General features: G+C 39.4%; 7 protein-coding genes and 1 long non-coding RNA gene across 9 annotated transcripts; 4 read left to right on the top strand and 4 right to left on the bottom strand.

The window, feature by feature from the left end:
- The first annotated feature begins 1,704 nt into the window (after nucleotides 1-1,704).
- Nucleotides 1,705-3,987, top strand: LOC124267575 (flocculation protein FLO11-like). Its single transcript, XM_046702530.1, has 2 exons — nucleotides 1,705-1,817; nucleotides 2,172-3,987. Exon 2 carries the CDS (start codon nucleotides 2,318-2,320, stop codon nucleotides 3,278-3,280), a length of 963 nt encoding a protein of 320 aa, XP_046558486.1. The 5' UTR covers nucleotides 1,705-1,817; nucleotides 2,172-2,317; the 3' UTR covers nucleotides 3,281-3,987.
- Nucleotides 3,988-10,952: 6,965 nt separating this feature from the next.
- Nucleotides 10,953-45,098, bottom strand: LOC124267548 (protein mono-ADP-ribosyltransferase PARP14-like). The gene is given in 24 exon segments (XM_046702475.1): nucleotides 10,953-11,337; nucleotides 12,195-12,372; nucleotides 13,122-13,276; nucleotides 15,368-15,758; nucleotides 16,470-16,624; nucleotides 20,552-20,749; nucleotides 20,875-21,057; nucleotides 22,501-22,566; nucleotides 24,107-24,244; nucleotides 25,606-25,708; nucleotides 26,492-26,707; nucleotides 27,537-27,758; nucleotides 28,192-28,271; nucleotides 28,729-28,952; nucleotides 29,676-29,955; nucleotides 30,733-32,484; nucleotides 33,433-33,610; nucleotides 33,612-33,673; nucleotides 33,892-34,131; nucleotides 35,096-35,380; nucleotides 37,110-37,291; nucleotides 38,789-39,785; nucleotides 41,346-41,482; nucleotides 44,890-45,098. Coding segments are annotated over 21 exon segments (5,439 nt in total). The 5' UTR covers nucleotides 37,159-37,291; nucleotides 38,789-39,785; nucleotides 41,346-41,482; nucleotides 44,890-45,098; the 3' UTR covers nucleotides 10,953-11,053.
- Nucleotides 45,099-65,548: 20,450 nt separating this feature from the next.
- On the top strand, nucleotides 65,549-73,343 carry LOC124267574. The gene is made up of 2 exons (XR_006896064.1): nucleotides 65,549-65,584; nucleotides 72,497-73,343. It is a non-coding gene; the product is annotated as an uncharacterized LOC124267574 (long non-coding RNA).
- A 6,291-nt stretch (nucleotides 73,344-79,634) lies between these two features.
- LOC124267547 lies at nucleotides 79,635-82,334 on the bottom strand. The gene is made up of 2 exons (XM_046702474.1): nucleotides 81,912-82,334; nucleotides 79,635-81,491 (listed from the first exon to the last, which is right to left on the bottom strand). Exons 1-2 carry the CDS (start codon nucleotides 82,273-82,275, stop codon nucleotides 81,235-81,237), a joined length of 621 nt encoding a protein of 206 aa, XP_046558430.1. The 5' UTR covers nucleotides 82,276-82,334; the 3' UTR covers nucleotides 79,635-81,234.
- A 12-nt stretch (nucleotides 82,335-82,346) lies between these two features.
- On the bottom strand, nucleotides 82,347-101,673 carry LOC124267582. Its single transcript, XM_046702537.1, has 7 exons — nucleotides 101,591-101,673; nucleotides 98,784-98,851; nucleotides 94,366-94,516; nucleotides 93,404-93,630; nucleotides 84,316-84,561; nucleotides 82,476-82,817; nucleotides 82,347-82,378 (listed from the first exon to the last, which is right to left on the bottom strand). Exons 2-7 carry the CDS (start codon nucleotides 98,836-98,838, stop codon nucleotides 82,347-82,349), a joined length of 1,053 nt encoding a protein of 350 aa, XP_046558493.1. The 5' UTR covers nucleotides 98,839-98,851; nucleotides 101,591-101,673.
- Nucleotides 101,674-110,769: 9,096 nt separating this feature from the next.
- Nucleotides 110,770-118,022, bottom strand: LOC124267546 (golgin subfamily A member 7-like). Of its 2 annotated transcripts, none has more exons than XM_046702472.1 (5): nucleotides 117,938-118,022; nucleotides 116,027-116,155; nucleotides 115,213-115,365; nucleotides 113,358-113,459; nucleotides 110,770-112,661 (listed from the first exon to the last, which is right to left on the bottom strand). In XM_046702472.1, the coding sequence occupies exons 1-5, from the start codon at nucleotides 117,950-117,952 to the stop codon at nucleotides 112,623-112,625; spliced, it is 438 nt and encodes a 145-aa protein (XP_046558428.1). In that variant the 5' UTR covers nucleotides 117,953-118,022; the 3' UTR covers nucleotides 110,770-112,622. The 2 variants fall into 2 exon arrangements, with proteins under 2 accessions (XP_046558428.1, XP_046558427.1); XM_046702471.1 differs by having other exon boundaries at nucleotides 117,920-117,961.
- Nucleotides 118,023-118,044: 22 nt separating this feature from the next.
- Nucleotides 118,045-127,744, top strand: LOC124267545 (succinate--CoA ligase [ADP/GDP-forming] subunit alpha, mitochondrial-like). Its single transcript, XM_046702470.1, has 9 exons — nucleotides 118,045-118,154; nucleotides 120,915-121,021; nucleotides 122,420-122,536; nucleotides 123,148-123,360; nucleotides 123,743-123,800; nucleotides 124,977-125,138; nucleotides 125,691-125,764; nucleotides 126,066-126,254; nucleotides 127,051-127,744. Exons 1-9 carry the CDS (start codon nucleotides 118,118-118,120, stop codon nucleotides 127,072-127,074), a joined length of 981 nt encoding a protein of 326 aa, XP_046558426.1. The 5' UTR covers nucleotides 118,045-118,117; the 3' UTR covers nucleotides 127,075-127,744.
- A 3,594-nt stretch (nucleotides 127,745-131,338) lies between these two features.
- On the top strand, nucleotides 131,339-142,644 carry LOC124267544. The gene is made up of 8 exons (XM_046702469.1): nucleotides 131,339-131,476; nucleotides 132,450-132,473; nucleotides 133,177-133,281; nucleotides 134,497-134,597; nucleotides 139,224-139,329; nucleotides 140,074-140,244; nucleotides 140,957-141,117; nucleotides 142,429-142,644. The coding sequence occupies exons 1-8, from the start codon at nucleotides 131,410-131,412 to the stop codon at nucleotides 142,525-142,527; spliced, it is 834 nt and encodes a 277-aa protein (XP_046558425.1). The 5' UTR covers nucleotides 131,339-131,409; the 3' UTR covers nucleotides 142,528-142,644.
- Nucleotides 142,645-144,179: the final 1,535 nt, after the last annotated feature.

Here is a 144,179-nt window from a genome sequence, read left to right as displayed (position 1 = left end):
AAAGTGAAATTCATCGGTACGTTTTCACTGCAAACAGACTATAACAACAAAAGAAACGCAAGTTAAGAAAAAGTTGATCGTTTGTGGAATGCGCAAAACAGCACAAGTCACCTACATCATATGGAAAGCAGCTGCCGAAATCACAGATGAACATATCTAGATAGTTGGTACCAAAATCGAATCTGCTTTTTGAACAAGGGACCTTACAAACCAATATCGTGATTGTACAATATCAACTCTCGTCGAAAACGTTCACATTGTCAATAAGGCCGGGAACTTTGATTACGAAAAGCAATGAATCATGCCTTTTCATGGTATATCGGTGTTATTGATAATAACTATAGCAGTATAGAATGCTGGACACAATAAGTAGCATACTTGTGTAGTGCTTGGTAGTCAAGTAGGAAATATTTTTGCTATTGTTTGCTGAAATTGTTGTGATGTTTGCTGACGGTGTTTCAAGTGTTCATGTAAAACCGATATTTTATGTAAATATAGTAAGAAATTGTGTTTTCATGTAAGTATAGACAATCAAGTAATGGTAATCAAAAATAGTGTTTAAACTGTCAGAGCCTTAATGGTGAACAGGTCGATGTATGTGTCTTGTCATAAGTATTTAGGTGTATTCATTTTGTGTGTGTGTTTGTGTGTGTGTGTGTGTGTGTGTGTGTGTGTGTTTGTGTGTGTTTGTGTGTGTGTGTGTGTGTGTGTGTGTGTGTGTGTGTGTGCGTGTGTGTGTGCGTGTGTGTGTAAAAGTTGTGCAAAAGTCCGTTAACAGCAAATCAGGCCATAGAGGCACTTACCTTGGTAAAGCAATTTGTGAACCGTTTTCGGGAATACTATTCAGACTGCCTTCAATATCTTTGTTTGCAAAATACAGTCAATAGTTAAATATGGGTGACAATTAGAAAATCAGTTGAGAAAATTCACATTTGTTTCTTTACATTCTTGCAAAATATTAATGTAGCGTCTCAAACTATGAATCACATGATGGATGTAGTTGAAAGCCCATGTATATCTACATTATTGCTAGGGGCGGTGGGGTAGCCTAGTGGTTAAAGCATTCGCTCGTCACGCCGAAGACCGATTCCCCACATGGGTACAATGTGTGAAGACGATTTCAGGTGTCCCCCGCCATTATATTGCTGGAATATTGCTAAAAGCAGAGTAAAACCATACTGACTCACTCACTCCTACCAAACACCACAAACCCACGAATACATGTTTGTGCATACAATGTACTTATGAGCACTTTACTGTCAGTATAAGGACACACAGACAAGCCGTAATTTTGTAGCTCATTTAAATTCACAGTTGGTAGTAAACAGGATAACAAAAGAATTTCATACGAAGCTTATTGCCCTGGGCCTGGATTTTCGAAGCTCTCTTAGCGCTAATATAGTCGTAAGTGCCATACATTAACATTAACTTACGACTATCTTAGCGCTAACCGAGTTTCGAAAATATAGGCCCTGGTGTCGTAAGGTTTGACAGGTAAAAATGTATCCTTCGATGACATACCTTGTAACCTTGTAGCTAATTTGACTGCCTGTAATCCCATGAGTTGCAAACAATATTATATTCCTTTCTATTAGTGTAAATAACAAGGGCCCCGTTCCACAAAGCGATTGTAGCGCTAAGATGATCGTAACTCCCATACTTTAACATAGACTTACGATAGTCGTAGCGCTATGATCGCTTTGAGGAACGGGGCCCAGATTCTTATGCTATTAAGTGGTAGTTTGTCATGTGAAGTTTAATATCCTGTTTTTCAGGTATATATTTTGGAGAAGCCACTGTTGTGCAACCAGTTCAAGGTAAGTTCCAATCGTCATCTGGCAACATAAAGCTATTTCTATCATGTGTTTGTCACTTAACAACTCTATTTTCATTTCAAACTCACATCAGTTACTGTTTCACTTATGCATTTCCGGTTGATATTTTGACAGTTAGAAATGCCATCAGTTCCAAATAGTTCAATCCATGTACAATATAGGGAATGTTTCTGTTACAAAAACAGGGGAGATAATTTATGTATTCGTTCAGGTTTTCGTTGGTCAAGTTAGTCAGTTGGAGGCCCGTCCACTGCCGGCCTGCTGGGCTCAAACATCGTGATATGTATATTTTATTCACATTAAGTTAACCCATACTTACTCCTTCTTATCTTCCAGGTTTGAATGTATCGAATCTGCAGAGCACTTCCAGTCCGTCTGTGGAGAGTACGTCGGCAGACCCTGGGGAATCTAGTGTGTTATCTCAGTCAGTGTTAGAAGTGTCCTCCTTAATAGAGGACACTGTTGTTATCTCATCGGAGTCCATGCTCGTTACAGTGGAAAGTTCTCTTGCGGTAACAGAATCTGTGTTTGTGACAGACGGAACTTCAATTCTACCAACTGAATCTGTGTTTCTAACAGACCAACCTTCGCCTTTACCAACTGAATCTGTTCTTGGGACAGAAGAGCATTCAATTCTACCAACAGAATCCGTGTTTGTGACAGAAGACTCTTCACCTGTACCAACTGAATCTGTGTTTCTTACAGACGAACCATCACCAGCATCTCAATCTCCCGTGTTTTCAACAGAATCGTCTTCATTTACAGAAGGCATTGCCAGTATTCCAAGTATAATCTCTACCTCGTCCGTATTTCAAGAATCGTCACATATTGGAACTGCCGCTGTGCCTCTGTCAACAGCACATATGTCACATCCGACGTCCACTGGCAAGGAACTCCCCCTGGAAACATCAAGTCCTATTGTAACATATAGCACTTATCTCGGAACAGACGTGTTGGGTGATTTATCTCCAACAGTCACTGATCATTCTGTGTTCTCCTTCCCACTTGAGTCTACACAAGACACAGCAGCGGCCAATTCTTACCTTGAGAACACTTTATATGACAGTGCCACATCGGGATATATTTTACAACCTTCTGAAACCGCAACGTCGTCACCTTCAACGTCTCCTACAGCTTCTCAGCAGGGAACAATGGCAACGACAGGTGTGAAACTATGTCCGTGCCAGTGTAAGCTGGTCATGAATGACAAAGAGACAAGCAGGATTATCCAAGAAATCAAAGAGGAACTCCATTTGGAGTCGGAACAACTTTCAAAACAGATTAGAAAAAGGACGAGTGCCCCAGATGAACGTCCCAGTTCTCAAGGCATCGGTTACGTGGCCATAACGTTCCTGTCTTTCGTGGGCATCTTACTGCTCCTCGCTGATTCGGCTACCTTATCTTTACACATACACATGCTGATAGCTAATTTGTGCAAGAAATGAAAACGCAAACTTTATTTGAAAAAGAAAGAAAAGTTCGACAAAACTAAATAGAAGTGAAAATACTAAAACAACAAAAGCTTGGGATGGTCTTTATAACCTATTTAAATATCTTGATATCCGTATTTGTTGTGTATATACAATGTATAACCAATATATGACCAGTCTGTTGTTGTTCACTAACTGTCGACAATACACCATTCTGAAAATATTTGCTCAACATGGTAGATATACAACCCGTCAATCGAGGGACAGATGCTCTCAGTGTATACCCCATGTCTCCTTAAGTGCAAATTAGTGTCTCTGGAAGCTCTCTTACAATCTCTCTAATTATTCAAATGACACGGGTCCTCACTATTGTCATTCGTAAAAATATATCAGCCAGAAAATGAGGATCAATTCTAAGAAATGCTGTAACACCCGGTGTTTTCAAATACTCAGCCCATAGTGCACGCATTACATTATTCACTACTATATATTATAACTACATTATCATGGTTTCTCTTAACTATCATGGAACATATTCATAAATGGACAAAATCATGTCCGTGTTCATAAGAAATTCCTGCTAAAACCATAGTCGATTGGTACAGTCACGTACAGTCACGTACAGTCACTGCAGTAATAACGTGCTCATTTGTTTCAAATATGCGGACTCGGAGATTTTAAGGGTGGTGGTGGCGGTGTGTGTGTGTGTGTGTGTGTGTGTGTGTGTGTGTGTGTGTGTGTGTGTGTGTGTGTGTGTGTGTGTGTGCGTCACCCATTTTGTTCTGGGGAGGTAAGGGGGTGTCATCAATTTTGTACATAGAAATCTTTTTAATATAAGCTAAAAAATAACGGGGTGGGGTGGTGGGAGGGCATTGATTTTGTACGTGACATACAGGGGGGTCACTTACTTTGTACATAAATGTGTACATGGTTCTCCATAAAAATCATATCTCTTTCCCCTCCACCCATCCATAAATTATGAACTGAAACTACGCAGTTCATCTGCATCATTTATGGTCGCACCCTTCTGTAAATAATCTATCATAATTATGCCCTCTGAGTCCCAGAAAACGGAGGCCTTGACCTTGCCACTGGAGGAAGTTCTTTTGAACTTTTTCGGCGTCGGTGAGGTCACGTGCATCTACTGCATACTTTGACATTTTGGCTCAGGGACTAAATGATGAACCCAGGTTTCATCCTGCGTTACCAGATGAGCCAAAGTAGCATGGAGACCTGGCCGATAGCCATCAAGATGTTCTTGACTAACCATGATTCTGGGTACCCAACGAGCTGACACCTTCGTCATGTGCAAATGTTGATGAATAATTCACTCTCTACTGACGTTTTACTATGTGCAGTAGATAAATGTCTAATAGTCAAATGCCTCTCCTGCATTATTGTGTCAAGAACAACATAGACTTTATCTTCGGTGGTGACTTCACAGGGGCACCCAGACCATGGTTCGCTTTCAGCACTTTGTCTACCCCTTGTGAAATCAACACAACACTGTTTTACTGTACTATATGAAAGGGAAGTATCACTTTGCTTCATGTTTGTGTCATGTCTTCATGAATTTGATTCAGAGTATACTTTCTACTACAAATACATAATGTTATACAAAGATATTTGATCACAGTTCTGCATTCTGTTTTGTCAATTTTAGCAGCTGTTTAGAGGAAACGGGAGGATAGTGAAGCTTGACAGGAATATATAGGCAGTTCTAGTTTGTGAAATTCATGCTATTCATGTTATCATCATGCTTTAGTACTCTTACGGTGCTTTAGGGTGTCCTCTCACTAAGCCAGATTCTGTCAAAACAGGTCCCTCACATAGCCAGTGTGGGATTTGGCTGACTAGTGTTATTGTTTTGATAACACTTAGTCCAGATGAGCCATAGTCTGTTTCAACAAAATGCTCAATTGGTGAGATTAGTGACATTTGTATATAAGTGAGATCGCATCTCTCACCTAGCCATAGTGCAATGTTGTCTTAACAAGACCTTTTTGGTTAGACTCTGGCTAAGTGAGAGTGAACCGTTCTATATGCACAAGCAGCTTTGTTGTGTGTGTGAGATCCTATCATGGTCGGGCCAGAAACGTCTGGAACACCCTTCGTAACGAAACATCAAATTAAACGTTTTGGTCAAATTACCTTGTTTTGATTTTGCCAATCAAATCGGAAATCCTGTCTCATGTGAATAAGAAACAGATCCACAAAGAGGGAAACACATATTGTGCTTGACTAACATCTGGTCTCTGGAATGAAGATAGTTTAAAGAAAACAAAACAGTTCATAAATGCTAATAATAAATTATAATGAAAAGGAGCCCATAGACTTTCTTCATTTTCAAAACTGTGGAATTGCCACATATTCTAGACTTGTATCGGCTTTCTTGGATACATTTGTTTCAGGATCTGTATGACAGACTATTTTTGGGCCCATAGCGATGCCTATTCCTTGTCCAAATGTTTTACGTCGAAGTTTTATGTAGATGTCATCCATGTAGACGTCCTGCATTGCACAAAATACTCATTACGTGATGTATAAATAATTACATTTTCAAAACACTAAAATGACTCGTGCCACCAAAGTTTGATGTCAAATCGTATCAATATAATTTGTAACTTGTGCTAAATAGTGTTGCAAAACATGTTTATAAATAGCGTACAAATGTAACCTGCTCCCTGTGATATAAACGTATATATAGTGTATTTATGAAGAAAATAATAAGTTGTATTATTTTGTGATTTCAAAACATGTATGCAGGGTTTCACAGCGCACAAATATTCACTACGCTTGTGCGATATCAAAACACGTATATTACGTTTTATTGCGCACAAATATTTCCTACTTGAGTATGATATCAAAACGTGTATTACGTTTTATAGCTTAACCTTGTGCGAAATGAAAACATGCACATCACCTTTTCTAGATGAAAAGCATTCATTCCGCTTGTGCGATATCCTGAAGACGTGCTTGTATTACCATTCTATATTGTACAGTCACCGACATATACATCCTCATGAAAATGAAACGTTAAGTGGATTTTTGCAGCAGATGTTCAGAATAGTGACTGATGGGGGCAATGGGAAATCTAGGTCAGAGTGTTGGTAACCGGGGAAACATGCTTGTCGTAAGAAGTGATTTAATGCATCGGAAGATCAGTCGGTGTTTGCATATAGATAGAAGCGACAAAACCCTTTCCATATTCACAAAAAAAATCTCTGCTGAAAGTAGAGTCGATTGTACAATTGTGACTATATATGACATATGATATGACATGACATATATAGGATATATGACATGACATGTATATGATATATGACCGGACATATATATGAGACGTGAAATGACATGGCATGTCATATATATGGGATATGAAATGACATATATACGAGATATGACATGACATAATAATCATTTTCTACTGTCTGTCTGTGTTTCTAATTCTCAGTTTAAAATAAGTATATACCATTCAAATATATTTTTTTCATTGTTTCCAAGATGGTTCTATGCACTGACTTTAAGAAACATGTCCATGTATTTATGTCATGTACAACTGTACAACATGCCTGTAATATTAGTCTGTAATACAACATTGCATGTATATTGTACTATAGGACTATGGCCTCTACCGGAAATAAAATTGGCTTTCAAACATCCCAAACTCTCTTTGATATATTAGATATAGTTAGAAATTGGGTCACCTGTTCCTAAATCCAAAGCATCAAATCCGTAATCAGTTGATGCGTTTTCCATTAAAACATAAAGCCATAAAACATTTTCATTATCATAAGACTGACTGACTGAATTTGGTTTTACGCCGCTTTTAGCAATATTCCAGCAACATCACGGCGGGGGACACCAGAAATTGGCTTCACAAATTGTACCCATGTGGGGATTCGAACCCGGGTCTTCGGCGTGACGAGCCAACGCTTTAACCACTGGGCTACCCCACCGCCCCTCATTATCATAAGAAATCACTACTAAATTTCCATTTTACGTTTCGACTCTACCATAAGCATGACTCACTATCAAATAGTGATGATGCTGGAAGGAAAGTGTATCGTTACCTACCGGTTACAACATCATGCTCAGGCAGGGCAAGCGTTTAGCGTGACAGAATGTACAAGTCGAAATGGGATAACTGTATCCAGCAATATTAAGGTGAACGGATGCATCTGTTTTGTAAGTGGTCTGGTTAACTGAATAGACACACAATAATCGATGGACTGATGCATCATCGGGTAGAATGTAGACTTGGAATGTCTGAATAATCCAGTCCAGTGATTGATCAACCGACCATTCAAACCTTTGGCGTACACGGAACAAGGATTTAAACATGGTCATTAGAACTGGCACTGTGTGTTATCAACTGGCACTGTGTTATCAACTGGCACTGTGTGTATTCTCATCTTATTTGTCATGACCTTGAAAACACACGGACAAGCTTAGTTTGACAAAAAAGTTTATTTCGTTCGATATATACAGACTTGTCGAGGTAAAAGTAAGAATACATTTAGGAGATAAACATCATGTGTTGATTGGACACCCGGAAATTGGCCAACACATGATGCTTATCGACATTGTAAACACAAAAGTAAACCAAAAGGCCCACATGGGTTTTACTGTCTGCACTCATTGACATCGAGTACGGGTAAAGCAGTGAAGTGTTATCAGCTGGCCGTTTCAACTGGTTCCCATGGTAGCATCTGGAACTGCTCATTTGTGACGTCATTCCGACTTTACGTCACGATATGATTTGAATGACGTCACCACTGTTAACGACGCAACAATACAGTTGTGTGCGATATTTGTACGTGTCAATACGCAGTGAATAGTCTTGCAATTTCCGGGAATCGAATACCATTCGATCATGTTTTTCAACGAATCAGATTAAAGAACATTGTGACTTTTGGTTTACAATTGGAAATTCACATTAAACTCTGTTCCCTCGACAACAATAACAAAATATATAGTTTCAAGTAGCCATGCAGTGCTCCCAGTGATATTTCCAACGGACTGGATTATCTGGTTTGACGTACATGTACATGGAGTTTCACTTGTACTTTCTAATAATTGAGTATAAAGGTAACAAAAGCACAAAGCACTTGAATATTATATTTAAGCTTTGGTTCACCTATCATTCACACATTCATAGCGTTTAGATCCGGTTACGGGAAACAATACACACGCTTCCTTGCTGGATGTTTGAACCAAAGGTAGGAGGAAGGTATTAGTACCTTCAGTTTAGATGATGTCATTGGGTGTTTTGGAAGATACTTTCTGACTTCTTTAGGAATATAACCATAGTCCCATGATTCTAGCTCAGTATATAACCAAAGTAATAGTATTCCACGGTTGGATCACGTCACTTGTTTCTCACAACATTTCAATGTTTCTTCAAAGACGTTTAATTATAGTATCTCTTTTTGTAACACTTAGTGTTTCCCCAAGGCATTTTTAGCAGGGTGCAGCACCCTGCCCTCTTTATTTGGCGCCCTGCCCTTTTTATAGAAGATATAGAAGTTTAGGAAAATGATTGCACGCCTTTGGTGTTGATGTAAAGGCCGTCAATTTGATGGCGCTTATTATTGCATAGAACTATATCTTTTTAATATCGATTTCTTAAACTAGTGTTTAACATACCAAACCTGAAAGAGCAATTAAACATAGATGATTCAGAACACAATGACAACTTTCAATGTTTTCTATGTGAACCACTGACAAACAAATGACCCGAGTAAATATACAGTAATGCCATTTACATAGATAATGACTTTGTATTTTGACTCCTATATAAAGCAACAAAATGCTGACTTATAAAGCAACAAAATGCTGACTTGTTAAATGTGCATGATATGCTGTACCCAGATCAAAAAGAAATAAAGTGATAAATATATACAGTAATTAACAAGCATTTTAAGCAAGAGTAACATGTTATATCTGGGCCAAATTATGCCTTTAATAACGAAACAATTCCTAATTATCTGCCCTTGAAAACAAATGTTGCGAAGCAAGATGTATTTATTTCCTCATTACACTGACAACTTGCTTGTAACATGTAATTATCTACGAACAATGATCAGAATTGATCCGAACTGTATCAAGGAGCTACGATCAACTGTCGATTATCTGCTACCAACTGTTGATTATCTGCACCAAATGATTTGTTATTTGGTATGAATTGGCAAAGGATTGATTATCTGGGATAGAGAACCCCACCGCCCCTTTGCAAAAGTGGCTTCACACAAGTAAGTGCAACGTTTCGATTTATATCACGGAGTTCAGAGTTCCTTTTTAGATCGGTTTGTGTTAAAAATAATTAAGTGACCGAAATCTATTATTTTCCCTAAATGAAATTTCGCGCAATTTTGATGTCAGTGCCTAATATGATAAACTCAGTGGCTAATATGGCAAATATCCAGAACCTGGATACTGGTTGATGGCCATGCATAATTTAACTTCGGTGGAACTGGATGGCTGATAAAACAAAGGCACAATCTGTTGAACAAGTTTAACGGTAACACTCGGTAAGTAATACGTGATTAACGAATTATATATCAAATATTGTGTTAATTGGTCCCAACTTTGAATATATTGCACAATAATGAAAAGACATATATATATAAATGATTTGTTACATTGTATGAATTGGCAAAGGAATGACATATATATATATATATATATATATATATATATATATGAAATCGAACCTATACTGGCCACATAAAGAAACTGTGCACACAGAAAATATAAAGATAGGCAGACAGCGTCTTTATACATAAATATAGGTGTGAACATAGCAAGTATTGGAGACAATCAAACGCTCATGCAGGTGCCAGGCGACGTGACGTCATTGATGGTGGCCTATGGACTTGCAATGTGTTACTGCACGTGCAGCCTGTGCAGCTGCACACAACATGTGAAACTTCAGAAATTGCTCACATGCACATCATGCCAAGATTAACATCTGCTCAACGTCATGAAGCCATTGGAATGGTTCGAGCAGGCATGAGCCAACAACAGGTGGCAGCACATTTCCAGTGCCATCGTAACACGATATCTGCATTGGTCCAGCGTTAGGGAAACAGTAATGACGTCGCCGACCACCCACCCGAGTAACGACGCCAAGACAGGACAGATGGATTCGGGTGACTCATCTCAGACACAGGTTCCAGACGGCAGTGACCACGTCCGAAACCATTCCCCAGGCCTTCATTTGGAAAATTTGGTAGCCTCTATGCGTCGTCGATGCACTGCTGTGCTTCACGCGCATGATGGTCATACCCGTTACTGACTTTGTGACTTCGACGTGTGACCCCCGACTCAATTTTGAACTTCTGACGTCATCGTTACGGATATTGTTCATGTTCTTTTGACATGTTGTTGAGGCCCGATACTTAAGCTTATAAAGATTCTACATCAGGTCGTCTTTTCTGTGTTGTATTCCAATTCTGAAGGAATTTTCTGTGTGCACAGTTTCTTTATGTGGCTAGTATATATACATCTATTCACTCTTGTTGAATCCATCGTCGGTAATGTGCTTTGGTACGTTATATTTCAAAAAAAAAATGATACTAAAACTACATGTACGCTTTGGAATATGAGACTATCTATAATGAGGCTGACTGAAACAAGTAGAACTTTCAAGTAAATATAATTCTCGGAGTGATTCTGAAAGAACACTGTTGTACTTTTAATTTCCCCTAATGTCTACTTTTTAAATATAACTGGTTTCGAAAGAACAATCTTGTCAGCACAATTACATGTTTGGATGTCATTGTTTCAAGGATGGAAAGTAACCAGGTAATCAGGATATGCCTGTGTATCATTGAACACAACATACATCGCAGGATTGTTGATATCGTTCACGACTGAGTCGAACAGCACCGTACTTCCTGCCTTAGAGGGTGGAACTCTCATGTCTCCTGTCCCCTTGGTATATTCGCCAGTCAACACTCGAACCAGGTACATATATTTTTGCCCTTGTGGATCTGGTCTCGAGTATGTATTCTGGGCAGAATATTCCGCATTAACGGCAAAATACACTCCTTGGCCGTAGACTGTGGCTGAAAATGGAAACAATTGTCATCTAGAGGTAAACATATATAAGCATAAATTGTTTCATTAATGAAATATGCACAGTCCTTTTGATACTGAAATAATGAAATATAACATATTTATTAGTTTTTATCTTTTGGTCACATAGAAGATTATCTTTTGTGTGTTTTTCGTCATGGTCACTTCTCAGACTTTCAGGAATATAGTAGATTTGAATGAAAAGATGCAGATGCACATATCCACTGTCAGTATCAGTGTGTATTAGGGCTGGGACGGCTCCAAATTTTCTACCGGGGTACTCCACTCCATATTACCCTACCCTACACTGATACCCCTTATGTTAATTCCTAACATAAAATTTGTACGAAATGGCAATATATTCTTCAGCTCGAGGGCTAAAATTGGGTGCAACGTTTTATGAGATATCGTGTTTACATAGGTTTGAAAAGTGGGCAGTGTCATGGTGACCTTGCAGATAAGGTCAAAGTCACTCAGATCGACTGGTGTCTGCATAATCCCCCAATGTAGACTGTCACCAAATTTGAAGACATTGGGTACAACATTGCATGAGATATCGTGTTAACAAGAATCGGGACGTATGGACGTTGCGGCGGGGGGACAAAAAAGAGGGAAGGATTGTTTTTGTCAAATGTGATCATATATTCCCTGCAATAATGCAATGTTAATCTAAATAATTATCGGTAAGATACATGTGAACATACCTTGAGGGAAAAGTAGTTTGGGAAAGATATCAGCTCATCGGCATAGAAGGAGCTTCAGCAACAACTGTTTTAGCACGGGTAACGTTAATAGGGTAATAATATGAATAGCACTAGGTGTGAAAATGAGATTAAATGACACATACCATTTTTGCCACAGTAGCTTCTGTTGAACCCATGTGCATTGATGCTGTCTATGGCATCAGTGCTGGTACCGTGCCAGAGCCAACTCTCATTCTGGGTACCTTGGGGGTTCTGTTTCTCCAGTTGTTTCTTCTTGGCTGTGTATTGCTGATACAGCGATCTGTTCTGAATGCGATCCACCTGTAATATATATGCAATGCACGACGGCGCTTTCCAGTAACAAAAGCGGTGATAGTCAACTTTGATCACAAACCACTTCAGTCGTTGTAAATGGAACCTCAAAACCCTTTCCACATCCGTAAGAAATCTCTGTCGATTGGACAGTTGTGAAAAATACATATTGCACAATTATATATCACGAGTATATATTTGTTTCAGTAGTATTGCAATTGTACAATATTGCTTGTGAACAAATCAAGTCTGGACCAGACAATCCAGTGATTGTGCTTATGAATCACTATGATATAGTGATGGTACCTGGTGTTCTGTAAGAAACTCCTTCAGTTCACTACAGACCGTGAAGATTCAGTTAGAATTGATCTTCAGTAACCCATGCTTGTCGTAAGAGACCCTAACGGGACCGTTTATCAGGCTCGCTGACTTGGTTGACACATGTCATCGTATCCCAACTGCGTAGATCGATGCTCATGTTGTTGATCACTGGATTGTCTGGTCCTATTTACAGACCGTCGCCATATAGCCGGAATATTGGTGAGTGCGGCGTGAAACTAGACTTACTCACTCACTCAGGTTCCTACATGGATGTCGACTGTGTGCAAGTAGAATTTCAGTGTCGGTAAGCGAGCGACCATTTATTATTTCGATAAATATTTTGGCTCATAATTTTCATTCTGCGTGATGGAGACACTGGTCAGTCTCTCACGTGAACGACTGTGCACGTGGGCTTTAGAGAGATTGTTGTGTCATACCTTGAGAACCGTGGCATTGCTGTTATTGACAGTTTTCATGAACAGTTCAGCAACCATCTTAAACTCTTCAGCTGCGACTGGAAAACTCTGAACATTATCATCGTCTGCCATTGGCTGCCAATTCTGTGGTGGGTCAAATATTGACTGTTTAGCCTCTGGAAAGTAAAACGTACAGGATTTCAGTAATAAATAATAATAATAATAATAATAATAATAATAGCATGCTTGTAATGCGCTATTTTCCATGTACAACATGCTCAAAGAGCAAGACATAGATGCACATACAAACAGACTATAGGAGAGAATAAAAGATTAGAGATACATGGGGACAATGCAATGAAATTATCATTTGCATTCATAAGCTAATCTGAAAAAGTGAGTCTTTAGTAAGGATATAAAATTAGAAAGTTCTGTACAGTGACGTAGATATTGAGGTAGTTGATTCCAGGTTGTAGAGGCTGCATACGAAAAGGACCTTTCACCATATCTAGAAGTCCTAACAGTCTGGATAACGAGGAAACGTACATCCTGTGAACGGAGAGAGCGACATGGGCGGGGGAGGGACTGGGCCAGATACGGAGGGGCAGATCCAAACAGACAGTATAAAGTGAGGCACAGAAGCTTGAATTGAATCCTATAGTGAATGGGCAGACAGTGTAAAGAATGTAGATTCTGAAGTTTCAGAGCATCATCCGATTTACGTGACTGGGTCACTATGCGTGCAGCAGCGTTTTGCACAGGCTTAGTGGCACCAGCGAGAAGAGTACGAAATCTACACAAATATGACTGTGTATATATTCCTCACACTTAAGCATAGGGTGAAGTGAGGTGACTGGACAAACGCATCGAGAACATATGTCAAACTGTCAACTAACGCATTATATTTGATTGAATCAACAACACATCCGTCGGGCACGTGATTCCTTATTTACCCGTGTGCTTCATGTGTACAAGTTGGGCTTCATCGTTAGGACAGGTATGACTGTATCCGCTGAAATATATGCCTAAATAAGGCTTGCAATGTGTTGTGTGTTATATGTTATGTACTGTGTTTCAAACACAAATTTACAAATAATTCCCGAAGCTCGATTGTTTCTCTCCAATACTTTGTCTTAGTTAATTCTGACACCTTCCGTGTGTACAAGAGGAACAGGGGAACAGCGCTCCATAAACGTACGCGCGGTGGGGTAGCCTTGTGGTTAAAGCCTCCGCTCGTCACGTCGAAGACCCGGGTTCAAATCCCAAGATGGGTACAATGTGTGAAGCCCATTTCTGGTGTCCCCCGCCATGATATTGCGGGAATATTGCTAAAAGCGGCGACAACTCACTCACTAAACTCACTCAATAAAGTGAATGTTATGTTACTAAAATAGCAGCATAAGATTTGGTCATTTGTGTGATCAATGTGTAATCATATCAAATTCAGCGACAAAATCAATACTTGATGACATAATTTGTACACATTTCAAGGATTGAAAGTATCATCGACGTAAATGAGGAAATGGTTTTAGGCTATGTCACTAATACGCACGAAACAGTGATGTTGAAGTAAAAATCGGTGCTAGATGTTGAGCCGAATGTTGTGATCATTCAACCGTTTTTACGGTTCTGCCAAAAATTGATCGCATTGTAGGAGCTATTTTGGGATCGATTCCAAAGATGCACAAACCGAATATAGTTGTCTTCTTGACCTGGCGTCACATGTAAATGACTGAACAAATCCTTTGTGTTACCCTGCTGCAGAGAACGTCACCAAGAAGATAACACTAAAATGGCATCGTGATCGTGTTTGCAGCAAACCCTTTCAGCAGGTTCGGGCATGGCGTAAGAGTAAAATTGTTTTATTGAAAACCCGATAGCAACACAATTATAGTATGCTGTTCACTTTAAAATGTATGTAAGTATCATTCCAACGTTAACATCCAAAATGTACATCGCCTATTAACATGTACTTGCAAATTGTGAATCACGTCTTTGAGGTCCATGAGAAGTTTTCACAAATGTATACTGAAATAGTAGCGACAAAACCCTTTCCACATCCATAAGAAATCTTTGCTAAAAGACGAGTCGACTGTGCAGTTGCGACTGTATTATGAGTATACATTCGAAAGAAGCCTTGTTTAGAATCACTTTCAGAATATAATCTCTTATTTTTTAACTTTATATGAAGTACAGTTACCTTTCTACCTTAGCATAATGCAGCTGAATCTCAGTTATTGTTACATGAGAAAGTACTGACTTCTTACCCTGCATGAGGTCTCGGCGGATGATGTTATACGTTTTCTTCTTTTCTTTTCCTTCCATAGACGAAAAGTCGATGTCGATTGTAGTCTTCTGGACCTTGACCTTGCACGACTTCTTGTTGGCCCTGTAGGCTTTTTCAATTTCTGCATTTTCCTTCGTATCGAAGTCCTTCATATTGACAGTTTTGTCCTTCTCGAAATAAGCCCACTGTATTGTTTGGGAGAGCAGGCTTGCCCTCTCCGTCTCACTCTCTTCCTTCTCAATGTTACGTAAGGATTCAATGACTTTAATATAGGCTTGATCAACCATACTTCCCTGACCTGTCAGTTGAATAACTCCTTTGTTTCTGTCGAGTTTTAATTCCACATCGAATTTTTGGTGCAAGCTCTGAATCTGGAATATAGTTCCTGTCTTATGAGATTTTCAGGGTGCTTAAAGCATATTTAAAATTTGAGTGAGTGAGTGACTTTAGTTTTACGCCGCACTCAGCAATATTCCAGCTATATGGCGGCGGTCTGTAAATAATCGAGTCTAGACCAGACAACCCAGTGATCAACAACACGAGCATCGATCTACGCAATTGGGAACCGATGGCATGTGTCAACCAAGTCAGCGAGCCTGACCACCCGATCCCGTTAGTCGCTCTAAAATTTGAGGATTCAGTGTTAGTCTTATATTGCAAACAAAAATTTATCATCATTTCCAAAGCATCTGAAAATTGATCTTAGATTGAATATGAATATTGATCTTAAACATCTAATCACATCAAACAGAAATCGACCATAAAGGTGTGAAGAAAACGTTAATACAGGCTTGTACACAAATACAGATATGAGGAAGTCTTTTTGCAGAAATTCATTTGCAAATAGAAGCGATAAAACCCTATATCAAATACTGATGCTACCACGTTTTCGCCAAAAGGTATATATTTGCTGGAATATTTCTAAAATCAGCGTAAAACCAAACGCACTTACTCACTCATTATTGTCTTATTGCCATATCTTTTTTGTCTTATTGTCTCACTACAGTCAGACAGTCAAAACTTCTAATGCCAATACTTGTTCCAAACTCAAATAATGGTTACTGTAAAGAAAAAGTCCTAACCTGCTGATCTGTCAGTTTTGGTATTACTTGGTCATCCAATTTCTTAGTGCGCCATTCTTTCTGGCATCGTGCTTCCAGTTTCTTGATACCATCGGCAATGGTGTCTGAGTGGTCAGAGAAGAAGTACAGTTCCACGCTCCCTGGTGCAGTGGTGCCTAATGTAATGTAAAAGGAATAAAATCAACCCCTGAAAAGGGGTTACGGCAGTTACCTTAAGTATGATCCTTACACATGAATGCTATGAAGACACTTCATATGAATTCCTTTGGCCAGTAAATGTACTCATTTAAGAAGAAATTGTGGTCTTAAATATTGGTATACAAATGATAATGACGATAGGGATTGTTTTTAAACTAGGTACTCAGTTTCATGTCAATTAAGGGTAGGTTGATGACAATGTGCCACAAAGACAAAAAGAATTTTTGCAACAAAAATTCCATAATCATAAAAAACTCTTTTAAATGTAGAATCCTTCTTACTGTCTGTCGCGGCACATCCCTAAAAGGGGGGCTCATGGAACATAAGCAAAATAGAGGGTTCAGCAACCCGTGGGCACCGCAGTGAACAACGTATTTAACTTACCGAACACCTCAATGTTTCATAATAAGGATCATAATAAGGAGTACCAGAGTTAGGCAGTTACCCAATACCGACGACAGACATGAAAAACAAATTTAGAGTTATCTCCCTTCCAAAGATTTGCTTTGGCCAAACATCAGTTATTTACTCAATAATTCGAGATAAAGAATTACTAACACAAGAACCAAATGAATTGCCCAACGGGTAACATAGGAAATATTACTCGCTTATAAGCGGGGTACACTGAAAATAATAGAAGAGCCCTCAGCCAATCAGAAAAAGACATTTATGTGTGAGGTAAGATTAACGTATATAACACTGTTTTTGTGGAGACGAAGTCTGGCAGAATTTGAATGTGAAATTGAAAGTTGTTGAGGTATAGAATAATAATATTCAAACTAAATTACATTTGGGCTCTCTCTCTCTGCTTATTAAAACACATCATACACGATCACTGGGCCCTACTGTACATACCCCTTATAATAGTAGAAGTTGCCTTTGGGATTGCTCTTGTGCCTGCCGAAAGTTTCACCGCTGCAGCAAATGGTTTTAACTGTGCTTGCTGGAACACAACTACTCGAACATCGCAGATGCTTACAGCTCGAGATCCGAACTCGGCAAATGCTTGAGACATTATCACGGCAATATCCTCAGCCCCTAAGTTACGGATCCCTGTTGAGAAAACTTTGTTTTATAAACATAAAGTGGTATATAGACATAATGAACAAATATACTAGGAACATTCGTACTGTATTCAATCTCCATTTCAGCTTCTCATATTATTAATATGTTTTACAGATTAAAGTAAACATGTGCATCAAAGATGGTTCAGGCGATCCTGGGATAGCCAGGCTGGTTAGGCCAATCATCAGCTCTTGCTTCTTCTAAGGTAGCTCTGCCTACTCTTTTCAGAGAATTGAAGACTCTCCAAAATTGAAACCCTCTGCATAAACGAGAGTGTCAGAAGGACTGTAAACCCGGACACTCTCCGTAGCTATCTCAGTCAAAATGATTGACCATTGCCGCTTTTGTTCATCAAATCAAGCAATGTGACCACCACATACTGTTTGTCTTCTTTTATCGATTTACAACAGGAACAAAATATGTATTCTGATCAAAAGAGTGATGAAACATTACCAAATGAAATCTAAAAATCCACTTTACCTGTTCCCAGCAAAGGGAATGCGATCGACTGGGCACCAGGAAGTTTTTCCGCCTCTCCTAGACAACTGAGGACCACTTTCTTCCAGTCATTGCCAAAATGGTCGCCCGCTACATGGATCACGTATTTACACTTCAGACCTTTCGCTGTCGTGCTGACAACGCCGTGCTGCCTCATGTCTTCAACTGTTACATATCAAACGTAAAATGATTAATAATGTGCATGTAGACATTTATTTTATGCTACGAAAGAAACAGTTTACTTGAAGACCTTGGTAGTACCAACCCACAACGTGCACTTTGAAAGGACTAGTAACCTTGATTTGGGATCAGATTACCCAGACTCTGATTGCTTTGGGAATGTCCCAGTGGAATTGGAACTGAATACAAGGTTTCGTCTCGAGGTCCTATCAGTGAGTGAGTGAGTGGGTGAGTGAGTTTAGGTTTATGCCACTTTCAGCAATATTCCAGCAATATCACGATGGGGACACCAGAAATGGGCTTCACATATTGTACCCATGTTGGGATTTGAACCCGGGTATTCCGCGTGACGAGCAAAGGTTTTAACCACAAGGCCACCATACCGCCCCTAGAATTAACAACTAAGACAAAGTATTGGAGAGAGACAAATTCAATTTTCAATGCCTTGAAGAATCGAGCTGCGGGAGTTATTTGTATATTTGTGTTTGAAACCTTCCTGAAATGTCATTTTGAAACACCCGTTATCCATGTTTACAGTTTTCACCAATGTGTTGCATTTTGCATCCAGTGGAATTTGTTTCAGAGAATGTACTCAAAACTGCCTATACGCCCATTTGACGTTATATATTTAGGATTTAATACTCTGGGTATAGCATTTGCATTAAACACGTTAAAGGCATTGGTACTCATCTCACCTTTCTTTGCACACTGCGACTCCATATCTTTCCCACATGCTTTTCTAATAGCACCTGAGACTGCACCTTAAGGAAATATAATACACAACACACGTAAACCATAGCAGCACCATGCAGGACATTTAAGTAGCCATTTGAATTTATAGCAGCACAATGCAGGACAATTAAGTACCCACTTGAATTTATAGCAGCACAATAGCATGAGAGCACATTAGCAGATCAAATAAGTAGCCACTTGAATTTATAGCAGCACAATAGCAGATCAAATAAGTAGCCACTTGCATTTATAGCAGCACAATAGCAGATCAAATAAGTAGCCACTTGCATTTATAGCAGCACAATAGCAGATCAAATAAGTAGCCACTTGCATTTATAGCAGCACAATAGCAGATCAAATAAGTAGCCACTTGCATTTATAGCAGCACAATAGCAGATCAAATAAGTAGCCACTTGCATTTATAGCAGCACAATAGCAGATCAAATAAGTAGCCACTTGCATTTATAGCAGCACAATAGCAGATCAAATAAGTAGCCACTTGCATTTATAGCAGCACAATAGCAGATCAAATAAGTAGCCATAAGTAGCCACTTGCATTTATAGCAGCACAATAGCAGATCAAATAAGTAGCCACTTGCATTTATAGCAGCACAATAGCAGATCAAATAAGTAGCCACTTGAATTTGTAACAGCACAAGAACAGGACAATTAAGTAGCCACTTGAATTTATAGCAGCACAATTATAAGAGCAAAATGCAGGGGGCATTTCAGTGATCAACAGCATGAGCACCAATCTACGCAGTTGGGATACGATGTCTGAACTAAGTCAAGGAGTGTGACCGGCAGGTCCCCCCTTACGACAAGCATGGGTTACTGAAGACCAATTCTAACCCAGGTCTTCACGGGTAGAATATAATGCAACAGTATTATGTAACTACTCTATTGCACTGTCAAATGGTTTCACTGACATGTATCGTACCTTTGTTTAGGTCCAGTTCGCTGTTGGTGCTGTTCACGATGCAGTCCGTATCTTCCTTTGTAATGTCTCCCTGTTTGATTGTCACGGTGATATTTCCGAACTGTACACCACTAGAATCAGTGACGGCCCCTGGGGATCCTCGGAAACCTGACTAACTCCTGAAACAAAACCAAACATGATGAGGATCCGAGCGAGTTAGACATAATACTGTGTAAAAAAGCACTTCGTTTGCATCAAGGAGTTTGAACAATTTCCGAAGTAACCCAGGTGTTAGAGACTGACCAGTTTGGTGACACCCACGACGAAGTGACAGGGCATCTGGCAACACGGGTATCTTGCACCCATAAGGCAGCTAGTTACACCTTACAATGCCGAGGCAACCGTTCACGATATGACCTCGAACGTTACAGGAAAGTTCAAAGGATGAAACTCATGAAACATTGACCAACATTCCGAAAATATTTCTTACCTATTTTAGATGTTCTTCTAGAGGTCCCTTGATTCATTGAGTTTACCGATTTCTGTATCTCTGATGAAACTGTGAGAAACATTGGCTGCTGGAACACAACTACCTGTATATCTGCCAGGTTGGAGGCTTCAGGCTCGAACTCAGCAAACGCCTGAACCATGATCTTGGATATTTCCTGTGGGTTTACGTGACCTGCACCTGATGACAGTGAAAATATTATAAAAAGATTGGATCAAAAAAATACTAACACGTATATTTTCAATCCCATGAACTCAAAATTCACCTTATGTCACAACTGGAAAAAATGTAAACCTTGTATCTACCTGTTCCAAGGACCGGAAAAGCAACCGATTGCGCATCGCCTAATTTGTCTGCCTCTCTCAAGCATATCAGGACCACCTTCTTCCAGTCATTGCCAAAATGGTCGCCCGCTACATGGAGCACGTATTTACACTTCAGACCTTTCGCTGTCGTGCTGACAACGCCGTTCTGTCGCATGGCTTCAACTATAAAAGTAATTCAGTAATCGTTGAATTATCAGGTTTTCATCAACAAAGGCACGTTTCAAACAGAAAAGGACACACCGTGTCAGCTTCGACTCTGCAACATGATGTTTCCCTTCCACAATAACCGATTATTTGTGCAAGAGATTCGAAACCATAGTACATCATTCTTTACACCTTTATGGTTGAACATAGCCCACATGGACTACCTACTTGAACCGCAGCTGATGACACCTGTATGTACAGCTGAGTACCTACATTGTTCATGGAGAATTGGAGGTACCGCAGCTGATGACACCTGTATGTACAGCTGAGTACCTACATTGTTCATGGAGAATTGGAGGTACCGCAGCTGATGACACCTGTATGTACAGCTGAGTACCTACATTGTTCATGGAGAATTGGAGGTACCGCAGCTGATGACACCTGTATGTACAGCTGAGTACCTACATTGTTCATGGAGAATTGGAGGTACCGCAGCTGATGACACCTGTATGTACAGCTGAGTACCTACATTATTCATGGAGAATTGGAGGTACCGCAGCTGATGACACCTGAGTACCTGTTATTCATGGAGAATACAGCTGAGTACATACATTACATTCATGGAGAATTGGAGGTACCGCAGCTGATGACACCTGTATGTACAGCTGAGTACCTACATTATTCATGGAGAATTGGAGGTACCGCAGCTGATGACACCTGTATGTACAGCTGAGTACCTACATTATTCATGGAGAATTGGAGGTACCGCAGCTGATGACACCTGTATGTACAGCTGAGTACCTACATTGTTCATGGAGAATTGGAGGTACCGCAGCTGATGACACCTGTATGTACAGCTGAGTACCTACATTATTCATGGAGAATTGGAGGTACCGCAGCTGATGACACCTGTATGTACAGCTGAGTACCTACATTATTCATGGAGAATTGGAGGTACCGCAGCTGATGACACCTGTATGTACAGCTGAGTACCTACATTATTCATGGAGAATTGGAGGTACCGCAGCTGATGACACCTGTATGTACAGCTGAGTACCTACATTATTCATGGAGAATTGGAGGTACCGCAGCTGATGACACCTGTATGTACAGCTGAGTACCTACATTATTCATGGAGAATTGGAGGTACCGCAGCTGATGACACTTTTTAATTTAATATTGTAATCTAAATACGTAACTTTTTAAAATATATTATATAGTAGTTTCCCTGAGTGCTGATAGTTAGTTTATTTATTTTCAGAGAAGTGTGGTGTGATATAGTGCCTTGAAAGATAACTATATGGTAAGTCTGATACATGTGAAATGTTTTGTACAAAGCATCAGACATCTGCTTTAATGCTTAATAAACAAGTACTGCATGGGGGATTCTTGATATTACCAATACACTGAATTCACTATACTGTCCTACACGGTATTCCCCAAACAAACACATGTTCTCACGTTTCATTTTGCACTGTGACGTCATGTCTTTTCCGCATGCTGTGGCGATAGCTTTTGACACAGCACCTGAAACAAAAAGGTCGAAATATCGAAGTATCGAAATTAGCAAATAAGCTCAATATCCTTCGATTTTGTGTGTTAACGCTGCACAATATGAACTCGTTAAAAAGGAAATATCTCAGCCTTCGGGACAAATAGTCATAAAAAAATAAGACTTAATTATGAATAAAATTAGACATCTTATACTCACGATTGATTTGGGAACACATGAGACATCCATAATCATGAATAATGTCAACTAAAAGTCAATTGTACGATTCCTACCATATCTCTATACGTTGGTTAGATTATACCTATGCTTAATATTCCTGATATTAAGATCCATGCTTGTCGTAAGAGGCGAGTAACGGGATAGGGTGGTTAAACATCCCAATTGCGTAGATTGATGCTCATGCTGTTGATCACTGGATTGTCTGGTCCAGACTCTGTTATTTACAGACCGCCGCCATATAGCTGGGATATTGCTGAGTGCGGCGTTAAACAACAAACAAACCTGATACTAAGATTCTAAAATTGATTGTCCAATTTGTTTGTATTTGTACTTTTAATGCATGGCTAATTTGCTAAACAATTGCCAACACCTGAAGGTATGATGTAAATCAAGCTTGGGTCCATGCATGTAGCAAACGTAATGTAGGTCCCTATGGTCAAGCTTGGGTCCATGCATGTAGCAAACGTAATGTAAGTCCCTATGGTCAAGCTTGGGTCCATGCATGTAACAAACGTAATGTAAGTCCCTATGGTCAAGCTTGGGTCCATGCATGTAGCAAACGTAATGTAAGTCCCTATGGTCAAGCTTGGGTCCATGCATGTAACAAACGTAATGTAAGTCCCTATGGTCAAGCTTGGGTCCATGCATGTAGCAAACGTAATGTAAGTCCCTATGGTCAAGCTTGGGTCCATGCATGCATGCAAAAACGTAATGTAAGTCCCTATGGTCAAGCTTGGGTCCATGCATGTAACAAACGTAATGTAAGTCCCTATGGTCAAGCTTGGGTCCATGCATGCAAAACAAACGTAATGTAAGTCCCTATGGTCAAGCTTGGGTCCATGCATGTAGCAAACGTAATGTAAGTCCCTATGGTCAAGCTTGGGTCCATGCATGTAACAAACGTAATGTAAGTCCCTATGGTCAAGCTTGGGTCCATGCATGTAGCAAACGTAATGTAAGTCCCTATGGTCAAGCTTGGGTCCATGCATGCAGCAAACGTAATGTAAGTCCCTATGGTCAAGCTTGGGTCCATGCATGCAGCAAACGTAATGTAAGACCCTATGGTCTGCAGTGTGGTTCTCTACTTTCAGTTGCTGGCGATCTACAACCCGTTTTCATATTGTATTGTTATCTTTAATGGTATAGTTTTATGATAACATGCTTCTTTTAACTAAATACATGTTATAGTCTAGTAGTTTTACTGTCCGTCGACGATAGGTTTTCATGCTCTTAATTTATTGATTTTTAATATCTAAATTGTTCTCGTCACGATATGGCTGAAATGTTGCCGATGTGACTGTGATATTAACTCACGCACTCACTCAGTCGTTTTACCTCTGTTCAAATCCAACTCAGGGTTCGTGCTGTTGATGATACAGTCAGCGTCCTCCTTAGTTATGTCCCCTTGTTTGATTTGAATGCCCAGTCGTCCAATATGAAGGCCATCATGTTTCACTTGTGATATCCATGAATCTACAATACAAGTTGAAATAAGTTCAAACATAACTGAATAATTTAATGAAATGAGAGATGGTAGCCATGGAAACAATACTTTTCGAAAAGTGGAAAAGTGTTTACATATGTATATGGCTTTAAATAAACGACATAAAAAGACAATTAATTATAAGGAAGGCCGATCAATAGGTGGGAATCCGCCTCTAAAATAAGGAAAATAGCAACATTAACATTAACCACAGAAATTACGAGGAGTGGGATTGCTTATAATTACACCAAAATGTATTGGAAGTAGCAATAGAAACAACAGACTCAATCCACTTTCATAAGAACTAACCGGAGAGTCGATTGTAAAGTTTTGCCCATATCATGAGTATGTGTTTGGATGTGACTACATGTATGTATGTGAAGACTTCATGGCAGACCTTTACTGTGTACTTTTGCATGCAAAATTTGCTTGTCTGTACTGCACTGTTCGATGGTACAGAAAAGAGTGTCATCCAAGCAAAGTGCCTAACAAAGGCTCAGTATTACAAGGAAAGGCTCTCTGAGAGACCACTGCATGGAGTTTAAATGCAGTTTCTTGGTGAGAATAGCAGCCAAGAAGAGTGCTTCACTTCGGATGGCCTAAAAAGTGAAACCGAAGGCTTTCTGTTTGCTTCACAGGACCTTCAATGTATGCTATTGCATCAAATTTAAACATGAAATGTAGATTTTACAAAGCACTTAACAGGACTCCAACACCTTACTTGCGGATGCCTTAAAAGCGTGGGTCGATCATTTTAATACTGTCTTCGCCATGCTAATGGGTTTTACTCAGGGTTCATCCATAGAGTTGAGGGCGTCATGGAAAGTGATATTTGAGCAATTCTTTGGAATAGCTCCCAGCATGAGATGTTTTCAGACCCTGGCCTTGTCCTTTTTGATAAATCCAATGAAATCATGTACATCCTTGAGTTTTATGTACCTGTTGATACACATGTGACTGATTGACAAGATTCAGGAAAATATGCGGACCTTGCATTAATCTCAAGAACCAAGCTGCCTTACTGCTGACTGACTATGGGGGACTACCCGGGTGTGGCGCCAACAACGCAGCCCTTTTGGCACGCTGGGTAATGCAGAAGGCGGCGGTGTCTTTTCACTTTCCGAAAAGTTCTTGATGTGTGTGACTAAGTCCCAATCGCTTCCCTGTCTCTGTGTAATGGAGGCAAAGGCCCTGAGCTGACGATGTTTGACTGTGCCAGGATCAATCGAGCCCTCTTTGCTACACTTATTAATTATTATCTGTTTAATAAAAAACAGGCATGTTTCACCGACATACCAAGAGTTGAAGACGAGTGTTTCAGTCACCCCAGAACAAAAACAACTAAGCATACCTTCAACGCTCTCTTCTTCCAGGAAGGAGCGGCTCTCATATGCCACAACTGGCGGGTCAGTTATCTCCCCTGTCTGCAAGCGTCTTTCATACTCTTCAAAGGCCTTCATGGCGGATCGGAAAATAAAACACATAGATTGCTTTTCAATAATACAAAAGAAAACGTTCAAAATCATAAAGTGGTATTTCGAAAACCTCCATCGAGTGTCTCAAGATAACAATTTCTGTGGCAGATTGTGTTCTTAATCCCAAATCAGTCTTAAAGTGAGTCCGTGAGGTGAATAAATGAGTAAAAGTTTATGCCACTTTCAGAAATATTCCAGCAACATCAGGGCCGGGGACCCCAGAAATGGGATTCAGGGAATGGAACACGTGTCTTCGGCGTGACGAACGAATGCTTTAACCACTGGGCTAGCCATCACTTCATGAACACATAATGGCAAGAAAAGACCTGTCATGGCATCCGATTCCAGCGTTGTGGTAGACAACAGTACACAGGTCTCTGTTCTTAAGAAGAACCACAACTTCTGTTGCAAAATTCTGGTTTCAGAGCTGCTAAGGAAATGGATCGCCTTTCGTCATCAACAGCTGTTTGCAAACATTTGGAAATATATACTATATCTTCTATAAGTCTGTTGTGAATGGTGGGTGATGTATTCAGTTTGAGATAAAATTATAACCGTCTCAACAATGTTCCATGATTGGGCGATGAGTCTTGCAAGGAACACCAAAGGAACACTTCTGTTTTGACGAACAAGAGACTTTTGAAGAACACTCCCATAATGCAGCATATAAAATGTCGCATACATTATTTTTTAACAAACACTCAACTAATAATGTACAAACATGTCATAATGTTGATGATGTAATACTTTGTTTCATTTTACCTGGATGACTTTTTTGTCTGTGGGATAAATGACTACTAGAACTTCTTTCAGTGACGTGTTCTTCTTCTGAAAGTTATTGACAGCTGTGTACATGGTTTGAGCCACGAAGTTTGCAGCATAGCCCAGGTTCCCAGCGCCTAGTGCTGGAAAGGCAATCATTCGGCATCCCTCGTCAGCAGCTGTTTGCAAACACTTCATGATAATATTCTGTAGTACCTGCGAAGGGACAAATACGTCTGTATTTTAATAACCTATGTCTTTTTCCTGCCCATGACAGATAAAAAGTGACACCATGCAAAATGAATCTGTCAATGACATTATATTTAAACAGACTTTATAGCTATATCTTACTCTGTCATCGCCTACCATTTCACTTTCATTGCCTTGCAGTTTACTTCATTATCTAAGTATCATTTGCAGGAAGTTAGTAAACATTGCTATGTATTACATTTAAATGTCAACAGAAACATGCGTTGCAATCAACATTGATGTTACAAACAATTTTGACTGAAAACTAACAGTTAAACACACACACACACACACACACACACACACACACACACACACACACACACACACACACACACACACACACACACACACACAACACACACACAACCCACAAAAAACAAAAACAAATTTCATTCCATTGTCAAATAAATGACTTCTTTGAGTGGCATGTTTAGAAGTTGGTGAATCAGATAAGGACAAACTATATGGATGAACAACATTTTATTCTGATGATGCGACGTTTCGATACAGATTCTTGTATCGTTGTCTAGCAAGTAAGTCAGTTCTAATAAATGGACAAAAATAGATTTTTTCAAGGTGGCAATGAAGTCGATCATATTGAAAATCAAACCTCTTGCACAAATTTGGATTTCTGTTTAAACTAAAGTGGTTTCCGACACGATGTTTACGACCGACCATGCACAGAACTGGGACAAACACAGGTAATATCTGTTCAATAAACTTTCAGTCAGGTGAGCTAAAACAACCGAGTTTTTGTTCCAAAGACCGATTTCAGAGGTAAAAATGAACTAACGTCAGAACCAGAGGCACTTGCTGGAGACAGACAGACATGGTATACACGACACCCCAGGTTTCCTCCAGAGCTGACAGCAACATCTCCTGTCTGTATTCCTTGGGGATACTTCGCCAACAGTTCTTGCTGTATTGTGTTCCCTGCAGCTTTGAGGATCGACTTGGACACAGCTCCGTTGCTAAGATCAAGGCTGTTGTTCGCTGAGTTTACGACAACATCAACCTATTGTAATCAAGAATACACTGTACAGATGCGTCAGGATTATCTAGTGTTTCAATGATTAGATCACATCTTGGCTGGATCACAATTACAACACAAGGGGGTAGTGGTTCGTAGTCACGCCGAAGACCAGTGTTCGATTCCTTCACATGGGTACAATGTGTGAACCCCATTTCTGGTGTCCTCCGCCGTGATATTGCTGGAATATTGCTAAAAGCGGCGTAAAACTATGCTGACTAACCCATTCACTGCAACAAAAGAGTATGACCTTTTATACCCTTTTTGAAATCTTACTGTAGATGTAAACATGAGTGCCTATATTATACCTTATTATTGTTCGTCACTTCATCATGTGACAACACCGTATTTCAGATGTAGCTGTACAACAGAACGACAACAGACTGACCATTACAATGCACAGCTGAGCACTTCTTACTTTTTGTTTCGCAATTTCGCCTTTGACAATGGTCACTTTGCAGCGTGAAGATGTGTTTGACCCTTGAGTTGGTAATACACCTTGAAAGAGAAGGAAACACATTCTTGTATTAATGACGAAAACAGGGAACATATTGTTTACATGAGGGTAGCATCCACAAGCAGATATTAAGACTATTAAGAGTGAGTGCCGCAAACCCCAGGTCCACCTGTGGGCTCATTCCCTTTGTTGATAACTGATAAACAGAAAGAGTACTAATCCAAACTAATGCTGGTGTTATGTCCATTGTCCACTAGCCAGCTAAGATACTTAGCCATAATTCAACATGGACATCCAATTCAGAGAAATAATAATTCCAATCCGGACGCTCAACCTCGGACGCCAGGCAGGGAGACAACAAGTACCATCTTAAAATATCTTTTGGTATGACTTCCAAAACATCGAGCAAATTCCACTTTCCAACGAGGTCATGGACAGTTGGATCTCGTGTTACGCCTTATATCTAAAAGATATAGAAGAATCGTAAAAAATACTTACGGACACCGCCAGCGACCGGTTTCGGTTTTTTAGCTAAGGGTGGGCGCATGTCAGGTCTATTGGTGCTCTCTGTCAGGGTCACTCGTCGGTCACTGTACACTTCCTGTAGAGCCACAGTGAACAGCTTGGTGGTTCCCTCATTAGTGTCGATCATATAGACATTGGTCACGTCACTGTTTGGACTCTCTAGAGTGAAGAATTTCTTAATGGCCTCAACAATGTGCCTGAAATGAGACATGACACTTTGCATGTAGAAAAATTAATGTGGATACATCAGATAATTTATAAGTAGATGCATGGTTCTGCAGTAACGTTAACACAGCATATATACTCATGCCAACAAGGGTTGTCACCCCCTTCAATCTTTTTTATTGGAGAGGGGGTGGGGGTTGTGCGGGGGGTTCAACGTTCCCAGCTAGTCCTATAGTTGGGTATGGTTTGGTTGTTGTTTAACGCCGCACTCAGCAATATTCCAGCTATATGGCGGCGGTCTGTAAATAATCAAATCTAGACCAGACATTCCAATGATCAACAGCACGATCATCGATCAACGCATTTGGGATACGATGACATGTGTCAACCAAGTCAGGGAACCTGACCATTCGATCCTGTTAGTCGCTCTTACGACAAGCATGGGTTGCTGAAGACCAATTCTAACCCGGACCTTCACGGGTCGTCTCATGAGACGGCAGTGTACATTTGTCTTCTCAGACATTAAGTGTCATGCACACATAATACATGGATATGAATTGATACTTCAGTCACCTTACAACTGTGTAGTTATTCAAATCGGCGTAAAAACCGAACTCTCAACATGTGTTGAAAGAGTTTTCTCAATTTCAATTAACTGGACAGGCCCTTGTGACACAGTTTCAGTTGTAACCATGTATGATATACATTATAAATACATAACTTTCATTGACACTGATTCTCATCCTTGATCTTACCTTGTTGCAAGTTTCACTGGGTATCCAAATATTCCAGCACTAAGAGCAGGTAATGCAATGGATTTGTATCCATTTCTGTCTGTTTGCTCCAAGCTCAACATGATGGCATCTTTCAGGTCACCCTCCTCCCCCCGATGACCACCAGACCAGCACGGACCAACGGCATGGGCAACCATTTTACAAGGGAGACGTCCAGAACCAGTCGTTACGACATCCCCAGCTCTCAAAGTCTTGTTCTTAGCTGTATAGGCGTCACTCTCCTTCTGGATTGTCGGTCCTCCTGATGACAAGAAGATTTGTGTAACTCTACGTAAAGGTGATCGAATCCTCACAGATGATTGATTGCCTTGTATTGTTATCATTGTTATATATACTAATAGTGATGAATATTTGTACCAGTTTGACATGATTAATTCAAATATCTTTGTTATGAGGTGAAGTGAAATTGGGTTTTACGTCGTGCTTGAGAATATTTCGCTCATATGACGACATGCATGCGTGTGTATGTGTATGCGCGGCTGCTTGTACTAGCCCAGACTTAAGCTGGTTTTATAGTGCTAGCCCACTGAGATACCATGCCGCAGTGAAGCATGAATACCCCACTCAGACACATTATACTGACTCCGAGCCGACCAGTCCTTGTTGTACCCATTAATGCCGAGCGCCAGGCAGGGACCAGCAAGTAGCATATTTTAACGTCTTTTGGTATGACGCGGTCGGGGATCGAACCCGCGACCTTCCGCTCTCCGGGGGGACGCTCTAACCACTACACCACGGAGGGGGTCCTTTGTTATGTATACTGAGGGGAAAACATAAGGGATCAGATGAATGCACAAGTGTTCCTTTATGTTTTCCAGGTTTCTTCCCAAGTTGTGCGATACAAAGCTTGTGAAGAAACCCAGGAATAAAATAAAGGAACACTTGTGCTTTCATGTGATCCCCTATTTTGTTCCTTCAGTATATACTGACAGAATCAAAACAAAATTACTTGACTTAATCATGTTATACTGGTATAAAGATTTATCACAAAAACATTAAATAATAACAATGTACATACCCTTATTTGCTATGGCTTTTGCCAGTCCTCCGATGTGATCTAACCTGTTGTTAGCGGCATTGACAATGACGTCCACCTCCATAGCTGTGATGTCACCTATGACAACATGAATCCTTCTGTTGGAGTCTATGTCACAGGTCGCAAGTACTCTTGTCCCGCTTCTTCCATGTGGTACAGAAGTAACTGAGGCAGGCATTGAACCGATCGTTTCGACTCTAACTTTGACAGATTCATCGAATGAAAGTTCTATGATACATCGAGTATCCTTCTCTGTTGATCCAATAACACTCTTCCCGTCCTCAGAATTGATGAACTTACTGATTCCAGGTTTCTTAAGAGTGTATTTCTTATGGATGACTTTCTTCGCAAGACTCATCAAACCCTGCACAGCTTTGGTAAGAACCTCCTGGCACCCACTTACTGTTATCTGTGGTGCAGTCGACTTGTCCAGTTTTCCATTATGTTTTGCCAGATCATGGCTAATCTCCATCAGCTCACGATCTCCATTCGCGAGGAGGAATCTGTAGACTGGACCAGGCAGTTTCACTATCTGCCTGTACACCGAGTTTTGTTGGATAAAGTTGTTCAGCTCCTCTCTGATCTTATCAATTGTGTTGTCAAATGCTACAACTACAACTTGAGAGGCTTGTCGGTCAGTATAAAGGCTTACCAAACTGTCATATCTTTCCAATGTTGCTTTCTCGAAGGCAGCCAACTTATCAGAAGATAGAAGGAAGGCATTTTCTCTATCAATTTTCTCATGATGCTCTACAATCATATCTTTCAGCTTTCGTCCTAGAAAAGCAGCATTTTCTTCTGTCGTTGCCATGACAATTACAGTTTTGGTTTTACTGTCAATGTCCCATACTCCAGTGATCTTCATGTCTCTCAGTTTGTTCATAACCATATCTTTTACGTCTCTTTTATCTAGAAACGAAACCAATCTTTGGGAAAGTGTAAGTCTTTGTGAATTGTAACTTGCAATTCTCTCATACATTGAAACTTTACAGTCGTTGATTTCGTTCACTTGACCTTTGAAAATCATCTCGGTTTGTTCAGCATTGACAGTCACTTTGAGATCTGTGGAATAACGCTTCTTCATATCAGCTACATACCCATCCATTACAAGGAGTTGGAGCTGAAGTGGTTTCAAATTTGTAATCCGTTCAGTAACCTCCTTCTGCTTCCTTTGGAATTCGTTCTCCACACCTTGTATAGTTTTCTTCACTTTCGTACCGACTTTTTGTACGTCTGTAGAATGACCGACCACTATCACCTTATGGTCTTCATCACATAGATCCATGAGAACAGATTTTGCCTCGGGCATTTTGCTCAAGTCCTTCCTCACATCCTCCCAGATCTGGTCAAGGGTTGTATATTCCTCAGTTTGAAAGCGATCAACAAAAGCCCTCAGAAACTTCTCTGTATCTTGGCGCCAAGACTGTGCCAGCTTAACAGCATCTTTGGCATCCTTGTTAAGCGTGCATGTCATCGTTGCTGAGTAGTCCGACAACCAGGTGATGTCAGCATGCCGCTCTTTCAGGCTCTGTTTCAGCTTGTCCTTGTCCGTCCTGGATGATTGCAGAAACCTACATTTGGGTTTGTCGAGATTTTCTACAGTGAATGGTTGTGGCTGTTTGTACCAAGATCCATCGGTATCCTCAATGCCCAGTCCAAGACGTTCGACGTAGAGCTGCACAGTCAATTTTGCCCCATCTACCGTGTGTTGTTTAGGAAGGATTTTATCTATGGCTGAAACCAGAAAACGCATTATGTATATATCTGCTTATATTGATACCACAGTACAAGTTAACTGCGACACAAATTTGATGACACAACAGACACCCTTCCCCTCTCTCTCTCACTTTCTCTGTACAGAGTTGCCTCCCTTGGGCAAGTTCGGAACCTATGAATACTTCAGGCTTTCCTCCCACATTGAGCAGACTTGCCGTGCTATAACTGAGTACCGCTAAGAGCGGCGACTAGGTTGGTCCAGTCAGCTAAAGTTGAGAAGTTCTTAATCAAGCTAGTTACAATTGTACTAGCATGTATGGTTGTTCAGACAATGCGTAAAGTCCATTTCTGGTGTCCCCCACCTTGATATTGCTGGAATATTTCTAAAAGCGGCGTAAAACTAAACTCACTCACTCTAACGGCAACACCGTTGCTTTACAAGGTGCGTCCTTGGTGACCGCAACGGAATACTGATTATTATCCATATGGTGGAACACAAGTCATGTCATCCTTTCAATACGTGCATAGATGCACATATCACTTTTGCCTAGCAACCATTGTTTCTGTATTTCGTCGTCTTTGACGTCATTAAACAATTGAACGTGACTTCAGTTAACAGGGCAATCACACTTGCTGACCGTGTTTTAATGCACAAATGTACATGAATAAAATAGATAATAAAGAAATTATTACGCTCGCACATGTGACATACGACTTATACGAAACTCGTGCAAAATTATGTATTCAAAATTTCACACTCGTTTCGTATAAGTAGTATGACACACTTGCTCGTGTAATAATCTCTATTTATGTTTCTGTATTTCTCAACACTGTAACTTGGTCGTGGATGGGACACCTGCGTTACTTCGCGCTTCCCACGCCACACAAGCTGACATAACTGAACACGATTCAAAGTTGTTGCATTGCACATTCACTCCACCGTCGGGAAGATGAAGTGTAAATTACCTTTATAATCCTCAAACTTGACAATACAATAGCCTTCATCCTTGTGTGTGGAAACTGTAACTGGGATTCCATCAGTGTTACCAGATTTTTTATTTTCAAAGTAAAACTGTAGAGTCTCTCCAGTCGACTCTTTCTTCAATCCCCTTACAATCACACTGTCACTAATTGGTACTTTTTTCAACCTGGAGGTGTTGTCCATCAAGCGGCCTCTTGCCGCACTGAAGTTGTAATTTTTCAAAGTCTGAAAAATGAGAGATAAGGAAGCTGTCATTGTTAAGATCGAACAAACATTGACACATGTGGGCAAAATAACAAATGATATCGAAAATTATTTTTGTCACGTAAGCGTCAAATTAGGAAATATCCGCTGTCACTGGGTCGTTGAACAAGATTCAAGTGACGGTTGCTCATTCCCGCTCATCTAACCACTTCGCTACAAGATTTAGTGTTATCACTCACCAGGGATGTTGTCATCTTCAAATGTTACCAATGCATTCCCAGGGACGTCTCCATACAGTACTTCAGTTACGTTTCCACGTGCCCGTGCTTCCAGAAACAACATTAAGTTGTCCTTGGAGGTTGTGTTGCTTATGTTGGTCACAAGAAACCTATTCTTGTAACAAGGTGTTGGGCGATGTAACTTCACTGTCAGATTTGCGCCATCCACAACGTGTTTCCTCTCCAGGACATTTTGGACAACTGAATATATAAATTGAAAATATGTTAAACAAGAAGGTACAATTGTTTTACCAAATGAATATGCTGCTAATTGCCCTGTTTATTCCTGCTAACAATGTTATATTTTGCAACACACAATTTGTGACGTTACCTCTCATGTTTATATTACAGAACTGTTACATATATTTAAGTGTTATTTAGAAGCTGGAATGATGAAGAGGAGCGATTTTTATGGATATACATCTTCTTTATTGCAATTGATTCGGGGTAGAGGGTATCACCGTTATCAAGCAAGTGACGATGTGACGTAATAAATATAAATAAAAATGGTTCCTATTTATAACATACATTGTTTGAACAATATATACCAATCAATATGTATGTGTTTATACTCTTATTTGATCGTCTAGTCTGCCTGGGAATGGAATGTAGGTTGTTCGACCTACAGCGTTACACCCCAAAACGTTCAAAGATGGAACTGGTTATTACCCTGTCGGACACCTAGCATTACGGAGTGAGTAAGTTGGGTTTTACGCCGTTTTTAGCAATATTCCAGCAATATCACAGCGGGGTACACCAGAAATGGGTTTCACACAATGTGCCCATGTGGGGAATCGAACCCCAGTCTTCAGCGTGACGAGCGAACGCCTTAACCACTAGGCTTCCCACCGCCTCCAGTATTACGGAGATGTTACTATATCAACAACGTTGAACACACCCTGAAGAACATTTCACCTTTGCAACCTAAAATCGTAAATTTCCAAAGACATGTGGGGCGGTGGGGTAGCCTAGTGGTTAAAGCGTTCGCTCGTCACGTCGAAGGCCCGGGTTCAATTCCCCACATGGGTACAAAGTGTGAAGCCCATTTCTGGTGTCCCCCGCCGTGATATTGCTGGAATATTGCTAAAAGCGTCCTAAAACTCAACTCACTCACTCACTTACTCAAGACATCTATTATATCACAATAAATAGGAATACATTTTACCCTCAGGTGACTCAAACGTAATGAAGATGACATCATCCTTCTTCTCAGAGTTTGTCACAGGTCCACCTCCACTTCTTTTAGTGTTTTCAAAGTAATATTCAAGAGTGTCCCGGCTTGTATTGGGTTTGAATCCCCGAACTTCAATAGTGCTCTGTTCTTGAATGTCGTCATCTTCTCCAGATTCATCATCATCATCAGCAGCACCGGAGTGTTCTATGTAAGCCAGAACTTCCACACTGTGCTTGTTAATCAGGTGGGGCTTCTTGTTGAGGACACGGTCTGCAACTAAAGAAAATGACAGTTACAGGTTATGAACGTGATGCAAAATGTTAACGATTCACAGTCTATATTGGACAGCTGGTTTCAGTTCCTTGACTGTGGGAAGATATGATGATCTTTAAGAAAATGTAAAGTTAATCGAAAGGCAATCATTTTACTAGGGGTAAATGTTAATTATAACAAGCAGAACACCAGTGGGTGTTAGTGGGATGTTTTAGTTTCATGGCAAATATATCGGAAGATGGTTAATTTTGAGAACTCGAACATTAAGAAGATATTACGTGAACATATCTTTTTAAACCACCAGATTAATATCATCCTTTGATTTGGGTGCAAGATTATCTATGATAGAATGTAATAGGACAAGAGTGAGTAAGTGAGTATGGTTTTACGTCACTTTTAGCAATATTCCAGCAACATCACGGCGGGGACACCAGAAATGGGCTTCACACATTTTACCCATGTGGGGAATCGAACCCGGGTCTTCGGCGTGACGAGCAAACGCTTTAACCATTAGGCTACCCCACCACCCCTAATAGACAAGAAGATGTTTGTCACGATGGCAAACCATAAGTAATGTTCATACTTCATGGAAAGAAATATTTACCCAGTATAGAAAATGTACAAAGATTATTAGGTTACTAAAATTCCAATTCAGACTCATTCACAGAGTAATATTTACAAGGAAGGTTTTGTATATGATGAAAATGGTTGAAAGGAATACTTGTTCTCTCTTGTAATTCTGATCCTGAATGCATTATGCACGTGTTTCTTATTGTGTAATGTTGCCAGAAAATGGAATGAGCTCATCAACAAATTCTAATGTTTTATACAGTTTTAGTTACAGTAGAAATATATAAGATTAGCCTCGAAGCATAGAAATATGTAATAGATTCGACCTTGTGTACATTTGCAACCGACTTTGCTCATACTTGAGTTGGATGTACAAGGCTAAATATTGATACCGGGAGACATAATAGAATTGCGAAGTCTGAAAGGGTATGTACATATTGTAATTTAAACAACATCGAAGATCTGTACCATTTCACCCTCATATGTCCATCCTTAAAGAACATTCGAAGGAAATACATACCAAATAAATATTTAAATCGCCCTTTAGTACATCAATTTGCTCGCCTTATGGCAACCACAAACTATCAAGATTATTAATCTGTAATGTTATATTTCAAATATAGACATTGTTTTGGCAATTGATCCTATAATGTACCGTGTACACTTCATGTATGTAGGCCCATGGCCTTTCATACAATAAACATTTGAATTTGAATTTGAATTTGAATTGTATTTTCAATAACTTGTCATTGAACTGAACAAAATATAAAACAAAACAACTTCCACACTTTGTGCTTGTTAATCAGATGTGACGTCATTTTTGATGACTGTTTCTACAGCTATTACCGTTATATTCATAGTATACCCAGGGGCTGTGGGGTAGCCTAGTGGTTAAGCGTTTGCTCGTCACGCCGAGAACCCGGGTTCGATTCCCCATATGGATACAATGTGTGAAACCCATTTCTAGTGTCCCCGCCGTGATATTGCTGGAATATTGCTAAAAGCAGCGTAAAACTAAAACTCACTCACTCACTCGTAGTACACCCATGAAAATCCAAGGACTAATGTGAACGTGACTGTAATATAACAGTTTTGGATGAGGAAGCCGTTCACAGTTTTTAATACTGTACCAGGAACTTTATACATACACACAGATACCTACTTTCAGGATCTTTGAAGAAGACCAGAGCTTTGTTCTTCCTCTTCTTCATATCCACCTTTACCACCTCTCCCTCTCCCCGCCGCTTTTTCGTCTATTTTCAAAATACAGCTTCACGCTATCCTCAGTCATGTTGGGCTGTATACCCCTCACTTCCAGGGTGGTGGGACCGGCATTTGGTGTGGCTGTGAAGGAAAGATTATCATATGTTTGAACAAAATGTTTAAGAACATATTTCGAATTCCAATATTTTAGGTTGATTGCAGAAACAAATGAATATAATGGTGACTTATGGACAATCAATGCAAAGTAGATTTTATAAGATGGAATTTTTCCAACCAATTTCCGGGCAGGGAAATCAATTCTAGATCTAGATAATGTAATAACAATTGTGAATACACGATGCCAGTTAGAAAGTGTTCAAATGTACTGGCAAACAAGGATAAGTTGAGCACCGACCTGATAATTGACTAGGGGTGTCACGATTCGGTTCGGTTTATCGAAAATCGAATCGATAGATGTACGATTCGATCTCGATTTCAAATGCATCCGTTTCGATTCGATTCATAAAGTACTTACATTCTAATACTGAGAGTTTATTTCACCTGAAAATCGTAAGAAATTATGTTGAAAATTCGCTGCTACAAGTGTGGCCAGTGAGAGGGTATTCTCCACTGCCGGAGACATTGTAAGTGCCCAGAGTTCGTGACCAAAGTTCGTGACTGAAACTTAATTTCATGATCACTTGTTTAGTGAGTATTTGTTGACAACTTGTCTTGACAGTGTTCTAACTGTGCATTGTGCCAATTTTTCAAAGTTTGCCAAATTAAACTGATATTACAACAAATTTGACTTTGTCCTCAGCTTTGGTGAATCGAATCGAACAAATTGAATCGATAATCGTATCGAATCGAAGTGAGAGTGAATCATGACACCCCTACAATTGACCCGTATTAGCATGTATGAGTGCCGCCCACTGGCGTTTGCCATTGCTAGCGAAGGGGTCCCAGGTTGTCCGCGATCAATTGTAGTGCGATGGGTGATGCAAGGCGCAAGGCGCGTGCAGCTACTCGCGGAATCAATTTCATCCTCATGTACTGCACGTGCACTAGCCTACATCTGCTTTACCTTACACAAACCAAATGGGTTTGCTCATTGCCGTGCACCGCCTACTTCTCCTAAACGCGTTCTCTGCGCCGGTCCGACTTATCCTTGTTTGCCAGTAACATATATGCTGTATTTGGGATTACTGTTCCTCCGTAAAGAACAGACAGAAGCACTTTTGTTCCGCGATTTGAATCCACACTCTTAGAGTCTGGCACCTAATCACCATCAAACAAAGTCAACCATCTAACCCACTCAGCCACCAAAGCTTCCACAAATATGAAAGTCGGATGACTGGTAGTCTAGACAACGACCTTGTGTACGCCTCTGACAAGTGTAACTTGAGGAAGTATAGTACCAATTATAACATGTGTTACATTTGACCATTTCCTAAATGACATTCTGTATTCATAGCTTTCGGCAATGAGAGCCGTGTTCATTTACATATGTTAAGATAACAATTGTCGAAAATACTGTTCATTTAATTCTGTGACATCAGCATCCTTAACTTCAGTATCTGGTACAGCACAGTCACATCGGTTTGAATTCTCGAAACAACTGAACAAGATATACCGTACCTTTAGGTTTCTGTTCTTGGTCCCCGATTGTTTTAGGAACTGGATGTTCTTTGGGTTTGGGTGAAGGACATCTTTGCTCTTGGTGATATCCACCGAATTGTGTGGCAGAGGGTGCACCCTGTGGATGCACTGGGGGTCCTTCTGGATAGTTTGGAGCTGGATAGTTGGCTTGTGGATAGTGTTCAGCTGGTAGATAAGGCCTTTGTTGATATTGTTGGAATGGGGGTGGTTGAAATGGATGACCTTGTATTTGATTTTGGTATGGTTGACCTTGCATTTGAAATTGGTATTGCTGACCTTGCATTGGGTTTTCGTATGGTTGCTGTTGTTGTGGTGGGATTTGATATGGCGGGCCTTGTGTTGGATGTTGTGGGGGCGGTGGATATGGTCCATGTGAATGTGATGAATAGTTAGGGTTTGGATGTGGATATCTCACAGGATCTGGTTGTGGATATCTCCCAGGATCTGGTTGTGGATATCTCCCAGGATTCGGTTGTGGATATCTCCCAGAATATTGTGGGTGTCCAGGTGGTTGCATGTGGTGTGGGTGTGGCTGGAGATTCGCAGGGGCATGGTAGTAAGGAGGCACAGTACCGGGGTAGGGATGAGCCCAAGGCGAACCTGGCAGGATGTTCTGTGGCTGAACTACACTTGGCATTCCTGGAGCAGGTCCTGAAGGAATGTTCTGCGTGAGTTGTGTACGTTGCGGTCTTGGTGAACCGTCAGGACTTCCTCCAGGGACCATATTCTGATGATCATTTAAGTTTCCTTGAGGAGCCTGATATCTGGGTTCCTGGATATTCGGTTGTGAGGATTGCATCACTGACGGCTCAGTGACACTCAAGGTCTGTTGGGGCTTTTCATGGATAACAGGGTCGCACTCAGTGTCGTGTTTTGGTAGGGGCATCTGTTCTTCAGTTTGTTTGTCTTTCGGAGGTGGGTGTCTATCTGGGTCACTTGGTGGACGTTCCACATTGACACCAGGTGTCTGGTGCAGCTTGACATAAAAAGAAAGGTTATTATGATACCAATCCAATGACTTCACTTAAAGGTCACATTAGTTATTACACTTTCATGTTCCATCAAACAAAGCATCATAACCCCCATAAAATGATGATGTTGTCATGGCAATCATATATCAGGCATAATATAAAGCATTACAACTAAAACTGCCTCTTTGCATGAATAACATAAGTTGAAATTTACAAATAAATATGTCATACGTTTAAACAACGTCAGGAACGGGTGGTTTGGAAAATAGGAAATGTAAACTAGTGCTCAAAAGAAACTATACACCGCAAAATATTACATAACGATTCACAAAAATAAAAATGATGTGATCAAACCATACTGAGACCATGTCACACACGCGCAGAACCATTCTTTCCGGGAACAAACGGCGAAACAACTTAACGAATCGTGTAATCGTTGCTACAAAATCCAAAACGACTTTTTCTTATGTAACACGAAATGCACGTGCAAACTGACGGCATGAAACAACCTACGCGACACGTGAGCAATACAGTAGTAAAACAACACACAAAATATGCCACGTTTGAGGCAAATCGAAAGAGAGAGAGAGCTGTCAGAATGATCCAACAAGGAGCTAACCACACCGTCATTGCCAGAACCTTCGGCTGCACCCGAGCAACTGTCATCAGACTGATGCAACGACTAAGACAAACAGGCAATACGTCAAACAGACCTAGGAGTGGTCGACCATGTGTGACAACGCCCGATGATGATCGCCACATCCGGACAATTCATGGGAGAAATAATCTTGTATCGACAACGTCAACGGCAGTGACGACGACACTAGGACGCCGTATCCGTCGACCTACTGGCGACTAAGAGAACATGGTTTTCGAGCACGTCGACCCTACCGCAATGTGCATCTGACTCTTCAAAACTGACGTGGTCGATTGACATGGGCCAGGCAACGTTGGCAGATGCGTGATTGACGACGTGTAATGTTCACCGACACGGTAGGTTTCGGCTGTACAGTATTGACAGCCGGGCACGTGTACGTGTGAACGTTTAGCGCCGAATTGCATTCAGTAAATCCGACCGCTTGGATCTGCATTCATGAGAACCTGAATGCTCAAAGATACAGGTGTTTTGCCATTTATATCCAGCAACAACCAGATGGCATTGTCTACCAACACGATAACGCAAGACTCACAAACGACAAACTGATTCAACCTTTGATTACATTTTGCAGAATAACCGCCTTGTTGATTTGTGTAAAAGTTCAGACTATTATACCACGTGTCTTTCAGTGTCAGTCAAACGGTATTTCCGACTTTGTATGAAATGATATTTGTGTTCATTTGCTGTAGAATTGAATAGTTACTCTATTGAAATTGAACAGATATTCATTTATGTATGCTTTTATTTCTTTTCCACGTTGGTCAAACACGTATACTTTAATTTGAGCATTAGTTAATTTCGGGTTTGAAATGAAAAAAATCTTACATATAATGGGGATGTGGAGGGTAGGGGTTGGAGCGGGGTGATTCCTAAGACCAATCCCATTTACTATTATCGTTATTATTACCGTGTTGTAACGTGGAGGATCTTCCAGCCAGGGGGCGGGTATGAGTTCCTCGGGACACCTCATGGCCGATATTGTCGACACGCCTCTCTCATACCTGCATTCTGACACCTGGTGTTCAACCAGTATCCTCCGTGCATCTGTCAGATGGAACAAAATGAACACGTTGGTTCCCGTCAGTTATTCAATGTTGATCAAGATACACATTTATCGAGCTATCACTGATACACTTTGTACTTTGTCCAGCATAATGTGAAACAAGGACGATTTGATTCTGGATTCTCATATTCCGATGAGGCCAGACTTCTATCGATTCTGAGTAGAGCTGGAGTAGAAAAATGTGTCATGCTGATCGTGTGGGCATTTTGAGATTCACGTATCTAATGTGAACCCAACATGTCATGTGGGATTATTTTTGACACAGGTATATGACATGCCCAAGAGACGTAACTCCGCTCAGCTCTCTTTCACACATGGGCTCATTCACAAATAGGTCCAATTTGATTCTATTTGTGTTTTATTACCTCGATAATTAATCATGTCATGTAACAATGTGATGTCTATTGACCAATGATATTTAAAACACACTGTTGAATGACTTGAATCTGTAACTAAATCAACCCCCATTGCCATGACTAGAAAAATCTGAAAATGTACTAAGGTAAATATTTATATACAGTTTATAACTTTAGTACACGGCAAATGCTTATATATGTACATCTTATGCAGCAATGACGTTCCGTTCGTATCCTCAAAACAGCGTCGACTCCTAAGTTTTTAGGCAATTAAAATTGCATGCAATACAGCGATTACTACTCCCTTGCCGTAGCCCGTGTTTTGTGATAAAAACCTACACCTGTTTATTTGTCATCATTCATTTGATGGGCAGTTAATGTATTAATAACAGGTATGATTAATAGTAACACCACTCAGATTACCCGACAAGGGTTTCCATTTGGCATTTCTCATGTCTGGAGTAAATACTCACTATGTGGCAAATGTAATACATGTTATGTAATATACGCATGGAAGTGCAGAAAGAGGAATTATCAACTGAGTTAAAAACAAAAATCGATCAAAAGATAAACCGATAACAAGCTGATTGATCCATTACTTTTATCTTGTCAAACATTTTGTATGTAGGTGTACTAACCTACACTGAACACACCCACATTCTGTCGTAAAGTGTATGTGTAAAAACAACGTCCTAAACTACTTTTTTAACGAATGGTGGACATTATGCAAAGAGTTGTCATGTGTGCTGTCTTGGGTGACCAATGAAGAAAAACCCGAAACAGTCACGTGACCAGTTGAAAAAATATATCACTCGTTATAACGCTATATACATCTTTTCCACATCTTTTTCGACTGTCAAATGACACATAAAATGGAACAGCTTTCTTTGTGAGCTACGGATGAATGGCATCTCGTCCCTTTATGTGGATATTGATGGATACATTCCTCGAACATGGTAATGGCCTGTATTATTGCTATAACTTTAGTCGGTTTTAATTTTAATAATTGTATTTTGCTTTTATTCATTTGTTGTATCATTCAGCAGAATCATTCCACTTCATTTTTAAGCCGGGAAGTTCAGTGCGTGTGCGTGTGTGTGTGTGTGTGTGTGTGACACATAATTCACCTTAGCAATCTACAAAATGTCTAGATACTACAGCCACGTTTTAAATTCACTTGAACAGATCGTGTACTTTTTATGAAGTATTGCATAACAATATAATAATATATTCATTAGGTTTATATGCAAAAATATAAAGACGTATATTGACGTTAGTTTTTTTCATTTTAACGTTTTGTATGACTGGCAGATGAAATTAAATTTCAAATTGTGTCCTTTTGCTATAATAACAAAAGAATAATGATTATCATACGATGGAGGGTGTTATCGATGCAATTTAGCAATCTGATAAAGATTTTGTATCCAAATCTGATAAACATTGCAAAATAGGTCAATACACGAACTACTTTCACAAACTCCATACACACCATGAGAATCCTAAAACGTTTTAACATTTGATTGATGACGCCGCGTAGCGAGTTTACGAGGGTGTTTTCCATTGCGTCTCTTCATATAAATTCATGTCCGATTTGCTTCAATTTATAGATATCAATGGTACGGAAACACACTCGGTTAATAATCTCTAGGTAAAACAGATTTCATCTTTGTTGATCAATGTAAGGATATACATATTATGCTTATACTACCAATTTACCAAAAGTAGCCTGTCCGGTGGTCTGATAGATGTTTTTACTCCAAACAGTAAATATTTCATAACATCAGACAGGTTCTCTTGTCGTCAGTTTGAGGTGTTTAAGGTCTTATGATAATTATGTTAAACTATTTACGATAGGACAGTTCATTTTACAATAACTAATCACAACACACGTTCTTTCAGTTTGCAAGGCAAGTTTGTATCCGGACTGGTAAATTTCAAAAGTTACCAGTCCGGCTGTCTGGCTTGCCATTTTGGGAGTTTTAAACACTGATATAAGTCGGCCTTTTCACTGTCGCCGCGTCGCTGAGTCACTGTGTCTATCAATGGCTATTGTAAATATAGCGACCCAGTAACGCACCTACAGATCAGCTACCAGGACGCTCAGATATATATATAGGAGCTTTCTTTTCCTGGAAAGGAAGAGCTAGTTGTTGACTGGGTCTCTAACAAAAGGTCTCTCAGTCTAGTGGACAAACTGGTTTTTGATTTCTGCATCTGTATTCTTGGAAGTGAGAACAATTGAACAACTACTGAGCAATACATTTTTATATTACATACATTTAAGGGAAAGAAATAGAATCATGACAAGATAACTATACCAATGAACTACTGAATGTACCAGGGCGGATAACGAGAGAGAGAGAGAGAGAGAGAGAGAGAGAGAGAGAGAGAGAGAGAGAGAGAGAGAGAGAGAGAGAGAGAGAGAGAGAGAGAGAGAGAGAGAGAGAGAGAGAGAGAGAGAGAGAGAGAGAGAGAGAGAGAGAGAGAGAGAGAGAGAGTCCAAAGGTTAGGGGAAATGCTCAAGGATATTTTTTCGGGGGGAGGACGCACCCCCGCATGTTCCCTCTGGATCCGCCCTTGTGTGCGTGGTTCGTTCATTGAATAACAGTAATGAGTGAGTGAGTGAATTTAGTTTTATGCCGCTTTTAGCATTATTCCAGCAATATCGTGGCGGGGGACACCAGAAATGGGCTGGTACCCATGTGGGAAAAACAGTAATGAGTGAGTGAGTGAATTTAGTTTTACGCCGCTTTTAGCATTATTCCAGCAATGTCGTGGCGGGGACACCAGACACCAGGGAAAAACTGAGTACAATTTAGTTTTACGCCTCTTTTAGCATTATTCCAGCAATGTCGTTGTGGGAAAAAATGGGAAAAACAGTAATGAAGTCACCAGGGGCGTCCCGGATGGCGGGTCACTAGGGGCGTGTTAAATCACACCTGTTATCGGTACTTGAGTTTGTCATACACAATATAAGCACAGCGACACAATAACCCCAGCAGTAGAGTACAACCCTGTCTCAGTCTACTCACCGATCTTCGATGTAAGCAACACCACATATCCAGGTTTGCGCTTGGTCGCGTCAGATTCACCGACATAGTCAACAGCTTGCGCCAACTTCGTAATACCGTTCTGAGATAAGTAGCCATTCACAAAGTCCGACACAATAACATTATCTGGGAGGCCTGTGATTAACACAGATCGGGATGTGAGCTCCTCTCGACAAGACATGTTCACCAGACGAGCGCCATTTTGAAATTATGGACGTAGAATATCAAAACGAAAGAAGGTTTTCCAAGGTACTTTCTCTTTCGTTTTGTAGCATTAATCCGGTTTTGTATTTGGATACCTACATCAACCAGGTGGAGGTGACTATCACCATAACGAAAGTCGTTTTGTGATACTGTTTATCGTATCATTTTGTAAGTAGCTAAAGTGTAGAAGTAAATATCTAAAACCAGTTTACTCATCAACCAACAGGACAGACTAATTCATTTCGTTATCAATAGTTTACATTGATGAATGATATATGCTTCTTTAGTGAGTGAGTGAGTGAGTATGGTTTTACGCCGCTTTTAGCTATACTGCTTTACGTATGCAGACTTTTGAATGGATATATTATATACAAATCTCAATTTATTTAATGTGCTCCAATTCTCAAAATAACATTCGCCACTTTACTATATACTGACCGTCGTATATGTATATAACATCAACGCAAGAGCATCGATTATCCACCGAATCAGTATTTATTCGGCGTAATTTGTTTTATATGTAATGATATTTACTAGCATGTATGTATTCTTTATTCAAACACCAGTGAAAGATGTTTACGCAACAGAAATTTTTTTTATTTGTTTTGGTCGAAATCCAAAGCACATCATTGTGTTTAGGTATTGCTGTTAACTACATTGCTATAATCTTGCCTGCTATAAATCACTACCATGGTCTGTATATCACCAAAATCACCACTGTCGTCCACCCCCTAGTATCATAATGTATCAATTATGTGTGCCACATGGTATCGTCACTGATCGGTAACATGCATCTGATGATATCATCAGTGATCGTATGTTCCATGTGTCGCGTGTTCCCTGGTATGATTCGTGGTACAATTCCGTCCTCATCCCCCCTACAGAGGCCCCTCGACCCGATATTCACTATTGATAACTTGCACGTATTCAACAATATTACCACTGATAGGTTGTATGCTTCTCCTACAATCACCACTGATTTGTGACAAAAATATTTACCGTAAACTGCATTACGTTATACTTTATATACTTATAAGCATGTAACGATTGATCGAAACATCGATCATTGCATGTCTAAAATAAAATATGAACATTGCGAATGTATAATTATGAACGTATATATAAAGCCACACAATCAGCAGTATTGACAGAAATAGATAGGCATAGCTAGCCATACAATATAGTTACCCATTCAGAAAGCGAGCCCCCATGTATATCACCCAATAAAGAGGGTTCTCCTCTTTTATTAAAACGAACGACCCATAAAGTTGAATCTTGGACTTTGCGGACGTATAGGGCTTTGATAATATACTCATGCCAATAATGGTTGTCAACCCCACACACACACACACACCCACCCCACACCCCCTCTCCAATTAAAAAAATTGAAGGGGGTGACAACCATTATTGGCATGAGTATATGTCGATTACTGCATTAAAGGCGGTTCAGTGCAGGAATTGCAACTTATGACTTGTGCCCGATATCATTATAAATGTGTTTGTTGTTTAACACCATATACAGCAATAGTCCGGCTATATGGCGACTTCCTGGGAATAATGGAGTCGAAACCAGACAGTCCGTTGAACGATATTGTCAGCGAGTGTCGACAACACGATCAATGTGGTCGCCTCTTTAAGACTCTCAGATTCCCCGATTATTTATTTCTTTTTTCAAACAACATCGTTGTACATGTGTATCAATACGATACATAAGTAGAGATAAAGACCATAGGGAATAAATACATCAATACATTTATATGTAAATATACGTACACATAAATAGGCACGTGCAATCGATCACGTGATCTTCGCATCGAAGTTTTCTTCATATGCACGTGTTTGCATTGGCCTCAAGAATTGAAAAAAACACTTTTAAACCACAGTTCTAACGGTACTTGAAATGCCACGATTGTCAAATGTGCAACGTGGACGTGCCGTTGGCATGTTGCAAGAGAGAAGATCAGTTATTGACGTCGCAAGAGCAATGGGATGCAGCTGTCGTACTGTGTATGACTTGCGAGGTCGTCTACAACAAACTGGCACCACTTCTGATCGCCCAAGGTCGGGTCGTCCACGTGTGACGTCACGAGCAGAAGACCGTCAAATCGTTCTACGTCACCTACGTGACAGATTTCTGCCGGCTACACGATCCAGGGCTGAGATGTTTAGAGGTCCACTGTCCTCATAGACCATTCGAAATCGGTCGCGGGCTGCCAATCTCCATTCTCGACGTCCATATCGTGGGCCAATATTGACGCCGTTTCATCAACGTCAACGTCTGCTGTGGGCCCAGCGTCACCTCCGATGGACCCAGAGAGACTGGAATCGAGTCGTCTTTAGCAATGACTCCAGGTTTACCCTCAGATTCGCGGACGGCAGGCATAGAGTCTGGAGACGACGTCGTGAACGGTATGCCCAATGTTGTGTACAGGAAGTCGACAGATTCGGGGGCGGAAGTTGCATGGTGTAGGTGCTTTCTGTGGGAACAACCGTTCCCGACTTCTGGTCATCCGTGGAAACCTCACAGCTGCTGCTTACCGCGACTAGGTGCTCACCCCTGAACTCGTTCCTTTCATGGCGGCTCATGGCCCAGGTCTACAGTTCCAGCATGATAATGCTCGGCCGCATACCGCGATGTTGACACGAAATTTCCTTCAAAACGTTCGAATCAACGTCATGGACTGGCCATCGAGGTCCCCTGACCTTAATCCAATAGAGCACGTTTGGGATGCACTTGGGAGAAGGCTTCGTGGTCTTAGGAACCAACCTCAGAATTTGCAGGAAATAGTTCCTGATTGTATCTGTATATATGACTACATTCCAGCATTCACCAGTATTCCAGCTATATGGCGCCGGTCTGTTAATAATCGAGTCTGGACCTGACAATCTAGTGATCAACAGCATGACGATCGATCTAAGCAATTGGGATACGATGACATGTAGTCATCGAGCCTCACTACCCGATAAGTCTCTACCCTACGATAATCTCTTTGAAAATACATTATTACTAGGGTGGGTGTTGCACGTTAGGATGCGGAGCCTACCGTGCATTAAGCCACAACAAAATCTGATTGATTAACATTTTTAATCATGAAAATGTACATTCACTCATGAAACAGGGATAGAACAATATATCCGAAGATTTCCGAGTGTTACGAAGTTTTCCGAATGCATGTCAAAATACCGGTTTTCGATCAGCGTATCGCAATACGTATCGTTTTCATGTCTGAACCGATAAATACCGGTAAACCGGTTATATTGCGCAGCCCTAGTATCTACGACAGTAGATTCGACAGTATATACTATCAATGTAGGTTATTATTTATTTATTAAAGCCTCATTAAATAGAATAAATGAAATAAATAGTAGAATTCGTCTGTATTACCTGCGTATTACCTGAGTTAGATATTTTACATAGACTAGGGTCATCTCTTCATCGTCCAGCCTCAACGGGAAGGTTGTAGTTTTACCTTCTAAATTTTAGTGCTAGTTATAATACTGATTCTGTAACGAACTTGTTACAACTGTAATATTCTACGTTTTACAAAAGATTATACTAATTCAGGTGGAAAGAGGTACTTTACCAAACTGGGTATATGCTGAAAACAGTTTTTATGAAATCATTTCGAACTTGTTGCAACTGTACTACGCCAAGTTTTATAAAACTGATCTTTCATTGTTTTCTCGATAGCATCCAGGAACAAAGCTCTCTTAACATGTTGGGGCGAATGGACACTTAGATCACAAGAGTTCAGTTTCCAACGCAGCTTAACCATTTGCGTGGATGTATATAGCTATCAGATTTTACAAAACCTAATATAACTTAAGATAATTTAGGGGCTCATGTCGGGTATTGATTTACGACAAAGGCTGGTAGGTATCTGAGAAGATCTGTTTCCGTATAAATATGAATATGAATTTCTGCTCGGGTTGGCAAAATCAAGACAAGTTAATTTGGCTAAGACGTTCAACTTAGCTTCAGGTACATCGATGATCTAATATCGCTCGATAACCAACGAATATTCAGTTCCCTTGATTTACCCATCTCAGCTTGAAATAAAGATAACACGTGAGACTACCTCATGGGTTTCATATTTAGATATATGTATAATAGTCAAATTTCTCTTCATGTCGAGCAGTATTCCAAAGCTCTAGTATTTGGTGTTAACATTTCACGAGGTACAATCTAGCATGCTTTTGTTTCATGCTTTTCATGTTCACAAGTTGTTTGATGACGTTGATAACAATGAAGACCTCAATAACAGTTTGTAATGTTCGTCAACAATGCTTGTTTTTCAGAATGTTTTGCAAAGTATTTTCCAAGTGTCAGTAAAAAACTCATTTGAATCTGAAGTTTGTTTACTTTTGCAATCTTAACTGAGAACATTGTTCCAAATCTGTCCCCCTGTCGGACGCAGATGGGCGCAAAACGTTCATGACGTCTCCTATACACACGTTTCTTCCGTCGTGATGTTGCAAAAGAAAACGGGATTCATCAGAAAACCAGATGCGCCTCCAGTTTTGTAAAGTCCATATCCTTACGTTGTTGCACCACCTGAGTCGTCGGCGGAGATGTAGGGGCGTAGTACAGGTCCAACAACTGGTCTACAGGCACGTAAACCCGCTTCTTTCAGACGGTTCCTAATCGTTTGAGCTGACACTCTCCTCAAACCTGGTATTTGTGTGGCAGTCACGGTTGGTAGGGCATGCCGATTACGCAGGTGATGGACCCGGATGTACCGATCTTGAAGGGGGTCGTGATTCTTGGCCTTCCACTTCTCGGGCGATCGTTGGTCAAATTGAAGTTGTTGTAGCGGCTCCAAAGTCGGGATATCGTTGTTTTGTGAACATTTAGGTGCCGTGCAACAGTTCCAAAACTTTCTCCGGCTTGAACACGACCAATGGCGATATTTCGGTCGGCAGCACTCAATCGTGGCATTTTCACACAGCTTTTCATGCGACAAATGAATGAATATAATACGAAAGCACATGGGCTTTTATACACCCCTACATTAACTGCCATTTTCATGATTTGCATGTGTTTTTTTTGTGCGAAGTCACCATGAGGGTCATTTCATGCGTTGTGACGGAATAAGCAATAAAATACACTTATGCGTACAAATGCAGTTGTTTGGATGGTAATCTTCATTAATTACGTGTATAATTTCAATACATTCGAATAACATTTAGTTTGGAAGCAATAACTTCATTCAAACGAATTTTTCATATCTGAGGACAGGGGTTGCGTTTCTTTTTTGACAGAGTTTAGTTCCAAGATACTACCTTAATGTGGTATTTCAGTTTTAAAATATTGTTCGCTCGTCACGCCGAAGACCCGGGTTCGATTCCCACATGGGCACAATATGTGAAGCCCATTTGTGGTGTCCCCAGCCGTGATGTTGCTGGAATATTGCAAAAAGCGGCGTAAAACCAAACTCACTCACTAAAATGTTGCTAATTTCATTCCGTTCAGCAGCTAAATGAAGCACCCATACAATATCATCTCTTCTTCTAATTCTGTTCTGTTCATAGTCAGGCTTTGGTCGTGTGAGGACACTGATTGATCAAATACGTCAGTGGCTTCTTTGTTTATGATTGAATTTTAAAAAATCTTTAAGTTTGAGTCCGTCGGTGCCTCGATATAAATTGGATTAATATGATATATTTTTTTCAGGGCATTTAGCCATGATGTATTTTGGAAATGTTATTTCACATACACACGGGCGAAAGGAACATCACTAAAATGATTTTTTTTAGCTTTTACTGTATTTATATCTGTAGTTCACACTTTCATCATTCAGAATGTTGTAAATCCATTAATTTTCCAAATATGATTATTAAATTTCCAAAATCTGAGTTTGTTGTTTTGTGACATGTTAAAAAAGCGAGGTGACGTTTCTTTCGCCCGTGAGTTTTTTATTAAACAATATAGGGCGGTGGGGTAGCCTAATGGTTAAAGCGTTGGCTCGTCACGCCGAAGACCCGGGTTCGAATCCCCACATGGGTACAATGTGTGACGCCCATTTCTGGTGTCCCCGCCGTCATGTTGCTAAAAGCGGCGTGAAACCAAACTCAGTCCGTCAGTCAGTATTAAACAATATATCACAAAATGGTTGGTTAGAAAATTTGGACCATGAAAGATGATTTAAATTTAGCATAGTTGCGCTTCAATCGTGTAGGTTACTTTGGTAAGTAACTTTTTGTAGAATCTGTGGACAACACCTTCAATTCACAAATACCACCGACAATATCGGTACACCTCTCTATACCGTCAATATTAGCAATGCACCTCCCTGCATCTCCGATATCAGTGCTACTCTCCACAATATACAGCCGACACTTGACTGCACCTCGTTATGCCGCTCTCATTGGCACTTTACCTGCAGCACTATCCATGCATAGACGTCACATTGTCTACACCTCGTTATAATGCTCTCATTGGCACTTTACCTACAGCACTATCCATGCATAGACGTCACATTGACTACACCTCGTTGTACCGCTCTCACTGGCACTTAACCTACAGCACTATCCATGCATAGACGTCAAATTGACTACACCTCGTTATAATGCTCTCACTGGCACTTTACCTGCAGCAGTATCCATGCATAGACGTCACATTGACTACACCTCGTTATACTGCTCTCACTGGCAGTCTGATGCTACATGTGGAGTGAGTGATGTTACAGTAGTCTGATGCGACATGTGGAGTGGGTGATGTTACAGTAGTCTGATGCGACATGTGGGGTGGGTGATGTTACAGTAGTCTGATGCGACATGTGGGGTGGGTGATGTTACAGTAGTCTGATGCGACATGTGGAGTGAGTGATGTTACAGTAGTCTGATGCTACAGGTGGGGTGGGTGATGTTACGGTAGTCTGATGCTACAGGTGGAGTGAGTGATGTTACGGTAGTCTGATGCGACATGTGGAGTGAGTGATGTTACGGTAGTCTGATGCGACATGTGGAGTGAGTGATGTTACGGTAGTCTGATGCGACATGTGGAGTGAGTGATGTTACAGTAGTCTGATGCTACAGGTGGAGTGGGTGATGTTACAGTAGTCTGATACGACATGTGGGGTGGGTGATGTTACGGTAGTCTGATGCTACAGGTGGGGTGGGTGATGTTACAGTAGTCTGATGCGACATGTGGAGTGAGTGATGTTACGGTAGTCTGATGTTACAGGTGGGGTGGGTGATGTTACAGTAGTCTGATGCGACATGTGGGGTGGGTGATGTTACGATAGTCTGATGCTACAGGTGGAGTGGGTGATGTTACGATAGTCTGATGTTACAGGTGGAGTGGGTGATGTTACGGTAGTCTGATGCTACAGGTGGAGTGGGTGATGTTACGGTAGTCTGATGCTACAGGTGGAGTGGGTGATGTTACAGTAGTCTGATGCGACATGTGGGGTGGGTGATGTTACGGTAGTCTGATGCTACAGGAGGAGTGGGTGATGTTACGGTAGTCTGATGCGACATGTGGAGTGAGTGATGTTACAGTAGTCTGATGCGACATGTGAAGTGGGTGATGTTACGATAGTCTGATGCTACAGGTGGAGTGAGTGATGTTACAGTAGTCTGATGCGACATGTGGGGTGGGTGATATTACGGTAGTCTGATGCTACAGGTGGAGTGGGTGATGTTACGATAGTCTGATGTTACAGGTGGAGTGGGTGATGTTACAGTAGTCTGATGCTACAGGTGGAGTGGGTGATGTTACGGTAGTCTGATGCTACAGGTGGAGTGGGTGATGTTACAGTAGTCTGATGCGACATGTGGAGTGAGTGATGTTACAGTAGTCTGATGCTACATGTGGAGTGGGTGATGTTACAGTAGTCTGATGCGACATGTGGCGTGGGTGATGTTACAGTAGTCTGATGCGACATGTGGCGTGGGTGATGTTACAGTAGTCTGATGCGACATGTGGAGTGGGTGATGTTACGGCAGTCTGATGCTACAGGTGGAGTGGGTGATGTTACGATAGTCTGATGCTACAGGTGGAGTGGGTGATGTTACGGTAGTCTGATGCTACAGGTGGAGTGGGTGATGTTACGGTAGTCTGATGCTACAGGTGGAGTGGGTGATGTTACGGTAGTCTGATGTTACAGGTGGAGTGGGTGATGTTACAGTAGTCTGATGCTACAGGTGGAGTGGGTGATGTTGCAGTAGTCTGATGCTACAGGTGGAGTGGGTGATGTTGCAGTAGTCTGATGCTACATGTGGAGTGGGTGATGTTACAGTAGTCTGATGCTACAGGTGGAGTGGGTGATGTTGCAGTAGTCTGAAGCTACAGGTGGAGTGGGTGATGTTACGGTAGTCTGATGCTACAGGTGGAGTGGGTGATGTTACGGTAGTCTGATGCTACAGGTGGAGTGGGTGATGTTACGGTAGTCTGATGTTACAGGTGGAGTGGGTGATGTTGCAGTAGTCTGAAGCTACAGGTGGAGTGGGTGATGTTGCAGTAGTCTGATGTTACAGGTGTGGGAGTGGGTGATGTTACGGTAGTCTGATGCTACAGGTGGAGTGGGTGATGTTGCAGTAGTCTGATGTTGCAGGTGGAGTGGGTGATGTTGCAGTAGTCTGATGCTACAGGTGGAGTGGGTGATGTTGCAGTAGTCTGATGCTACAGGTGGAGTGGGTGATGTTACGATAGTCTGATGTTACAGGTGGAGTGGGTGATGTTACAGTAGTCTGATGCTACAGGTGGAGTGGGTGATGTTACGGTAGTCTGATGCTACAGGTGGAGTGGGTGATGTTACAGTAGTCTGATGCGACATGTGGAGTGAGTGATGTTACAGTAGTCTGATGCTACATGTGGAGTGGGTGATGTTACAGTAGTCTGATGCGACATGTGGCGTGGGTGATGTTACGATAGTCTGATGCGACATGTGGAGTGAGTGATGTTACAGTAGTCTGATGCGACATGTGGAGTGGGTGATGTTACGGTAGTCTGATGCTACAGGTGGAGTGGGTGATGTTACGATAGTCTGATGCTACAGGTGGAGTGGGTGATGTTACGGTAGTCTGATGTTACAGGTGGAGTGGGTGATGTTACGGTAGTCTGATGCTACAGGTGGAGTGGGTGATGTTACGGTAGTCTGATGTTACAGGTGGAGTGGGTGATGTTGCAGTAGTCTGAAGCTACAGGTGGAGTGGGTGATGTTGCAGTAGTCTGATGCTACAGGTGGAGTAGGTGATGTTGCAGTAGTCTGATGCTACATGTGGAGTGGGTGATGTTACAGTAGTCTGATGTTACAGGTGGAGTGGGTGATGTTGCAGTAGTCTGAAGCTACAGGTGGAGTGGGTGATGTTACAGTAGTCTGATGCTACAGGTGGAGTGGGTGATGTTACGGTAGTCTGATGCTACAGGTGGAGTGGGTGATGTTACGGTAGTCTGATGTTACAGGTGGAGTGGGTGATGTTGCAGTAGTCTGAAGCTACAGGTGGAGTGGGTGATGTTGCAGTAGTCTGATGTTACAGGTGTGGGAGTGGGTGATGTTACGGTAGTCTGATGCTACAGGTGGAATGGGTGATGTTGCAGTAGTCTGATGTTGCAGGTGGAGTGGGTGATGTTGCAGTAGTCTGATGCTACAGGTGGAGTGGGTGATGTTGCAGTAGTCTGATGCTACATGTGGAGTGGGTGATGTTTCGGTAGTCTGATGTTACAGGTGGAGTGGGTAGTGTTACGGTAGTCTGATGCTACAGGTAGAGTGGGTGATGTTGCAGTAGTCTGATGTTACATGTGGAGTGTGTGATGTTACAATAGTCTGATGCTACGGGTGGAGTGGGTGATGTTACGGTAGTCTGATGTTACAGTCGTGGAGTGGGTGATGTTACGGTAGTCTGATGCTACAGGCAGAGTGGGTGATGTTACGGTAGTCAGGTGTTACAGGTGTGGGAGCGGGTGATGTTGCAGTAGTCTGATGCTACAGGTGGAGTGGGTGATTTTACGGTATTCTGATGTTACAGGTGTGGGAATGGGTGATGTTGCAGTAGTCTAATGTTACAGATGGAGCGGGTGATGTTACGGTAGTCAGGTGCTACAGGTGGAGTGGGTGCTGTTACGGTAGTCTCTATTAGGTTACAACAGTAAAGGTCACTGGCCGCGTTACTTTTTAAAACTTTTTAAAACACATTGACCAAATAGGAACAATGATATCATCGCTTCCCGGTAGGACTTGAATGCTGCGACTGTTTGCATTTCACCATCTGTCAACTTACATCAACAGACAATCTGACTAATTTCCATGCAACCGCGTGCTTTGTTACATGTGTACAGTTTATCAACCTGTATCAGATCTGACGTCTGCCAAGATTGAAACAGGAACGGCTGTTCAGGTCGCTCGATGAGAGATACATTTGTTATTCTAGATTTCAGTCCTGCTGGCCCTGAAACAAATATATCCATTTCAGTTCACGCAATCTTTGATATTTAGCAGTTCAGCATTACTGCAGTTTCTAACATGAATAAAGTCTCGGGGCTCGTGTTCATAATATTGCTCCAGAAAATGTAAGAACCGCATATTCTTTGTAAAATATGTTCATTTCAGAGACAAGGGGGAAGTCTACAATCGGAAATGACCAAATAAATATCCTCCACGTATATAATGCAGTAGTTCCAAGAAGAGCATATATAAAGGCAATGGCTACAATCATATGTGCTGATTTACATTTCAGCATCAAATATCTTGCCGAGACATATAACAGGGTTATACACCATGAACGACTGAACCATTTCTTAACCAGATTCCAAGAAGAGCCTATATATATGCAATGAGTCAATATTGTATGTTGATTTTCATGTTTTGATCTTTAATCTATAAACCATGAAAGAAGGGGACCATCTCTTAACCAGATTCCAAGAAGAGCCTATATATATATGCAATGAGTCAATATTATATGTTGATCTTCATGTTCTATAAATCATTGAAGATGTGAACTGTTTCTTAACCAGCGTGCTTGCATTCGTTTTGGCGGGTATTACCCGATGGAACATGATAGAGTGCGATAGCTCTATGCACCTGGTGCCACAGACGGTCACCTTTAACTGATTTAATCACTATTTCATAGTTATTGATAAACAGGAGCTCATGATTCGGCCTGACTCGGTTCACTAGAAATCTCGGAAGAATGCGGAAGAGGCTAGGGCAATTTTGTTAACGATCATTAAAGGGCTTTGAAGCTTATAATCAGGTTTGTTCTCGTGGATCACGTGTAAAGTCAGATTTAGACGACGACACAACAAGCATGGGCGAGTAAATTGTTTGTATTAATGAGCATATGATTGATTTGCATCCAGGATCTGTGTATCAATCATTTTACTCAACCTTGTAAAGATAATGAGAGACCGGGTAAGATTAGTTTCAAGCCAATTTGGCAATAACCCAGCGATATCACGGCGGTGGACACCAGAAATGGGCTTCCCACATTGTACCCATGTGGTGAATCAAACACGGGTCTTCGGCGTGACGAGCGAACGCTTTAACCAATGGGCTACGGTTCAAGCTTAGAACCATAATATAAAGATTAAAAGAAACATGACATAGCAACAATTTGAATGTTATGAAAATATATGACACAAACCAATTAATGCTGAATCCCAACATGTGGAGGAATGGTTGCCGACGACAAAACGTTTTGGAAAGAAACGTTGAACAAAAACGTAACGTTACACTCACATTTGTAGTGAATCGCTAAAGCAAGTGAAATGCAAGTGCAATTTGAAATTGAGTATCACTCCGAGGTGAAGCCTATGACTATAGGCTTTAAAAAGCCACATCAACGGTACTTCACATGCATTACTTTAAGCCACTATAGACGACAAAAGAATACCAAGACTGGCAGAAGCTCAACGACAAAACGCCATCGGCCGTTTACAAGGAGGGGCATCGCAGCATGAGGTGACAAGGCACTTCGGCGTGTCCAGACAGACCATCTCAAACCTATGGACCCGATACAACAATACTGGGAGTGTTAATGACAGACGCCGCCGCCAAGGATCGTTACATCGTGGGACATCTTCGTTCACGCACCACGACCGCAACATCCACAGCAGCCCAAGTCCCTTGACTGCGCCGAATCTCCCACCAGACAGTGCGCAATCGACTACGGGAAGCCGGACTTTTTTGCCAGAAGACCAGTCAGCGTAAAGTCTTGACACAATGTCACCAGGCTGAACGTCTACAATGGTGCAGAAAACGACTGACTGACTGACTGAGTAAAGTTTTACGCCGCTTTTAGCAATATTCCAGCAATATCACGGCGGGGGACACCAGAAATGGGCTTAACACATTGTGCCCATGTGGGGAATCGAACCCGGGTCTTCGGCGTGACGAGCCTACGCTTTAACCACTAGGCTACCCCACCGCCCTGCAGAAAACGAGCAAGATGGAGGACAATTTTGTTCTCATATGAGTCTCGGTTTCTTTCCAGACGTGCTGATGGACGTTCACGTGTATATAGACGTCGGAACGCCGATAACCGTGTACAGCAGGTCGATAGATTTGGCGGTAGAAGTGTCATGGTGTGGACAGGTATCCATCATTTTTGCCGGACAGCACGTGACAGGAGCATTGAATGGGGTTCGCTATAGAGACGAGATTTTGCAACGTCACGTCGTTCCCTTCATCAACGTCAACGGTGACACTCGACCTCACGTTACTCTTGTTTGCCATAACTTCTTCCAGCAAAACAACGTCCAGGTGTTACCATGACCATCTCGATCACCCGATTTGTCCCCCATTGAACATCTATGGGATACTCTTGATCGACGCTTGCGCCAGCGTAATCTGCCACATCAGACACAAGAAGAACTGCACGCAGCACTTCAGTAAGAGTATCGAAACATTCCTTAAGACAGCATTCGGCATCTCCTTTCTTCTATGGGCCGCCGCTGCCAAGCTGTTATCGATGCTCATGGTGGTCACACCAGATACTGACATTTTACTCTGACCAAGTGGCTTTTAATGGCCTTCTGTGGTTTTACCAAACGCTTTCTGGATAATCATGTTTACTGTAATTGAGCAATGATGTCATGTTTGAATCAGTTACATGCACTCAGTAAGTAGCCTCCAAAACAGCATGTCAAGTTTCTTTTTTTGAAGAGTATATATTATCTCACTCTAAGTTCAGACAAATTTGAATTCTGCAACTAACTTCTTCAGTTTTGTATTGACAATAATGCCTATGGCTTATTTCATACGAAACATTTGAAATTATGTTCATCGTATATTGCCGTATGCACAAACACAATTATCACACATGCTATCTCCGGATTTACAGACATGACCGAGCATAAATTCAAAAGTCGATACCTCAACACTTGATAAAATAGTATTTCCAAAACAGTCCTTTAAGTTGTAATAAGTGCTGAAATTTCCGAATCTTGGGTTGGAAATATGGATATTTCCTTAAGTAGGGGAACATCTGTACATTATAGAGTTAAGTCTGATTACAAATGTAGTTCGCGCATTTTATGTAAATATGCCGTGGATGTGGAGGTTCTGGAGACGCATGAATGCAGTAACATCTTGTAAAGATATCTACCCTCCTTTCCCGGTTTCCACTGAGTATACCCCTTGGATATGTCGCGGGTCCTGGCCTTGAGATGTCCCAAGGATGATAATTGATGAGACAGGTAACGTCGCTTACGATATTACGAAGATTACAACATGAAAAAGATGTTGTGTACGTCCGACATGGTCGGATGGTGACATGAAAGTGTCACACGTCACAGGCATGAAACACACGTGATTTGGTACAGATAGACAGTGGAGAAGCAGCCTTCTGCTCAAATAAAAGGGAAATAGAAGTCTGTTGGCGACATATATTTTGAGAACGTAATGCCAGACATGATATCACACAAGCTCATCGGAATACAATGTACATACGAAATATCTTAGGGACCGTTCATTATTTATGGCTGGGGAGGTGACGATGATTTTAAGTTGTGTGTGTGTTTCTCTCTCTCTCTCTCTCTCTCTCTCTCTCTTCTCTCAGCAATATTGTAACCATATGTGGCGGTCTAATTTTCTTGAGCATCGATGTGCGCAACTGGGACACGATGACATGTGTCAACCAAGTCATCGAATCGGACCACCCGATCCCGTTAGTCGCCTCTTACGACAAGCATGGGTTACTGAAGATCAATTCTAACCCGGATCTTCACTGGTCAAGTACCTAGTAGATATCTTCCAGGGAGGTGAGGTGAGGTGAAATTGGGTTTTACGTCGTGCATGAGAATATTTCGCTCATATGACGACGTGCATGTGTATGTGCGGCTGCTTGTACTAGCCCAGACTGAAGCTGGTTTTATAGTGCTAGCCCACTGAGATACCATGCCGCAGTGAAGCATGAATACCCAAATCAGACACATTATACTGACTCCGAGCCGACCAGTCTTTGTTGTACTCATTAATACCGAGCGCCAGGCAGGGACCAACAAGTACCATATTTTAACGTCTTTTGGTATGACGCGGTCGGGGATCGGACCCGCGACCTTCCGCTCCCCGGACGGACGCTCTAACCACTACACCACGGAGGCGGTCCTTCCAGGGAGGGGAAGTGTGAACAGCACTAAACCTTTAAAACAGCCTGAATTCATTGTATTCTTCATGGCGACCTATTCAATTACAGCATGTTGTTAATGACTGTGAATTTCCAATTTAAACAAGAGGTTGGACTAAGCAAAACCTTATTTGTCCGACTTATGCTTAAACACACCAGATAAAACAAAATCAAAGGCGCCGATAGTATTTTATCAGGCAATAAAGTACACTTTTTGCATGACGCCACACTTAATTTACGCCAGTACGCCTCGCCTGCCCCCTTGTTATCAAACGTTTACTTGGTAAGCGACGTCACGATGCACGTCAGTTGTCATCGCCTCGTAGTCTCCAAAGGTAAACTATTCCGCAGCACCCCGTTTCTTGGTTTGCAATTGCTTTACCCACGTAACTTCACTGGTGGAAACAATACGTTTATGCTTTTCGACGGATAAAATGTCTCAGCTCGACTAACAATTCAACAGCGCCACGGCAACGTTCACAATGTTTACAGTCAAACATTGCATCCGTGGAATGTCGCGTGACTAGTCAGCTTCATCTGGATTTAGGGTTCAAGACTTACGTTGGTAGTAGAAAGGGGACTTACATATTGCCCCATATGGTTTAAGTTAATGACAGATGCAATTAAAATAAGTTTGAGAAGATATTTAACCGTCATCAAACTGTTATCATTTGTTTTTCTGGAACCGTATTTCTTAAATCAGGTCATACATGATTTCAAGGGTACCCGGGTATCTAAACTTGTTTCGTCAATGTACAATATTTACCATTATTTCACGTTATAAATATCTGAAAACGATAGCCATATTTACACACCTCTGTCTTAATAGTTCATAGTTTCTCAAATGCTCTTTTTTCATGATCCGAATAATAAATGCAAATTTGTCAGCCTAACGATACCTACATTTCAACCGTTGGTCATATGGTAGGGTTATTTCCTAGCATGGTTAACTTGGGGAAATACTGTTCCTTCGTGTAGTGCGAACACTCAAGAAACGTCCTAACTACATTTGTATTAAGTACACGAAATCAAACAAAAACATAATGTACAGTTTAATGTAAGACTATTGTACAAATACAATATTGATATCCTTATTTGGCGATCTCTGACGGCAAGCTGTATATCTCCGTCAACATAAGAGGCAGGTGGCCTCTTTACTGGGAAAACTCTACCACTATGACTGTTCCAAAGTACAAGGACGTGAACACTACTGTCAAGGGCAACAGCAGACCAATCGTAGCGGAGGCGATCTGTGTTCGCTGTAACTAAAATAAAAAAGAATAAAAACATAGAATCACGACCGCACCTGTTGAAAGTGTGGACTGGTGGTGACGCTATTCCCGCCTCTATCATCGGATTGGTAACAAACGTCTGTTGCTTAACAACCAGTGCAAGTTACTGTATAAAAGGGAAGTGAGCGTTCCATCCTCACATCTGACTGCTGCCAGTGCTGGGTAAGCTTGTATATTATCAACATTCCTTGTTGGTAAAACATAATGTATTTTCAAACATTGTTCAGCTGCTCTTTCGAATCCAAATGTACATGTACATACTGTACAACATGATGGTAATATTTACCAATTTCAGAACTTTGCTATCCAGTGCCCTGTCTACATCATATGTTTGACAAGGGCGGTTGGGTACCGTTCGATTAAAGAGTTCACCCGAAAACCCAGGTTCAAATTTCGAGGGTTGCGTTTTCACAAAAGCTACATGCACCCCGCGTGGTTCATCACAGTTGAAATGGGCGGGAGTGTCAGGTTAGACCTGGGCATTATGGTACTTTCTACTACAGATTTTCAATATATTTCATGTATCCAAATGTGAAGTTTCTGCTTTTGTTCAGTAAATCGATGTTCTTCTTTCACGACATTCAGACAGACACCTCTACGCATTCAACCAGTCTACATTTTCAAGATGAAGGCCTCATCCCTTTGCATCCTTGTGTGCTGCCTCCTTTTCGCTGAGATGGGTAAGGCATCTTTAATGGCCCTAATGCCATACACCTCCTTCAGAGTGCGAGTGAGTTTAGTTTTACGCCGCTTTTAGCAATATTCCAGCAATATCACAGCAAGAGACACCAGAAATGGGCTTCACACATTGTGCCCATGTGGGGAATCGAACCCGGGTCGCTTGACGAGCGAACGCCTTAACCACTAGGCTACCCCTATTCAGAGAATATTAACGAACATTGACATGCGCTGATGATGTTTTACACGGCAATTTTCTGTCAAGGTCATAGTTTTGGCCACCGGGAATGAGTATTACCGAATCAGTGTGTGGAATCTTGTTATCAATGTCAACACCCACGACTGTAACCACTATTCTACAGTATCCCTACAACTATTGTTCGTTACAGTACCTTCACACCTTTCATGTAGTCGGAGATCTATTTTTCTGTTGTTGGTGTAAAGTATGATATAGTCACACAATAAAGTCATGTTTAATTGTTCTATATTAACACCACTTTGGTTTTCAGTTGTCCAAGCTGTAAGTATTCATGTCGTAGAATAGAGGCTTCAAAGATGTGATAGAGTCACTGTTTTCTCCGTTCATACTTTACGTACCCGATCTCAGTGAAACGTTGGGAATGTGAAACCCCTAGATTCCCTTCTGAAATTCAGTCGTATTAGGCACCACAATACGATATGCAGAGTTGTGTCATTAGTTGGTGTCATCACTCCCCATGTCGGGAACGCGATCCCTGTCGGATACGAAACATGCTGTGATTTATAATTATAATGAAATGTTTATAGGGTATGTTTCTTCTGCTAATCTGCTCAACAATACAGGGAATCACACCCCACAGCGAGTCCTGTTTAAGTTCTCGGCGTGAGCTGTTACAACATTACATCATGACATTGAACGAAAATTCTTATATTGAGGATGACAAACTCTAAAGCTGATTTTTCTAGTTAGATCTCAGTATACAAATAGTATATATCTAATTTTCATCATATACCAAATGTTAAAGAGAATTACATAGCAATACTGGTGCCAACGTATGACTGAAGGACTATAATATTATGACTTTTTAAATTACAAAATGGACAAATTGACAAACTTTCTGGATAACAACTTCTTTCTTACGAGAGTGCAATGCCACGCAAAGAATTTACTTTGTAAATAGATAAACTGTTGTTGGACACGTTTCTTCGTCATTCCAGATTGGGTGGCCATAAGACCATAAGTGTAAAGATACTAAGATTAGAATGCCACACTAGCTGTCATTGGAAATACTGGTCAGAAAATTAATGTAACATGTTTCAGACATCTGCAAAAGTTAGTACTGAAGATCTGCCTGTCTGCCTGTCTGTCTGTCATGCAGCATATGTACAGATTTGTGTTGAGATGACCTTGGCACTGCTTCAGTTCAGCACGTGTTAGCCATGCCATTTTATGCTTTCTGCTTGTTAATATATGCACCAGTGTACCTCATGTCTTAATATGCATTTAATGACTATAGATGCATTTGTTTTGGAGATGCTTTATTTAACACCGAAAACGATATCTTGTTTAGATTCTTCTGAGTGCAGTCATGAATCTCCGAAATGTCATATTTCCATTTCATAATAAATGTAATAAATTACTTATTTTATGATAATTATATAGATCTGCACATAAACTATAGCTTCACAGGAAACGTATGGAAAGTGAAACCTCACCCACATATGAGTCTCCTTGACCATGCGCCAAGCCTGTCCATAAGCGGACTGAACAAAGTGTAAAATCAAAATTCCCCACACGTATCATCGGAAATGTGTGACAGAACATGAACGTATGTTTCAGACGACTGCAACGACAACGAACACTACAACTCCAGCAGTGAGTAGCTGTTTTAGTTAACTTTCAAAAAGAAGCTTTCCATTCAGCTATGTATGTATGTGTGTATGTATGTATGTATGTGTGTATGTATGTATGTATGTATGTATGTATGTATGTATGTATGTATGTATGTATGTATGTATGTATGTATGTATGTATGTATGTATGTGTGTATGTGTGCATGTGTGCGTGCGCGTGTGTGCATGCGCGTGTGTGTACGTGCGTACGTAGGTATGTATGTACTTTATGCATGCATGCATGCCTGCCAGTCTAAACTTTTTGTTTGTGCATATGTATGTGTGTATACTTATGTGTGCATATGTATGTGTGTATATTTATGTGTGCATATGTATGTGTGTATGTTTATGTGTGTATATGTATGTGTGTATATTTTTGTACGCTTGCATGTATGCATGTTAATTTTGCCATATATTTTGTCGTATGTTTTATAACATATGAAAACCCTTATGTTTGTATTCTCAAAGTCAAAAAGCTAAAGGGACTCCTAAGGAACATACCAGACGATTCTCAGCGCTTCCAATACACTTGTATCTACAAACTATCCTTATTGATAGACTGTTTACATAAACTGTACATAGTTTAACAAACAAATGTTAAAGCATTTCAAACTTGGTTACCAATACCAACAAGTATTTGGGATTGGATTTCAAATGTTTCAGTACATTTCTGTTAATTACAAACATATAATGCAAAAATAATGTAACTTAGTGAATGCGTTGACCGGAAGTTCTTTTAGAGCCGTGATAACATTTAGCAGGTGTCCTGTATGTCATATGAAAGCATAAGAAACATGTAATATATCATTTTATTCCCACATAATGATCAACACTACGATTTACATCTTTCAATGTATAATGGTGGAACTAATATCTGCTTATTAAAAATAATTTAAATCATACACATGCGCCGGCATACATAAGAGGTGGTACCATAACATTTATAGAGAAAACATTTTGTTTCAAAATATTCCTTTTCTAACTGAACTTTTGATTACTGAAGCTGTGAAGTTGGCTGCAAGATGAGTTGAACTTGATATGGTCAAAAGGTCACTATCATACTTATACGTGTGTTGTTTCAGGCTGGTGTCCTGCCCGCTGTCACTCCAAAGGTAAGAAAATCAAATCGAGCTTATATCAGGTACATTTCATACCATTACCAGTTTACACAAACTAAAGAGTTATAATAAAATAAAATCGTCACTGTTCTTCTTATACTATTATGGCTAAATATCAGTACAGTCGCCAGTAACTGAAGGGATGGTATAAATCCAGCTAGGGTCCATGCAGGTAGCCAAAGTACCGTAAGTCCCCATTGTCCCTAGAGTGGTGATCTACCTTCAGTTGTTGGCGATCCTCAGACTTATTTTATACTGTATTGTCCTAATTTGAATTTCTTTTTTAGAGATATACACTAGTTTTATTTCCTATTGCTGTGATATGCTAGTTGGTTTTACTGTCCTTCGTCGACAGGTTTTTAAACTTTGCGCATTTGTCATGAATTTCTAACTGTCTTAAATCACGATATGGCTGAAATATTGCCGCTGTGACTATAAACTCTAACTCACTCACTCACTCTTCTTATGCTATATGGAGGTGCGTTGTTTCAGGCTGGTGTCCTGCCCGCTGTCACTCCAAAGGTAAGAAAATCCATCAGTACAGTCGCCAGTGGCTGAAGGGATGGTATGAATCCAGCTTGGGTCCATGCAGGTAGCCAAAGTACCGTAAGTCCCCATTGTCCCTAGAGTGGTGATCTACCTTCAGTTGTTGGCGATCCTCAGACTTATTTTATATTGTATTGTCCTAATTTGAATTTCTTTTTTAGAGATATACGCTAGTTTTATTTCCTATTGCTGTGATATGCTAGTTGGTTTTACTGTCCTTCGTCGACAGGTTTTTAAACTTTGCGCATTTGTCATGAATTTCTAACTGTCTTAAATCACGATATGGCCGAAATATTGCCGCTGTGACTATAAACTCTAACTCACTCACTCACTCTTCTTATGCTATATGGAGGTGCGTTGTTTCAGGCTGGTGTCTCGCCCGCTGGTACTACTTCAAAGGTAAGAAAATCAAATAGCATATATAAGGTACTTTTTACACCTTGACCAATTCAGACACAATAAAATGCTATGTTAAAACAGAACCGTTCAGGTCTCGAAGCTTCTTTCTTTGGCTCCATTGGTTTAGATTACAAAACCCACCAAATAAAGGTACTAGAAAAGTGAGTACAAGTGGCTTCTTAGCATATTTGAAACCCGCGAAGAACGGGTTAGAACTGGCCATCAGCACCCCATGCTTGTTGTAAGAGTAGTAAGTAATAGTCCGCTTATATGGCGCACATATCCTACTCACGTCGCTACGTACATTACTATCCCACGTCACTATCGTACTTTCCGATACATTTTCAACTCCCTGGGGGCCATATAGCCATGCTGCCTGTTAGGCGTAATGAACTAAACAGTCACATTGCCAGCACATCCTCACGGGTACACATTTTACAGCTGGGTGAACTGAGACAATGTCGATCTAAGTATCTTGTCCAAGGATACTACGCAAATTTGCCCACCTCGGGACCCGGGTGCCTCCACGGGACCGGGTGGTCAGGCTCGCTGACTTGGTTTACACAATGTCAACGTATCCAATACGCGTATATCGATGATCATTATGTTGATCACTGGATATGTCCAGCCCAGAGTTGATTATTTACAGACCGCTGCTTTATAGATGTAATATTGCTGAGCGCGGCATTAAATAACAAATGAACAAAATATAATTATATTAGAAAATCGCTTCAGGCAAATTTCGATCGCTACCTATAGCTCACATGATACCGTTACGTGATGTTGTCAGGTCTCATGTTACTAGTGTATCAAGTTATATAGGGGCGGATCTAGCTTTTTGAGAAAGGGGTTGGGGTGTATGTGTGTGTGAACACGTTTGAGAAAGAGGGGCTGTGCACACATTTCATTTTCGCGAGAGTCATTTAATAAACTTTCAGGATAAGGGGGGGGGTTGATCGCATCCCTGCAACACCCCCGCCCCCTGAATCCGCCTATGTTATAACAGAATACGTTTTTATATATTTTACACTACCATTGGCAGAACTTGTATGAATTGATCTGATAAATGTTGACCTCAGTAAAGTCAAAGTACTGATTCTGATTGATCCGAGGTTCAAAAAGTTAAAAACAAAATATAATTAGTGAAGTCACACTATCCCATTACTTTGATGGAGAAGTGCTCCGTAAACACCCCACCCCCACCCCCACCCCCGAGCCGTACACCCGACGCTGCAGCTGCCAGTCCTCGCGTTTGTGCAACGCGTATGATAACCACAGGGTATTGCAACACCCAAATCTAGCATGATATGAATGGTTTACGAGTCCCTGTGACGACAACGTGGATTACGCTCTCTTCGGCTCCGTGTAGGACAATCTTTATCGCAGTATGGCAATTTATCTCAAACAGAAAACAATCTACATTGTTTAATTCGATAACATTGACAGCGCTTGGCATTTCCTTATACTAATCTACCAAGTGCCAAGACTTTTTACCAATTTATCAAGACGTCATGTCTGTCCTGGATGTCGTTTGTTCTCAACGTTGCATGGATCGAATCATGCTCTCGTAGTAGGAACGTTGTATATGGCCTTCTTTTGTCCTAGCCGTGGTAATACCGTTGTATCCAAATGAGTTAGATCATGTTTTGGCTTGAGTGATAATACATGGGGAATTAAACGATCTTCAATGAGCCCTTATTTTTTTAAACTGCTAAGGATTTTAGACTCCACCCAAGGCGTCTTCACCCATTACTTCCGCTGCTCAAGATGTCCTGCCTTCATCGCACGTTTAAGAGCAGACAGCTCCAAAACAGGCAGGCCGTGTGAAATACGCGCCATGTCCTATGCTTGTACTTCGTCGACGGCTTTGAGACACCGTATCAATAGCTTCAAATAATAAATAATGCATTTCCCTCAATAATACTATCAGCCCTCAGGGAAGCTACCATATATACATGTACACCTGAAGAGCCGTATTTTTATTACAATATCAAATTAAAATGCTCGAATGAGTTAATGAAAGTGAGCAGCAACGTTTGCATTAAATCGACGCCGCATCCTCTACCGGCCGAACATTATTTCAAGCGATCCCATAGAGCTATGTGCCTTGGAGCGCTCTTTACGAATATCCTAAGCACAACTTGTGATTGACATATCTGAATTTTGCTCAATTCTACAATCTGATTCTGAAAATATTATGCGGCTCAAGTTCGAGACATTATGTGAAACTGTATTACTTGCTTTGATATATTATTCTCCACCCAACTCCAGTATATATTCTCCAGAAATTATCTAGGACATTCTTGAAAATGATGTGAATAATCATAAAACTGATTTTCCAAGTTCTCATGTTTTCATCATGGGTGACTTCAATGCCCGGACAGGTCGTGTACAGGATTATATAGAAAAGGATGACACTATCCCCTTACCTATAGATGACGATGTACACTATGTAGAGGCCTGTGAAGATCCAGGGTAGAATAGGTCTTCAGCAACCCATGCTTGCCACAAAAGGCGACTATGCTTGTTGTAAGAGGCGACTAACGGGATCGGGTGGTCAGGCTCACTGACTTGGGTGACACATGTCATCGGTTCCCAACTGCGCAGATCGATGCTCATGTTGTTGATCACTGGATTGTCTGGTCCAGACTCGATTATTTACAGACCGCCGCCATATAACTAGGATATTGCTGAGTGCGGCGTAAAACTGAACTCACTCACTCACTTTGTAGAGGATAGTAATTTCATCCAATGATACTAACAAGACAACGTTATAAACAATAAAGGACAATACTTAGACTAAGTTGTTTTCTGTAAAATTACTGGTCTCAGAATCTGCAATGTCGTGTTGGTAACGATGCCGGAGTAGGCAAGTACACTTGTTTTGCTAACCACGGCCAGAGTGTCATTGACTACGTTCTGACATATGAAACGTCCTTCCCGCTTATCTCATCCTTCCAAGTAGGAGATCATGCTGAATCTACCTTCTGCCAGTTACATTCTCTGTCAATATCAACATTTCGCCCAGTGTAACTTCTACTGACCCTCTACGTCGTCATACGTCGTGAGACAGCACGTGCAAACGCGCGACGATGGCTTCGTGCTTTTCATGTTTCCGGTAACCAAGTAGACCAACTGAAATATACATCGGCGTGGAAGGAGTATAAAGACTTGTGCTCACACAAAGCCCGTTGCTATCAGAACAATTTTGTAGATACTCTGATAACTGGTCTGAACACTAATGATAGTAGAAGCTTTTGGCGTATTTTGCATAATAAAATGTATGTGCTTTCAAAAGACACTAAACCTGACGATTGGATAAGCTATTTTGAAACTTTGTTTCCGGGAGATAGAAAATGTAAAGACTTTATTAAATACTATAAATATGTTAATGATTTTGTGAACTCTATATCAGCTGAAGGGATTGATGGAACTATTGATATGGAAAGTGAGTTAGATCAAGCTGTCAGTATAAGTAAGTTGTTATCAGCACCAGGCAGTATGAAGCCAGGTAAAGCACTAGGGATCGGTATTGCAGAGAATTTTCCTATTGCGATATATTGCGATGCGAAAGCATATACTGCGATATGTATTGCAATATACTGCAAGAAGTTTTTTTTAACAAAAACTACTTATAATCGAGTTAATGCTTGATTTATAAAGCAAAAACACAACAAAATCACTATGCTTGACTAGGCTTTGATAAAAACCATTAACGATGAAAAATTAAAAATGTAAATAATGTTTGGCACAAATGATACAAAGAAAGGAAGGATTTAAAAAACAGAATTATCCGAAGATTTCCGAGTGTTACAAAGTTTTCCGAATGCATGTCAAAATACCGGTTTTCGATCAGCATATCGCAATACGTATCGTGTTCATGTCTGAACCGGTAAATACCGGTAAACCGGTTATATTGCTCAGCCCTATAAAGCACCAGGCCTCTCCGGGATTTCAGTTGATTTCTTTCAGAATGCGCCACCGGTTTGTCTCATGTTGTTGGATTTATTTAATCTTGTATTAACTACTGGTATTTCTCCCGACCAATGGTCTCTTGGTATTATTCTTCCAATCTTTAAGAAAGGTAGCTCACGTGACCCTAAAAACTATAGGCCTATAACACTTTTGGATGTAGCAGGTAAACTTTGCGAAAATTATCTGCAACAGGTTAAATAACTGGGCGACTCTAGAAAGTTTTATACTTGGTGAACAATCTGGCTTTAGGAAGGGCTTTCAGACTACGGGTAACAGTGTTGTTGTTGACACATTGATCAATAAATATCTTTCCTATAAGAGAGGTCGGCAATACTGTGCTTTTATCGATTAAAAGGGAGCTTTTGACTCTGTGTATAGAAATGGTTTATTTTTTAAACTATGGAAAGGTGGTGTCAAAGGACGAATATTTCGAGTTCTTAAGAACATGTATAGATCTGTCAAATCTTGTGTCTCGTTAGATTGACGTCTTTCAGATTTCTTCGAGTGTGTCTCAGGCGTTAGACAGGGATGTCAGTGGTCACCGTCTCTCTTTTCAATCTTCATTAATGACATTGTCGAGGAGCTGGAGTCTGAAGCCCATGGTGTTACATTACATGCTTTAGAATTGTTTATCTTGCTGATGATATCATCTTAAAAGACGTGTCTGTTGTTGGTCTACAAAAGCAGCTTGACAAATTGTCTGGATATTGTGATAAATGGAAGCGTACTATTAATATGGATAAAAGTAAAGTTGTAGTGTTTAGAAATGGCGGGAAGCTTAGACATCAGGAAAAGTTGAAAATTGGTAATGATGATGTGGCAACAGTATCTAATTATAAATATCTTGGTGTCCAGTTATCTTCCTCTGGTTCTTGGTATTTAACCCAAAAGACATTAGCCCAACAAGCTTGGAAGGTTATTCAAATACTCCAGTCTAGGTTGAGTAAATTTATATCTCTGCCTCAAGTTGTTTCTTTTAAAGTTTTTGATTACCAATTTTGACTTATGGATCAGAAGTTTGGGGATTCCATTCATCGCCGCATGTCGAAAATATACACACTAAATTCTGTAAGTGAACTTGTGGATTGAGTAGAAATTGACAGAATTTTATGTGTAAATTTTGTAAAATCTATCTAGCTAGAAATTCTGTAAAAGTGTCCCATTATTTAAAAAGTGTAAAGTGTTGGCTTAGATTATTAACTCAAGAATTCAACTTGATATTAAAGAAAGCTTATACTTTTAAATATAAAAGGGCAGAGAACGGTAGTGCTTGCTTGGCACTCAAGGTTAAATCATTGTTATTTTCTTGCGGATTCGCAGAAGTTTGGATTCAACAGAATGTTGGATGGGCTGATTTATTCTTACACCAGTTTAGGCAAAGATGTGTAGACATTGAGAAAATCATGAAAATACTCAATTTTGCTCTAAACTTGAACTGTTCTTTGCTGTAAAAGATCATTCTCAATATCATATCTGGGTTCTATTTATCGATGTAAAATTATTTCGAATTAATATTTTAAATTACTAGCATATTGGATCTAATCACCGTCTTCTAATAGAAACGGGCAGATATTATAGAATTCCACGAAATGAACGTGTTCGCCCATTTTGTATTATACCTGTTGTCGAGGATGAATTTCACTTTTGCTTCGCGTGTCCATTTTACCTTGATCTGCGATCCACTCTCATACCTCAATATTTTCACTTGTTTCCAACTCGCGAGAAAATGGCCTTGTTAGTTTGCTCCACTCATCATAACATATGCAATAATCTGGCAAAATATATATTTCTTGCCGCTAAGAAAGGGATATCTGTGAAATGATCTCTTAGTTACATTAACGTCCTTAATGTACGTGTATTTTTATACAGCGCTCATGTCACAATTGTACTTCATCATGCTCTGTACTTGTATAAGGTGGCCCCTTTACTGGAATAAAAGCAACTACTACTTGTGATTGAAACCAGTTCGGCAAACACCGACAACACCGCGTGCGACAGTTTTCGATGTATGGAGCAATTGTTTACATTCCATATCTGGCAAGCGTTCTCTGTTTGGAAGCTGTGCGCCTCGAAGTTTCACTTATCGATTTCAGCCAAGTCGTAAGGGAAAGTAAGTCAATAGGAAGCTAAAGTAAGTGCATGTGCGCAATAATTATAATATAGGCCAAAATATTGTCGAAAATGTGACATTCTGCCTTTATGACGCTATAGTGACTGTTTTCCCTTGCTTATATTGAGACGATAGGAAAAAAGCATAGCGACAGGATTTCGGTGGAATAACGACAATCATGGATTAGCGAAGATAATTTCTAACCAACTGTCATGAATTGTCATGATGTCAATCACTGGGTTGTCTGGTCCAGACGCGATTATTCACAGACTGACGTCACGTAGCTGGGTTATACTTGGTTGCCTCTAACCCGGATCTTCAAGGGTGATAACGTTTTATAACCTGGTGATAGGTGGCAATAACGCAGTGACCTGCATGACCACTTGACCATTATTGTATTAAGAATCACATGAACAGTACAAACTGGACAAATCATCCTAAAATATTTCCTAATCGAATGATTTCTGAAAATATATCAATCAGTCTGAAATATTGATTATAATAACCCTCTTCTACACGGGGGAAATATTTCTAAAATATGTAATGACCATACATTATTGTCACTGCCTCAGTAAACTTCATCACAGCCGGAGATGACGGGTAAAGTGGCATATCATATTTGGCGAAATACTCACATCTTACATAATCTTCATAAATATAAAGGCATCCTACATTAATATGAATATACATATAACTATCTATATCGATTCAACAATATATCAAAATATACAAGTGAATATTTCGAAACAAGGTGGTCATAATGGTATACTAATATTTTGTTTGACCAGGTCAAAGCAGTTTGATGGATAAGTGTCATTTTGTTTCAGAACATGGCAGCGTCCGTGAAGGTATCGGCATCATTGCTGACAACTGCTCTCTTCGTCGTCCTTCAACTTATCCGCCAGCCTTGACCTTCCCAGGCAGCCTTGACCTTTCCAGAATATCAATACGCCCGCACAGAATGATGGTTTCAACGTAGAAATCTGAGAAATATGTGTGTTTATTCTTGATTTACAAAGAATGTATTAAATGTGATTTTAAACTGATTCACATAATGAGGGACATTATGGATGTCAACTTCTCCATTATGAATACATTTAGTTTATTTAATTTTGCTGTAAATGTTGTTCAATATGTTGTGTCTAAGCATGAATAAATCGGAAAGTAACATTTGAACATAACGTGCTGGATAAAAGAAAACATTAATTAGAAAATTTGATTTGTCCACGATGTTCCAAACGTTATTGTTACCATTAAAAGGCTTATAGTGAATGCAAAACTTTACGAATGTCTATGTCCTTAACAAAAACTATGTGACCCGTGTCAGAGACATAAGTTTCTTTTTTAGAGTCTATGTGACAACTTGAGACGTGATCAAAAGGTTGTTTCAGAAAGTTTACTATTTTCAAGGCCACAGAAAAGCTTTCAAACAATGTTAATGTTAGATATGTGGAAGATATTTCCAAATTCGGGGCAGTATTGCCAATAAAGGATGTCAGATGTAATTCCCAATTGTTTTTTATAAGGTTTATATTTGACTTGCCTGTTCATGTGTTTGTGGGTTGACACGTGTGGTACGTGTTTTCGCGAATCCGTGGTACCATCACTAATGTAATTAATCCAATCTCATCAGTAGCAATGACGTTTGCAATAAAAAGTTGTGATAAAAAATTCCTTGCTTGTGTTATACAGTTTTTTTCGACAACATCTTATTGTAATTGCATCTTTTGCTAAAGCTAATGAACACAGACTGCACGTGCATTCCATATCAGCGACCGTTCATAACTTAGGGTTTGGAAGGGGGTATGTTCATTTGTAAGGAGAAGCATTTGCAATGTGAATGTTACATTCATCCACTATATGTCATGTGCAAAATCAATGACCACCCCCTAGTACGTTTGCAAAATTGATGACCCTCCCTATCTCTCCAAAACAAAATGGGTGATAAGGCACCCTATCCCCGACCCCCACCCACCCTCGACAGCAACCAAATTCATCCCATAGTGGAAATATGACATTGGGGACTTGGATTGGGTCACTGGATCAACTGTATCAGTGAGACTGTGCTTCATGGTTTATTCACGCTTTCATTGTGTTCTGAGAGTTCAAGTCATGTTCAAGTGAGGAATATTCACCAGGTGTGTGGACTTCCAGAGCGACGCTGTGGATCCTTGTCTGATAGTCGGATTGATTGATTATTTTGAACTATGACATCCGTGATTATCTGGGTAAGATTGTCGTAAGAGGCGACTGACGGGATCGGGTGGTAAAGCTTGGTGACTTAGTTGACACGTGTCATCGTATCCCAGTTGGGTAGATCGATGCTCATGCTGCTGATCACTGGATTGTCTGGTCCGGAATCAATTATTTACCTACCGACGTCATATAGCTGGAACATTGCTGAGTGAGGCTTTAAAGAACAAACAATCCAAAGCATAAACTACGACATATTTATTACAACTTCCTGGTTGTTAAAATCTAACCATGGACGAGATATTCAATATCACCATGCTTTTCAACTACCTTGTGAAAAACACATGACTGCTTTTCTAGCTGATTTATGAAATATTTCCGAAGAAAAGTTTGTTCCTTAATATGATTAAGTTTAGAATAGGTCACAACAAACGCATGCCTTGAGTACACAATGTCATTTAGAGTTGGCAAATAACACATGCTATAGTTGTGGTAACAATCCTGATATAACTCTTCCACTTAAAAATGTCCGGATTAGCGAACCATTGCTTAAGGGTGTAAATATATCTACGCGTGTGGACGTGACTGACAAAATCCGCTCTCGCAATATTTCACTATACTCAATATTTCCATGTGAAAATTAAACAAGATTACCGTTGATGCATCTGAGTATCTTCAAGCGAGATAGAAATGTGTTATAATTAAACTTAAAATGAATGAAAATGTGTTATAACTAAACTATTAATGATTGGAATGTTATAATGTGGAACAATTAAACTAATAATGAACGGAGACATGTTATATTTAAACTAATAACGAATGGAGACGTGTCATATGTAAACTAATAACGAGTAGAGATGTGGTATAATTAAACTAAAAATGAATGGAAATGTGGTATAATTAAACTAAAAATGAATGGAAATGTGGTATAATTAAACTAAAAATTAATGGAAATGTGGTATAATTAAACAAAAAATGAATGGAAATGTGTTATGAATTAACTAATATGAACGGAAACGAGTTATAGTTAAACTAATAATGAACGGAGATGTGGTATAATTTAACCTATAATGAATGGAGACGTGTTATATTGAAACTAAAAATGAATGTAGATGTGTTATAAGTAAACTAAAAAGGAATGTAGATGTGTTATAATTTAGATAATGATAAATGTAGGTGTGTTATAATTAAGATAATGATGAATGTAGGTGTGTTATAAGTAAACTAATAATGAATGTAGATGTGTTATAATTAAGATAATCATGAATGTAGATGTTTAATAAGTAAACTAATAATGAATGTAGATGTGTTATAAGTAAACTAATAATGAATGTAGGTGCGTTTCAAGTAAGCTGAAATGGATGTAGATGTGTTATAAGTAAACTAAAACTGAATGTAGATATGTTATAAGTAAACTAATAATGAATGTAGATGTGTTATAAGTAAACTAATAATGATTGTAGGTGTGTTATAAGTAAACTAATAATGAATGTAGATGCGTTATAAGTAACTAATAATGAATGTAGACGTGTTATAAGTAACTAATAATGAATGTAGATGCGTTATAAGTAGACTAATAATGAATGTAGATGTGTTATAAGTAAACTAATAATGAATGTAGATGTGTTATAAATACCTAATAATGAATGTAGATGTGTTATAAGTAACAAATAATGAATGTAGATGTGTTATAAGTAAACTAATAATGAATGTAGATGTGTTATAAATACTTAATAATGAATGTAGATGTGTTATAAGTAACTAATAATGAATGTACATGTGTTATAAGTAAATGTAGGTGCGTTATAAGTAACTAATAATGAATGTAGATGTGTTATAAATACCTAATAATGAATGTAGATGTGTTATAAGTAAACTAATAATTCATGTAGGTGCGCTATAAGTAAGCTGAAAATGAATGTAGATGTGTTATCAGTAAATTAAAACTGAATGTTGATGTGTTATAAATACCTAATAATGAATGTAGATGTGTTATAAGTAACTAATAATGAACGTAGATGTGTTATAAATACCTAATAATGAATGTAGATGTGTTATAAATACCTAATAATGAATGTAGATGTGTTATAAGCAAACTAATAATGATTGTAGATGTGTTATAAGTAACTAATAATGAATGTAGATGTGTTATAAATACCTAAAACTGAATGTAGATATGTTATAAGTACCTAATAATGAATGTAGATGTGTTATAAATACCTCATAATGAATGTACATGTGTTATAAGTAACTAATAATGAATGTAGATGTGTTATAAATACCTAATAATGAATGTAGATGTGTTATAAGCAAACTAATAATGATTGTAGATGTGTTATAAGTAACCTCATAATGAATGTAGATGTTATAAAGTAACTAATAATGAATGTAGATGTGTTATAAATACCTAAAACTGAATGTAGATATGTTATAAGTAACTAATAATGAATGTACATGTGTTATAAATACCTAATAATGAATGTAGATGTGTTATAAGTAACTAATAATGAATGTAGATGTGTTATAAATACCTAATAATGAATGTAGATGTGTTATAAGCAAACTAATAATGATTGTAGATGTGTTATAAGTAACCTCATAATGAATGTAGATGTGTTATAAATACCTAATAATGAATGTAGATGTGTTATAAGCAAACTAATAATGATTGTAGATGTGTTATAAGTAACCTCATAATGAATGTAGATGTGTTATAAGTAACTAATAATGAATGTAGATGTGTTATAAATACCTAAAACTGAATGTAGATGTGTTATAAGTAACTAATAATGAATGTAGATGTGTTATAAGTAACTAATAATGAATGTAGATGTGTTATAAGTAACTAATAATGAATGTAGATGTGTTATAAGTAGACTAATAATGATTGTAGATGTGTTATAAGTAAACTAATAATGAATGTAGATGTGTTATAAATACCTAATAATGAATGTAGATGTGTTATAAGTAACTAATAATGATTGTAGATGTGTTATAAGTAACCTCATAATGAATGTAGATGTGTTATAAGTAACTAATAATGAATGTAGATGTGTTATAAATACCTAAAACTGAATGTAGATATGTTATAAGTAAACTAATAATGAATGTAGATGTGTTATAAGTAACTTCATAATGAATGTAGATGTGTTATAAGTAAACTAATAATGATTGTAGGTGTGTTATAAATAAACTAATAATGAATGTAGATGCGTTATAAGTAAACTAATAATGATTGTATGTGTGTTATAAGTAAACTAATAATGAATGTAGATGTGTTATAAATACTTAATAATGAATGTACATGTGTTATAAGTAACTAATAATGAATGTACATGTGTTATAAGTAAATGTAGGTGCGTTATAAGTAACTAATAATGAATGTAGATGTGTTATAAATAATGTAGGATGTTAGTTATAAACTAATAATGAATGTAGATGTGTTATAAGTAAACTAATAATCCATGTAGGTGCGCTATAAGTAAGCTGAAAATGAATGTAGATGTGTTATCAGTAAATTAAAACTGAATGTTGATGTGTTATAAATACCTAATAATGAATGTAGATGTGTTATAAGTAACTAATAATGAACGTAGATGTGTTATAAATACCTAATAATGAATGTAGATGTGTTATAAATACCTAATAATGATGTATATGTGTTATAAGCAAACTAATAATGATTGTAGATGTGTTATAAGTAACTAATAATGAATGTAGATGTGTTATAAATACCTAAAACTGAATGTAGATATGTTATAAGTACCTAATAATGAATGTAGATGTGTTATAAATACCTCATAATGAATGTACATGTGTTATAAGTAACTAATAATGAATGTAGATGTGTTATAAATACCTAATAATGAATGTAGATGTGTTATAAGCAAACTAATAATGATTGTAGATGTGTTATAAATAACCTCATAATGAATGTAGATGTTATAAGTAACTAATAATGAATGTAGATGTGTTATAAATACCTAAAACTGAATGTAGATATGTTATAAGTAACTAATAATGAATGTACATGTGTTATAAATACCTAATAATGAATGTAGATGTGTTATAAGTAACTAATAATGAATGTAGATGTGTTATAAATACCTAATAATGAATGTAGATGTGTTATAAGCAAACTAATAATGATTGTAGATGTGTTATAAGTAACCTAGATGTTATAAGTAACATAATGAATGTAGATGTGTTATAAATACCTAATAATGAATGTAGATGTGTTATAAGCAAACTAATAATGATTGTAGATGTGTTATAAGTAACCTCATAATGAATGTAGATGTGTTATAAGTAACTAATAATGAATGTAGATGTGTTATAAATACCTAAAACTGAATGTAGATGTGTTATAAGTAACTAATAATGAATGTAGATGTGTTATAAGTAACTAATAATGAATGTAGATGTGTTATAAGTAACTAATAATGAATGTAGATGTGTTATAAGTAGACTAATAATGATTGTAGATGTGTTATAAGTAAACTAATAATGAATGTAGATGTGTTATAAATACCTAATAATGAATGTAGATGTGTTATAAGTAACTAATAATGATTGTAGATGTGTTATAAGTAACCTCATAATGAATGTAGATGTGTTATAAGTAACTAATAATGAATGTAGATGTGTTATAAATACCTAAAACTGAATGTAGATATGTTATAAGTAAACTAATAATGAATGTAGATGTGTTATAAGTAACTTCATAATGAATGTAGATGTGTTATAAGTAAACTAATAATGATTGTAGGTGTGTTATAAATAAACTAATAATGAATGTAGATGCGTTATAAGTAAACTAATAATGATTGTATGTGTGTTATAAGTAAACTAATAATGAACGTACATGTGTTATAAGTAAACTAATAATGAATGTAGATGTGTTATAAGTAAGTAATAATGAATGTAGATGTGTTAATAGTAAACTAATAATGGATGTAGATGTGTTATACATACCCAATAATGAATGTAGATGCGTTATAAGTAAACTAATAATGAATGTAGGTGCGTTACAAGTAAGCTGAAATGGATGTAGATGTGTTATAAGTAAACTAATAATGAATGTAGATGTGTTATAAGTAAACTAATAATGAATGTAGATGTGTTATAAGTAAACTAATAATGAATGTAGGTGTGTTATAAGTAAACTAATAATGAATGTAGATGTGTTATAAATACCTAATAATGAATGTAGATGTGTTATAAGTAAACTAATAATGAATGTAGATGTGTTATAAATACCTAATAATGAATGTAGATGTTATAAGTAAACTAATAACGAATGTAGATGTGTTATAAGTAAACTAATAATGAATGTAGATGTGTTATAAATACCTAATAATGAATGTAGATGTGTTATAAGTAACTAATAATGAATGTAGATGTGTTATAAGTAAATGTAGATGCGTTATAAGTAAACTAATAATGAATGTAGATGTGTTATAAATACCTAATAATGAATGTAGATTGTTATAAGTAACTAATAATGAATGTAGATGTGTTATAAGTAAACTAATAATGAATGTAGATGTGTTATAAGTAACTAATAATGAATGTAGATGTGTTATAAGTAAATGTAGATGCGTTATAATTAAACTAATAATGAATGTAGATGTGTTATAAATACCTAATAATGAATGTAGATGTGTTATAAGTAAACTAATAATTAATGTAGGTGCGTGTGTTATAAGTGTGTCAATGCGAGTCGACACATTTACCATTAGAATGAAAACCACGGGGACGTATTTGACGACAAAGGAAAGCTACTCTTGCAACCCCGACTTTGTTTGTTTGTTGTCTAACGCTACACTCACCAATACCCCTGCTACCTGGCAGCAGTCTTTAAATAATCGTGCCTGGACCAGACATTCTAGTGATCAACAGCATGAGCATCGATCTACGCAATTGGGAAACGATGACATGTGTCAGCCAAGACAGAGAGCATGGCCACTGTTCCAGTTAGTCGCCTCTTACGACAAGCATGGGTTAATGAAGATCAATTCCAACCAGGATCTTCACGGGTAGCGTTGCCTCAGACAGCTTTACCCCACTGTGTAATAGGAAAATGGAATGTTAGCGTCAGGGACATGTATAATTTCAGTGTAGTCTATTCTCTGAAAACAGTGACGGTGGTACAGGAGTATATGTATTCGAATACAATATGTATACAATAACGATGAAGATGACAACATATTCATGTGATAGAGACACTTTAATGTAATAAATGTATTTACATGTGCAATAGATCTGGACAAATGTTTCAAAGTGGCTGTCGGTTAAGGTGATAATGTTTTGCGGAACTTATGGAACATATAGTCATTTTGAATATAAAAATGTACTTACATGTGAAATAGATTTGGACAGATGTTTCAAAGTGGATGTAGTTTCAGGTGATATTCTTTTACGTTATTTATAGAATACACAGTAATCTTTTTATGTAATGTATTTTTCAATGTGTCACTCAGTTTGTAGTTCTGCCTCAAAGTGTCGTTTTGGTCTATGTAATATAACATTGAGCTAATGAGCTAAAAATATGGGACACAATGTTTTCTACATTACCTGGTGGTGATACAGACATGAGTTAGTCAATGTCGACCCCATTCGACGAACGTATTTAAAAAACACCGGGTACACAGAGTGCAAATGTATGTCATATATACACAGTCAGAGGCATGTCACGATTACAAATTTGACGATTACATAATATCTGAAATGTAAATGAATTTACATGTGAGTATATACATTATATGTGCTCTAATGAAAACGATATGTACAATTCGCAAGTTGTATGATATTACTTCTAATTAAGTAAGGTTGGAACAATTCAGCTGCCTAGCAACTGATTGTAAACGTGTTTCTACTGATACGACAAAAGGAAATTAGTTACAATAATACATAGAACGTGTCTTGTGGATAATAGTAGGCTGTGGACAATGTGTCAAACACTGAAAGCATGGAAAACATCATACAAACAGAGAGCAGCTGAGTGAAGTATTATGACAGGACAGTTAGACAAGTAAAACTGACGGTGCCACTTAGGTAGCTGGTCATGTCAAATTGTGTTCAATTTTAACGAAATTTTTAAGAATAACTAGAAATAATCGGAAAAATAATCGAAGTAACAAGAAAAATCCTTCTTTCTAAAAAATCAGCAAACGAATGTAATAACGAGAAATTTCGACTGAAAAATTTAAATTTATGCTACCAAAGTAGCACCATTAAACGTTCCTGTGAAGCAGGTGTTGCTATGGGTACCAACTGTGCACCCTCCCTTGTTGATCGCTCACTTGTCGATGTGGTCTTAAGTGGTTTCCATGAAGACATGGTGATACGTGGCCGTCGACATGGACGTGGTCTAACGTGGTTTGAATAGACCGCTGATCAGCCTTGCAATCACGTCAGCGTCAAGGATTAATATCAAGACGCCAGTAAACGCTAGTAGTGCTATTCCTATATTACCAATAGCTTGGGCAGAGGGTCGTTCGTCTCTAGCTGACGTCTTCTTCCTCTTGAAGCTGGACAGTGTCGTCTTCTTCACGATCAATTCCTTTATCAGTTTGGAATGGGAAGCGGTGCGGTTTTCCAGGGTTCCGCAAGGGCATACGCAGGTTGCTGAAGTTTAACATGCAGTGAGTGAGAAATTTAGGTCGATCGAATACTCGTGAGATCGAAGCCTCCCAGCTGTTTTCACAAGTAGAGTGTTTTATTATCGGATTTCTCAAAACGCGATAATTACGTTTGCTTTGGGTATTGCAGGCTAGCTACGAGCGTATTCTCGAAACGTTCGTAGCCCTACGAACTTCTTAAGCCCATTCTTAGCACATTGGCTACGATCAAAGTTAAGAATTCTAAGGGCTACGAACGTTTCGAGAATAAGGGCCCAGGATAAGTATTCTGGCACCAATAACACGAGAGCCTATAAAATATGAAACTGAAATCTTTACCTAAAGGGGGCAAATTTTCTTTTTTCAGAACTAAAGACTATGTATCTTCTTCTCATCTATCATTGTTTATGAAATTGTAAATACTCACTGCTGACCATCCTGCTCGTCGTTGCATGTACAGGATCTGCCAAAGTAGTAGAAGACACCTGCAGCATGTTAGTTGAATACGAAGAAGCTGATTGTGGAACTTCCGTTGAGTCAGTCGTTGTTCCATACACAGGTCCGGCCCAAGTAGTAGAAGACACCTGCAGCATGTTAGTTGAATACGAAGAAGCTGATTGTGGAACTTCCGTTGAATCAGTCGTTGTTCCATACACAGGTCCGGCCCAAGTAGTAGAAGACACCTGCAGCATGTTAGTTGAATACGAAGAAGCTGATTGTGGAACTTCCGTTGAGTCAGTCGTTGTTCCATACACAGGTCCGGCCCAAGTTGTAGAAGACACCTGCAGCATATTAGTTGAATACGAAGATGCTGCTTGTGGAACTTCCGTTGAGTCAGTCGTTGTTCCATACACAGTTCCGGTCAAGATAGTTGGAGACATAAGCAGTGCATCACTTGAATACGATTCTTTTGATAGTGAACCTCCCGTCGGTCTAGTCGGAACGGTCGATGTTTGCATGTGACCGGAAAGAGGAAAAATGGCTTTAATACTGCTGGTGGAAGCCACAGCCCTGGAAAGTTCATTGGTCACTTCTTGGATAGTTGGGGAAGGCAACGCTGCCGTATGGGTCACTGTACTGTCAAGACCCGTGTCCAACATATTTGAGGATTGTAGATGATAGGAAGTAGGAGGAATTGCAGTGGTGGTTACCATGGTAACAGATGAGGAGGAAAGGGAGGAGGAGGTGAGTCCATCCGTAATTGCAGAGTAAGTTGCTTCCGTGATGCCATCAGCGAATTCATTAGACATTGATTCTTCAGGTAGGCCTTCGTCACATGAGAGGAGGAAAGGTTCGTCCCACAAGTCCATATTATTGTCGTCAATAGTTTGGTCTGGCAAACACAAAAAACACGGACTGTGAACAATTGACATGCCTATTTTTCGGATGCCATTTTGCGAACACATGGTAATTATTACATCTGATAGTGGATTCTTAAACACATGCTTATCACAATTACTTTAGGCGGAATTGCGCAATGGAATGGGTTTTGTCGACTGACCTGTAAGTGAATGTGTCTGACTTTTACGCCGCTTTTAGCAATATTCAGGCTATATGACGGCGGGAACACCAGAAATTGGCTTTCCACATTGTACCAACGTGGAGAATGGAACCCGGGTTTTCCGTGACGAGCGAGCACTTTAACAACAAGGCTACCTAGCCGCCTCGCCACTGACCTGTAGTTATGTAGGATTATGTTCACCATCTTATACTTGTTGTTCATAATATAGTTACACCAAATTGAGTGAGTGAGTGGTGTTAACGACGCTTTGAACAGTATTCCAGTTGTAGAGGCTGTGTCAGTACCATGTGGGAAGATAACCTCAAGTGATGCCGATCTCAGGTGTTTATCACTTACCCGGATCTTATCGTCATCGGGGAGGTGGTGTAACCTAGAGGTTAAAGCGTTCGCTTGTCACGCCGAAGACCCGGGTTCGATTCCCCACATGGGTACAGTGTATGGGGCCCATTTCTGATGTCCCCCGCCGTGCTATTGCTGGAATATTGCTAAAAGCGGCGTAAAACCATACTCACTCACTCTCTTACCATCATTTGGAAGCAGGACATGGTTATCTTAATATAGTCAGATTTACCACTGGGGCACGATTGAGATGAAACATACGACTGATCAGGTCCTGTTTGAGGACTAATAGTCATATTAATAGAAAGTTTCATCAATAAAATCTGCGTGGTAGTTGGTATCTGCGCTCTTAGGGCCCCAACGAAAAGATTCGAAGGAATATGGGATTTGTCATGTGCAAAGCCAATTCTGGCTACTATGTAAAGGCGCCATGTTTTACACAGTGTTGTTGCACCCGTGAAGATCCGGGCTAGAATTGGTTTTCAGCAACCCATGCTTGTCGTAAGAGGCGACTAACGGGATCGGGTGGTCAGGCTCGCTGACTTGATTGACACATGTCATCGTATCCCAATTGCGTAGATTAATACCGATGATGTTGATCACTGGATTGTCCGGTCCAGGCTCGATTATTTACAGACCACCTCCATATAGCTGGAGTATTGTTGAGTGCGGCTTTAAACAACAATGAATGAATCAATCAATACAGTGTCTTTGCGTGAATCGTGATCCGCTGCTTAGGAGAATATTTCAGTATGTAAGCTACAATTGAGTGAGTGAATTTAGTTTTGCGCCGGTTTTAGCAATATGCCGGCAATATCACGACGGGGGACACCAGAAATGGTCTTCACACATTGTACCCATATGGGAAATTGAACCCGGGTCTTCGGCGTTACGAGCGAACGCTGTAACCACTGGGCTACTCAAATGAACCGGTTAAAAGTGAGAGAAAAGTTAAAAGGGAAATACTTACAAGAATGGCACACCTTTACGCTGACATGTGGCTTGGCACCAGATGTTGAATTTGGAAATATGAGGAATTGTCCAAGATACAGCTCGCACATTTTGTCATAATAGGAATAGCCAACACATTGTTTTACTTCCTGATATTCAAGGCATGCTTGTTGACAGTTGATCTCAGCAGACATCACGGCACCGTCCGTCCGTTCCGTTCCGGACTCAAAGAACGCAGGGTTTGTGAACATACACGTCCCTGCCTCTGACAGTTTAAAGCAAAACATTCTAGGGTGAAAAAAGGTTTAAAGTTAATGAAATTCTAAGAACTGTTACGTGAGCGGTAGCCTCTGCTCATAGTTTTTCGATAAAATATCAAATCAAATCGTAAAGAAGATATGACGATGATTTATGGATCCATTTTGAAGGAATATGTTTACTTTTTGTGTCCATATTTATAAACGACATTAAGGAAGGAAGAAGTTGATCATGAGTACAATGCGCTTGGTGGCTCATTCGGGCCATCGCTTTATCGCCCTGAAGAAATCTAGCGATAGTACGACAAAGCGATATAGCGATAGTGCACGACACGATATAGCGATATTGCGATACAGACAAAAACGAAATAGCGATATCACGACACGACATGACGATAACAAGACACGATATAGCGATAACGCAACACGAAATGGCAACAACTCGACACGACATTGCGATAACACGACACGAAATGGCGATAATACGACACGAAATGGCGATAACACGACACGAAATGGCGATAAAAAGACGCGAAATTGCGATGTGGCGATAACGCGAAAAGGCGATATTGCGATATTGCGATACAGCGACATTGCGATATGGCGATACAGCGACATTGCGATATGGCGATATGTAGAAAAACGGGTAAGTTGATTCATTCTTAGTATTCGATAATATATGGGATAAAGCGATGGCCCGAATGGTGGCTCATTCGGGCCATCGCTTTATCGCCCTGAAAAATCTAGGCGATATTGCGACAAAGCGATAGCACGACACGATATTGCGATATGGCGACACGATATAGCGATATTGCGATACAGCCCAAAAACGAAATAGCGATAACACGACGATATGGCGATAGCAAGACACGATATGGCGATAGCAAGACACGACATGGCGATAACAAGACACGACATTGCGATAACACGACACGAAATGGCGATAACACGACACGAAATGGCGATAACAGACGAAATATTGCGATATACGATATAGCGATACGGCGATAATGCGATATAAACAGGCGACACGGCGATAGTGCGACATAACGATATGACGATATAGCGATACTGCGATAAAGCGAAATTGCGATAATGCGAAATGGTTAAGCGACATGGCGAAACAGCGATATGGCGATAAAGCGATATATTCATCTTTATATGAGTTTGTGTGTATGTGGTATGTACTTATGTGTATCTGTGTGATGCGTCCATGTTGTATTTGAATTAGTCTCGTATTAGTTTAAGTGAGAAAGCAAAAACTTTCTAGGGGATTTCACGTAATGATAATATTCGGTGTATGCAAATGGATTTTATGCAATAGTAATCTTCTATGCATGCCCATCATAAATATGGTGCTATTGTGTAACTCATCGTCTGAATCATCAAAATGCAGCAACAACCGAATAATACAAACAGAAAGAAACAAACATGATCGTCGAAGCACTAAAAGGTGGAGTGGTTATTATTATTTAAGACTAGATCTCTTATAGCAACTTCGGCGTCATATCACCACTAAATAAAGCACAATGGAACAACGTCGGCGAATGGAATCACTGTTCCATCCAAAAGTGTTGAAAATTACACTAAATGTAAAAATGTTTGACTTATTTACCGGTTTTCTTTAAATTGTCATTACTAGCATATCATTTGGCTGATTATATTCAATCTTAATACATACAACACGAAGTAAAAGTTCGTTATTGTACAAATTTATCATTGTCTTATCTTTAAAACCATCGTATGAGCTACAACCAAATCGAGAAAGTGTTACTCTTACTTTGTAAAAGATAAGGTTCTACTTTTTTAAAATAAAGTGTACTATTCAGCTTTTTCTAGAATTGGGTAAACTGCCATGCCGTTTTGAGATGTACATGTCTTTTAAGGCCCATGTTAAACGCCTTATCAACATCTGTAGCGAGTATACGTGTTGTAACTAAATATACACATGAGCGTTAATTAAGCACAACCTGAAACTAAGGGCAATTTTAAAACTTTTAGCTCAAACAGGCGATCATACTAGAATGCACATGTAAAGCACGTGCTTCACCCAATCTATAAAATGCAGTGGGTCGCAGGTTCATGTGCTGCGAACGCGCCTAATACATTGGGGTATATATTTCAAAATTGCAGTATGTGCAGTCTGAACTGATATAAAAGATGACAGTACATGTATCTTTCCAGTAAAATCCTAATGCTCTTGCCTCCACAAATCTGATAAAAATAAATGAATTGGACCTACTTTTGAAATCAAATACTTTAATCCAATCATGTGTAACATTGTATCCCGGGCTGTTTAGTTGGGCTATCTGTCTCCTTAAACACAGAAGTTCCTCAGCGGGTCCACAACACTTTATTCGGCGTCAAATATACAATTACATGATAGTACAGCAACGCACAGATAGCATCTCAGAGGGGATCATCAGTCCACCTGCCTTGCCGTTTTATGAGGGTCCAGTCCCGTTGAAAACCAGAATTCTACATATATTCTCACTTTCAGGCATCTTTGTATCGTATGTACAGTACATGTATGGTCAGTCTGCAGTACCCAGTACCTCATCCACAATATTAAGCTTCCGTGGCCAACCGGCCATTTGCTGCTGGCCTACACATGGCTTTGCTTTTAACTGCACTGTAAAGATTTAGATATACTACTTTTACTTAACTTAGTGAGTGAGTTTTGTTTTACGCCGCACTCAGCACTATTCCAGCTATATGGTGGCGGTCTGTAAATAATCGAGTCTGGACCAGACAATCCAGTGATCAACAGCATGAGCATCGATCTGCGCAATTGGGAACCGATGACATGTGTCACCCAAGCCAGCGAGCCTGACCACCCGATCCCGTTAGTCGCCTCTTAAGACAAGATTGGGTTACTGAAGATCAATTCTATCCCGGACCTTCACGGGTGACTTAACTCAGGAATACACGAACATATCTATACTCCCCTTTAAAACCTACATCCCGCCAAATTGCCAACAATAATAGTCAAAAACTCTGAGATTGATTTACTATACAGTGGACTCTGAATTATCCGACAATCTGTGTATTCCGACATATATTTTGGGCCCCGGCAGCGTTCTTCTATATTATCATCATATTAATATTGAATTATCTGACTTCTGTACATTCAGAATTCCGACACCATTTTCTGGTAACAATGACACTATCACGCTGTACAATCCGACATCCTCTCCCCATATTAGACTAAAATAGCCAATCAACCTGTCAATGGCTACAATGGAGGATTTTTTCATGAAAGTGTGAATATGATTGTGATTGGGTAGTCCGCATGGTATGTACATTGTACTGAAGAGAATAAATACCAATGATACATGTGTATGTAAATACTGATTTTGTTTTTTCCCCTTTATTCACCGAGTAAATAGCTATCAAACATTAATTTCATGAAGCCAGTTACAATGTATGGTACTGTTTGAAAAGTATTCAAGCAACGAGACAGTGAATTATCCGATACGCTGTATAATCCGACATTTTCCCCCGGTCCCAGTGAGTGTCGGATTATACAGCTTCCACTGTACCTACTGAAATTATTTTGGTGTGCAATGTATTGTTTACTTATTTATAGATAGAAGAAGAAAAGTATTCTAGAACTTTTCGTTTATAATGATATTTTCCTTTCTTGATAAGCAACCATCATTCTTAAAAGTAGACACTTCAGAGATCGATTTCCCATAAGATTAGGCAGATCGATCAGGCACCGTAAGAGCCCAAATCTATTCTGATGAACTCTTATAGCCTACAGAATTCTCAGGATCTTGACATGGACAAGTATCACAGTTTGGAATATGTCATCTCTCATTGTGCTTTTGGATGAGCTATTTCAGTAGAATGGACGGTTTTACGAATGCGTTTATCTCACATACTATTTTTTCACATTTTTTATTCACTTCACTTGGATACACTTTGTATGAAACAATCCGTGGACATAGTTTTGTAATGATATATTATGAGAAATGGCATGTCACTTTGTTTCAATTTCACTGGGAAATAAATATGTAAAACTGGAACAAACGCAGATACACTTGAGTAGAACTATTTCATTGTCATAATCACAGAACATTTTGGAGCCTAATCCATTTTCTCTCAAATAAATTCATATTGAAATTGTTTCTGGCAATATATTTCTCAATGTCATACACATCTTTTAATAACCCTTTATATGTGGTGAAACTTGGTTTCACACCCTTGATATTCCTGACAAAAAATGTGGCGCTTGGCTAGTATGATCATATGGTTGAGCAAGGGGTCGCTATTCGCACAAAATAGTATATCTTGAGCTGAGAGTACGAATGTTCTGTGCAAGACACAATTAACAAAACCGGTGAATTCTTTCCAGAATAATCTAATGATGGGACTTTCAATATATACATGATAAATATTCTCACTTACGTCACACGATATACATATGTCATTATCAACTAGTTTCATTTTAATGTATAAATAACTCTATTAATAAATTTGTATTGAAAATCCAAAAAGCTTTGGGTCTTTAATGGTTAGTCTATATTGCACAAATATGGTCTTCCAATCGATATGATCGTTTACTTCACTTTCCCATTTATCGCATACGTTTGGAAAATTGGATTTCGATATGAGACTCGTAAACTAATCTATATCCTTTAGTCGGTATAATAAGATCATTCCATGGGGAACTTATCGATACCTTTGTTATGTTTGGGTGTCCAGCAGTTTGAATGACTTCTTTCCATTTTGGGGGAATACTGACGATGACACGATTTATGTCAAGTACTGTGCCCTTAATATCAAATTTTGTTTTAAGTTCTGCAAATGAGAGTACCTCTTGGTCATTGAAAATGTCTTTAATATTAACAATTCCTTGTTTGAACCAGTTATTGATTATCAAATATGTGTTGCGAAACTGGTGATTTAACCAGAGAGGTTGCATAACAATGTCGTTTATGTTGATATGATTCACTACATATCCCTTTATATATCTATGCCAGGCATCAAGTGCATCTTTATCTCACATACTTCCCGCTATCTTATTATTGAATCCTGAGAATGAATCAACTTACCCGCTTTTCTACATATCGCCATATCGCTGTATCGCCATATCGCCATATCGCAATGTCGCTGTATCGCCATATCGCCATATCGCGTCGCCATATCGCAATATCGCCTTTTCGCGTTATCGCTATATCGCAATGTCGCCTCTTTTTATCGCCATTTCGTGTCGTGTTATCGCCATTTCGTGTCGTGTTATCGCCATTTCGTGTCGTGTTATCGCAATGTCGTGTCGAGTTGTTGCCATTTCGTGTCTTGTTATCGCTATATCGTGTCTTGTTATCGTCATGTCGTGTCGTGTTATCGCTATTTCGTCTTTGGCTATATCGCAATATCGCTATATCGTGTCGCCATATCGCAATATCGTGTCGTACTATCGCTTTGTCGCGATATCGCCTAGATTTCTTCAGGGCGATAAAGCGATGGCCCGAATGAGCCACCATACGTGTCGCCTGTTTATATCGCTGATCGCCGTATCGCTATATCGCAATATCGCTGTTTCGCCATTTCGTGTCGTGTTATCGCCATTTCGTGTCGTGTTATCGCCATTTCGTGTCGTGTTATCGCAATGTCGTGTCGAGTTATCGCCATGTCGTGTCTTGCTATCGCTATATCGTGTCTTGCTATCGCCATATCGTGTCGTGTTATCGCTATTTCGTTTTTGGGCTGTATCGCAATATCGCTATATCGTGTCGCCATATCGCAATATCGTGTCGTGCTATCGCTTTGTCGCAATATCGCCTAGATTTTTTCAGGGCGATAAAGCGATACAACAGTGATTTAACGACATGTTTAATTAGCGACGGCCTTGAAACAGCAACACTTTCCGGTGTCATAGCGACCTTTTTCGCCTTCTCTGAGAAGAGCACTTACAAAGGACGTAATCCGAAACCCGTTTTGTCAACTTTCCTTTTCTCTGCCGCTCTGCACGACAATACGGTTTGTAAGGATTGAAGTTCTCTGAACGTTTCACGAACAGTCATTTCTCGAAATACTCCCAGGCCAAATGTTGAGACAGCAGTAAAATCAGGTAATATGATACCCCCAGCCTTAACACCCCTACTGCATACCTTGACCATGTTGAACACCAGTGCTTGTCACCGTCCATGATGTGGTTTATACTTATATAGTTGGCCTATGAACATGTGGACACTGTTTCAACAGAATGTAAACCTGTGGCTTGTTCCATACCAACACGAATTTCTGGAGATGTGTCATACTAATTACTGGAAAACACTTTACTGCTGCGAGATCCTAAAAGTTGGGGACTTTTCTAGCATTTCGCCTTGGACTAGAAAGGTAAGTATTCCTGACCTATTAGCTCCTGCCTATCGAGCTCTACCCCAAACAACTGGAACCTATTGCGATTATTTTATTTTTCGAAATCGGCAAAGAATTCTTTCAACTATTCATGACATATAATATACATTGCTGGTTATGAAAAAACATATAAACAAAATTATAAGCGTACAATCGCAAATCAAAAGTGCAATATTGTGTACTTGGGTTTACTTCCCTCGAAACGAAGCAGCCGGGATACCGAACCCAGTCAGAGCGGGTGGGTGTGCACTCAAGTGTAACGGCTGGTTCATTTGCAGATGCCCTCACGGCTCATTGTGTGTGTATATATAGAGATGTTGGGTTTTGTAAATACATGCTCATTTTTTGTGTATAACATTTTGCAATCAACAGACATCATAACATGTCATGTGTTCAAGTATCACACCTGCCTGTCTGTGTAATTACATAATGTGACAGAGACCGAACTCGGGCCATAAATCAATGCATTTTGTTTATGGTGTATAGCCTGATTGGTGTTAAGTTCAAATTGCATGTGGTCAGTGATCGCAGTTGTGTATTGAATATTGTCATTAGCAGACAGGCAGGCAGACACACAGGTGTCAATAAAACAAGACATTGAGTTTTGTCTGTGACAACGACATATCTATATCACAGTTAGAAATTCTGTCAACGCTAAATAATGACATTGCTTTTAAGCATCGAACTGAGAAAGTGACTCGGTAAGAAGAACGTGTGGTGAAATAGACAAATGAAATTATATAAACAGTTAATTTTACTGTCATAACATATAAAAAAGCTCGCGCCTGTGAGATATCAACAAACATTAGAAAAATAGCTCACACCAAAGCCTTCACCGAGTATTCACCGGACAACCCGCTTCCAAGTTGCGCGAACCTATTTCACTGCGCACGTGCTATGAGCGCAGCCCAGCTGTTGAAACCACTTGAATTCCCCCAAACGCTGGGGGAAAATTAGTGAATCGTTTGAACTACGATTTCGCGCGGTTTTTTCATCGCGTTATTTTTCAACTTTATAAGTTGAATTTGCATTTTTGATGATTTGTTTCGGTAAGTCCATACCGAAAGGTATCAGAATCTGCAAAGTTGTGTTTTACGTTGCATGTGACCTTACAGCATGCGTAATACCATAAACCAGACATCCATGCTAATCTATAAATATCTATATATGGACAGATTGAAACCCCTTGCACATTAATCATATACATTTATTATGTATCTGAATTTATATTTTATTAACTAGTTTTTCACCCCCAAAGTGTTTACATTCCTATACATGTACCTTCCCAGTAAAATCCTAATGCTCTAGCCTCGACAAATTTGATAAAAATAAATGAATTGGACCTACTTTTGTATCAAATACTTTAATCCAATCATGTGTAATATTAAATCCCGGGCTGTTTAGTTGGGCTATCTGTCTCAACACAGAAGTTCCTCAGCAGGTCCACAACTCTTTATTCGGCGTCAAATATACAATTACGTGATAGTGCAGCAACGGAGAGATAGCATCTCAGCCGTTGTATGAGGGTCCAGTCCCGTTGAAAACCAGATTCTACATATATTCTCACTTTCAGGCATCCTTGTATCGTATGTACAGTGCATGTATGGTCAGTCCGCAGTATCCAGCACCTCTTCCACAATATTATTCCATGGCCAAAATGCCATATACCGCTGACCTATACATGGCTTTGCTGATGGCCAAACTGCACTGTAACTTTTAGATGTACTACTTTTACTTAACTCAGTGAGTGAGTTTAGTTTTACGCCAACCCAGCACTATTCCAGGTATAGCGATGGCGGTCTGTAATGGTCGCGTCTGACCAGACAATCCAGTGGTCAATTAGTAGTGAGCAAGATCGATCTGCGCAATTAGGAACCGATGACATGTGTCAACCAAGCCAGCGAGTCTGACCACCCGATCAAGTTAGTCGCCTCTTACGACAAGATTGGGATACTGAAGATCAATTCTAACCCGGACCTTCACGGGTGATTTAACTCACCTGACAGGAATATACGAACGTATTTCCATACTTCCCCTTTAAAAGCTATATCCCGCCAAATTGCCAACGATAATTGTCAAAAGCCTGTACTGCTGCGAGATCCTAAAAGTTGGGGACTTTTCTAGCATTTCGCCTTGGACTAGAAAGGTAAGTATTCCTGACCTATTAGCTCCTGCCTATCGAGCTCTACCCCAAACAACTGGAACCTATTGCGATTATTTTATTTTTCGAAATCGGCAAAGAATTCTTTCAACGGCAGTTCAATCTGTCTACAGTAGATTCTACTGCAAAACTATGAAACAGTGGATTGATTTGAAATTTTGAAGCTAACCCCGGCCCTCCGAAAAGCGTAGCTACCTTTTCTTTTGGGAGATCTCTCATGTTTTGATATTGGTATTTTAAGAAAAATAATCATATGTGACCTGGCTGCCTGTCAGCCTGAATCAATAGGACACCAGAGGAATCTAGATTTGTTCCGTTACCTTGAATTTCTTCACAAAGGAATTTGAAAGGTTTCGAACAATCATTCGTTTTGAATGTGAACGCTTTCATCATTACGCAGAGCTGGCTGTCAAGAGAGTTGGGTTCGTTAACAGCCCAAGGAGCCCTCGTGTGGTCACCATATGGCGTGCAGTCGGTCCAGCGATAGGTCATGCTTCCAGATTCAGTGCTAGCAAGTCCAATCCACACAATTCCAATATTACTGAATCTGAAATGGTACAAATATGAAGTATACTCTCCCAAAAAGAAACGCATATGTGTATGTTCGCTAATTTAATATGCTAACTATAAAGTCAGTTACACATGTAATTCTCGGTCATTTGCAACCAAATGTCACTGTATAAAAAGATCAAACAGTTCAATAAGTAAAGGTGTACGTTCACAGTTGACCGTTGTCTTCAGTATCTGTTGTGGTCACACATAGCCCCTAAAACTGCTCAGCGTCAAAGTGTTTTGTTGTTGCTGCTGTTGCAGTTGTGACTTTATAGTGGGTGTGTCGTTTCTTACCGGTGTTGCGGTGAAGATCCGGGTTACAATTGGTCTTCATTAACCCATGCTTGTCGTAATAGCCGACTAACGGGATCGGGTGGTCAGGCTCACTGGCTTGGTTGAGACATGTCATCGGTTTCATCTGTCTGGCGTTGTGCCGTTAAATTGCCCTGGACATGTACCATTTGTCCTGCTGGTATGAGACCCGTGAAGGTCCGGATTAGAATGAACTTCCAGTAACCCATGCTTGTCGTAAGACGCGACTAACGGGATCGGGTGGTCAGGCTTGCTGACTTGGTTGACACATGTCATCGGTTCCCAGTTGCGCAGATCGATGCTCATGCAGTGATCACTGGTTTGTCTGGTGCAGACTACTCGATCATTTACACACCGCCGCCTTATAGCTGTCATATTGCTGAGTGCGGCGTAAAACTAAACTCACTCACTCACTTACAGGTGTTTCAATGCAGATAGGTCATAGTCACTGTTGAACTGGGCGAGTCTCCAGCCTCTACGGGCGCAGTAGCTTGCCGCATGTTCCCAACTCATAGACGTCGTTCCGTAATGATACACTACAGCTCTTGATGGCCCAACACTTCCACTTGCTGAAACGAATTTAACACTGACGAGTAATGTGCTGTTTGAATAGTATAAGTAATGTTCCATTGTGGAAGTCCGAGTAATTCAGTCAATCGTGAAATACATGGTAACAAGAGGAGGTATGCGTAAACAGTGGAATAAATGTCGGTATGACGTGATACTGGCACTATGACTGGTCTGATGTACGTATGTCTAGTGGTCATAGTCAAACAAATGTATTAAGGTCGCACTGGCGTAAAAATGACCTAATGACTGGTTTGATGTACGCATGTCTAGTGGTCGTAGTTCAACAAATATATTTAGATCGTACTGACGTTATGACTGGTTTGGTGTACGTATGTCTAGTGGACGTAGTCAAACAACTGTAACCACATCGTACTGACGTAAAAATGACGTTATGACTGGCCTGATGTACGTATGTCAAGTGGTCGTAGTCAAACACATGTATTCAGACGGTAATGACGTAATAATGACGTTATGATTGGTGTGATGTACGTATGTCTAGTGGTCGTAGTCAAATACGTGTATTAAGGTCGTACTGACGCAAAAATGACGTTATGACTGGTTTGATGTACGCATGTCTAGTGGTTGTAGTGACACAAATATGTAGTGATGGTTGAGCACACAAACGTTCTTAACATTGACCAGTGCCTAAACTGAAATTCGCCCCGAATACCTTGAAAATTGCTTTTGTCGCGTAAAGCAATACTTCATTAATTTAATCGAAGCAATAATCGACCTATGACCTCTCCTGAACCCAGCCTTTGTTTTATTATACTGACCAATGCCCTCTCCAAACGCCTTCTGGTGTACTGTAACACTGACCTTTGATCTCCCGTCAACCCTCTTCTATGTGTTTTACTATGGTAAACTCCTGTGTATTGTAATACTGACCTGTGATCTCCCGTCAACCCTCTTCTATGTGTTTTACTAAGGTAAACTCCTGTGTACTGTAACACTGACCTGTGATCCCCCGTCAACCCTCTTCCATGTGTTTTACTAAGGTAAACTCCTTGTGTACTGTAATACTGACCTGTGATCCCCCGTCAACCCTCTTCTATGTGTTTTACTACGGTAAACTCCTAGTGTACTGTAATACATACGCGTTATCCCCTGAACCTCGTCAACCCTCTTCTATGTGTTTTACTACGGTAAACCCTGTGTACTGTAATACTGACCCTCTTTCTATGTGTTTTACTACGGTAAACTCCTGTGTACTGTAATACTGACCTGTGATCTCCCCGTCAACCCTCTTCTATGTGTTTTGTAATACTGACCTGTGATCTGACGCCTGTCAACCCTCTTCTATGTGTTTTACTACGGTAAACTCCTGTGTACTGTAATACTGACCTGTGATCTCCCGTCTTCTATGTGTTTTGTCCTGTCACCCTCTTCTATGTGTGTTTTACTATGGTAAACTCCTGTGTATTGTAATACTGACGTGTCCCCGTCAACCCTCTTCCATGTGTGTTTTACTACGTCAACCCTCTTCCATGTGTTTTACTACGGTAAACTCCTGTGTACTGTAATACTGACCTGTGATCTCCCGTCAACCCTCTTCTATGTGTTTTACTAAGGTAAATACTCCTGTGTACTGTAATACTGACCTGTGATCTCCCGTCAACCCTCTTCTATGTGTTTTACTAAGGTAAACTCCCGTGTACTGTAATACTGACCTGTGATCTCCCGTCAACCCTCTTCTATGTGTTTTACTACGGTAAACTCCCGTGTACTGTAATACTGACCTGTGATGTCCCGGTCAACCCTCTTCTATGTGTTTTACTATGGTAAACTCCTGTTTTACTATGTGTTTAAACTCCGTGTACTGTAATACTGACCTCCCCGTCAACCCTCTTCTATGTGTTTTACTATGGTAAACTCCTGTGTACTGTAATACTGACCTGTGATCTCCCGTCAACCCTCTTCTATGTGTTTTACTATGGTAAACTCCTGTGTATTGTAATACTGACGTGTCATCCCCCGTCAACCCTCTTCCATGTGTTTTACTACGGTAAACTCCCGTGTACTGTAATACTGACCTGTGATCTCCCGTCAACCCTCTTCTATGTGTTTTACTAAGGTAAACTCCTGTGTACTGTAATACTGACCTTCCATGTGTGTTTTATACACTGTAATACTGACCTGTGATCCCCGTCAACCCTCTTCTATGTGTTTTACTAAGGTAAACTCCTGTGTACTGTAATACTGACCTGTGATCTCCCGTCAACCCTCTTCTATGTGTTTTACTAAGGTAAACTCCCGTGTACTGTAATACTGACCTGTGATCTCCCGTCAACCCTCTTCTATGTGTTTTACTACGGTAAACTCCCGTGTACTGTAATACTGACCTGTGATGTCCGGTCAACCCTCTTCTATGTGTTTTGTCCCGTCAACCCTCTTCTATGTGTTTTGCAATGGTAAACTCCTGTGTATTGTAATACTGACGTGTCATCCCCCGTCAACCCTCTTCCATGTGTTTTACTACGGTAAACTCCCGTGTACTGTAATACTGACCTGAGATGTCCCGTCAACCCTCTTCTATGTGTTTTGTCCCGTCAACCCTCTTCTATGTGTTTTACTATGGTAAACTCCTGTGTATTGTAATACTGACGTGTCATCCCCCGTCAACCCTCTTCCATGTGTTTTACTACGGTAAACTCCCGTGTACTGTAATACTGACCTGTGATGTCCCGTCAACCCTCTTCTATGTGTTTTGTCCCGTCAACCCTCTTCTATGTGTTTTACTAAGGTAAACACCTGTGTACTGTAATACTGACCTGTGATGTCCCGTGAACCCTCTTCTAAGTGTTTTACTACGGTAAACTCCTGTGTATTGTAATACTGACCTGTGATCTCCCGTCAACCCTCTTCTGTGTGTTTTACTATGGCAAACTCCCGTGTACTGTAATACTGACCTGTGATCTCCCGTCAACCCTCTTCTATGTGTTTTACTACGGTAAACTCCTGTGTATTGTAATACTGACCTGTGATCTCCCGTCAACCCTCTTCTATGTGTTTTACTAAGGTAAACTGCTGTGTACTGTAGTAATGACCCGTGATCTCCCGTCAACCCTCTTCTATGTGTTTTACTAAGGTAAATTACTATTATACCGAACACAAAGTGAGCACTATTTTAATTCATTAAAACCGTATTTCGTGATACCCATTCGTGATCGACGCTCGTTATGTTCGTCAGTTCGTTACAATCGTGTTCGTTATAAACACAGTTTATTGTATTGTTGATGTATAAATTACTGTATTGACTTGTGACCCTTAACTAACTCATGATCCATTTAGCAATGAGTGGGTGAGTTTGGTTGTACGCCGCTTTTTGCAACATCCAGCAATGTCACGGCGGGACACCACAAATGGGCTGTACACATTGTGCTCATGTGGGGAATAGAACCCGGGTCTTCGGTGTGACGAGCGATGGCATTAACCACTAGGCTACCCCACCAACCCTGATCCATTTAGTAACTGTACCTAACCATAGGCCCAAATGTATTTATTTAAAGGCTTACATCACACCACACTTGAATAATGCATTTCTCTCAATGGTACTAAAAAACAATCCTCAGGGAAGCTACCATATAATTTATTCCACAATAAAATTACGTATTTAGATTACAATATTAATTTAAAAGTTCGGATGAATTAATGCAACGTTAAATCGACTCTCGCGCCCTCTACCGGTCGAAAATTATTTTCAAGCGAACCCTATACAGTTGTGTCCCTTGGAGCGCTCTTCGCGAATATCCTTCGCACAACTTGTGATTGAAACTAGTTCGGCAAACACCGACAACACCGCGTACGACAGTTTTTGATATTCGGAGCAATTGTTTACATTCCATATATGGCATGTGTTCTCTGTTTGGAAGCAGTTCGCCTCGATGTTTAAATTATCGATTTCAGGCAAGTCGTAAGGGATAATAAGTCAATAGGAAGCTAAAGTGAGTGTATGTGCGCAAAAGATATAATATAGGCCAAAATATTGTTGAATATGTGTGACATTGTGCCTTTTAGTATTTACTGTAAGCCACAGATGACACCTTGTACGAGTATACATATTCAACGACTGACCCGTGTGCACCGATAGGTATATATTTCACATTTAACATTCTAGTCTAACTTAGCGCTAATTATCTCTCAACAGTTCCGACTATAATGTCTGTATGATTGATTTTTACATTCAGCAGATGTATATTGATCAGGATATCTGTTTAACGTAATTACCTTGCACCGAATATATAAATAACTAATAGTGAAACGTACCAGTGGATAGCCTCAGGCCAATCATTAGAGTGATAGCTAAATTAGCTGTTAGCATGGTCGACTTTGTCCTGGAAAGAAAAACAGATGTGACTCATTGATGATATTGATATTGATAATATATACTAGTGCTCAAAAGAAAGTATTCCAGTAGCGTACCTGCAATTAGGCACTTTAGGCACGTGCCTACACTTAAATTCACAGAAGACTCCTGCGTCCAGTTGTGCCTACATCTTATTTCTTTCCTGGGTACGCCCCTGTATACAGTGTGTTTGACCAAACTTGAAAAGAAAAGAAAAGCATATATGAATGAACATCTGTTTAATTTCAATTCTACAGCAAATGTACATACATGTATTTTCTTTTCATACAAAGTCGAAGTACGTTTGACTGAAGCTGAAAGACACGTGGTATCATTGTGTAACATCAACTAGGCGGGTTTTTTCAGCAAAATGTCGTCAAATGTTGAATCAGTAGAGAGTGTGACCACCGTTGGCTTCAATACACGCCAAAACACGTCGACGCATTGATGACGTAACACGACGAATGACGTTAGGCGTGATCCGTTGCCATTCCAGTAGGAGATTGTTCCAGTTGTTAAGCGGTGACAGGTGGCGCTTTTATTCTTCTGATTTGTCGATCCAGGTAGTCCCATAAGTGTTATATCGGATTCATGTTGGGAAAACATGCTGGCCACGGCAAAACAAAGACGTTAGTGTTACGCAGAAAGCCGTTTGTCAGTCTTGCTGACCCAGCGACCCAGGCTAGTGATCCGGCGAGCTTGAGGTGCCGGGATCGATTCCACATGTGATCGAGTGTCTAAACCTTGGAGTCAACTTTGTGTGCAGACTCTTTCAGTGTTGCCACAACCCCTAGTGTACAGTACACAACCCTTAAAAGAACCCACGAATCCGTTGGTAAATGACCAGATGGTGGCCACATGAATACGTGCAAACACCTAGCTGCGGGTACAGCAACGTGCAGTAAACTTGGACAAAGTACTGTGACTGTGTGTCCCAGTCCATCCAGCTGTGAATGGGTACCTCGTAAGCATGAGGAAGCCACATTAACTCGGTGTGCCTAGTGGCTGCATGAGTTGTATGATCCCAAGGGAGTTGAGATTGAAAATACGATGTGCCGTTGAGATCAGTATCCAATGATCGGGGGAAAACAAAACAGTTTTTAGCATGCATGTAGATGGGATGGACTATAGCGCTATATAAATACCCATATAATAATAATCTGGCTGATGACAGTTGCTCTGGCGCACCCTGCACCCCACCCCCACCCCAAACCCCTCTCTGTGTTCTATTTACTACTGTCCGCCTATGGTATGCACGTGCATTCCGTGTTACATCAGAGATTATTTTGCGACGCTTAGGCGATTCGTTAACTTGTTTCGCCTTTTGTTCCCCGAAATGAAGGGCCTTACGTGTGTGACATAGCTCAGTATGATTTTATCACTTCATTTCTATTTTTGTGAATTTTTATGCAATATTTGGCGGTGTATAGTCTCTTTTGAGCACTAGTATATGTATTAGGGAACCAAGGAGAAGTATTTCCTACACGAACGAGAACTATGGGGATATAACTGCCAAACGTGTCATAAAGCATGGATTATTTATGGATAACAACTTCTTGTTTAGTGCAAAGAAAAAGAAATTGTTATCCATTATGCTGTATGCTTTATTACAGATCTTCCTGTGTGACCGAAAACTAAACGAATAAAGAAAGAATTCGAAATGACCAAGTCTTTACATCGACACAACCGTACGTTCGACACATTGGTGTTTGACTGCATTTTTAAACATTTTACTCTCTTCTAAAAAGCAGAATTTCAGCAATTCACTTAAAAATTATAACTACAAATGAATCATCAAACACGGGTTAATACCAATATGTATGTCTGCCAGAGAAACCTATTTCTTCTCTTATATTTTCAACGGACTTATTAGAGCCCCGGCGCTTATTGCGCTTACTGGGTGTAATTAATTGTTAGTGAAGTTATGACTAAACGGACCATTCCTTAATAAATCTATTTTTGATCAATGGAGAATACATTTATGCAAAAAGCGTACCCGGCGCTTATTAGAGACCCGGTGCTTATTAGAGGCTCGGCGCTTATTCTTATTTAGAGAACCCTTATTAGAGGAAATACGGCATATATACAGGGCAAAATAGGGGTGAAAATGGGAGGAACACTATCGCACAAAAACATAGCAAATTAGGTATGCCAGGATCAACGATATCTCCCGTATTTAGGAGGAATCATGTCTTGGACAAGAAAAATATTTTTGTGTACATTCATTGGTGTGTGAGTGAGTAAGTAGGGTTTTACGCCGTTTTAGTAATATGCCAACATTTTTCACGGCCAGGGACACAAGAAAGGGGTTTCAGATATTGTGCACAATCGAAACTTCGGCGTGAAGAGTACATTTTAAGAATGGGAATGCTATTATATTTTTAATACGCATTTATGACACTATAAAATGGAATGTGCGGCTTAGAATGATACATATATTACAAAACTATTTTAAAACCACTTTTTGAGGGACATTAAGTAATTAGTGAGTGAGTATGGTGTACCCAGCTTTTAGCAACATTCCAGCAATATCACGGCGGGGGACACCAGAAATGGGCTTCATACTTTATACCCATGTACACCGTGACGAGCGAACGCTTAACCACTAGGCTACCAGAAGGTGAATGGGGTCTGGCAACAGGGCAGTCAACAGAGAGATAATAAAAACACTAGTGATTGGTATGATAATCTCGAACAATACAAGTTGTCACTATGTTCAATCACCTACCTTTACTGCCAGCACCTTCCAGAACAGTCCTCCCTCCTACTGAAGACGTGCCGGTAAACAAGGAAGCGGTGCGCGCCCCACCCCTCTATCCTCATCACAGGATGTATTGATTAAGAACTTCATAATCTATACACAACGTATCTATGACAACCATTCTTATTACTTCAGTTGTTACACTTCGGTGTTTTCGCTCCCTTAATTGGATCCTCAACGTATTTAAATTGAATCTGATGAGCAGTGTTCCAGAACGTTGGTAAATGTGGGCCAGTGTTCTGTGTGTCAGAAGTTTTTACACATGAAACTTTCCCTTAACTTCCCTTCCGGTACATTCATTAAACGTGTGTTGACTCGCTTTTACGTGTGTTTGTGACCGTGGTGTATCACTATTGAATAGTGATTCAGGAACACCTGCTATCATCACTATTGAATAGGTAACCTTGTGGTTAAAGTGTTCGCTCGTCACGCCGAAGACAAGGGTTCGATTCGCCACATGGGTACAATGTGTGAAGCCTATTTCTGGTGTCCCCCGCCGCGATATTGCTGGAATAGTGCTAAAAGCGGCGTAAACCCATACTCACTCACTCTGTAAAGACTTTCCTTGTAATTATACTCTGTAGTTGCCATGGTATTATATATTCATAGTCAGGTACAAAAGAAAATAACTATGAGATTATAAACGAAAAATAGCTGTGAGAAAGTGCACTGCATACGGAGGTCATTTTCTTTGTTCCCGCTTGCGATACACCGTTAATTAGTCAGTCATCCGTGAAAGACAATCGAAGTTTTTTATTTCACTTTTCAACCAGCCTAGCATGGCTGATTCCAATGAGACAAGCTTGATTTAGTGCATTATGTGGCAAACCCCATGAATTGGTAATTTACCGTAGCCACAGGGACCCCGCGAAAGGATCGACCAGACTGATAGAGATGTGGTGAGGTGAAATATAGCGACGTTCACGTGGGAGTTATTGGATGTGCCTGTGTGTCGTGTCCGTGTCTGTATGCGTGTGCGTATGCGTGAAATTGCAATATGTTTTATCCTTACAACAATTTTCCAATTTTAATGCAATTTTAAGTCATTTTAAATATACTTGTGGCTATGTAAAATACTTTACATATAATTCACCATTCAGCTAAATCATAATCCTTATAGAAAATATTTCACCATTTAGTAAAGAGATGAGACTTAAGTTGCATGTTCAAGATGGAAAGCATGAATGATTATTAGGAGATAGACATACTGTGTTTGAAAATCAGAAATTATAACAGCTCTAAATTTGATATAAAACGAAACGCGAAACTGAAGTTGGATGGTCTTACCCTAAATATTGGCATAGTGCACAGTTATTGGTGAGGTGAGGTGAGGTGAAATTGGATTTAACTTCGTGCTTGAGAATATTTTGCTCATATGACGACGTACATGCGTGTGTATGTGTATGTGCGGCTGCTTGCACTAGCCCAGACTTAAGTGGTTTTATAGTGCTAGCCCACTGAGATACCATGCCGCAGTGAAGCATGAATACCCCTCAGACACATTATACTGACTCCGAGCCGACCAGTCCTTGTTGTACCCATTAATGCCGAGCGCCAGGCAGGGACCAACAAGTACCATATTTTAACGTCTTTTGGTATGACGCGGTCGGGGTTGGAAACCACGACCTTCCGCTCTCCGGGCGGACGCTCTAATCACTACACCAGGGAGGCGGTGCTTGTTATTGGTACTTATTTATGATGGTATTGACCCAGAATTTTGAAAATGATTGCGCATGGTAATGTCATAAAACCATAGTTGTCAGCACTACAAAATGAGTTAACTTTTTGCCATATTTGCTTCTCAGAAGAAACTAGTTTTTCTTCTTTTTGCGTTTACATTTACCACTAATTATTCCTTGACGGTCAATGTAAGTTGAGGTTGGGCTTATATGCTCAGATTATACCTTTATATACAAGACCCACTGTATGATATGTTCAGAGCATTCCTTTACATACAAGACCCACGGTCTCATATGCTCAGAGTGAAACTCTAAATACAAGACCCACGGTCTCATATGCTCAGAGTGAAACTTTAAATACAAGACCCACTGTCTCATATGCTCAGAGCGTAACTTTAAATACAAGACCCACTGTCTCATATGCTCAGAGCGTAACTTTACATACAAGATTCACCCAAGCTGCCAGTCAGGTGCCAGAAGGTAATAGTCACATGACTTATCCCACCAGGTACCCATTTTCTCCTGGGTGAATAGAGGCAATTTTGAACAAACTCAACCAGGAAATCAAACTGTCTCTCTTGGTAGACACTCACTAGTTGACCACAAAGGTATGAGCCAATACAGCACTGTTTCAGCGTATTTACAAGCTATTTGGACAAACACATTAATAAAAAATAAGCGAGATTTGGTTAGCCAAATAATCAAGAAATAAATACTTCATATTTTATTGACATAAATACAGAAATCAAAATCAGCACAGTTATTCAAAAAGCAGACAATTTTAGTGCAGGGTGGATTACAAATTGTTAAAGTTAATTGGTTTCTCTATGGAAACAACTTTGTTCCTGAGGCCACATGTATACTACAGGCAGCTTGAACATCTCTTCCAAATCAGTATGCATTAAAATGCAGCATATTAAATGTGGTAACGTCTCAAGAGAAATTTCATAAATTTTATCCAAATGATCAAAAGTTCCTTCCTTGACAGCGACTAATATAGGTTACAGGTAATGGTTCTCTTCCCATTCACCTCATGGAATCAAAGCAGTTTGTTAGTTGGAGTAATCAAGGCTTTGGGGCATTCGAATACTTTGACATGAATGACTGACTGACTGACTGATTTTGGTTTTACGCCGCTTTAAGCAATATTCCAGCAACATCACGGCGGGGGACACCAGAAATGGGCTTCACACATTGTACCCATGTGGGGATTCGAACCCGGGTCTTCGGCGTGACGAGCCAACGCTTTAACCATTAGGCTACCCCACTGCCCCTTGACATGAATGAATGGTGTCAGTGAAGCGATGCAGGTCTCAGACATTTCTGACATTGGTGCTGACAAACCTCGAAGAGATTCGAACCCAGTATCATGTTTCTGGCACACCAAAGGATCCAACTCTGTAAAGCCAATCACTGATGATCCACGAATGCTCCAATATTTGCATTAAAGGTGCAATTGTTGGTATAGCTGACACAGCCTCAACACAGAAATGTCACAATCCAATGCAGATTTTGTTCTTTTAGATTTCAGTGAAGTGACTGTGGCCTTAATTGTACAGAAAATTATCTGCAAAGAAATTGTGGTCCCTTCGTTTTACAACTATAACTCAAAACAAAATCTTAAATAACCCTCTTTCAAGTTACCTGAATATTACCAGTAGAACTATTTAATCAAAAGCTATTATACCTAATTGAAAAACAGATTTGGTATCTAGTTCCACTGACCTTACCTAAATAAAATCACTACCAGTAACTGGACTCAAGAACAGAAACATACACAATAGTGTTAACTGAATTAGTTTTTTAATGTGATATACAATATAAAAGCAAGGACTGGTGATATAGAGATATCATACACAGATAGACAGATCCCCAGAGGCTAAACACAACCCAGGAGAACTATACTACTCACAGTAAATACAGCAATGCTCAACTACAAACACTATATTCTTCATATCATTCACAGCCTTAGAAATTTGATTATCTTAAGACTAGTCCCGAGGACTGTCGATCATTTTTCACTAGTCCGAGTTCACAGCTAAACATAAATGGTTCTATATTTACATTTTCGGTCACTTTTATTCAGATCAAAGAAGAGAGAACTGGTTCTGAATTACAGCCTCAAATGCTACAAGTCAGGGAGTACTACCACCACTGCTTGTACTGAGCACTTGCTGTCTTGGACTAGCAAACTAGCATGAATTCCGAAGGCTGTATTCATCTATATTCTAGACAAGTATGTGTGTGTTACAAAATCTACTCAGCAGGATTTTCATTAGTGGTGGTCCGATTAATTGAAATAATTGAAGATTGGTCGTAGTGACAATGACCAAGCAATCGATCACAATTTCTCATAATCGAACACAAACAATTATTTTTCACATGGTTGGTTTTGTCTGTTACATTTCGTAAGCACTACAAGCTCGTTTCAAGTCACGATTGAATTTATCTTAAAGATTGCAAGAAATTTATGTTCCTACCATACTGGTCATCCTTTAAAGATATGAAATTTTGCCACCAAACCCCCAAAAGTACTACTTGTTTTTTTTCTTATTTTTATGTGCATTAACAAATTTCATAAATGACGCTAACCAATTTTTTTCGATGATTGATCGGTAGTAATGAACCAATCATCAATTATGAGATTTTAACCAATTCCCAACACTAATTTTCATGGTAACAATTTGTCATTGATCTGATGTCCCAAGCTTACTGTAGTTCTATGTTAAGGTAAAGGTTCTGCAACAGCCACACCATGATGGTCCTGTTCATCATGTTTCGGGATAGATGAAGGAAAGGATTACACTAAAATACATTGTTCCATTGCTTCCTTTGAAGTATCATGTACTAGTATACAATTTTTAAACCTTCCTCCTGGATTCAGTTTACACTTCGTAATTGCAAAATCAGTTACCTTTTGATTTCATCAAAATGAAAGTAGCTCTTTTATCACCTGAGAGAATATTTTCCTTTTAAAATTGGTCAGTCAGGACAGCACTGACCATATAACATCGCCATGAGCAACCACTTGGTGATTGGATATAGGGCGCTATATAAATGGACTTATTATTATTATTATTATTATTATTATTATTATAACGTACTGTATTACTTCCTAGCATATCAATTTATGGCACTGATAAAAATAACTTGTCCTTGACCTGCAAACACCTACATCCAGCATTCAGCAAGCATTTGATCAGGTGCCACTTTATGAAAATTGCCAAAATGTGATCTTGAAGAATAACCATGTTGATAAGCAAACATTAAAAAAACATAACACCTAATGGTTATAGGTTTTTTAAAAATAAGACTATATGTGGTTTGAAATAGCACTTATCAAAAGATCATGCCACCATTTTAAGGACTTTCAAATTCATGAAAGATGGAATCAACACTCTTTAACAGTGTTTCAGTAACATCAGAACAAGCCTGACTGGTGGGAAGACATCAAAGAATATATTTCTCAATGATGTAAATGTTGGCAGAATTAGGAAAGAATTGTAGATAAACATACTATATTCAATAAAAAATATGCTAAAATGACCAACATGCATAATCTACACTTGTCAGTCTAAGACTGGTGTTTATATCAAATCATTATCCATCAAGTACTGAGTGAGAAGAGAGGAGATGCTGCCACCTTCAACAGACAACAGTAGTGCAAAAAATATTTACAATGGGACTGTCAAGTTCGTCAAAGCACTTATGATTACAAAGATATATACACAAAATCCATTTCAAAATACTGACAAAATTGATATACAAAATAACAACACTTATATCTACTGGAATGCTAACCTTTGTACATAATCTTGAACTAATTACAGAACATACTTCCAGTTCTCAAATGAAAATAAATATAACATGAAAAACTAAACATTTTGAAAACAGTTTGAAAAGTGTATATGACAGTTTAAGACATCACTAAATTACAAATCATATACACATGAATGTTTCACACTGATGTTACGATTGTTAACATTCTGAACATTGTAAATGAAGGATGTGATATGATAAGTTAATATTCTCATAAAGGCTAATTGAAATCTGTGTCATCTTTGTCAAAATGTACAGGAGAAATATCATTATATTCATCTAAACAGGACCATCAGTTACAACTGTTTATTTTTCATGACAATACAAAATAGCTGGAGTGATATAATTAAAGGTGGTCCTTCACTTCTTTGAGGGGAAAATGATTTCTTGTTGGTGGTTTAAAGCAACAATCAGTGCTATTACAGTCGTATAACTGTGTCCTGTACATTATTTAGCCTCCATCAGACATAACTGACAGGCAAAATGATCCATCAACCAAGGCATCCAGCCTGACAATCATTAAATTACATGTACAAAAGTTGGATTACAGGGTGCTGTTCTGAGGGGTATATTCATGACAAAGAAGTGAGATTAAATTGCTTTACCAATCTACTGATTGAATCCAGTCTACTGATCCAGTCTCTGGATACAGACTCTTACATTGATTTAGAATTCTCAGAAATCCATTCATCTTTCAGTTAAGCAGTATCTGTTGTCATATCTAAGCATCCTCTGATAAGAGATCTTCATATTTGTACCCTGATTGTTAGTGATTATATATGCATAAAGTAAAGCTTCAACATTCACTTTCGATGACAATAGTATCAGACTCAACATCCTTAATTATCAAGCGTATAATATCTACATTCTGACATGTCATATCTTGGGGTGAGTCAATATGGTTTTATGCCGCTTTTAGCAATATTCCAGCAATATTACGGCGGGGGACACCAGAAATGAGCTTCACTGTCATATCTTGGAACCAGTGGCCATTAGGGGCCGTTCATAATTTATGGCTGGGGTGGGGGTAGTTGGGGGGGGTAGTTGGGGGTGGTGGAAAGAAAGGAAATGATTTTCACCCATTTTGTTCTGGGGAGGTCATCAATTCTGTACACATGCACTAAGAGGGGTCAGCAATTTTGTACATAAAAATGTTTAAAAATTATGCTTAAAAATTATGGGAAGGGGAGGGAGGGCCATTGCTTTTGAACATGACATGCAGGGGGGTCACTTACTTTGTCCATAATTTTTTTAATTTTAGGGGGGGGGGGGGACCCAATCACATTGTAGATGCTTCTCATGACAATCATCATCATCATCATCCCACCCCAAACCCTTGACCAGGTATTGGTTCAGGAAGTTACATTATTGCCAGGATGTCTCTACTCATAAGTGCCATTTCAGTGGACAGCTTTCTAAAACAGTGATTACAATTTGACTTAAAAAATATGGTGACAAGGGTATATTTCTTTACAGAATGGAGACATATATAACTGCAAGACAATCAAGGATGGTGTCACAAAGACAAGATCTTGCACCAGATACGACTTTGAATACACTGTTGTCAAACCTTTTCAAATCATGTACCAATAACCACAACATTAAGGGTTAACACTGTATATATATGTATATCATATACAATAAACATTAACATATGGCATAATACATTGTTATGTTATGTATATCATATACAATAAACATTAACATATGGCATAATACATTGGTATGTTACATTCAATATGTAGATATGAATATTGTGATAGGGATGGCGACTTTAACAACACAAGCACTGCAAGACAATAATATAAGCTTGAAATACAGCCATATTTGATAAACAACATACCTTGTACTGTGAACTGATGGATTGGACATCAGTATCCATATATTAGAAATGAATTAATGTGAATGTTCACTGACTACCATCCCATTTAATAATTTCAACAGTATATGTACCGGGGTAGATATTTTACTCATTTCATTGTGTCTATAGTTGACTCAGCATATGATACAATGACATAACTGGTTTAAAATACAGTTGGCACGGAGATTACCTCCCTTTCATTGTTATCCTAATACATCTTCCTGGAACAACAGTGTGGGGTCAGCATGACTAGAAGCTTGGCTAGATGTGGTAGTTCCGCTCAGTTTTCTCAAGTGCAGGTTTACTTCAATTTAACCTTAATGAAAACTCTGCAACTGACTATCAGTCTTAAACCAAACAGTATCTCAAAGTACAATCCCTTTTCAGAAATAAGCATAAAAGTGAAAAAGAAGAAGAAAAACTTTCTATCTCAAAGGAGGTTTCTTGTGATAATACAAAAATTCAGTGAAATGAGAGAGTGGGTGAGGAGTGAGTATGGTTTTATGTCGCTTTTAGCAATATTCCAACAATATCACGGCAGGGGATACCAGAAATGGGCTTCACACATTGTATCCATGTGGGAATCGAACCCGGGTCTTTGGCGTGACGAAAAAGAACGCTTTAACCACGAGGCTACCCCACCGCCCCTCAGTGAAATGAGTCACTTGAGACTGACTGACTGAGTGAGTTTAGTTTTACGCCGCTTTTTAGCAATATTCCAGCAACATCACGGCGGGGGACACCAGAAATGGGCTTCACACAATGTACCCATGTGGGGATTCAAACCCGGGTCTTCGCCGTGACGAGCCAACGCTTTAACCACTAGGCTACCCCATCGCCCCCACTTGAGACTAAAAATAATGCACTAACATATGTGATCTAAAGCATCATACATACAAGACTGATTCACCTCAGAGATTTCATTGGTAATCATGACATCAACAGATTTGTAATATTGTTGTTGTATGGATACCACTTTATAACAGATTTTAAATATTCATGGACACAGAAGCATTATATATTAGGGATGTCACGATACATAAGTTTCATGAATCGATACGTATCACAATACCCATGTCACGATTCGATATGTATCCCGATACCTATTTTCGCGGCATTAATGCATAAATTTAGTTATATTTTGAACATTAATAATTTATATTTTCTAACTGTCCATGAAAAGATCAATATTTTGTATTCTGAGAGATTAAAAATTTCTAATTTCCCATCATTGTTAAAATTTTCATTTATAACTCTCATAACATAAAAAAACATGATACAATTGCAAAATGTAAACGATACATAAACATATTTAAACCGATACTTTCAAAAGTAAATATTGATACAGTTTTGAATGTATCGATCATTGTATCGTCTTAGAAAATATATCAATGTATTGTGGCATCCCTATTATATATATATATGATTTCCCTGAACAAAATAAACAATGAAAAAACATAATTCAATATGAAACAATTAAAGATCAGCCTAGTTCATATTGAGCATTAACTTTATTAATTGTAGTGAGTGAGTGAGTGAGTATGGTTTTACGCTGCTTTTAGCAATATTCCAGCAATATCACAGCGGGGGACACCAGAAATGGGCTTCACACGTTGTACCCATGTGGGGAATCGAACCCGGGTCTTCGGACTGACGAGCGAACGCTTTAACCACTGAGCTACCCCACCGCCCCTATTCATTGTAGGTCTATATACTAAGTTACTCATTTTTAATGGAACACAAACCTATTATCATATCAATTGATGCATTGTTATACTTTTAAGTTGATGTATCAATGGTGACTTTTCCAATCAATGGCACTTCCAGATGACCCATGATTCATGTGTATGTGAAATGTATGGACAGTGAGCAATACAACTGCATCTAAGTAGCAGGTGATGGAGATGGTTGATGATGCAGAGTAACTAGTGAATACAGTCGCAATTATATCTATTGCTCTACGTAAACAAAACTGAATCCAAAGTGACCATGGCAAAAATTTTGCACAAGAAGAAACACGAGACTTGATTCTCAGGCACCTGTGCATAAAAAAACAAAAAAACATCCAGTGTTGTTCAGCTTTGTTATATCTGTGTTTGGTCAGAAACATACCTGTCTATCCAAGCTTACTGCAGTTGATTGTTTGTCTGTTGTCTAAAACCGTACTCAGCAATATATCAGTTCAATGATATCAGTCCATAAGTTATTAAGCCTGGGCCACACATTGGAGTGATTGACATAATGACCATTGTTCTGTGTAGTTGGGATGAACATGTATGAACAAGTCATTTTGGTCGCTCATTCGCCAAACATGGGTCAACAAAGACAAATGACTTTCATACAAGATACTGCAAATCTCCATCATACATGTAAGGGGGAACTAGGCTACAGCACTAACAATCTAAGCTTATTTGAATCAAGTCAACAGGTGCTATTACACAGCCAAGATGCCTTCCCTTGTTTGAGAATGCATTAAAAGAAATATGCATTAACAGTTTAGTTGAAACAGGTTTTCTTAAAAGAAATTGATTTATGGTCCACAGTTAACAGTTTATGACACTACATTTTACAAATGTGGAATAAAATCAAAATGATGAGCAGTCCTTTTTATTTTCCTGCCAAGACCATCCAATGAAACAAATACAGTATCACTGGTATGGCATAAAAGCTGATAAAAGAGAGTATCCTTTAATAACAGTTACCACGGTTTCCTCCCTATTTGTTCCAACCCTACCAAGTATTCTATTTTGTGACCACTAAAAGTAAACATATTTAAAATTAAAAACCCCAACATTTTTCATCACTGACCAAATCATGCCTATGTTTTATATATAGAAAATATATAAACCAAGTCAAAGAACCACACCTTAAGTCCTTACTTGTGATTGTGAAGAAGGCTTTCTTGACTAAACTGATATATCAGGATGGCTGGAAATAAGGTGATGGATTTCTTTTATCATTACCCGAGATTTTTTGCGTAAAATATTTCATCATATTTTTCAACATGTTCTCTGTAGCTCCAATCCTGCATGTATTCAAGAACTGGTTAATTTCATACACTGCTAGACATTCACTATTTCAAATACATACAAATAGTCTTTTTCATATATCTTTTATATTCAATTCAATTCACAAGATATTTCTTCATAATTTGATCCTTGATTAAAATCTATTGCTTAGACTGATCTCCTTGATAGCAGGTCTTTAAGCAGTAATATTTCAACTTAATTACATGTTAAAACGAAATGAGTGAAATGGCAAGTTACCTCCACTCAGTCATAGAAAAGTGTGTCAGTTTATTGAGTTAGACAGCTTTTAAGCAGGTCTTAAATGTTTATCACTATGATGAAACCATAAACACAGGCATGAGGTAACAAATGGTAAGTCATGGTGAAGTTAGGATTCCAACCTAGAGCCAACACATTCGGGCACCTAAGGGACATAACTCTGCCCAAGTTGTGGCACTGTGGGTTACAGTGATCCCCCTTATGACATGCAGGTGGATTTCCAGTGAGTCTGTAGTTGATGTCTGATCCAGGCAGAGAACAGACAGCAGTGTTACAGCAGGACCTGAAGACTGATGAAGGTGATGACGCAGAGGATGAAGTCAAAGATGAACGATATGCCTGCAGCTGTCAGATCATCGGTGGTTGTTTTCACTCAGGACACAGATCTCCAGCTGTGGTTGAGTTAAGGACATTTGTAGCAGATTACACATCAGACACGGGCTATGAAACTGAGAGGAATTCTTTAAAGAAAAACATGACATAAAAAGAGACATGAATCTATATTTGTTCTCTTTAACTTACAGAGAAAGTCTGTTAATGATTAGAAAGTTGATGAGAGAGGCTGGAACCATAGTGAGTGAGTGAGTGAGTGAGAGAGAGTGTGAGTGAGTGAGTGAGTGAGAGAGAGAGAGAGAGAGAGAGAGAGCGAGAGAGAGTGAGAGAGAGAGAGAGTGAGAGAGTGAGTGAGTGAGTGAGAGAGAGAGAGAGAGAGAGAGTGAGAGAGTGAGTGAGTGAGGTGAGTGAGTGAGTGAGTGAGTGAGTGAGTGAGTGAGTGAGTGAGTGGGGATTAACACTATTTTGAACAACATCCCCATTATATCACAGCGAGTCAGCTTGATACAGGTGGAAATCCTCATGTGTCTCATTTCTTTTCCACTTTGGGAAACTCCTGATCATGTGCATGGAAATGACAAGCCCAGAAACATAACTGGGTGAAACGGAATTTGAACACAGATTTCAGGGAGCTCCAGCCAAACTGTGATGTATTAGTGTATTAGACAACTGAGCAACCCGTGTCCCCAGACACTGGGGCATCAGCATGCTACAGCACTACATCAACTTGCTACAGCCATTCACTACAAGGATACAACTCTCAGTCCCCTCTCCACAGGGTCCACCAGCATCAGCCCTCTTGGGACGTACACAGACTCGTTCTGAGTCTCAATATAACGTTTGATTTTCTTCAGACACTGAAACAGAAGAAAAACTGTCATTATCTTTAAGTTAATAGGAATGAGCTGTTGAAATTGGTTATGAATGAACACACGTTACACAGTAAATATAACATGCTTTGTTTGGGATTACACTTTCTTAGTCAAAACCACATACAGTCAAATCCTGATGAGTCAAATGCCGGTGTCTCGAACATTATGCATAACTCGAAGTACCTGTCGGTCCCGACCATTCCCTGTTATAGTTGTCATCATTTGAATACCGGTTACACGAATTCGACTCATAAATACACACGATGACTCGAGAAGAAAATTTGGTCCCATGAGATTCAAACAACAGCAATCTTGTATACATAAGCTGAAGTCAGTCAATGAGAAGTTGATTGGTGTAGCAAACTGATCCAATTAACAAACCAGTGCGGCTCACACCTTCCCACCTTTGACGGGTGAGTTCGAAAGGCAGATAAGTGATTTTACGGAAATCACTGTCTGTGCTAATCAGACTGGAACTGATCAGGTGCCCCTATTAGTGATAGGGAAATCATTAGATAAACAAATGCTTAGGCGGAGGAATTAGGACTGGATCATCTTTTTTTCTACCCTCATAGACATACCTATGCCTCGAATACATCGATAAGTCGAATTTATTACTTGGTCCCCAGAGATTCGACTCATCTGGATTTGACTGTACTAGTACTTTTGGAAATTTGAACCAACACTTTCAGAGTCAGGCATGCAATTGCCAGCACACAAGATCAGCTATCTAACCCACTCAGCCATGTCTTCCACAAAAGTGGAAGCCTGACAACAACTCATACTCCAGATCACATAATCTGGTTATGAAAAATGCTGTGTATTGTAATCATAAAACCAACTGTAATCCCCAGGAGCAGTAACCATCATTATACATGGAGGTATTTGTGAAAAACAATACTAATTAATAAATTCTGTTTTATTCCTAAAAGTTGACAGCTTATTCAACATATATCATAAACATCTGTATTGAGATTGAGAACTCAGCATCCTCAATATCAGAGTTTTCTGTAGCCCTTAATTTCTGAATTACCATAAACAGTACGGAAATTTGAGAATCATTCCATCTGTGGGAATGGCGTACAAGGTAATTTCTTAAGGGAGCTTCTATGAATAAGCTGCTGAAAAATACAACCGTTTGCCAAGTCATAACAACATTCTTTTCTTGGAGTTACTTCCCTTTACCTTCACACAAAGAAGAGCTTCTATTTGTACAATCATTATAACATGATTTGTATTGATAAAATACATGTCAACATGATCAACATTCACCAGTTCTTCTATCATGTCTCTAGCCTACAACTTTAGACGCTTGACAAAATCCTGAGTCTGTAACATTAAAACGGCAGTACAACAAGCTAGGCAAATAGTTGACCATATGACATAACCAAATGTGTAAAAAATGCTGTGAGCCAAATAGGGCTGGTAGACTTAAACTTATCAGGCACAGACTGCTTCTACATTGTGGATGTGAACTCTGCTGTGATTGGTGTTCCAAACTGCTACCAGGACATCATGACACATAATTGCCCTTGGTAAGAGTAACGATTAGGACATGATTCAATCTAAATGTTTTGTTAGCTCAATATATTTTGTTTATTTGGCACCGATACATCAATAGCTGGGTTCAAACTTTATATTCCTGTCATGATATTGATCACATTCAACACAATTCAACATCAAGATAAATAACTGCCAACTATGAAATGAGAGGTTGGGAAAAACAGATGGTAAATACCTTCTCGTAATATGTATCGATACAGAGATATGCAAGATACGCTGTCAGACAGGCAAAGCAGCTTTCACAATAGGTTCTCCCTCCCAGGCTTTCAGCCTCAGCGTACATTGTGTTCAAACTGTTGATGGTCTGCTCAAAGCTGCCACGGTCAACCTGGACAATGAATTTCATAAGACGTAACTTATGGGTCAGTTTCAAAACAGACAATGGTCAGAACAGATAATGTCAGACAAAAGAAGGAAGCAGCAAAACATATATGATATACCTCACTGCAACATCAAATGGTAACATATTTGTTACCATATATTCTGGAATGATTTCTTTCGGTCATTTAACAAGTAAAAGTGTGTTTGCCTGCACGTTGTTTGTATTTCCAGTTTATTGCCGCTCCCAGCTATGTTCTGGCTATATGATGGAAGCCTGTAAATAATCAGGTCTAGACCACATCATCCAGTGAGTGATATCATGAGCATTGATCCATGCAATTGGGTTGAGATGACATGCTTCAACAAGGTCTGTGAGTCTAGTCATGACTTTATACATGTTCACATATTCAATCACTAACTAGTAGTTTGTTTGTTGTTTAATGCTGCACTCAGCAATATTCCAGCTATGTGATGGTGGTCTGTAAATAATTGAATCTGGACTAGACTATCCAGTGATCAACATCATGAGCATCAATCAATGTGTCATCCAATCCCATTAGTCACCTCTAACTACAAGCATAGGTTGCAGAAGACCCAGGTCTTCACAGGTACTAATTTGTGGTACATATTTATCTGCTAAATTGCAGGAATGAATCTTGACAGTTCACCTTTCCCTCCAGTTCCAGAGGAAACTTGTTCTGGAACTTGACCCCAGTGCCATCCAGGTAGTCCCGCTGAACAAACACCTTTGTACAAGATGCTGATGGAATACGTGACAAGTTATCCATCTTGTGACCCTGAAATATGTATCATACAAATCTAAGATTCACTGTAACTGTTGTACCATTACTGATACATGTATATAGAAAAACATCAAACTCAGGGTACATATAATGCTTTAAAATAGAATTGTTTGCTCTGTGTCCAGATCCAAACTGCATCAATTACGTTTCTCATTTCTCAGGAAGCATTATGCATCCACTTGAAACAATATGGAGTAAAATAATTAATAATAAAAACATAATAAGCACAAATAAATGTTTTGTAAGACTTCCATCCATTATTTTACACATGAATGACAGGAAGCACTTTAAAAACTACAAACTGAAAACAGAGCTTATGACGGACACACTATAATCATGATAATCAACATGATGAACTAACCCATAGAATGAACAGTTGTTTCGATCTTGCTGTATGGTTTAGTTCAAATGCTTATAACAAACTAGGGTTATCATAAACTAAAATTAGTGATCCCTCGTGTTAACCATAGTTTACTGGGTTTTTTAACAAACTCTCCATCATGATTTTGTACCCCCATTGTATATACTACTCCATCACAGAAATCCGTGATCACTAAATGTTAACAGATGTTATCATTAACAAGATAAATGTTTTGTAGAACTATATTTGGTTGAGCATTTCCTATATATTACAATATAACGAAAGTCTCTGCATGATTTGGGTGTGATGAAAATTTCAGGGGTACCCCTTGAACCCCCCATTGACTCTGCCAACGCAAAAAAAATATCTTCAGTGTGGTCTTAAGTCATTTTCAGATAATGTCAAACCCCCTGAACCCCTCCCTGGATCCACCAATGACGTGTCTGCTTGGTGTGGGAGGAAACCCAAATATTTATACCACTTGGGTTAAACCCATAAATGAGTACAGTGCTGAGAAACCAGGAAATGTCTGAACCAGGATTCCAACCAGTTTCCATAGGTTTCTGGCAACTGAACAGCAAAGCATGACAAAGAATATCATTAATTATATCGTGATCATTGCCTATTCAGTGACCTTATTAAACTAACAATCCAACAGATTCTCACATAAAATGGTTCCTAGCCTCAGAAACAAGTGGCCTTTGACAGAGATCATCTTTATGGTGAGTTCTAATGAAGAAAAATGTTCCATTTTCTACATAGAATCAGCCAGTAGCACACTTAGCGGGTGCATCTTAACAGACTTCAATTTGTTTTGCCCACAACACTATTTCAAACTGAACTGCCAACAAGTTGGATGTGTCCACCTATCACTGGTGGCTGATATTGACACAGACCACGCACACGGTATAGAACTGTAAAACAAGTTGAAAATAATCGTGTTGATGGATCATTATATCCAATGTGCACACTGCGTGGTGAAGACATGCCCACGCTTTTACCTCACATAATTTTATTATACCTATAAAATCGTCCTGTTGTAATGATCATTCATTCAGACCATTACCGGCATTTTAAGATCCTCTTCATGGAAGATGATACATCTGATAATATTTAGCATTAAGACCATTAATATCAAAATGCTGAATAAAAGATTTGACAAGTTCACATGTTTCGATGAATCATGACATTTTCACCCAAGATGACTGAATGAATTTACATTAGGCTTTTCAATTTTGGCAAATGGTCGATTTGAGTCGCGTTTATTTCGAGATGTGGCCAAAAATCTTATCAAGCTTGTGGTATCTTTTCACTTACATATACGAAAACAATCAGATTCAACTATGTGTGTGAATATGTCAAACAACAATTGTCTAGACAAAAATATTAATCCAAACCTGTCTCGGTTTACTCACTTCGTCGGCGGCCATGTTACTTTTCTCATTGACGAAGTGTTATCGCGGTATTGATTGGTCACATTTGCTGAAAAATATCGTTATCTACAAAGCTATTGGATACGAGTAGTTAAGGCCGTTTGTTACATCTCTCTGGATTGGCTGTGAATAATTTAGTTGACCTTGACCGGAGTTTTCAAGATGGCGTCAGCATGCAAGGTTCTGACAAGGTTGTCCGGTACTGTATCTGTGAAAAATGCAAATATTTACTGAATCCGTATATGGTTCAATAAGAAAAGATTCCGTTAGTCAGTCAAAGAGTGGAGATAATCAACCACAGGCTCAAATTAATCTATGCAGTTGTTTATCCTATGACAGTCAACATAATCTGAACATTGGCGTCAATATTCATTTCGTGTGGCTGGCCGGGCGAAACCCCACATTGTCGCTGTAATTATCTTCCCTTTTCTATCTTAGCCCGTCATGTAGTCTCATGGGCGTGTATGCATGCATAACTTCTTTCAACGCGTTTCATCTTTGCTTTTTATTTACCATCCTATGTATGACTTTCGACCTCCATTCTTGAATATCTTCCACACAAAAAGATGGTAGGGGCTCGACCTCAATTTTATCATTGTTTTTTGGTGTAGGTATAAAATTGTGGAATAAAATAGGATTATTTTTGGGAGGGGTAAGATACTTGGGCTGTATCAAAACATGGTGACCATAGAAACAATATTATAAATGTCATTTTTGCCCATTTATTGCTCAAGACATTTTCTCATCCTATTAAAATGGCATATACAATAAATATGTGCTCCATACAAAAGATGGTGTGATTTGCTATTTATTGTGATATTTGACACACTGATGTTAAACATGCCCATATATCCTCAGGTTTTCAGACACTTAGAAAATCCCTTTTTTCTTGATTATCACATGTAGGATGTGTAAAACTGACTGATTAAAGACAACTTTATGGCATTCATCCCAGTATTTAAAATGTCTGAGGTGCAACTCACCTCGTTCTAGTGAGTGCAAACTCTGCCGTACAAACATGTACAACATCCGAAAACATATCATCTTGTGGCTGATAAACCCCAGTTTGGACGTGATGGAACAACAATCCATGCCCAAATATTTTTACTCTACTCGCCAAATGGCATTTCCATTTAATTTAGAATTAATAAATATATATAGGTAAACTTGCTAAAATATTACTATCCTGTGCTAAGGACAAGTGGCTTAAGTCACAGAGTTTGAATATCCATCATTACAATAATGGGAATTGGAAATCACACAAATGCTGTTCTTTTTTATCATTACATTATCAGCATAGTCTAATTATATCACAACATGCCCATTTTAAGTTTCAATCAATATATAAGATTCATGGCTTTGACATGTTGTCTTGGCTGTTCTGACTTCTGATGACAATATCTGGCTTAGCAGCCACAGTAGTTGTTTTGAACATATAGTTCATACCCTTAACGATTACCATGTGTGGAATGAGTGGTATATCATTGATGCACCACAGTGTTTTATAACTACTGTAGACTATGGTCTTTCTATTTGGTTTAATCATTGATAATGACTGCATTTCTTTCACTGGTGAAATTCATCAGCCTGATTTTTAGAATGGTTACTTTCTTTGTAACACACATTTGGCTGCACTGTATGTCATGAGATGTACTTCAGTTTATTCAGATTTTGATCACCTTTCAATTTATTAGTCACACAATTTCTCAGGACAGACATCAGTTATCAGTTACAATTTTTGGAAGCACCTATATTTTTATACTCTCTGTAATGTTTACTTACTGTGAACACTGCACTTTGGACTTTGTACTTGAACATGGCACACAATGACCTGGGCAAAACACGAGAGGATTGACAATGCTATTTTTAACATATCTTGATGTCCCTTAATCTAAAACATCGAAGAAGAATGAAGATCATTGTTTTTAGATAGAATCCAATGAAATATTGCAGTATGGCAAGTAGTGCATGAGGTAATAAAGGTTGGTGATTTTAGATTTTCTCTTACATTTATTTATCACTAATATCAGTATTATGATAATGGTATGTTTGAAAAACACACAGTGAAATAATAAATGTTAAGTGAAAACTACGCCCTGAGGTAATGAAAGATGGTTGTTATGTTGCTATTCTTTCTTATATTTTTAGTCATTATTATGATCATAGTTGCTTGTGAAAAGTATGCTATGAGATAATACAAGGTAGTGTTTTTGTGCAGTTCTTTTTTATCTTTTTATTATCAGTATTGTAATTATAATAATAATTGCATTTATATAGCGCATCATTCACAAGTAAATGCTCTGTGCTCTTAAGATGGAAATTGACACTTGAAAAGAAATGTTTTGAGGCCAGTCTTAAAAGATGTTAGTGACTCGCTGGTTTTGAGTTCAAGCGGTTGTGCATTCCACTTCATTGCTGCATTGAAAGCGAACAACCTTTTGCCAAAGTTGGTTTTGATGTTTTGCACTGTCACTAGCATTTGGTTTTGTGATCTCAGTGAGCGTGAGGGCTGATACCGGGGCAGTAACTCTGCGAGGTAGTCAGGGGCCATTCCGTTGAGATAATTATGATAATGGCATGCATTTGAAAACCTTGCTCTTCTGGTCACAAAGTTTTATTGTTAATTTAATTCATGTCCATGATGTCTGGATAAGTTTTTGTGAACATCTGAAACATTTGGAATGCTTTGTGGATAAAAAACAAACAAAACAATTTAGAATCTCCCTCTCTCTCTCCCACCCCCTTTTCATTAGAATGTATGACATGCATATGATCATGATAAGGTTGTCGTTGATATAATCCACCTCAATAGTCTCACACATCACAAAATAAAAACACTGATTTAAAATGTGTGCTAAGCAATTAAATTTCCAGTTCAGGCAACAGTTACTTTTCATGCGCTATGACTTCTGTGAATGTTGGTTAAACCATTGTTGTCATGTAAGTGTATGTGTTGCAGGCCTCAGACGACCTGGCCATGTTCGTCACATGTACACAGAAACACGGAAAAACCTGTTGATAGGTTCCCACACAAAGCTTATCTGCCAGGGCTTTACAGGCAAACAGGTAACTTTTTCTCATGGGTCTGTTTAGTTGTATATGTAGCATTATATCTAGCTCGTAGTGGCAGTGAATGAGTTGGGCTTTTCACTGCTCTTAGCAATGTTCTTGCAATATCATTACAGGGAACACCAGAAATGGGCTTCATACATTGTACCCATGTGGGAAATTGGGGTTTCTGCATGATGAGCAAACACTTTGAACACTGGAGTACTCCTACATCCATATATTAGACTTGTCAATGAACATTCACATGTCACTCTGAAGACCTGTGTTCCAGTCCCCATATGGATATAGTGTGTGAAGACCAGTTCAGGTGTTCCCAACACTGGTATTGCTAGAATCAGGGTTTTACATAGCTCTTTGAAACTTGGAGTCCTGGGGACTCAGGGCATATGTATTCTAAGAGTCCATTTCCAAAATTGGGAGTCTATCAATTTGCATGAAATCAATGATCATGGATGCTTCCCATTTGATAATGATTATGTTATAATATGTGTTATTTTCAATGTCATTAGAATAATGATTGTAAACAGAATGTTTATATGTTAATATGGGATATCGTTACAAACTCAGAAAGTTCTTTCCTAGAAAAAAATTATATTGCATCCAAAGGACTCACTGGATTTTAATTTAGGGGTACGTCATCAAATTTCTGCGTCCAATACGCAGGAATCACATGTCCCGTAAAACCCTGTAGAATATTGTTAAATGTGGCATAAAACCATACTCACTCACTACTAGCTCAGGGCACTGTTACAAAATGCTTGACTGTTATCATCATGTAACTGGCATTTTCACAAATGCTATGTAAAACAAACACAACAATATGATGCTCTTTGAATGTTTAATAGTCGCTTGCATCAGTTTGATCTCTGTTATAATGGTCAGATTAGCAGGCATAGATGCCTTTGTAGTGTGAGGCTCATGAACATGGTGAATGCATTGAGCCGAGTTCTGTCACTTGCGTCAGTATCTGCTTCTATTTGGATTCTATGATAGTCTTAAATGTGCATGTGTCAGCATTATACCTTTGTTGGTACTATGGTAGCAGTCAGCATTCTGTATCACTTCATCCACATGATTTGCTGACATAACTGAGTTACTCATCAAAGCTGTGACACACCCAGCTAGCTCACCCATTTGAAAGGTTTCAGTCACTTCTCTGCCAATGGACGATACTTCACTTTGCAGTTTCCAGTATCTGAATCAGCATCTTTATGAAAACATAAGTCAAGGCTAATAACAGCTAAGAAGTATAAGATAAACACTAGTATGTTGTTATCGTCTTGCTCACATCATACCTTGTATTATGTTCAGGTGAAAAAACGTTTTGCAGCATAATTAGCATAGTCTCAAAGATATTTTTGCATGAACTTTGATTGAGAATTTCACCTGTTCTAGGGCACGTTCCACAGCCAACAGGCTATTGAGTATGGCTCACAGATGGTTGGTGGAGTGTCTCCAGCCAAGGCTGGACAGACCCATCTCGGACTCCCAGTCTTTGCCAGTGTCAAGGAGGTAAGTCGGTGCTCAACACCATGTCTCAGTGTATGTATGTGAATGAGTTGATTTTTGAAATATAAGTAAATGGTTCTGTGAACTTCTTTCTTCTGCCAGAACCTTGTAGGGAAGTAACGGACTTCCCTGTCAGTATGGTTAGGGAGTGTTGCCATGGATACTGTACACCAAGGATATTTATATAAGGAATGCATTGATTGTTATGGTAACTGTTTGACATATTGGTGACATATTTTGATATCAATTGTCTATGTCATTAGTTCCATGTTGTACCAGCAGCTTGTTAATGCAAGAACTGTAAAGTTAGGGTCCATTCATAATTTATGGCTTGGGGAGGTGATTATGATTTTAAGGGGTCCTGGGGATGTAGGGGGTCAGCAATTTTGTACATAAAATATTTTAGAATAATGCTTAAAAATTATGGTAGGGTGGAGGTTGTCACTGATTTTGTACAAGATATGGGGTGGGGGGTGGTCATTCTTATTGTACATGCTTCTTCATAAAAATCATCATCAGCCTCCACCCCAAGCCATAAATTATGAATGGTCCCTTATGTTTGTAATGTTTTCAAACAAATGTAATTTTAATACACCACACATCTGGTCTACCAGGCTCAAGAAAAGACGGGTGCAGATGCTACAGTGGTTTTCGTACCCCCACCTTATGCTGCAACAGCCATCATTGAAGCCATCGATGCAGAGATCCCACTATGCGTGTGTATCACCGAGGGCATCCCCCAACAGGACATGGTCCGAGTCAAACACAAGCTGGTCAGACAGAACAAGACCAGGCTCATCGGACCAAACTGTCCTGGGATCATCAAGGTAGAAATGTCTTGTCCACAAGAAAGTGGATCTGTCAGCTGTGTTTCAGTATTTCTCTGTCTAGATGTGTTTTACTTATGCGAAGGAACTAATACCAGGGATTTGATCCCCAGGTCATGTCATGTCAAAAGGCATTTAATGATGGCACTTGTTATTACCCAGCCTGGCACCCAGTTATCTTCCAGAATAAGGGAGTTTATTAGCATTTGCCAAGGTCTAATTTTCACCCTTGCCCGTTTATCCTTTCACCTTGTCTAGCACACTCTGATATGGTTGAAATAGTGTTTTAAGTGGTCACCAAACTCTCTCCCCTCACACTAGTGATTACTTTGTCTGAAATTCTATGTAAGTGACAACTGACTCCTCACTGTCCTGTTTGCAGCCCGGAGAAATTAAGATTGGAATCATGCCGGGACACATACATTTGAAAGGGAGAATAGGTGAGATGCTTTACAGTGTAAAGAAAGAGCTCGAGTTATGTCAAAGATAGAACTTACTGAGATTTTATTGTTTATTTACAGAGTCTTATGACAGGTGTAGTCATGCTTACATTATTATTATTTATTATTGGATATTTATATAGCGCACATATCCACGCACTAGTGCATGCTCAAGGTGCTCATATTTTTTCCCTAGAACATTGGATGTCAATCTCAACGGCATGTCTTATTATTAATCTCAGATCCCTGGGGATCATACAACTTGCGGCTTTCCCATCCTTACGAGGTACACACTAGGTGTTTGTACATATTTCATGTGGCCACCATCTAGTCATATACCAACGAATTCATGGGTTCTTTTAAGAGCACAGGGTTGTGTACTGTACACTAGGGGTTGTGACAACACTGAAAGAGTCTGCACATAAAGTTGACTCCAAGGTTTTTACACCCAGTCACAGGTGGGCTCAATCCCGACACCTCATGTTCGCTGGATCACTAGCCTGGCGCCTTAGCCAGCTCGTCCACCATGCCCCCTGAACATATTTTGGGGGTAAATATTCATCAGTGCAAGATGAAGCCCTCGACTTGCTCAAGTGATGTGATGGAATGTGGTTAAAACATTTCATGTACTGTAGGATGAAATTTGGATCGAACTGCTCAACTGGAAGCACTGTTCAAAACTGTGTCTTCACAGGGGGCAGGAAATTCATGCTACTGACTTCACAACAGTTTGTCATTGTTTCTGTACTTTGTGATAAGTAAGACTGCATACTGTTACCAGTATACCAAAATATGTTTTGCAAATGATGCATTGCATTGTTAGATTTTGTATGGTATAACCTGGAATATACCGGTACACCAAAATTCATTCATAAATTGTTTCCCTTTGAAATGGTTTCTCTTTCATAGTTATCTCCCTTGTTAACAGAATAACTTGAAATGCTGGGACTAGATCCTCAATTTTTTTACATTTCTTACTGATTTATAACTTTTCCAGGGTTTTGGCCTAATTTTCTTACCATTACTTGTGTTAGTCAGTGCAGCACTAATGTATTTATAGTGAACAAGAATTTCTTTGGAGATGGAGTCTTAGTCTTCACTGTCAAAAATATCCTGAGACATTCTGATCCCAAAGTCAGTGTTTATTTAGTATATGTACAAAATCACTTGTTTCAGGAATTGTATCTCGATCTGGCACTTTGACATATGAAGCCGTACACCAGACTACCGAGACAGGTCTTGGGCAGTCCTTGTGTGTTGGAATCGGTGGGGATCCCTTCAATGGCACAAACTTCGTGGACACCCTTGAGTGCTTCTTACAAGACCCCCACACAGAAGGTAGGGATGTTTCTGTTGAGATTGTGATTATTGTATGGACTTTGCCTTTATCCAGAACTCAAGTGCATGCAATATTCTACAACTCGTGCAAATTAGCAAGATATGACACCTCATGCAGTATGTAGAGGCTGTTATTTTGAGCCAAGACATAAATAAACCTGTGGAGCAATTTGTCAGTAAAACTTGTTGCTACAGTAAAACATGCAAAAATGGTGCTTCAGTAAACATTCCACATGACTGATAAGCACGATAAACACACAAAATGACCTGGTTCAATAAAACATCCTCCACTAGATAGTTTCATGTATACTGCTTGTAATTAACAATGAGCAATCAGACAAAGAAATAATAATTGCCGCTGCCACTCACACCAACTTTTCAAACCGCTGCCAATGGTCAAATTGTATTTCATAAACCATACTCACCCTGCTTACTTTTGTGGCAGTGTAAACGAGATGATAAACATGTCTGCATCTGTCTGGTGTCCCCATCGTGATGCTCCAGGAAACTCACAAACCATAGCCACTCAGTGTCGCACTCTTATTATTGTAGGTATTGTCCTGATTGGAGAAATTGGTGGTGGAGCTGAAGAGAAAGCTGCTGAGTTTCTGAAAGAACACAACAGGGTGAGTATGTTAGCAGTATCAGGACATTATCAACATTTTCGAGACACTTCTTGGAATATTTTAGATCCTTTTATTTTCAGTGAATATCTTTTAAGAACATGGCTCCGTAATTTTGCATACCCTTGATTTGTCTTGTCTTAAATGTTGTTCATCAAAAGAATGAACATGATGGTGAGAAAAATGTTGAACATCAACAATATATTCAAGATGTTTTCTTCATGATGTTGCAGATACAATATGTTTGTTAACTTTTAGTTCTTCAGTAGAGGTCTGTTATTCACATTGTACTGCTTGTTTCCAGGGACCAAATGCCAAACCAGTGGTTTCGTTCATCGCAGGTTTGACTGCTCCCCTTGGGCGTCGTATGGGACATGCTGGTGCCATCATTGCTGGTGGTAAGGGGGGTGCCGAGGAGAAGATCGAGTCTCTGAGAGCAGCAGGTGTTGATGTAACCATGTCCCCAGCTCAACTAGGAGTCGCAATGGCCAAGGTATGTAACACTGTGTCTTTCTTAAAGATCCCAGACCATATATTAAATGAAATGTTCACCCTATTAGATTCTCATCCCTCTTAGATTCTGTTCCCTCTATCAGCTGTAGCAGCTTCTTAAGTTCCCTTTTTAGCTCTGGGACCCGTTCCACAAAGTAAGGGGCGGTGGAGTAGCCTGGTGGTCACCCTGAAGGCCAGGGTTCGAATCCCCACATGAGTACAATGTGTGAAGCCCACTTCTGGTGTCCCCCGCCATGATATTGCTAGAATATTGCTAAAAGCGGCGTAAAATCAAACTCACTCACTCTCTCCACAAAGCAAACTCAGCCCTTAGGTTATCATTAGCCTGTGTTGAAGTATGTACATTATGATCACCTTAGGACTAAGATCGATTTGTGGAACTGGAACTTAAGATACAAAGTTTCCTATTTGTTTTAAAAGTTCCTTCATGAAACTTTTTGCTTTGCTTTAAGGCAGGGGTGGAAATAACTTTAAAATTGATAGTGTACTCCGGTACAGTGGCACATGTAATGTCACTTGCCCTGATAATTTTTCCACTATACCGACCGTTTTCTTGCTGATTTTTGAAATAAACAACATAATTAACATTGGAAAGTCAACTGGACACCGGTACACTGAGATATACAAATTTGCTTGCCCGACAGAAAAAAACACTGGACTCGGACATAGGGCAATGGGTTATTTCCACCCCTGTAAGGTTCCTTTCAAGACTGACAAATATCAATTGATTCAGCATAAAACACTCTGAAAATATTGCTTTCAATCTCCCATTTCAGGCTATGCAGAAGGCAGGGAGATAACTGCTGCTGGAATGAATGGCTGTAACTGTGTGCCAGGAGTGCGACCTTTCATTCATGTACAGTGTTACCAGTAGTCAGTCTTGGGTTAAGTTGGTAGTAGGTGCCATACCATTGGGGCAACTTGTTTACTCACTGCCTGGATGATGCAACCCGTAACCAGAGTGCTAAACATCAGTGACAGTAGGAGGGTCAACTGCATGCTGTATTCGTTATCCTTTGTTTCATCAGACATAAGCATGTCAAAATGGAAATAGGTCTCACAGCTCTTCAAAATTGGTTGAATAGGACACAAAATGAAATGGTTGAATGACTGGTTTGATTTTGACTTGTTTGCAAGGGTAAGTAGTGGTGTGGGCATTGCATTAGAAATATAACTTTATTGGAATCTGTGATATTATGTTTGCATCTGTTTATGACAGTAGATTTGCATTCTCTATATGTGTAAACAGATATTTACTGATTGTAGGTTCCCCTATCATGACCCTCAGTTTTGCAATATGCGATAGTGCAGCACCCAGTTGTGTCCAATGAATGGCATTATCCTTCACAGAATTACTCCAACAATCACAGAGAATGTTAATGTAATAAAGTTATATTGTTCATAATTTTATGTTGATTGAGAATTGATATTTCCTGTACCAAAGGTCAAATAAACCTAAGTTTGACCCTTTTGTTTGTTTGTTTTTGTTTTTGAAAATGTGGACTCAATTAAAGATGTTGAAACACTTTAACACTCTGGACATACAGAAATTGCTTTCATTTTACGTCACTAGAGGCATTCTCTGTGTCTGATGCTGGGAGTGCTTGGATGCAAAGCCTTTCCATCTCACAGAATTGGGAGTACATGAACACTGTATTTCTCCATCTCACTGTCTGAAGTTGAAGTTCATGGACATCTGTGTCCAGACCTCTGCTGTTTCATTGTATGAAGTTGGTGTGCATTGAGAAAGTACTCCAATCTCAAGATATCATCCAAAGTGTTGTTGAACATTCAAGAGGAATTTTTTTGCAGCACAGCAAAATTAAAATTGCTCAGAGGCTCAGTCCTTTCTGGTTGAGACAAAACCAGTTGCATGAGCAAGAAGGTGATCTGAAAGGATTTGGTATGGAAAGGTACGCAATATATTGTGTGTATCATTAAGTATGGCTGCATATCTGACAGTGATAACCTTTGGACACCTTAATCAAGTCTAGTGTTACAGTCATAGCCTTCAGAAACATTTGTTTTAACAATAATTCGTAAATCATCAACACAAAGAAGGTGGAACTTGGTACATATCACCCTTGGTGATTTCAGTATGGCCATGTTTCCTTTCAGACTTGTCCAATGCGAGCAGTGGTAAAATATACTCATACAAAAAGTATTGCAACATCTGTTTCATAGTATCAATATGTTACCATTACCATTGCAAAGGAACTATCCAAACCTCAATTTATCTTTCTATCCGGATGCATTGACCCCCTAATTAAATGGCAAATATAAAGTTAAAAAGGACGTAAAACTAGGTTATTTAGAGTAGCAAACATGGCAAAACAAATGACTCATTTTGTAGTGCTAATAACTATGGTCGTATGACGTTAACAAGTGCGGCCATTCAAGATTCTGGCATACAATCCTCTAGAAATCAACAATCAACAACTGAGCACAGATGTCAATATCTGTTGTAACCTCCGCCAACTGCAACAACACCCCTGACCTTTTTCCTCCCTGTATCAGACTTTGAACTTGACGTTGAGATATTGTGTTCCATTCTTGATGGTAGACTTGTACGTCAAGATTTTGCACTGGAGGATCTCTCTGGCGTCCTCTGCGACCCATAATGTTCCGGCCATGCTCTTTGGGGCTGAGATCTGGACTCTTGGCGGGCCAGGGTGGAGGTGCAACCGCCTCTTGACGTAAAAAATCAAGACACGTCAGCATTCTGCATTCCAATTACTTGTCATATTTGAGCAGTTGTCAGTTGAGAGGTCCCATATTTGCTTATCAACAACGAAACCCAATTAACTTCTTTGAGAGGCATTTAGAAGTTTGAGTAGTAAAGGAGGATAACAATATGTGGATGAACAACTTCTTTATTGCAGTGTGACGTTTAGGTGTAGGTTCTAACACCAGTAACAAGAAACGAAATCAATTGATTTTCCAATTAATCGAACTGTGAGAACAGTTTACTCGAACTTTGTATTTGCTTAATGACGGGTATACGTGATGCTCGCTTTTGATCGAGGCATGTAATGTGCATATACAAAATCCATGTATGGTGCGACCGAAGGGTAAAAATAATAACACATTCAAACAAACATAATTATGAATATAAATGGTTATTTGGGGGTACAAATCATAGATGTTTCGATACTTGTTTTCCATGTGTATTAACGGAGTACTTGAGCTTAATCTTACGATTACAGTCGAACGTCACCATAACCTACTTTCAAGGAGTGGCATATTCTGTGTTTGCGTTGCCACATTAAGTTCTTCCAAGGCCTAGATATTTCTTTGGTATCACGTGTCCGCGCTAAAATGTTCTTGAAACACAAGTCTGATAGTGAATTACAATTCCAAGGCCATACAGTGGGTGGGGTAGTCTGTCTCACAGTCCCTGAACCACATTATTTTCCCTACAGCCTAGCCTTCCCTGTAGTGCTAAAGCCCTAAACGAAGCAAGTCTAGATTTCCCAAGGTTCAGGATCTCTGGTCTCCCTAGGGCTCCTTTTCAATTTAAATGGGCTTGTTTGTTACTATCAAAATTATATATATTCAGAGACTAAGCCTTAGTCTATTGGTGGGGTAGTCCGATGGTTAAAGCCATGATGTTGCTGACATGTTTCTAACATTACAAGGTTTTGCAATTGTATGTACTAATTTATTTCTGGGGGCTAGCGTTCACATTTCAGACAGGAACTGAGGGTAACTGGTATTCAACCGAATGTCCGTATAACTCATGTTTTGAAGATGTCTAAAGAGCCATAACGTTATGTTCACATGTTCACCCTTGCTGGAAGTGATGTCATGAAACGCTTCATGTATTACACTTGTTTTTGATTATGTTCCACACAGGTTGTGGTGATTGTATATGAAATTCATGCATTTCATTTTTCTGTCTGACAATTCGGGATCGGGTGGTCAGGCTCGCTGACTTTGGTTGACACATGTCATCGGTTCCCAATTGCGCAGATCGATGCTCATGCTGTTGATCACTGGATTGTCTGGTCCAGACTCGATTATTTACAGACCGCCGCCACATAGCTGGAATATTGCTGAGTGTGGCGTAAAACTAAACTCACTCACTGTGACAATTCAGTGTTTGGTATATGTGCTAGGAAGACATGAAGCCTCAGTGTTGAGATCCCAACAAATTGCTTTCTCACTCCCTGATAGGGTTTCATAAGCGGAGGTCAACGGTTCGACCCAAAAGATTTTCATATATCGTACTTGGAGACAGTATTGTGTGTTCTGGCTGGGGTTTCCATGTTTAACAGTCACTCGGTATCTCAGTAGACAAACATTATATAAACACCATAACTCAGTCAGTCTGCTTATCTGTGGAGCATTTTGTGTGACGCCCTAGAACATGAACCCATCAGAAACCACGTGGTATGTCTTCATTTCTAAGGCTTTGTGAAACTGGTAGTGAAGGCGCATGGCTGCAGTTGTTACATATGTCCAGCCTTGTTAACACCATGATCATTAATTCAATGAATCAATGAATGAATGCAATCTTAGATCAAATATACCTTGAGTTTTAAAATACATCCTACATTTTCTGAAACCTGTTATGAACCAGCACTTGCAAGGAAATCCAAATAAGCCAATGCAATAATTGTGTAGATTGTGACATTATTTCAATGGTATGGGAATTTCGTGTTTAGATTCAACAGATTGTGTAAGGCTACAAAACGTGTAAGACTTCTATCACTCGCCATTCCTGTCAGCTTGTATTGGTCAGACACGTTCTGAGTGAGTGAGTTTAGTTTTACGTCGTTTTTAGCAATATTCCACCAATATCACGACACGAGACACCAAAAATGGACTTTCACACATTGTAGGGAAATTGAACCCGGTTCTTTGGCGTGATGAGCGAACGCATTAACCACTGGGCTACCTCATCGTCCCCAGACACGTTCTGAACTCATGAGAGGTCAATGTTGTCTAATGTACCTGCCATTACAAAGCAAAAACAGGAATGAAATATCTCCTCTTGCCCTTAGTGCCCTCTGGTTAATGGTAGTAAATAACATCTCCCCACCTCTTATGAAATAGATAAGATTGTAGGGCATGTTTGGCTATTTAGGAACGTTGACCAGCTGTTGAATTCAGTCCCACTGCGTTCAGCCATCATGTTGCAGGCGTGCATTATCGGAGTCCTTATTGGATGTTCACAGGCATTCCTGTTTAACCTCGGACGTAAGTTTTTTCAATGCTGGTTTTGAATGGCGTTTAGAAGTGACACACATGGAGGGGAAAAATCTCAACTTCTTTATTATAAGGGGAAATGTATTGATGATGAATTCATTGGTGTTAACCTTTTTATTATAAGGGGAACAATCTCAACTTCTTTATTATAAGGGGACAATTTATAGATGTCAACTTTTTATTATAAGGGGAAACGTTATTGATGTCACCTTCTTTATTTTAAGGGGAACAATCTCAAATTCTTAATCATAAGGGTGGGGAATTATTGATGTTAACCTTTTTATTATAAGGGGAACAATCTCAACTTCTTAATAATAAGGGGGAAATTTATTGATTTCAACATCCTTATTTCAGAGAACACACCTAAAACGAGGAAACTGACATCCATAAATTGTCCCCTTTATTTGAAAGTTATTCCTAACATTTCTTTAAATGGAAAATATGAACATGTACACAAGAGTTTATTGCGCTGTTCCCTTGTTGTATTCTGTGTGACTTGTTATTCTTCTTAAAAAGTTCAAATAATACATGAATATTTTGTTAATTAGTATATATTAATGTTACAAATGGTTCTGTTCAGAAGAACATAGTTTTACTGTTGGTTTCGTGGAGTAGAACCGCCGTGACCCCCACAGGGGTGAGATGATGGCTAATACCAGGCGGGTTCGAACCCAACTGGCGTTGTTTTCCGACATATTAATTCTCAAGTGTCAGCATAAAGCAATTCAGTCAATTCCAATCTTACATTAACTGAAATTTGGGTCTTACTTAACATAGGCGTGTATAAAAGATCAATATTGACATGGTTTTTAAGTCTAGATGGTTGACTTATGGTTAATATCATATCCTGTGGTTATCTCCCTTTGGGGATTCTGTGTCAGAATAGGGCGACAATACTTATGCTTGACTGTAAGGAACAAACTGACTTGTGCTAAATCTCCATTACTATCTTATTTCTTTGCAGCGACCACCTGGAATGGTCTTAAAGGTTAGATTTTATTCTTTTAAATCTTTGTTGTAAACAGAACGAGAGTGCGTGAGTTTGGTTTACGTCGCTTTATAGCAATATTCCAGCAATGTCACGGAGGTGTCACCAGAAATGGGCTTCATAAACAGAAATTTGGCTCACTGTGGAGAAAAGCATTACATTTTAATCGAAATTCTTGAGATGGGAGGCACTGTATTTCATTATTGTTTTGATATGGAGCTATCACTCCAATGCAAGTGATCATGTAGATGACGAAACTGTCATTATCGGTGATTCGCCATTTTGAAAAACAAGAAAACAACCCAACACATTAACGATGCGGGTCCTGGTTGAGAACTTGATGTTCCCTTGCATCCTGTGGTTGCTGTAAGAGGCGACAATGTGAAAACGGGTTGTCGTGCCTGGTTATTTTGATGTTCGAGGGTTGATCTTCACAACATCAATAACTGGCTTGTCTAGATCCGATTATTTACAAAACGCATGCCCCGATTAATCTTCAACATTGCTCGTGCCGTTCATAAACAAAAACGTATGTTCAATCAGATAGATGCATTTTTGAAATTTATTTGAGGAAAAGGAATGTTAACTTAAATGGGGTTCCAGAAGTTAAGGCAGTGTTGCCAGGGTTTTGTTGTAAAACTGTAAATGATTGTTGTTTAAGAATGACTGTATCTGGTTCCTATGTTATTATCGTCTTCCTCAGTGACGTGGGACGTCAACATCTTCAGTGCCAATGCCTTCAGCAGCCTCCCGAGGACGGAGTCTGCCGCTAAGTCTGCTGGGTGGACCATGATCTCGGACTGTGGAGGTACAACCTGCTGACCACCAATCATTACACCTTCGTCGGGGCGCGATTCACGATACGTATAAAAAAAAATAGTGGTGTTCCGATTAATTGAAATAATCGAAGATTGATCGCAGTGACCAAACGACCAAGCATTCGATCACATTTTCTCATAATCGAACATAAACGATTTTGGAACTACTGTTTTAGTCTTTGAAATACTTGACAATGGAACATATCGTTGAAGTTGTCAGGGCATGAAAACGTGTTTAATTCTTAGAAAACTCACTTCACTAACTGAAAAGCCATGACTGAATATTTCTTGAAGACTCCGGGAAGTTTATGTTCATGATATATTAGTCATCACTTTGAAGTAGCAAGTTGCATCATGTTATACATATCTGCAATAACAACCTGGATAGGAAAATCTGAAAAATGACGCTAACCAATTTTTTTCGATGATTGTTCGTTGGTAATGAAACAATCATCAATTGTGAGATTTCAACCAATTCCCAACAGTAATACGTACACTACACCATGAAAGACGTCCTACATGATGCCATACACTTTGAGAGACATAATGTGTGATACAATATGTAGTTACCTACACCATACCATTCAATATAAAATACGATACACAATATGATGCACTTTATCTAGGCCATACACGATCAATACTTTGAGTTGTAATTCATCACCAGAAGAATTACTTGAGATCCTGTCGGTACAGAGTACAAAGTTTACTGATACATTGAAAACAGATTAAGAAGTTTTGTACATGCAGTCTCAGATATCTTTTCACATTTCGTTCCTTGTCTTATAACATGTCATCATCAGACCGACATGCATTCTTTGTTCCGGTATATATATAACAGACTCATTATTGGTGTATCGCCCACAAACAATTCTCTGTAAATTTACGTAACCTGGTACATGCTAGGTCTTTTAACAAGATTGTTGAAAGGCTCCAAATGTTTGCTAAAATGCAAAAGGAAGATGCCCAGATTTGAGTTTATTATTAGATATCACGTTTCTGTAATTATTATAATTATTAGTGGCCAAGTATTATACATAGGCGTTCCCTTATCCCCAAAGGCGTAATATGTCTTTTGAGTGTGTGAGAGTATTTAAAAAACAAAATCTGCGTAATTTCACAGCTGCTCGTATTACTTATGCATTGTTACTATATTAATGTGACACTAAGACATACATGAAATAGACTCGGTATCTCCTCAACAGCTCATTCCAGCTTCGCCGGCAAGCGTTATGCGTTGTCCGGTGACACCGCCGTCGTGCTGTTGTACGATGTCAACGGCTACATAGCCGGGATACAGGCCGGGGTGAGTTTTCATATATCATTGCTGTACGTGTGTACAGTATAGAGCTCTATGAGCATGTACAGTATACAGCCGTACAGATATACTGTATAACTCTAGAAGTACAGAGTCTTCATAGCTCTTGGTATTCTGTATTTAGCCCAAGATTTTTAAGATTAGTTTCAGAAAACTCATTTTATCATTTAACATATCGGTCGGCGAGAAAATCTTTTGAGATAAATCCTACACGAAATTCTCTCTGTGTGATTGGCTACTCCATGGCGAGATGACCTTTTAAGGTCCTAGACTCCTATGCCTGGACTGCTTTCCATGGTTGTAATCCTTTTTGTTAAAGTTAATCGTGAGTCAAATTCTGTTGTTATGTCGAAGTTTTATGTTTTCTAGTGATTATAAATGTTCTTTACGTCTGTGTCTTGTTTTCATGTTTTAGATAATTATAAGTGATTATTAAATCTTATCTTGTTTTCATTGTCACCATTGCCTTGATAATCCGCAGATATGGAGGACTGACTGACTGACTGAGTTTAGTTTTACGCCGCTTTTAGCAATATTCCAGCAATATCACGGCGGGGACACCAGAAATGGTCAACACATTGTTAAATCGAACCCGGGTCTTCGGCGTGACGAGCCAGCTTTGACCACTAGGCTGTGCCCCAGATATGGAGGAACCTCTAGGAGGGTCACATTAGAAATGAGTAGTTAGTGTCTACTGTGTTGTGTGTTAATGTGCTTGTGTGTTCATGAGAAAAGACAAAATATGCAGGGATTCGAGACTCAAATGGTGTAATTTTGGAGTGCGTAAGAAACAGTGACTGTACCCATTCATTTCGCTCGTTAGATACCTTCTGATAAAACTCGTAAACAGTAATTCATGCGGCGTTTTTGATAACAACTTTTATTTATTCTTTATACGAGATAGAACATGTTTACACAATGCAAGGGGCGAGAATGTACAAAGATAACAATATAACAAGAAAGAGGGGATGGATGGGTGGGTTAATGTTCAAAGATAACAATATAATAAGAAGGAGGGGATGGATGGGTGGGTTAATGTTCAAAGATAACAATATAACAAGATGGATGGGTGGGTTAATGTTCAAAAATAACAATATAATAAGAAGGAGGGGATGGATGGGTGGGTTAATGTACAAAGATAACAATATAATAAGAAGGAGGGGATGGATGGGTGGGTTAATGTTCAAAGATAACAATATAATAAGAAGGAGGAGGGATGGATGGGTGGGTTTAATGTTCAAAGATAACAATATAATAAGAAGGAGGGATGGATGGGTGGGTTAATGTTCAAAGATAACAATATAATAAGAAGGAGGGATGGATGGGTGGGTTAATGTACAAAGATAACAATATAATAAGAAGGAGGGATGGATGGGTGGGTTAATGTTCAAAGATAACAATATAATAAGAAGGAGGGATGGATGGGTGGGTTAATGTTCAAAGATAACAATATAATAAGAAGGAGGGGATGGATGGGTGGGTTAATGTACAAAGATAACAATATAATAAGAAGGAGGGGATGGATGGGTGGGTTAATGTTCAAAGATAACAATATAATAAGAAGGAGGGGATGGATGGGTGGGTTAATGTTCAAAGATAACAATATAATAAGAAGGAGGGGATGGATGGGTGGGTTAATGTTCAAAGATAACAATATAATAAGAAGGAGGGGATGGATGGGTGGGTTAATGTTCAAAGATAACAATATAATAAGAAGGAGGGGATGGATGGGTGGGTTAATGTTCAAAGATAACAATATAATAAGAAGGAGGGGATGGATGGGTGGGTTAATGTACAAAGATAACAATATAATAAGAAGGAGGGGATGGATGGGTGGGTTAATGTTCAAAGATAACAATATAACAAGAAGGAGAAGGGGATGGATGGGTGGGTTAATGTACAAAGATAACAATATAATAAGAAGGAGGGATGGATGGGTGGGTTAATGTACAAAGATAACAAGAGACTCATTATTGGTGTATCGCCCACAAACAATTCTCTGTAAATTTACGCAACCTGGTACATGCTAGGTCTTTAACAAGATTGTTGAAAGGTTCCAAATGTTTGCTAAAATGCAAACGGAAGATGCCCAGATTTGAGTTTATTATTAGATATCACGTTTCTGTAATTATTATAATTATTAGTGGCCAAGTATTATACATAGGCGTTCCTTTATCCCCAAAGGCGTAATATGCTCTTTTGATTGTGTGGAGAGTATTTAAAACAAAATCTGCGAAATTTCACAGCTGCTCGTATTACTTATGCATTGTTACTATATTACTGTGACACTAAGACATACATGAAATAGACTCGGTATCTCCTCAACAGCTCATTCCAGCTTCGCCGGCAAGCGTTATGCGTTGTCCGGTGACACCGCCGTCGTGCTGTTGTACGATGTCAACGGCTACATAGCCGGGATACAGGCCGGGGTGAGTTTTCATATATCATTGCTGTACGAGTGTACAGTATACAGCTCTATGAGTATGTACAGTATACAGCCCTACTGATATACTGTACAACCCTAGAAGTACAGAGTCTTCATACCTCTTGGTATTCTGTATTTAGTCCAAGATTTTTAACATTAGTTTCAGAAAACTCATTTTATCATTTAACTTGTTTCGGACAATATCGTAATGAAGATTAAATCTGAAATCTGACACGAATATCTCTTTTCTTACATATCGGTGGGCGAGAAAATCTTTTAAGATAACCTAGACTCCTAGGCCTGTGATTGGCTACTCCATGGTGATGACCTAAGGTCAAAGTATGTCGGACTGCTTTCCTGATTGTTATCCTTTTTGTTAAAGTTAATCGTGCTTTAGTCAAATTCTTTTACGTCTGTGTCGAAGTTTTATGTTTTTAGGGATTATAAATGTTCTTAGGTCTTATCTTGTTTTCATTGTCACCATTGCCTTGATAATCCACAGATATGGAGGAACCTCTCGAGGAGGGTCACATTAAAAATGAGTAGTTAGTGACTACTGTGTTGTGTGTTATTGTGCTTGTGTGTTCATGAGAAAAGACAAAATATGCAGGGATTCGAGGCTCAAATGGTGTAATTTTGGAGTGCGTAAGAAACAATGACTGTACCCATTCATTTCGCCTGTTAGATACCTTCTGATAAAACTCATAAACAATAATTCATGCGGCGTTTTTGGATGTACAAAGATAACAATATAATAAGAAGGAGGGATGGATGGGTGGGTTAATGTTCAAAGATAACAATATAATAAGAAGGAGGGATGGATGGGTGGGTTAATGTTCAAAGATAACAATATAATAAGAAGGAGGGATGGATGGGTGGGTTAATGTTCAAAGATAACAATATAATATAATAAGGATGGATGGATGGGTGGGTTAATGTTCAAAGATAACAATATAATAAGAAGGAGGGATGGATGGGTGGGTTAATGTTCAAAGATAACAATATAATAAGAAGGAGGGATGGATGGGTGGGTTAATGTTCAAAGATAACAATATAATAAGAAGGAGGATGGATGGATGGGTGGGTTAATGTTCAAAGATAACAATATATAAATGTTCAAAGATAACAATATAATAAGAAGAAGGATGGATGGAAGTGGGTTAATGTTCAAAAGGATAACAATATAATATGAAAGAAGGAGGGATGGATGGGTGGGTTAATGTTCAAAGAGATAACAATATAATAAGAAGGAGGGGATGGATGGGTGGGTTAATGTTCAAAGATAACAATATAATAAGAAGGAGGGATGGATGGGTGGGTTAATGTTCAAAGATAACAATATAATAAGAAGGAGGGGATGGATGGGTGGGTTAATGTACAAAGATAACAATATAATAAGAAGGAGGGGATGGATGGGTGGGTTAATGTTCAATGATAACAATATAATAAGAAGGAGGGGATGGATGGGTGGGTTAATGTTCAAAGATAACAATATATAACATCTATATTTATTCACTCTGTGCACTGACTCAGCATTCATCTGGTGAAGGAGCAAGAAATAGATCTAAAAACTTCGCATAAAGAATAAATAGAAGTTGCTCTCCATAAAACGTGACATGTATTCACGTTCGTCCAACTTCTAAATGCCTTGCAAAAACTCGTAAACTCGTAATGTTGCCAGATACTCGTGCAGTAAACCCTGTTTAGATAACATGATCCTGTCATGGTACTATCTTATATCACAGTATCCATGTCTTGATGTTTGATGCCTTGACCGAGTCACATCGTTTGATCTGTTTTTCAAAAACTGCACTAATTATTTGTTATGGAATATATACAAACAAACCATTCAAAGAATTGAATTTTAAGGTGGATGTTCACTTTTTTTCTTTCAGGGAACACGTCCGAGCTCACAACATGCATCATCTGTTAGATAACCATATTCCTTCACTTTAGAGTACTGAAACAAGGGGCGGTGGGGTAGCCTAGTGGTTAAGGCGTTCGCTCGTCACGCCGAAGACCCGGGTTCGATTCCCCACATGGGTACAAAGTGTTAAGCCCATTTCTGGTATCCCCCGCCGTGATATTGCTGGAATATTGCTAAAAGCGGCGTAAAACCAAACTCACTCACTCACTCACTGAAACATTGAACGTGTTACACTCTTGACGCCAAGCACCTGCTGTTGCAGATCTCCTCAACGCTTCAAAATGGATACCCCCATGCTCCTATGAAGGGCCACCCATTTGTCATGGCCGACGGGAAACAGTTCATCACAGCCTACTTTGTTGATCCAAGTCAGTATACACCCGGGTAGTATTTATACCAACAGCCAATGTGTTTTATTCATGTTTTATAGTAAAACGGTTGCTGATTCTCCATACGAAGCAAGTATGTAATGATGATGATACAATAGAAGTGATGCAGACATCCATACCATACCAGACCAGGCTCGGGTACCGAATTCGGGTGACGGATTTGGGTACCGTGGGTCTGAATCCCAGTCAGCCAAGCTTGAAACATGTTGGATGTCATGGTGACTTTTAACTCGTAGGACCAAGTTTGTTCAATGCAAATCACACAAGATTGCCTGTGGCCATATTAGAGTGAGTGAGTTGTTTTTACGCCGTTTTTAGCAATATTCCAGCAATATCGAGGCGACAAGAAATGGGCTTCACATGTTGTGCCCATGTGGGGAGTCGGACCGGGGTCTTCAGCGTGACGAGCAAACGCTTTAACCACTAGGCTACCCCACCGCCTCGACCATATTGGAAATACACAAATGCATGAGTGATCCATCGCAAACACCTATTCACACTTAACAAATGAAGCTTAACTTAACAACTCAATATGCTAATCCTTCAAACGACGATACCTGATGTGTCCTAGAGGTTTGGATCATATTTGTACAACATAATCGTATGGCCATTTGTCTGCAATAGAAATATGGCGCATGGCAATTGCAATTCTATGTTAACCTTTGATTGCAAAATCGTCCACTGTTTTTCTTGTTGCTATGTTTATGGTTGCTATGGTTTCAGGTACAATCTGCAGCAAGGGTAGAACCAGCAGTATGTTTAGCTCCCAGGGTACCGGAACTGACCTCTTTATCCAGAATGGTACCAGTCCATCCCAAGTGCTGAAGATACCCAGCCAGGAGACCGGCGTGCAAAACACAAAGTGGGTCAAGGGACACTGCTTCCCTTCTATGGGTGAGTGGACAACACTGAAATCTTACCCATGTTGCACTGTTATGAAACAAGGGTATGCAAATGACATACGACGTGTTGCATTTCGGAACACACATATATATAACTAGTAGAAGAACATGAAATTAGTAAATCGTGTGAGAGGAAATATTTTTGTTTCACCCGAATTTCGGAACCATGCGTTTATAATGGACTTCGTTTCATTCAATGTTGTGGCATCAGATTACTGTGTACACTGTGGTGTTAAAATACTCGGGTCTATTTTTCTTAATATCGTATGAAACCCGTAAAGTACGGGTTAGAATCGGTTCAGTAACCCATGCTTGTCGTAAAAGGCGACTAACGGGATCTGGTGTTCAAGCTTGGTCGACACATGTCATCGTGTCCCAGTTGCGAAGATCGATGTTCATGCTGTCGATCAATGGATTGTCTGGTCCAGACTCGATTATTTACAGACCGCCGCCATATATCTGTAATATTGCTTAGTGCGGCGTTAAACAACAAACAAACAATCTAATATCGTTCAAGCCTTTACATTTCATCATCGAATCCAGTGAAGGCGTAACTGTTCCTGACGAAATAGAGCATTTCTATTGTAGAGCAATATCCGTGCAAATATACACCTCACTGAAAGGCATCTGTTTCAAGACGTAATCACTGTAATTATGAACTTGTCAACATGAGTTGTAACACAGCGTTTTCTGACGTGTTGAAGGAATGCACTATTGGTACAACATACGGAAAGACATGAGTTGTGATGACTTCTACCCCGTATTCTTACTCTACAATGGCGGGAAACTGAACGCTTTCGGATGGGCTTTCAACGCTGACCTTTCTTCTTCTCGTTTTGAACATCCACCACAAAGTGTAATTGGGGTATGTTTCATGCATATATAATGATTGTCCTTCGTGCTGTATTTTATACAATATTCAATTTAACAGTGTTATTATCTGCGTGGTTCAAACAGAGCGAAGAGAAAATTTCCACTCAAAATATGACCTTGTTTTTCCACGGTATTGTTGAGGCAACGCAGGGGCCATTGTTGACGTTGTATAATATTGCGGTTGACGCAAGCGTTTGGACGTTGACGTCAAAGGTTATCATTGCTGACTCTAAGTCTGATTTATGCAGAAACAAATTGATAGCGTTATATCAATATCATTGTTAACGTCAGGTGGACGTTGACGTCATAGTGCATTATGTTGATGCTATTTATGCTTTATGCAAATACATTGTTAACGTTGTATCAACATGACGTAACGTTATATGACCCCCGGTGGAAGGTGACGTCATAGTGTAGCATTGTTGACTCGATATGCTTCTAGGCTGAAAACATTGTTAACGTTATATCAAGACGGTTGTTGTAGGGGGATAAAAGGACGTCTAAGAGTATAATAACGTCATAGTCTGTCAATTTTCACACTAAGCAGAAAACACTGTTGACGTATTAACGTAGAAAGTGCCTAACTGTGGTATTCTGATTGGGACCAAAGCGTACATTATAAGTTGTTCACTGGTCACGAATGGGACATGGGCTGATGTACCCTCGATGTTTGTTTATGTTCCCTGAGCCCGAAACATCGAGGGTACATCAACCCCTGGGCCCCGAGGGACCAGTGAACAACGTGTTTTATCTTACCGAACATGGATCAGATCATAGTGTGGAGTACCAGACGACACAATGCCAAGAAAAACAATTAAGAGTTATTTCCCTTCCATCGATGTGCATTTGCAAAACATCGGTAATTTCTGTACATCATACGTTATTCAATGTTATTCGAGATAAAGAATTACTACTACGAAGTACCAAATGAGTTCGGCATTGCCAGCGGGGTACATAGAAAATGTTACTTGCTTGTAAGCGGGATACATTGAAAATAATAGACGAGCGCTCAGCCAATCGGAAAACGACATTTATGTTTGAGGCAAGATAAGTATAAGATATAACCTGCACTATAATTAGGTGATCCATAAGATTCCTTAACCACCGGTCCCTTCGTGGTTGTGGGTTGGGTCCCTTGGCTGATCTACGAGTGACCCTCTCGAGACCGGTCGCCCACATATATTTCTCTTAATCTCAGTTAGACAGGTGCGTAGTTGTTTATATTTACCAAGAATGTTTCTGTCAACTTCTAATGTTGACATATCCACGATTGCGATATCTGATGTCAGACTTTGTCCTCCAGGCCTTTCTGAACCCAGTACCCGACTGTCTCAGCAAGCAAGGGCGGCTCTCAACCATGCACATCTATCTTACCAGCCAACCGGAGCTCGACACGTGTTGAATGGTAAACAACGTGCTGATGGACAAAGGAACCACATGGGATGCTTGTGATGAGAACGATCTTAACCTTTCTTCAGGCGCACATTGTACCCGTTCAGCAATAAAGGTGTTTATATAATGTGCTGTGAGGATCTTGATTTATAATAAACTCAGGAAAAATAGAATCAGCTTTGGGTTATCAATAATTGTTTTCAATTGTTACACTCCCACCTGTATTCTATGCATAGTTACCAACCACTCTGTCTTGAAGTGATTTTGGGTTGGACTCTACCAAAATTCGACTCAACTCACTGACAGCCAGCACTGAGAGAAGAAATCCACAACAGAAGAGGATTAAGTACATATAGTTTCACTAGTTAAGGTCACTGTTACTTTACACACAAAAATTCTGTGGCTATCGTGGAACTTAAATATGACACTCGATATCAGATTACGTACTTTATTTCTATTAGATATAATAATACCAACTCGCCAAGTACGCTCTACTGTTCTACTGTATGGGCAGGGATGGGCCGGTGTCTGGTCTATAGTGCAATCATTTAACATATATTTTCATTGTTTAATGCTTCCTTAGCAAATGTACACGAAATATTACATGTAAATATTCGAGTCTGGATCAGACAATCCAGTGACTGTAATTATTGTCAACGCTTTTGACAAGCAAATGAACCAGGTGACCAGAAAGTGACGACCTGATCCGTCCATCGCCCAACACAACTTATATAGGCTTTTGGAGACATTGATATATACTACTCCTACACTTTGCTAAGGATCACAAAAATTCACAACTTTACTTAAACGTAGATTCATAATTTGAAATTGTGTCCATTTAAAACTGGATAAATAATAAAATGGTAACCCCTCTTTAGGCAAACAGTCACTTTAATCTAACCTTGTGCACTTGATACATGAGTAACCATAAAAATGGTTTTCATGGCACCAATCAACCATTTTGCAAATCATTGAATGAGTCATTGACAAGTACAAAACACCTGTCAATAGCAGGTATGGGATCCACAAGATGAAATGACACACTGAAATCTAGGATCCATGCTTACAATATGCTTAGATATGTATATCCAATTTGACCCGACATCATAGTTTTCTGTTGAATCCACGAGTAGGGTTTTCTGGCACTGGTGGTTTTGTAGTGAAGATGTCCTCATGCACCGGTTGCTGCATCCACGTTGGAGGATGTTACACGTGACACAGTGGTGATGTAGAAGTAGTCGCTATGGCAGCGTTCCGACGATGCTGGATAACGTTGGTCATATACTGAGGGGAAAAAATAAGGAATCACATGAAAAAACAAGCGATATGGATACAAAGCTTGTGAAGAAACCTTTGAAAAAAATAAAGGAACACTTGTCCTTTCATGTGATCCCTTATTTTTCTCCCTCAGTATATAGTTCAGGCGAGTAATTCTCACTCACGTATACCACCTGGTATTGAGCTGTGATTGCAATGGCTACAAAACAATTCCAAGGCATTGTGACTGTTTTACCTTCAATAAGGAACTGCCCTAAAACATATATAATTAAACTTTCTGATCAGGGCAATACCCATAGTGATGAACTTGCTGTTATGAGCATGTGCGCATGTGTTTTATGAATATTAAAAGTCAGCGATATAGTCAACCATTCTGGGTAACCC

This window comes from Haliotis rubra, unplaced genomic scaffold (genome assembly GCF_003918875.1).
Source record: "Haliotis rubra isolate DU_JTF1 unplaced genomic scaffold, ASM391887v1 Scf132, whole genome shotgun sequence".
Lineage (NCBI taxonomy): Eukaryota > Metazoa > Mollusca > Gastropoda > Lepetellida > Haliotidae > Haliotis > Haliotis rubra.
This window is presented reverse-complemented; position numbering and strand designations above follow the sequence as displayed.

Excerpts from the sequence above, each read along its gene's own strand:
- LOC124267575 (XM_046702530.1), top strand. The coding sequence starts at position 2,318 with ATGCTCGTTACAGTGGAAAGTTCTCTTGCGGTAACAGAATCTGTGTTT.
- LOC124267547 (XM_046702474.1), bottom strand. The coding sequence starts at position 82,275 with ATGCTGCAGGTGTCTTCTACAACTTGGGCCGGACCTGTGTATGGAACA. Across the intron at positions 81,492-81,911 it reads GACGAGCAGGATGGTCAGCA|CAACCTGCGTATGCCCTTGC; the intron begins GTGAGTATTTAC and ends GTTAAACTTCAG.
- LOC124267582 (XM_046702537.1), bottom strand. The coding sequence starts at position 98,838 with ATGCTAACAGCTAATTTAGCTATCACTCTAATGATTGGCCTGAGGCTA. Across the intron at positions 94,517-98,783 it reads TGGCCTGAGGCTATCCACTG|CAAGTGGAAGTGTTGGGCCA; the intron begins GTACGTTTCACT and ends AATTCGTTTCAG. Across the intron at positions 82,379-82,475 it reads GGCTGTGGCTTCCACCAGCA|TGATGCACTGCTTATGTCTC; the intron begins GTATTAAAGCCA and ends ATCGTATTCAAG.
- LOC124267546 (XM_046702471.1), bottom strand. The coding sequence starts at position 117,952 with ATGGCCGCCGACGAAGTGAGTAAACCGAGACAG. Across the intron at positions 116,156-117,919 it reads AAGTGAGTAAACCGAGACAG|GGTCACAAGATGGATAACTT; the intron begins GTTTGGATTAAT and ends TACATATTTCAG. Across the intron at positions 115,366-116,026 it reads CTCTGGAACTGGAGGGAAAG|GTTGACCGTGGCAGCTTTGA; the intron begins GTGAACTGTCAA and ends TTCATTGTCCAG.
- LOC124267545 (XM_046702470.1), top strand. The coding sequence starts at position 118,118 with ATGGCGTCAGCATGCAAGGTTCTGACAAGGTTGTCCG. Across the intron at positions 122,537-123,147 it reads TCTTTGCCAGTGTCAAGGAG|GCTCAAGAAAAGACGGGTGC; the intron begins GTAAGTCGGTGC and ends CTGGTCTACCAG. Across the intron at positions 123,801-124,976 it reads ACATTTGAAAGGGAGAATAG|GAATTGTATCTCGATCTGGC; the intron begins GTGAGATGCTTT and ends CACTTGTTTCAG.
- LOC124267544 (XM_046702469.1), top strand. The coding sequence starts at position 131,410 with ATGTTGCAGGCGTGCATTATCGGAGTCCTTATTGGATGTTCACAGGCA. Across the intron at positions 133,282-134,496 it reads CATGATCTCGGACTGTGGAG|CTCATTCCAGCTTCGCCGGC; the intron begins GTACAACCTGCT and ends TCTCCTCAACAG. Across the intron at positions 134,598-139,223 it reads TAGCCGGGATACAGGCCGGG|ATCTCCTCAACGCTTCAAAA; the intron begins GTGAGTTTTCAT and ends CTGCTGTTGCAG.